This window comes from Vulpes lagopus, chromosome 4 (assembly GCF_018345385.1).
Source record: "Vulpes lagopus strain Blue_001 chromosome 4, ASM1834538v1, whole genome shotgun sequence".
In the NCBI taxonomy this organism is placed as follows: domain Eukaryota; kingdom Metazoa; phylum Chordata; class Mammalia; order Carnivora; family Canidae; genus Vulpes; species Vulpes lagopus.
In genome coordinates this window covers 135,831,217-135,960,216 of record NC_054827.1, presented here as the reverse complement: position 1 = coordinate 135,960,216, position 129,000 = coordinate 135,831,217, and the positions used below count along the sequence as shown (strand labels likewise).

The 129,000-nt window shown below is 37.2% G+C and overlaps 1 protein-coding gene across 1 annotated transcript; it reads left to right on the top strand.

The window, feature by feature from the left end:
* Positions 1-7,530: 7,530 nt before the first annotated feature.
* DTHD1 (death domain containing 1) lies at positions 7,531-68,613 on the top strand. The gene is made up of 10 exons (XM_041753078.1): positions 7,531-7,803; positions 9,957-10,572; positions 14,465-14,792; positions 17,305-17,484; positions 18,552-18,796; positions 29,309-29,473; positions 30,736-31,025; positions 37,496-37,740; positions 63,930-63,987; positions 68,218-68,613. The coding sequence occupies exons 1-10, from the start codon at positions 7,533-7,535 to the stop codon at positions 68,535-68,537; spliced, it is 2,718 nt and encodes a 905-aa protein (XP_041609012.1). The 5' UTR covers positions 7,531-7,532; the 3' UTR covers positions 68,538-68,613.
* The last annotated feature ends 60,387 nt before the right edge of the window (positions 68,614-129,000 follow it).

The window sequence follows — 129,000 nt, the reverse complement described above, 5'->3', positions numbered from 1 at the left end:
GTTGTGTAGATTGTTTATTACATTTCATCATTGTCTTAATCATCAAACATTTGTTTACCTTCTGCTTGCATCAAGAGTGCTGTACCCCAGATGAAGTATTTGATAATGGGCCATTACCAGGTGGTAATTATTCCACCTCTGTTTGAGGATCATGCCAAGTGCAACTGACTACTTTTAATTTAAGTTCGTTCTTGAACACCTGCCACTGAATTCCAAGCATTTTTGAATGACAAAATACTCTTTATAAAGTCAATAAGAATATGGGTTCATTGTTCTGAAGTAACCCACTTGATGTGAATATGTTATGCAACTTTAATATCATCACCAAAGGACCTGTAGTGAATGCAACATTTGGCCTTAGTTCTTTTTTAATATATAAATTTCATATATACCAAAGTAATACGTGAAAAAAAAGTAAAAAAAAAAAAAGTAATACGTGTACATAGTTCTTAAAGAATCACTAGCATGGCAACGGTAAAGAAAAGCTGCAGTACTTGCCCCTTTCCCTCTTCCTAAGTGAAATACCCAAGTATCTTTCAAAGGCCACCAGGAACACATCTGTCACTGCATAGACAGAGCTTATGACTCATTTCAGTAAAGGAGAACCCCTACCGTTGAAGGGAGCCATGGGGTGTCTCAGTTAAAGAGATTTAATAAAGAATTGGACTTTGGTTGTGTGATTTGGGGGAAGTTTCTTGCTCTGGATAAGAAGCTGTTTAGAAATGGGGACAATTCTATGGGTATTTCTGTAAATCTTATCTATAGGGAGGGAAGACTAGAGAAATACTAGAACTATGTATACTAAGAGTATATGTACTGATACTAAAGTCGGTAAGAAGTAGCCCTCTGTCATAAAAGCTGAAATAGGGAGATAATTGGTCTTTTGTGGCTAGAACAATGCTCATATATTGTTTGTGTTTAGACATGATTATAGAGAGGTCTTCATTTCGCCTTGATCCATTATAGTCACAGAGTGTCCTTATACGATATTGATATTCTGTGATAGTTTTTGCGTTCAACAGGAGAATATTAGAGACTAGCTGTGAATGTCAGGTCAGTCCCTAACACCACCAGGGCCTAGCAGGTAGCAGTGCACTTGCCCTCAGAGGTCAGGAGTTGCTTTCCTCCTTCCCACATCTTTCACCAGGGGCAATGGCATTCAATTTTTTTAGCAGTTTCTTCTGGCACTTACCTCCAGATTCCTAAATATTAGTTTCTGCTTATTCTTAAATATTTGATTTGTTTTTAAATATTTGACTTCCTGCTATCGAAATAAGGCTTTTGCTCTCATAGCCATCACATTATACTCATTCTCCACATGCACGCCTACTATACTCATTCTGGTAATGTACTAATTATCACCGGTATCACTTAAAAGTAATTACAGTTATTTTTGTTATTATGGCTATGTAAATACTATGCATAGCAGGGCTATATAATATACTGTTATTATATATCCTTTCTTTTAGAATTTTATTTTATTAATTGTCTCATTTTACTTCATTTGCCCAGTTACCAATAATTCTTCACCAAAATTCTCGAGTAGAATTGCAAAACTTCTTTTTGAATGGCTAAAACATCAGATAGTTCCATAGTTCCATTTCCCCCTTGTAGACAGCCCTCCTGGACCCTCAGATGACTGCTGTACCCAGGACTAGGAGCTCTTGAGGCCCTGGCCACCCTGGACTTCATTTTAAGCATTTAACTCATCCATCCCTCTCTTTGCTGGCTTTTCTATTTCCTCCTGATTGCCAAGCTTTTTTTTTTTTTCTTCTGTTAACTCTGTTGCTTTTGATGGGTACACCCCCTAGTAGCTTCCAAGAAAGTTTACATAGGAGGCAAATTTTTTGATATGTGCATACCTGAAAATGCCCTCCCTCCCTAGTCCGCACACTTTACTAAATACTTTCTTAGTTTTTTCCACTTCTATTGAAATAGAATCAACAAAAGGCTTCATTGTGTAGGCATAATTGGTGAAATCATTGGCCATTAGCAATTGATTCAGCCTCCAGCCCCTCTGGTCTCCCCACCTCCCTAGAGAAGAGTTTGACAAGCAGCTGGCATCCAGGGGGCTTTCCAAAAGCCACTTAATTAATATAACAAAGAACACCTTTATGGCTCTCACTGCTAATGAAGTTCTAAGGGTTTTAGAAGCCCTGTTCCAGAAATGGGCTCTAAAACCAAATATCTTAAAAAAATAAATAAATAAAAATAAAACCAAATATCTTATTTTTTATTATAAATCACATTGTCAAAAAAATTAAAAAAAAAAATCACATTGTCACAATATTGCAAGGAGATTATCACCGTCGTGTTAGCCAATCCTTCTACTGCATCACATCACTTTTTCTCTTTTGTGTCCCTGCACACTTGCAAGGCAGTTTGGGGGAAACAGAATTCTAAGTTAGAAAGAGGTTTCCCTCTGAATATTAAAGTCACAACTCTGTTATTTTCTATGTCTCGGTGTTGCCGCTGAGAAGTTCAGTGCTTTCCCTCTTCAGAGGCTATTAAGATCTTTGTCCTTGGTGTTTTGACTATTCGCTATGACATAAGCAGTTATGATTTTTTTCTTTTTTGCATGTATTGTTCTCAGACCTTTCTATCCAGAATACGAAATGCTTCAGTTCTGGGAAATGTTCTTATATTACTCCTTTAATAAGTTATTTCCTTTAATTTTTTCTCTCTAGGGCTCATATTGGTTAGGCTACCAGCATTGAACTGTTAATTTCTCTTAACTTCCTTTTTTCCCTATTGTTTCTTTGTCTTTTTGTTTGACCTTCTGGGAGATTTCCTCAACTATTTATGTCTACCCATATACCAGCTTGAAAATTTTCTGTTATCCTATTTGCATTTCTGTGTGTTCTTTCTCATTGTCCAAATGTTCCCTTTTTTGGAAAATCTTTTTTTTTTTTTTTTTTTTGCTTTGTTTTGTGGATACATTATTTTCTCGTATCTCAGGCTCTAAAGATGTTAATTATAGCTTTGTTTGATATTTTCTCCTCTTGCCTGTGTTTGTTCTATTTTTTTCAAGTTTCATGTTTGCTTAAGTGTCTAACATTATATTAGAGGCTTTTTCCAATGCCTGACTTCCTTGTCTGTTATTCTATTCTTGAAAGTGAGGCATTAGGAGCATTGTTAGAAAACTTTATATGCATAGATGGGGCTTATGACTGACCAACCAGATACTTCATTGTTGATGACCTGGTGGGGGCAGGGCAAACTTCTGGGAGCAGGGAGTAAGGAGGGGTTGGGGAGGTTGAGGAGGTGGGGGGATGTGCTAAAAGTTCCACTATTCATAGATTTTTCTCTTGAGGTGTTCAGTTACTCTAGAGAGGAAACATCTCATCTTCTGCCTGAGAGGTTATGCTTACTGGCACCTGTTCTTAGAACTGAGCAGAACTATAGAGGGGACCTCAGTAATTAACATTGTCACATTTTACTTAACCTTTGTCATCATTATAGCACTTCCTTCCATTTCTTGGCTCAGCCTAGGCCTCCTGCCTTCCTGCTGCAGCTTCTTCATAGAGAAAACCTCTAGCTTCCCCTGCATGGCAGAGAGAGTTGTCTGGCTATTTGAGGCAGAGGAACAGATTTAGGAATCTACCTACACCTAAAACTCAGTTTCAATAACTTGCTTCTATTCCTCACTTCATTCTCACTGTCAGTGGTGCTGGTCGTCTCTAATTCCTGCTACCTTCTGAGATTCCATGGCAAGAACCGGCCTGTTTTCTACTCTATGGGTGCTCTCTTATCTTGGTTAAGTCATATAACTTGTCCATCTGCTTTTGATCTTCCAAAAGATCAACAAATACAGATTTGTTGTAGACATCTTTTGTGTATTGTAGTATCACCTGTCTTCTTTGTCTTTTGGGATTTATATATTATTTATCCTCTTCAGTGGCATTTTGGGAAGAAGCATAGATAGAATATAGATCTAACCTGTATTGTTTAACCAGAAGTCTTAGCTTCAGTTTTTACCACTTCTTCTTAAAAAAACTGATGAGCACATTGAGAATCCTGTAACAAATTATTGGGGGGGTGGGGGACAAAAACAAAACAACTACTTTTCCCACTTCTTCCTCACGTCATAGAGTTGTACGAATTTGTCCAAAACAGTTAAAAGATCAACAGAAATTCAACAAGAGTTTTCAAGTGGGGCAAATTCAGTCTGTGCTTACTGCACCAAAAGCTCTGATGTAGGCAACTGCAGGCACTCAAAGAAAATAACAAAATCAGATAACAGGACTCATCACATTGACTCATAGTATCTCAAGCATATGTAACTCTTTTGCTTATATCTGATTTATCAACCATTACTCACTATAAATTCCATGGCAAGTGGCATACCTTGCCATGCTTCAAACTGTGTTGTCCTCATCTCCTGACTAGCATCAACAGGTTATTCAGTCTCTTGAGAGTTTTCTCTCTCAGGTAGTAAACAAGTGACAATCCTACTTAACTTAAATTGCATCTCTACTCACTGTGCTGCTTTTAATGTGAAGAACTGTTGATTTTCAACCACATAATGTTTCGTATGAATTCTCGACTGCATGCTAGTTTCTTTCATGTCAGTGGAAGCCCAGAGTTCTCAGTAAAGAAAGTAAAAGAAAGTCTTTGTAGTGATAATAACTAGTAGCCACAATGAAGATGATAATCAGATGTCAAACCCATTAAGATGAATTTTTGCAGTTAACGTCTGTGGGTGTTACAAATCTTGATCGCAAATGTCAGTTCTTTCCATGGTTAGCGATATCAATTCATTTAAAGCAAGAGGCAGGAACATGCAGATGCTTGTTTTAACAAGTAAATGTAGCATGGCCTGTGGTAGGTCTGACTTTGCAAATATTACATGTTCTTGGGAAGCCAGACAGAGAACAAGTTTGAACTTGAAGGTAGCAAATGTCAACGAGGCTGGAGTATGTTTTGGGTTTTTCCCCCCTACCCTGAGAAAGAATTTTCCCATGTATCTAGAAGGGAAAAAATGTGTATTGGTCCAATGTTCAGCATTTCACTATCAGTGATATTCAACACTTAAAATGTGCATGGTGTAAATCTCCATCGGTCTCTTCTACTTCATCCATCAGCTGTTTGCTGATGACATTAAAATATGCCAATATTATTCTGACTTTTCTTCTTAATTTCTAGTTCAATTCAAAGAATTGTCCTCAGCTATCTTAAACTCTGAAAATCCTAAATTAATCCAAATATCCATCCATCAAGTCTAATTTTTTCCCTAAATTCCTTAATCCAAAGACTTTTTTTTTTTTACTATCTATTCAGTCATCCAAACTAAAAATCTTTGTCACATTCTGCCACCAACCACAGTTCTTTCATCAATGGCCAATAAGTATTTCTCAAATAAATGAATGAGTGGATTTTCAATTTTTTTGATTCTCTTCCCTCTAATTAATGATTTAGTAAATTCCAGTCACTTGACAGCAGACCCCCTCTCAAGGCATCCCCTTCCATTTCCTGTACTGTTAACACTCTAATATGGGCCCTCAAGCCTCCTCCCTCTCAGATTTCTACCATCTAAATCATCTGCAGCACAACTTTGGTCATCTTTTAACTTGGTTTAAAAATATTTAATTTCTCTCTTTTGCATGCCAAACATAATTCCAACTTCTCTTCCTGACTCTCCTCAATTATTAGACTCTTCTCTTATCACTTCCTCTTTTCAAGTGGAGGCAAATTCAGTCTGTGCTTACTGCATCAAAGCTTTGGTGCTCCTCTGACTCCTTACTGAATCCTCCTCTAAAAAGCCATGCTTTCCTATTTTTTTATCACACTGGGGCTGTTTCATACCTTCATGCTTTTGTGATTATTTCCTATGCTGGATCATGTGATTACTCCCTATGCTGGAATGTGCCTTTTCTCTATTGTCTAGCCTGCTCAAATCCAGAACATCCTTTAGCCCCTAATCTAAACACTTCCTTGACCTCTAATTGGAATGATTTTTCTACTCTTCAAACCTTGCATGATCTTTCTTTTCTACTTTTGCTTTATCTCTCATCACAGGCTGAGCTGCATTTTCATATTCTGTTATGTGCCTGCCTCTCTTCCAAGTCCTAAAAGGTCTATTCCCAGCACTTACTGCCCAACCCACAGTAAATACTATAGAGAGTCTTTAGAAATGATACTGAATTAAAGCCATTATATACACTATTAACAAAAATTAAATACATATTTCAGGAGTTAAAGAAAAGAAAAGAAAAGAAAATTGAGCCAAAAAATGTTTAGTATTGAGAAGAAGGTGAAAAATATTTAAACATATGGTCCATGATGTGGTATGAACTCATATCTAAAAAAAAAAAAATTGCCTTTTTGGTGAACAGAGGTTTACTGAGCCCCTACTTCTGCCAACTGCCGGGCACCTTGCTTCCTTCCATAGTTTCTTTCTTTTTCCTGGAGACTCTTCAAACCATAGGCAGCTAGAGTGGTTTTTAGGCTTGTGGTATTCATCCATTATTCTTTATTCACTGGATTTTATTTCCTTATCTTGTTTTCCAGGCATCTTGAATGTGACTCTAAGAATCCCAGTGTTAGATGAGATAATGTGAAGCTTTCACCTCATCTGGTACCTCTGAGAGAACATGAGTTGGTCTAGAAGGCATTGCCCTCCCCCTTGGTGCCATATCAGGGTATCAGGAGAGGGTTTGGAGGGGAGGAAGCAAGTTGTCTTGGGTTTTTCCACACATCCCCATGTTCTCTTGGATCAAGCTCTGTGTTGCAGTGGCCTCATACACAATATGCCAACTGAAGGGCCAGTATTGATGAGAACTTGTTGCATTTGAACTTTAATTATACATGGTGAAGAGAAAGTCGCTCTTCAGGTTTGCTTTATTTAGTGAAGGGACACTTTATCTAATTAGAGAAAAATTATCAGAGTGAAGAAGCCAATCACATATCTCAATCTCACTACAGACTTGACTTTATAAATATATGCTAAATAGAGAAAATTGTAAAGACCCAGCATGTAACCATACCCAGCTTCAACAATTAAGTAACAGCCCATCTACATTCATCTGTACACCACTCCCACACTCCAAGATTTTTCTGCAGCAATTCAAACATTATATTATTTCATTCATAAGTATTTTTAAATATTACATGGGAATCTCATTGGCAATATTGTTAAATAGTTTACCTCTGATTAATAAAGTTCTCATCCAACTATTGAATCTATATTTTGTTGCCTCAAAACTTGAAAAGCACACAGGGCTTCCCATATGCATATTGAATATGTAAAACTTACATGGCGAGTGGGATTGTGTGAGCTAGTTCTATCTCTGTGATTAATCTATTCTGTACACAATGGCAGCCAGGGTGCTGGAACGCCCCTCCTTTGGTCACCTAGTAACTTTTCACTGGTCAACAAGAAGCTGAATAAACCATTATAATGCGAGAAAGTGCTTGGCTGGCTCACTTGGATCATCTCCTAGATTTTAAGAGAAGTATCATCGCCAAGTTTGAATTTACTGAACCTTTAGGCTTTGCTGGCAGAAAAGAAGCATTCCACTGTTGGAGCAAAAATGGATTCAGAGGACATGGGCTCAGGTAAACTAGGCCAAATACTGAAGCAGATTTGGAGACAAAATCTGATGCTAAAGCAGGCCTTCCTGGGTGATAACCCTTGGGAAGGGTCTGGTGGGGCCACCTGGATAGCCACAGTGGTCTTTCTGGGTCAAGAGCTCAGTGGGGCCGTTCACCAACTCTTGGAGCACACTGCAGGGACTCTGCACTCTACCTGCCAGCAGCTGTCTGTACTGCTTGACAAGGAGAATCAGTGTATCTGGAGACAAGGCAAGTATTTCTTTTATTTATTCTCTCTTTGAGAAATGTTGATTGGGTAGTCATTTTGAGATGTATGAAGGAGTGTACAAGGAAGGCTAAGATAGAGTCTTATCCATAAAGGACTAACATCAGAGTACAGGAAATAAGGTAAGACAAATGCAAAATAAGCAAGGGACATTAAGGCCAATTCCACTAAAAACTTAGAAAGAAAGTTCATTAAGACTTCACAAGCAGGCAAGATTCCATTTTTAGAGTGGGAAATAGGGAATTATGCCAGATCAAATGCTGTATTTAAACTGAAGGTTGGGGAAAGAATTGGATTTATACAGCTGGAAATTAGTATTTTATTTTATATTTTTAAAATTTATTTATTCATAAGAGACACAAAGACAGAGGCAGAGACAAAGGCAGAGGAAGAAGCAGGCTCCCTGCAGGCAGCCTGATGCAGAACTTGATCTCAGGACCCCGGGGTTACTGCCCTGAGCCAAAGGCAGACAGTCAACCTCTGAGACACCCAGGCATCCCTGAAAATTAGGAATCTTGAAGGAGCATTCCAGGCAAGGGTATTATTAGCAGGACCCAAGATTAAAGGTAGGAAATTATCCCTAGTTTGAGCTAGAACAAGCAGTTTTTCTATATTGCAATAAGGTATTCTATTTGTAGAATTATTTGAGCTTAAACTCATTATTGCAAAAACATTAGAAAAACTGGGGTGGGCTGGGCTATTGAATTGGACCCCCTTCCCACACCCACTAAGAGGGGAGCAGACTCTTGGGAACAGTCCCACTTACGGATGCTGAGAAGTATGGCAGGAAGAACATTGTATCTGATGAATATGATCTCAGACAAGAGTTGCTCTAGATGAAAAGATGGGGGTATCATGGAATCCAACTCTAAAAAATAGAATGCCAAGGAAAGTGGGCAGGTCTCATTGATCAGGGATCCAGGGGATAACGTTAAGAAATTACCTAGAGGGCAGTTGGTAGACATCAGGGAAATCTGCCCAAAGACAGCACGACCCAGACCTTATCAGCTGGAGCTTATAGGCAGATCTCTAGTCTCTGGAAAGAATTTAATATAGTTCTAGGCAATATATTGAGACAAATATTTATTCATGGAAAGTGAGAAGGACACAACTACCAGAGCAGGAGATCAAAATAAAGATGCTCTTAGGTACAAGACAAAAACACAAGTCAGAATCGGAGCCCAGAGATAAACTCAGCTCGTAAATGGGTGGTTTAATGATGATTCTGAAAATCCTGACCTATAAGGCTATAAATTACATATTCCTTAGTTCAGAATTAAATTATAAACATTGGAGAGTTGCTAAACCTTCAAGAAGTGATCTGATGACCTCAGCTGTGAGCTGTAACTCAGAGGAAGGATGGGCAAAGAAGAGAATGATAGAACATGAGGATGGAGTAAGAGATTATATCAGATCAGATCATGGAAAGGTTTACACCAGAGTGAAGAGGTTTGACTTGGTGTAGCAGCCTTTGAGTAGCCAGTGCACATTCTAATCAGAGAATCAAGACCTGTTACAATTAGAGTTATTTTTTTTGGAAGACTAATTTGAAAATTGTAAATGAATAAGCTCAGCAGGAGGAATAGTGTAAACCTAACTTAATTCTCATAGCAGCCAACCAAGGACCTAATAAAATATAGCATCTGCAACAGTAGAAATAATGTAGCTATGGTATGCCAGCTACCCAAGTCTCATCTGAAGGGTTTTTGCTGAATTTCAGACAAATAATTATAAGTGGATCACTGATAAACAATAAATATAGTACAAAGGAGAAGGAACAATTCTCAAAATCATCCAAAATCATCAAGGAATGATTGAAGGAGATGTTGACTTCAATTGAAGAGTTTTATGAATATGAGGGGACCATGGTATCTGCCTTCAAATAATCAAAGCATTTTCATGAGCAGGGGAGACTAGACTTATCCTGCCACTACAGTAAAGAGCAATTTGTCCCCAATTCCTGAATGTATTAAAAGAGTAACAGTTGTACCAAGGACTTCTCCTTCAGGAGGAAGATAGGCTTAAATGCCTGGTAAGGGTCTTGGTAGGTTTCTATCTTGCTGTACCTCCTTTGATGTCAGTGAAGAAATATAATTTGATTCAGTTTTGTATTTTATTTTTTATGTATCTATTGCAGAAATCTCTACTTTCATAGACTGCCTCATGAAAATAAATGGATATTTGGGGAGCACTGCTACACTTCTAAAGAAAGAAGAAAAAGAGATGTGTAATTTATGCGGCATGCATGATGAATGTACTCCACTGCAGACAATGTCCACCATTCACAATATCAAAGCAGCAGACATTGCTGCAAGAGGGGAACAAAATGTCATAGAAACAGCTACTGTTTCTCCCACAAATGGAGAGCAAAGTTCTTATACAAACCAGGTCCAATTAAAAAAAAATAAAGCACATATGAGTTCAGAATCAGTGGGGGAAAAAAACAATACATCATTGAATAGAGATGTAACAGAGCAAGGGGAGTCCCAGAACAAAATGTTCCCAGATAACGCAGAAAATGAAGATGATAAACAAACAGAACACATGACTGTTGAGAACATAAATGGCAACAGGGAAGAGATGCATGACATAATTCAGACAACAGAAAGAGAAATTCAAGAGACCTCAGAAGGCCCAAGAGAAGAGATTACCACATCCTCAATAACATGTGATATCTCCGGCAAATATCTGAATAGTCTTCTTTCCAATGATTCAGAGAGTCTAAAGCAAAAGAATAACATAATGGAAAAAGAGTAAGTAAATGCAATGTGACAGGTTCTTGTATATGCCTACTGATGGGTGTATTTCTGTAGTTATTATACATAGTATTTATATATGACTAGAATTTTATATTTCCACTTCAGATCTCCAAAAGAAATTGTGAATCAATAATTTAGTTTAAATTAGTCCCAGTAAAATTTAAATGACTGCTATTACTAGTATTTTTTTATAATTTTAGTAAACAAACTTTGTTTCTTTAAAGAAAGAGGAATTGGCTATAGGAGAAAGTGGTTTAAGTGAACCACTTAAGTGGTTTAAGTCCAGAACGTGAACACTCCTCTAAATCACAACGTTTTCAATTATAATAAGAAAAAAATGGGAGGCTATGGAGAGTTCGAATACTAGAAGAGCATTTTCTAGCCTCAGATTTATTTTAGCTATATCCTCACATTTATAAATGAATAAATGAATAAATGAATTCTCACATTTATTTATTTATAATTTATAAATGATCATAAATTCTTAACTTGTGTCTGTAGACTCCGGGGGGCAGGGTAAGCTTTAGGCAGTTTTTAAAACTGAGTGTATATTTTCACACCTATTTTATTTCCTTGGAGATGGTCCAGCGCTTTTACCAGATTCTCAAAGAGCCCATGACTTCAAAAAAAGAAAATGTTGAAATTGACAGATACACTTCATGAATTATCTCCCTTATACAAGGGGATAATAATCCCTATTTGTCCAAATAAAACATAAAATAAAATAAAATATTCACAGCCATAGTTTTCCTACAAAGATCACGCCCTTAGAAGGCAATGAGGAATAATGATAAAAATCATTGCTTTGGGAATCAGACAGACTTAAATTTTATCTCCTGTTTTTTTACATACTAGTGTTGTAACCCTGGCCAGCTTGCTTCATTTCTTAGCCTATTTTCTTCTTTGTAGAAATAATATATACTTCTGGGGATTATTTGGTAAGATCAAATGAGAAAATCACATAAAGGGCCTTGTACCACACCACTCTGCAGATGTTCAGATGTTCGAGCTGCGCTGAATGTTTGTATTTGATTTCACTCTCAACAATCCTCAGTTTCTCTGCCTCCCACATGCTTCCAGCCTTCATGTAACCCCTTTCTGCCTTGATGTTCTTTTCAGGTGTAAAATACCATTTGCACATCACAACTGAGTCTTCAATCTCAAGCAGCTCATTTTGCTATTTTGACCTTAGTTATCTCATCAATAAAATGAAGAGGTTGAGTGGGGTTAGCTGTGAGGTCCCTACAGGGCTGGGAATCTAATGACTTTTATAGATGTCATGGAAGTACATTCAATGCATGAAAGAACCCATAGTTCCAAAGAATTACTGCCTCTGCGAAATAAGCATTAAGTTAGTTAATGTGAAGTTGTCCATTTTATTTGAGAAAAACATTTCATATTCGCACATTCAGAAATGACTCAAAGCATCAGCTAATGAGTCACTGCTGAACCACTCCCTCTACTACCTCCCTTAGGTGTTCCCCAGTTTGTGATTTCCTCTTCTTAGCATCCAAACCAATTGTGCTTGGCTTGCATATGTATACAGATGACTACTCCTTTCAATCCTTTGAGCCAGAAAGCCATCAGGCTATTTAAAATATGTGTGTCATCAACAAGACCTCACTAGCAATCTGTTGTGATTCTTCCCTGGAGAGCTTTCTGTGAGAAACCTATCTCTCCTAGTGTCCTTGTCCCAGTGTGTATAGACTCAAAGGGAAACAAGAGTAACATAAACCAATCTGATTACTTTAGCTGCTGGACTAGATCTATTTGACTAAGGCTAGAGAAATGGAAGCATTTACAGGTCTCTTTACTCAGTTCATCTATCTGTCTTTTAGAAGAGTGTATGCAGATAGTTTCCAGGGCACAGAAGAAAATAATTTTTGAAGTTATACAAGGCTGGGCCACTGTATTCTCTATTAAACAATTCAGAAATTGTTTCACACTTTCTGTAGTACCATTATCACCATCATCAGAGAATATACAAACAGATCAATGTACTGGGTAGTTTTCCTTCTAACTTGACAGGTTCAAAATTATAAATATAAATAAATAAACTCCTCTATAATTTCAACATTTTTAAAAGATATCTATGTTAAAGGGCATTGTAAAATTCAATTTACTAAGAGTTGAAAAATAGTTAAAAGCTGATTATTCTCGAACGGGGTATTCATGCTAAATTTTTATTGATGCTCTCATTTATCTTTGACATTCCCAATACTTCAATCATTTCACTAATAAGAAATGAGAAATATTGAGAAGAGGAGAAACTCGAGCTGATAATTTTAATGTAGAGACCTACGTTATGGAGCATGCATTTTATGCTAACCCCCTATTATAAGAAGTTTAAATATTTCATCTCATTCCATCTTCATACTATTATGGATTAGGTATTAGTTTTAGTTTGTAATAGATGAAGAAGCCAGTGCTTTGGAATGATTTGAGTATATTATGTCAGAGTTTGGGCTTTTGTACTAAATACAGATGGATTTGATTATTGATTCTGTGACTTACCATTGGTATGAGTTTCAACAAGTAAAATTTTCTAAGCCTCAGTTTCTCTATTTTAAAAGGTGATGACAGTAATACCTGCCTAACTCCCTAAAGAGGATTAAATGAAACAACTTGTAACCTAAAACCTGAGCACCTGGCTGGCTCAGTCAGTAAAACATGTGACCCTTGATCTAGGGGTTGCAAATTCAAGCCCCCCATGTCAGATAGAGAGATAACTGAAAATAGTATTTTTTTTTTAAATGAAACAATGTATAACCTAAAATCTAGCCCATAGAGAGAGCTAAAATATTGGCTATTTTAATAATTATTATTGATGTTTAAGGTCAAACAAATAATGATTGATCTCAAATTTGAATTCAAATATTTAAGACTCTAAAAGCTTTGGCAAAGGTGATGGTTATAAAAAGCAAGAGTACGACAAATGGTCAAAAGAGGCTTTTGTATTGATTCTTCAAAGATTGTGAATATTTTGCTTCTAATTATCCTGATTAAGCATAGGTTCATAGTACTTTTGTATCTTTCTCAGGTTTTCTAAAAAACATGGTAAGTATCATCATTTGATATAATGTGTTTGGATAATTCCAATACCAGATATATATTTATCCCCTTTCCTCAAAATTTAGTAAATGATTCAGGAATTAGTATGTGGTTTATCAAAAAGCATTAGTAATATTTAGATTCATATTGTAAAGTGAATAAAACTGAGAAATCAACTACATAAATAATAATAGCAACGTCAACAGTAACAATAGTAATAATAACTCATGTATAGAATACCTACTATATGTCAAGCACAGCTTTTTGTTTTGTTTTGTTTTTGTTTTTTTCAAACACAGCTTTTTAATTATTTAGTATATATTAGTTCATTTAATTCTCGCAACCTTCTTATGAGACAGATATCATTTTATTATAATTTCACAGTGAATAAACTGAGGCACAGAGAGGCTGAGTATCCTGCCAAAGGTTACAGGGTTAATAAGTGGAAGAATTGGGATTCACACCAAGACAATGTGGCTCTAGAGTTTGTGCTTATTTATTTATTTATATTTGTTTTATATTATATTTTTTTCAATTATTTTATATTTTTTCAAATTTTTATTTGAATTCTAGTTAGTTAACATATAGTGTAATACTGGTTTCAGGAGTAGAATTTAATAATTCATCACTTAGGTACAGCACCCAGAGCTCATAACAAGTCCCCACCTTAACACCCATCACCCATTTAGCCCATCCCCTGCTCGCCTCCCTCCATCAACCCTGTTTATTCTCTATAGTTAAGAGTATTTTATGGTTTGCTTCCCTTTCTTTTGCATTTAGCCATTTAGTGCATAAATCAAATAATTGGAAAAATTATGTCTTTTTTTCCCTGCAGGTATTTTGATATGCTGAGTGATAGCAGCCCCCAAGTGTCTTGTTATATTACAGCACCATCATATATTCTACAATATCTAGAATGCCGGATAATTAACAGCATGAGTTCTTTAATAGTGAGTGATAATGAAGAGTTGGTCAGTAATGTCATCACTGTTGAGTGCTCAGATACGGAAAAGAAAATTCCATTTCCAATATGCATTGCAATTCCATTTACTGCACGTTACAGGGGAAATTACAGAGACATCATGGTAAAAATGTCTGACATAAACCTTCAATCAAGTTACCTAACCCCAAATTCACTGGAAGGAATGAGAGGAAGTTATAAGGTTGGTAAATCCTTGGCTACATCTACATTTGCTATTTGACTCCTCTACTAAATATTACTTAGACTACCAGATTGTGGATAGATGTAATTGCTCATCAGTAGCAAATGGAAGGGTTGATTAGATTAATGCTAGTGAATTCACAGAGTTTTTGCCATCTTTTGATCTTTATGATCAAAGAATAGAAATTATTGGCCAAACTTAGGAATGAAGAATGTGGGTCCAGGACCCAGCAAATGTTGTATTTTCTCCCAGGAAACAAAATCTAAATCATGCCTTAATGAATGTCATGCCTTAGACTAGCATTAGACTAACATTTGTAATGTGATAGACTCTGCCTAAGTTTAAGAACATTAGAATCCTCGGATGATACTAGCTATATTTTTATCATTCATCAGTTGGAAAAATATGCAAAAAAATATGAACAATTGTATGTGTGTGCCTTGCAGTAGTTTTTAAGTCTATAGATCGTGCCTGATTCATACACAGAAGACAGTATATGTGGTAGTTAGGATGTGGGTTGTGGAGGAAGATTAGCTGGGCTTGAAATCTGGTTCCTGCACTTCCTTGCTGTTAGTGTGGGTAAATTATGTAACCTTTCCATGACTCAGTGTCGTTATCTTGAAAAATGAACACAATATTAGTGCCTACCTGATAGGGTCATAGGGATTAAATGAGTAAATTCACTTACAAAAATAAAATGAAGCCTATAAACATGTGTTAGCAGTTAATACATTACCATTTTTCATGGTAAACTATCGTAATAATTCAGGGTTTCTTTATGGTCACAAATTCATGTTTTGATGACAGGTTATAACAGTTATTAAACTTAGCATACAGTTGATGGGAACTAAGGTTCTTCCGTGGGACACTGAATTTATTTATAAACAAAATATTTGTCTTTTTAGTTTTATGTAAGTCGTCATTTGAAGTCAAAGGCAAGGAATAAATATTTTAAAATTCCACTAAAGAAGAAATTCTTTATATCTCTTCTTTTTCTTTTTTTGAGTTACAGACAAGGTTATACGGTAGACTATGAAAGCTAAGCCTATTCTAATTACTTATTCCAATTCATGTCACTAACATATTTTATTTTATTTTATTTTTTTTTTTCATATTTTATATTTAGTCTAGAAAGCCTGTATGTCTGGTCAGCATTGCCCTTGACTGTGGTTTTTTTTAATCTTGATCAGTCTGTGTGATTGTCACTGTTGATAGTGCATGTGACTTTCACAAAATGAGCAGGCAAGATATTTTGTAAATGGATCATCAGAGCAAAATGGAAAACAAAATAAGAGGACCATTGTCTACTGGAAAATATAAGAGCATATACTTTTTATAGTTTTCTAATGGTAGTTATCTCTATTTTTAGCTCAAAAAATTTTAAACTCTGGATTCCTTCCAAAATTTTATGCAGTTCATACGACATTTAAGCATTCTAATTCTGGAGTCAGATAAACAAACCATCATCAGAGTTCTGTTCATGACACTCCCCTGCTTAAAAACACTTCCGGTTCCCAGCATCTGCCAAATGTGCTCTAAATGCACAATCCACTCTCAGTTCCGGGAGGACATTTCTTTCTTACCTCTCAACATTTTCCCTTCAGCCAATGAATAACATTCATCACACCCTGAATTTTCTCAACAACAGATTCACGAAGTGATATTGTGAAATGTCTTCCTTAGTCAGTTTTCAAATGATAGATTATTTTCCATTGTGATTGTCCCTGAAATGTTTATGTGTGTGTCTACATGATTATCCACTCATGCTGGGGTGGAGCCCGGCTGGTGTTTGGGGAAACATGAATAGATCAAATGACTTTTAAGTCTTCCTCTTCATTTTAAGCTTTGGTGATTACACCAGTAGATAATTTTGTTTTCCTTTATGTACCCAGTTCCTTTTTGTGTGATAAAAAAGCTTGAATACATGCCTGCAAATATGCATTACAAATTTAAATGTCACTACATAAAAATGAAACACAAATGTCTCTTTTCATTTGGGAGTCATTTGCTCCCACTGCACGAAGGAGACAAATAGAGAAAATGACTTTACTAAGAGATTGTGAGTTGTTTCAGAAGGAAGAAATTGCTGACAGAACAGGTGTTCTAGCTTTGGATAAACTACCCAAATAATGAAATTTGGAATTCCCTAAAACAGTATTGAATTTTCTGGCTAAAGGCCAATATTTAAAGTTTATCCTGGTAAAGGAAGATAGGATTCCAAAAACAGTTAATATTTGTGAAAACATTAAATGTGAGTGTCCATTCACTGTACATTTTTGGGGGAATTTAATTTAAATTTACAAATATATTTATTTCTCTCTTTTCTATTGTGTAGTTCAAATTTGAGAAATTCATATTTACTTCTACTTCATTTCATGAAATGACCATCCCTTTGGGGTTAATGAAACCTTTCAACTGTGGGAGATTACAGGAACAGCAGGTAGTGTACATACAGCAGATACTCCTAGAACAGTGCTGGGTTAATGTCCTTTCATGTTCTCAATCCATACAGGGGGCCTGTGCTGAAGTGAAAGTGTACACGTTGGGTATCTTTTCTGTTGTGTCTTGTTTAAAGAAAGAGTCCTTCACAGTAACAAAGAAGGGCCTTACTCTTAAGCCAAGCATGGATTCCCGAGTGTCCTTAAATTACCCTCCAGGAGTTTTTGGCTTGCCAGTGCTGGTACAATTAAAGGTAAATATTAAAAACCGGTGAGTTTCTTCTCATAGATTTTGTGAGTCATCAAACATGGTCCAAAAGGGATAAAGAAGGTACAACTATTTAGTATACTCGTAAGTGAATTCTTTTATACTTTAAGTGACCTAATATCCAGTGATAAAGTGATTTGGAGCATAGTGAATCTCATTCCAAAATAAATCCCTGCTTTATTTGAAAGCTTTCTCAGCCACGTTTGTGTATGTGTCTGTGTTTCTTAATGATATTTATTGACAAAAACATATTTTGAATATCTATGATAGAACTGATGCCAGACGTTGGGACATTCATAGGAGTCAAGATTTACATCTGAGGGGAGGCAAACAGGAAGCTAACAATTAAAATATTTATGACTATGAATATTTGGTTATATTTAATGATAAAACAGCCCTTTTCTGGAATGAGGACTTAATATATCCAAACACTATTTACAAGGTATACACAAGATATACTGGAACATAATTGTACATTTTAGAAGATATACTTTCTCAATATTTTCTGTCTTGCAGCTTTGATTCTTCCCCATGTTCTCTTGTTTTTCTGTTATTGTAAGTTGTTAGCAAAGAAGAAAAATTAGGGAAAAAACATATTATGGGCAATGTATTCATAAGTATTTTCCATAAACTTTGAAATTTTAGAATCATGCTATTTTTATTAGCCATTCTTATGTGAGAGGAAACAAATAAACACAGTCTTGTTTTTCTAGTTTTTAAAGATCACTTGGTCTAACAACAGTTCTAATTAGAAATTATGTAAAATGTCTAATTTGTTTTCTAGGTCATTTTGTTGCCTACAATTAAGAGTGCTTCTCAGTTATTTATAACACAGGATAGGGAACCTAGATTTCAGGAAGACTTTGTATAAGGGGGACCAAAGGCTGTGCTTTTTAAATAAATTAATGCAGTATTGATTCTAGTCAACAGTGCATAGGGAAATATTTAAAATTAAGTTCTATCTAATTTTCAGAAAATTGGCATAGATATATGCTGATACTTTGCATCTTTGCTATTAAAATATATGAATATATGTATTTTCTCTTTATTTAGGTCCAACCAGTTGATCCATCTTTGGTGGCATATTTAAAAACACAGCAAGATACTTCCTACCCGATAGTATCCACAAGCCCTGTGATCCATGTTAAACACCCATCAATACATCCTTTCCAGAAGCCAGTCACTGTATTCCTACCTTGTTCTCCACACCCTGATAAAAAGACTCTTGGTTCTGAGATAGACCCTAAAAGAACGGCCAGTGCCACAACAAACAGGATCATACCTTTATACTTCAACCGGTGAGTTAAATCCTAATATTTCTGATTGACTTGATGATAAAGAAAGAAATGTAAATAATTGAAAAATGTAATTCAATGTCACATATTTAAATATCAGTATTATTATTAAAACACTATGAAACATTTTAATTTAGAAATAAAATATTGTAGATCCACAAAAGGTAATGATTTTAGCTGCAATGGGCCCAAATATATATTATGTGATGAGGTTGATACAGAAGAGGTAAAAAGTAATCCTTGGTTTCAAAGAAATTATGATATGGTTGATTATAAAGATGTGGTGTGGTGATTTTAATTTCATATTTAAGAGTGTTCTGTTAATGTAGGAAAAGGATTAATCTGAACTTTTCTGAAACAAATTAAATTTTAGTCTGGATTTGCCATATAGGTGGATTCTTTCCTAATTTTTATGATTAAACAAAATTCCCACCAATAAGATAAATATACATATTAAATTACTAGCCAGAAATGAAATTCTAAACGATATACTAACAAAAAGGATACACAAAACAATCTTGATCTTAATTACTGTTCTTTCATTTAATATTTGTTTTCTTTTCCTAATGAAAAAGGTAGAAAGGAGCTTTGTTATTCTTGAAAGGGTTTTTTTTTTTCCCCCTGAAAAACTGGGAGAGAAACAACTTCAGACATTGAAGTGAAAAACTACTGTTAATTGAGAAGCTACTGTATGCCAGGCTTCCTGTGTATATTGTCTTATCTAATCTCCCCACCACCTTATCTGCATTTTATTAGTAAGAAGACTGAAACCCAATGAGATTAAGAATTTGTACAAGCACTTATATCTACCAAGTGGTGCAATCTCGGATGCACCCACATGTCTCTAGATCTACTCATGACTCTGTGTAACCATCAATTATTTAGTTTGAAGTTGCAAGGCTAGAAATTGAGAAGTAGATTATTTGTTCTTTTCCATTATGTTTGCAATTTAGAGCAATAGTAGAATATTAGGCTGTGGGTGGGAGAAGAAATTAAGTTTTCCCTTGTGTTAGAAAAGTGAGAAAAAAACGTACAAATATATATGTGATCCAGTTATATATACTTCTGCTACTTGGAGATTGAGCTATCTATCTATCATCTATCTATGTATCTATCAATTATCTATCTATCTATCTATCTATCTATCTATCTATCATCTATCTATCATCTATCTATCAGTGGCAATTTAGTTAATCCACATCCCTGTGTATCATGGTAAAGTAAGATTTAAAACCAGAGATATTCTGGAGCTTCCAATTTAAAATGTACCCAGTCTAATAGAGTAAGACATTCTTTTTAAAATATTCCCTGAAATACATTCTACATATATTTATATATATAATATATATATACATATATATAATATACATATATTTTTAAGACAAGAACTTAATCTTTAAAATGGATTTTTACCAGTAACCTGTTGCTAGAAACTGGTAATTTCTACTGTATATAGAGGATGGATGGCAAAGGATAAATAAAAATAATTTGTGACTGATATGTACTCAACATCATAAAACAAAGCAGCTCCATTTGCAAGAAAGATGATAGAAAAATAGTTTGTCCATCCCTTATTGTCTCTTCCCATAGTCTGAAAAATATAAATTTATCTCTGCAACGCACGGATATCATTTTTTGAAACTGATTAGATCAGTGTTCCTTTGCCCCTCTTTTGCTATATTTCCATATCCCTCAGAAGTGACAGAGTAGAATGCAGAAAGAAATTGGAGGCATGATTTTTCATTGTCAAAAATGAAATTCCTACAAGTATAGGGATAAGTGTAAAGACAATAAGAGCCCTAGTAGAAATCATGCTGAGGGAGGCATATTTTAATACGTTTAATCGATTCAAAACATTTTAATCCTAGCTATCCCAGGTAGTAGAAGATTACACATGGCAATCCAGATAAATTATACTCAGTAAAAATAATTAGACACTGAAAATTGATTTATAAATTATACACATGGATCTGCTCTCCAGATCTATAAGAGATTCAGGTGGCTATCAAACTGGAAGTACATCGATAAATTTTCATTCAAGAGTAAGGGAAAAAAAAAACCCAACTCCAATCCTACATGGTTTCTCAAGGGAAAAAAAAATTAATGCTAATCAAAAAGATCTCAAAAGCAGAACAAAAACATCAAAAAACAAACTGTACAAATAAGGATAAAGGACATCATCCTGATGTTTCACAGTAACATGAATAATGAGAATCACAGTTACCTGGAGAGTATTATGGAAATCTATTTTGGAAATTTAGTAGTATCCAGTAAGCAAAATTTCTGAGAAGCAGAAAGTCATCAGGATAGATCAGAAAAACACAAGAGGACAACAGGATGAAATACAAAGATAACAAGCAGAGATGAAAAGGGACCAAGGTATGATAAGGAATCATTTGAAGTGATGTCACCTAATAATTATGGGTGCCATCAAAGGAGCAACAAAAACAACCATAAAAGAAGCAATAATCAAAGGCATAGTTGAATTTAATTTCCTGATGTTGATTAAAGCCTTGACTTAGAAAGTGCTGATTGATTACTAGGTACAATTATGAAAAAACCCCCAACACATACATAAGCATAACACAGAAAATTGAAACGTTCATTTAAATAAAACATAATTCTATAACAATCCATTCAGCAGAAACAGGTTAAGTGAAAAGGAATAAAATCAATCTTGCCTCAGTTTCATTCATAAAAGCATAAAAGCAGAAAGGAAAAGTTTATATGGCAAAGGATAACAGAAAAAAAAAACAAGAAAACAGCATGGTGGTGTTAAAAAGAAAAGGTGATAGAAGTAAAATCTTCAGTTATCTTCAAAAGAGTTTAAATGGCTTAAACATAATCTACACTGTTGTTCATCTTATGTAAGTCTTTAATATTTTTAACACCTCCTATGCTATTTTCGTAGGATTTTCTTAGGTTTGTCATATATATCTGTTTTTTTTTTTTTTAATCAGTTGTTTCAACTGTTCATTTCACTCATTGTAATCTTCATTGCTAAAAGACTATTGGGGGATGCCTGGGCGGCTCAGTGGTTGAGCATCTGCCTTGGGCTCAAAGCGTGATCCTGGGTTAGGATCTAGTCCCCCATCAGGATCCCAGGAGGGATCCTGCTTCTCTCTGCCTATGTCTCTTGTCTCTCTCTGTGTGTCTCTTATGAATAAATAAAATCTTTTAAAAAATAAATAAAAGGCTATTGGCATATTTTAGAAATCTTATTTTCCCCAAGATGATCTGTTTTTCATTACGCTTTCTATTTCTTTCTTTGTCCCTTTAATCATTGTAAACATACTCATTTTATGGTTTCATTAAGATTATTCTATTACCTACCTATTGACATGATGTTTACTATTATCTGCTAGCGTGGTGTAATCTAGTACATTGTCTGTAATGCTGGTTCTATCCTTAGAAATTCATTTCCAGATATTGATAATGATTTTTAGTGAGATCAACTTTTCTTCTCTTCCCTCCTGCCAAGAGCTGCTTTGCGTTTATGTCGATTTCTTGAGCCAATGTTTGAAGAAAGTTTGGTTGGTTTTGTTTTTTTCTCATTTCATGGCCAGTGCTGCCCTTCTGGGATTCCAGTTTTATGACTAAGTTCCAGCTATAAGCTAGAGGCTGTATCTAATGTACCTGATAACATGTTAAGCTGTAGCTCCCACACACCTGGTGCGTATGCGTGGTTGGTGGGGCAGGGAATGTGTGTGGAGGAGGCTGATGAGGATAGGAGTATCCATAGAATCAGTTGCTGATGTCCCTTAGAGAATTCTAGTTTTCTGAGATTATTTTTTTTAAAGATTTCATTTATTTATTTGAGAGAGAGAGCATGAACACGAGTTGGGGGGAGGGGCAGAGGAAGAGGGAGAAGCAGACACCCCACTGAGCAGAGCGCCCTATGGGGCTGCATCCCAGAACCTGGAGATCATGACCTGTACTCAACGCAGACACTTAATCGTCTGAGCCCCGCAGGCACTCTTAGCTTTTTGAGATTTTTGTTTGTTTCCAACTTTCTGAGATTGTTTTGTTTGTTTCCTTTTAGCTTCTGAGTTCCTCTACCTTACTCCCTGTGTGTCTATGTGTGTGAGAGAGATTTTTGTCCAGCATTCTATGTAGTGGGAAGATGGCCATTTGTCACCAGTTCAATTGGCCAAAGTACCAATTTCTTTTTTCTTCTCCGTTTCTTTGCTATATATGCTCTCTCTGTTAGAAAATCCTTTTTCTATCATGATTAGGTGAAGAACTCTGGTTTATTCTATAAGTGGTAGCTCAACCCGTTCCTTATCTATCAAGACATTCTAAGATCTCCAGGAGGGATTGATTTTTTTCTCTCTTTGCATCAGTCCTATTCTTTGTGTACATCCCATATCATACTATAGTATTATTAAATTATCTTTTCCATTTAGCATCACTCAGCACAAGTACAACATAGTAGGTGCTCAAAAAATGTTGCATGAATTAAATAAATTAATGAATAAATGTGTGGAAATGTAAATAGTATTAGTAATCCTTCTGTACTTTTTAACAACGTTAAGTTAGTATTTTATAATATGCTCTGTTGTTATTAGTGCTAGATATGGTAGATGGATTTTCTCTATCCAGTGGAACATAAGCCAGTAAAATGAGACCCTCTATTAGCTGTTTATTTAACATACTTTTACCATAGGGTGAAAACAGTTGAACATTTTCTATGGAAATAGGAACACAATGAAGCATTTCATTCTATGCCTCATAAAATAAAAAAGACAAAAACTAGCTGATCCAAAACATAGTCTAAATATTAAGAATTAGAGGTCTTTATTCCATCACATTCCTTTATGTCTGAATGATTCCTGGAAAAAGACAAGAGTCATTTAATTATAAGCCAGGAAAGATTTCTTGACACTAATGAAAGGTGAAATTAATTTATTAAATAAAAACTTATACCATATTATGCAAGAAATATTTTAGAGAGTTAGATGGGAAAACATTTTGCTTTTGCAAAATGCCATGTCTGCATAATGCTATTGGTTTTAAGATTATCTTGTTCAAATATAATATGTGAGTCATACACAAGAATATTTGTAAGGGCACCTGGGTGGCTCAGTGGTTGAACGTCTGCCTTTGGCTCAGGTCATGATCCCAGGGTCTTGGGATTGAGTCCCACATTGGGCTCAGTGTAGGGAGTCTGCTTGTCCCTCAGCCGATGTCTCTGCCTTTCTCTGTGTCATGAATGAATAAATAAAATCTTAAAAAAAAGAATATTTGTAAAGTTGATGTGTCATATCACGTAAGAATAAAATAGACAAGTTGGTAAAACTACTATGTAACTTAAGAAATTGAAAAGAAACTATTCCCCAGAATAGCCAACACAGAAGAACAGAGTTGGAAAGGGGGCACTATCTGACTTCAGGACTCACTATAAAGCTCTAGTAATCAACGCAGTGTGGTATTGGTGAAAGACTAGGCAAATAGATCAATAGAGCAGAATAGAGATCCCAGAAGTAGATCTGCATATACATAGTCAACTGATTTTTGACAAAGGAGATAAGGCAGTGCAATGGAATAAACACAGTCTTTTGAACAAATGGTACTGGAACAAGTGGATGTCCATATGCCCCCCCTCTGCCCCCCCAAAAAAAGTCTAGACACAGACCTTATAATCTTCACATAAATTAACTCAAAATGGATTATAGACATAAATGTAAAATGCAAAACTATAAAACTCCTAGAAGATAATATAAGTGAAAATCTAGATGACCTTGGGTATGGCAATGACTTTTAGATACAACACCAAAGGCACAACACATGAAAGAAATAATTGATATGCTGGACTTCATAAAATAAAAAAAAAAAATCTGCTCTGGGAAAGACAATATCGAGAAAATAGGATGAGCCACAGACTGGGAGAAAAATATTTTCGAAAGACACATCTGATAAAGGACTGCTTTCCAAAATATACAAAGAACACTTAACAATAAGAAACAAAAAACCTGATTTAAAAATGGTCCAAAGACCTTACCAGACACCAAAGAAGATCTATGGTCGGCAAATAAGGATCTGACAAGATGCTCCACGTATGTCATCACTGAGATGCAAATTAAAACAAAATGACACGTTGATACACATCTATTAGGAAGGCCTGAACCAGAATACTGACAACCTAAAATGCTGGTGAGGATGTGCAGCAGTGAGAATTCTTATTCATTGCTGGTGGGAATGCAAAATGGTACGGCTACTTGGGAAAACCGTTGGTTTCTTACAGAACTAAACACACTCTTTTCATAAGCACTTCTTGGTATTTATCCAAAGGAGTTCAAACCATGTCGACACTAACACCTGCATATAGATATTATAGTAGATTTATTTATAGTTGTCAAAACTTGGAAGCAAACAAGATGTCCTTCAGTGGGTGAATGGATAAATAACATCCATACAATAGGAAATCACTCAGTGCCAAAAATAAATGAAGTCTCAAGTCAAAAAAACCAAGGAGGGATCTTAAATGTGCATTGCTGAGTGAAACAGGCCAATCTGAGAAGGCTACATACCATATGGTACATACTGTATGACATTTTGGAAAGGGCAAAACTATGGAGAAAGTAAAAAGATAAGTGGTTGCCAGAGGTTGGAATGCAGGAGGGACAAATGGGCAGAGTACAGAATATTCTGGGATCCCTGGTGGCTCAGCGGTTTAGCGTTTGCCTTTGGCTCAGGGTGTGATCCTGGAGACCCGGGATTGAGTCCTGCGTCGGGCTCCCTGCATGGAGCCTGCTTCTCCCTCTGCCTGTGTGTCTGCCTCTCTCTCCCTGTGTCTCTCATGAATAAATAAAATCTTTAAAAAAAAATAGAGAAGATTCTTAGGGTGGTGAAAACACTCTGCATGATATTATGATGGGTACAGGTTGTTCTGTATTTGTTCTAACCTATAGAATGTACATCATGAAGAGTGATTCCTAATGTAAACTATGGACTTTGGGTGATTATGATGTGTCAATATAAGTCCACCAATTTTAAGAAAAGTACCACTTTGATGGGGGATATTGATAATGCAGAGTCTATACATATGTGTGGGTAGGAGATAAATAGGAAATCTCTATATCTCCCTCTCAATTTTGCTATAAGCCTAAAACTTCTATAGAAAAAAAAAATTTAAAAAGGAACTATCCTCAAAAAGTTCCCAGCAATGTCTATTTCTACTTGTGGAACCTTGGAACAGATATTTTATTATCTTCAGAAAAATCTGAGTATCTTTAGTTGTGTGGCATTAAGGCATTTATCTCAGAATAACGTGTCGGGGCACTACTGGACCTGAGAAAGGCAGTCTGGAGTGGACATCTGTTGTGTTGTCGCACCAGCCACTTTATTTTTTGGGAATTGTATCACAAATTCTGGAAATTGTTCTTTCCATCTATGTGGATGTAATGGGAGTTCTCATGTTTTTCAATGTCCCTGTTAATTATAACTGAACACTTGACACAAATGGGGCAATTATAATTCCCTTAATGCCTGGAATCTTGATATGGAAAAAGTCTTGAACTCAAGAAATAGCATGGTCAATTATTCTTGAATAAACAAATTGATTTAATAAATGTTGATAATGTGTTATGGAACTCTTAGTACATCAGGATGTCCTGTGGAGTGTGATCAAGGGCTATTCACTTTAGATAATACTAGTGAAAACCTGCTAATAGCATATGGAGAAGGAAGAGTTTATTTGCAAAGTTGTTAAGAACAGCTAGGATAAATACAGTTACTGCCAAATCATTTAATTTCAGGATGAAGTAGAACTATTATCACAACAAAGTCTAAATTTGAGCTAATGAATGTGTTAACTAGCTTTACTATAATAATTGTTTTACTATATATATATCTATTAAACCATCATGTTGTACACCTTAAACTTATACAATGCTATATGTCAATTACATCTCAATAAAGTTGGAAAAAATGAAATCTAATTTTGGTCCATATTTCAATAAGGATTCTTTTGAGTTCAAGTGTCAAAAAAGCAAACTCAAAACTTTAAGGAAAAAGGAATTCTTTGGTCAGGTGAATAAAGTCTGGGGATGTATTTATCTTTACCTTCCTCTTAAACCAGAAAGAACCTAGTCTCTCTCTTTTTCTTCTGCCTTCTTCTGTGCCAATTTCATTCTCTCACAGTCTTGTCCCTCATGCTGGTGAGATAACCACATCTTGAGAACTCCAGGTTCAGTGGAAAAGTAGAAGGTTCCCCATGGATATGCATAAGGGCCCTGAAAGTTATTCTCACTCTAGATCAGTTTCAAACCCATCATTGAACAGATCACTGGGACCAGAAGGAAGATGCCCTATACGGGGCAGGCTGGGCTAAGTTATGGGATAGCAACAAACTTGAATTCCTAAAGCCTGTTGACAACAATCTTTACATGTCACACATGCTTTGTTGCCATCAGAGGCAGGCTGCTTCTTGCTTATCCTCATCCCAGGACTCAGGCTGAAAGGCAATCACTTTCTGGCTACGATCATGGCAGCAGAAGAAAAACCTTTGGGTAGATCCACATACGCAATTAAATGTTTGATCTCCAAGTGACATTCATCATTCATTAACCAGAACTAGTTATGGCCCCACTCAACCTTAGGGACAGGAAGTGCAATCCTATCATGTGCTCAGACTGGAGGAAAATTGGATTTTTTTTGGCTGTCTGTATTAATGAATGCCGAATGCACTATCTGCTTCAAGTTTTACACCCACTTGGACCTGGGAGTACGGTCAGTTCCACTACAGCTGAGAACTGATAGTTACCCACAAAACTTTAAGCAATTGGTAGAAAAAAAAAAAGTAAGAATTGTCATCAGAAAAAAAATCAATAATACATTTGATTAAGTAAGTTTCTAGTAAATGATCCAAGTTTGAATTTAGTTGAGCGTATCTTCCTGTGTTAATAAATTCAATTCCAAGCATTACAAAATTTACAGTATTTGTGGTTTTAAAACAAAAGCCAAAAACTAAATGTTTTCAGTGGACATTTTAAATCTAGTTTAGCTCCTAATTTATGAGTCATAGGACAGCTCAATCTGTAAAAACTAAGGTGGTTTTGAAACCATAACTTAATTCTATTCACAAATAAAGATGTGGGATTCACACGTACGTTTTACTCTGAGTAGCTAGCTAAAATGGTTCTGAAACCCTTGTGGGTAGTAGCATCTTGAGAGCAAGTTTTTTTTCCTCTAAGATGTTTAGTATCAGGACTTTTCTTCTTTTGTGAGGAACAGATATCCATTTAAACGAATTCAAGAAAGGAGGAGCTTATTGTAAGACTGTTCCATCTCTGGGACTACATGGATTCTTCCTTTTATATATATATAAATTTATTTCTATTATTGATGTTCAATTTGCCAACATATAGAATAACACCCAGTGCTCATCCCATCAAGTGCCCCCCTCAGTGCCCATCACCCAGTCACCCCCATCCCCTGCCCACCTCCCTTCCACCACCCCTACTTTGTTTCCCAGAGTTAGGAGTATTTTATGTTCTGTCTCCCTTTCTGGTATTCTTTCATCTTGATGTTTTCCCTTTTCTCTTTTAGCATTTCTTCTATCTTCCCTTTCTTAATAATCTCTCTGCATATTGTTTTCCTAATCCGGGGCACCTCCACTAAAGGACAACAGTGACAAGTTATAATTTCTGAGCCTCTTAGTCAAATTCTAAACACAATGGATAAAATTTTCTGGGTGTTGAAAATTGGTTTGTGGTGAGTCAGTTCAGCTCTGGCTGGTGAAGGTAGCATGTGGTACATACAACCGCCCCTGTCAGGGGATTTGAGTGGAGCAGGTTAAAAAGGAAGAACTGGGCTAATTGGCGATGTCTACAGTAGGAAGTAGGATGAGAATATTAATGCCATTAATGCTTACTACAATTATAAGTGCTTTACAAATACTAATTTAGTTCTATGATATAGATATTGTTATGACTCTCATACTATAAACAAGGAAATGGTGATACAGAGAGATCAAATAACTTGCCCATAGTTGTATAGTTAATAAGATGCAGACCCACCCAGGACTTGAAAGTTGGCAGTCTTCCTCCAGAGTCTATGGTTTTACCCATTAGGTTCCTCCACTACTCGTAACTCTCCTGAAGCATCTTGATTTACACCAGGGAGTTTATTAATGTTTTGGGGTTTCCCCTTAACTCTTTTTCCAGTAATAAAATGCTTCTCATTCTCCAAAGCTCATATCACATATTAACATTTTTCACTTTGCAAGCTTCCCTGAGCACTTTCTTTCTGCCACTAAACCATCCTGCACATTTCCTGAATTACCTGCCACGCAGATCACCTTGTCCTGTATTTGGATACACAGTAATACTGTGAGCTTCTGCAGAGCAAGGACTATGTATTTCTTATCTTTGTATTCCTGGTGCATGGCGTAAGCACATAGAATACACTTAATGTATTGTTATTGGATTATTTACTTAATGAAAGAATAGATGCATTAAATAAGATTTATGCCACACACATTTTACCATTTTCTCTTTTGCTACCATTATATAGGACAAAAAGCACGACCATAAGGAACCCTGGGAACAATGCCAGTGAATCTTTGAAATTACTGGGATTCAGAAGCCAAGAGAGTGGTTGGTTTGGGCTTGATGATGTTGTGGTGAGAAACATGCAGAGTGGCTTGATATCATTTGAATTGTGTGAACATTTAGAGAGGTAATACAATAGCAAACAATAAAAGTTGATGATATTATATTCTGATGATTTATAATTGGTGTTTACAGAAATGGAATTACAAGATTAAATTTTATTCCTCAAATAAGAGTATCAATAGTTCTTTAGGGTGTGCTTAAAATGTAAACCAGAACTGATATGAATATGCTATCCATAATTTCATTCATGAGAGTTTAAAAAGTGCTTTTGGAAACCACTCATAACTTAGATGTATTGTTTAAGATTCCTTTTAACTCCTTAATAGTTTTAAAATATCACCTTTAGTTATGAAATTCCATAAAGACAGTAATTTACTGCCCATACCGTGCTCATCTCATAACTATGTATATGTAAACTGAATTTGTTATTTCTGTGTCCTCATTTGCTTTCTCATTTCCATGTTTCCTAGACAGTTCATTATGGAGAGAGTTTTAGACAGTTTTAAGGCTCATGAGGAGCAGACACTCATAAAGAGAAGGCAATCATATGTTTAAAGATAGTTTTTATTTTTAAGTGGAAGATCTTACATCTAAGAGTAAGATGAGGATTTATTGATTTATTGAGGGAGAACTCTTAGGGGAATCCTATAAGGGAATGAAAAGAAACAAATAGAACAAGGGAATAAAGATTGGAAAACCTCTTCTTTTAATATATACCCCTGTGTCTGCATATTTCTATGTCCAGATTTTCCCTTTTTATGACACCAGTCATATTGGATTAGGGTATATCTAATGACTTCATATTAACTAGATTACCTTTGCCAAGACCCTATTGCCAAGTAAGGTCCCACTCCAAGGTACTGGGGGTTAGGCCTCCAACATATGAATTTGGGTAGAGGGGACAAAATTCAACTCATAACAATCCTTACCCCCTCGTGACAAAGACAAATAATTGTAATCCCCACTTAATTATGACATATACTCTTTGTCCTCTTGGTAGTAAATGGATTATCCTGATTATATTTCTCTCCTATAGTCCGAAATATATGGTAATGCTAGTTAAAATATAATTTAAAATATGCTGCTATATTTAGAGCTGATCTGAGCCTGGCTGAATTTTTTGTCTATGAACATCTATTTAGAACTTGGTTTCCTGACTGCCAAAAGTTTCATTAAAGTCATTCATGAAGCTAACTGATTATCAGAATGCTTGATTTTGAAGAAAGCTTGGATGATAATGGCTCTTTTCTTGGGTGTTATTTGTTACCAGTGATATTTTTGAGATGGTATGTTTCTCTTACGTCGTGCCTCTTTGCTCCCATGCAGGTTTATTGTGCTTCATCTTTCTTCCAATGTGGAAAATAGTCATTTAGTTTCTTTTGTGAAAGCTCTAGAGGAGGCCATGCTCAGCACCACTGCCTGTGTCGTGCTGTGTCACCAGAAAGACAATCCACATAGAGTAGCTATTCTAGTGGTGCCTTCTAAAGATTTAAACCAGGTGCTTCGGAACTTGCGCTTAGAAGCCTTCAGTGGTTCTCCAGAGCCATCACGCCGCTTCCGAGTAAAAGAAGGAGAACAACTTCTTTTAAGATTTACTGGAAATATCTTTGCTTCAAGTAAGTAGGAAGACACCTTGTTGTATACTCTATGGGCTAACAGCCACAAACTTCAGAAAGAATTTGTGAAACTTTTCTTACTAAGGAAACTTCCAGAAAACTGAGCGGAGGCATTTAAAAAGTAGGAAGAGGAAAACACTTATTTTCTTCTTCCTTTCCAGTATCTTTCTTCTCTTATTGGGGGATGCATGGTCCCTTACAGGCAGACTCTAAGTGACATTCTGCTAGAAGTAGCCTTCTCCATGATTACTGAGTCCAAGCTAGAATCATCTCTCTCACACACCAGTGCTGTTGTCTCCTCAAGAGTCCCCTGCTTCCACTATTAGCCATGTGAAATCTAATTCCACACAGCAACAATAGTGATTTTTTAAAATTATAGATCATACTTTATTACCCTGTCATTAAAATCGTACAATTTTCTCTTATTCTACTAAAATCATATCCAAACTCTTTCCGATGTCCTATGAAGAATATAACCTGGGATCAGTGGACTCCCAAGAGATGTGTGCATAGAATATTCCAGTAAGAGTATTTTACTTATACTTCCACTTACTTTGTGTATTTAAAAGACTACTCTGAGAAGCACTGAACAGATTTCACCAAACTCCCAAAGAGTCCATAGCACAAAAATGATTAAGAACTTCTGACCTAGATGACATATCCTGCTTGCCTCTCATCTTCATATTTATCTGGTGTTTTTTTGCTTCCCCTCTAAATCTTACAACACACTGGAATTATTTTATATATTCATTAGCTTACTTTTCAATCATATACTTATGTTCTCCTGGAATGCAAATTTCACAAGGAGGATGACTATGTCCCTCTTGCTGTGTACCCCTGAGCCTAGTTTAGTGCCTGGTACATCAAGAGCTTTCAGTAGGTACACAGTGAATGGGCAAGTATATGGCAATACTAAGAAAAACAAACAGCATGAATGCATATGAAAGGTTGTAGGATAAGGGAGGAAAAGTGAGAGAATAGATAAGACAAAGAGGTCAAAGGAGATGAAGAGAAAGAGAAAAGGAAGAAAAAGCAGAACACAGAGAGAAAGCAGCTGTGTGAGAGAAGAGATTAAAAAAGATTTTTGGAGAAGTTGCCATCCCAGCAATTTCTTTTTTATGAATTCAACCACTCGCCTCTGTAACTTCTTTCCTTGAGGTGGAATAGACTCTGACAGGTATGCATGTAAAAGTGAGGTGGAGGCGAGAATTCAGGCACGGGTTTTGTGGGTATTTCTGGCCCAGGAATCTTGTGACAGACTTGCCTAGGGGAAATATTTTCTGTTCACTTATAAATTGATACAGATCTCATTGATTTTGAATGATGCCTATTTTTCTCTCTGATTCTGGAAATTAAGCCAAGCTCCACTGGCTCTTTGTTGTCACAAAAATGATGCAGCTTGAAGCTGAGGCTGCCATCATTTTCTGGCATCTCAGAAATGAGACCCAAAGTGTCCCAACGTGAACTGTCTTTTCCACTTCCCCATTCAGCATCCCAGCCATCTGAGTCAGCTGGCAGGACTTAGTCAGTGACAAGGGTATCAGAAAAAGGGAAAGGGAAGGGTGGGGGAGGGGAAGGAAGGTAGAAGAGACCACTTTCTACTTGGCTTCCAAAGCGGAAACCACAGTGTCCAACCCGGGACAATCTCTCTAAGAAGAGAGTCCAAAACTGGAAGTGTCCCACCCGAACTAATGATGCCAGTGATTTTCCTGTAATGCTTGGGACAGCAGCTGTGTTTACCAAGTGCCCTAAATGGGAGTGAGTTACTGTGCTTCCCCTAAGCAATGGTACCCAGTCATTATTGCCTGTAATGGGGAAGGGGGAGCATAGGCTGAAAGAAGAGTGCCTGAGGCTAGCGAGCCTCTGTGCAGTTCCTCCACGTAAGGAATGGAGAAGAGCGTCTCCACCAGAGGGAATGAATCAGGCGGGTGCCAGGCTTGTTTCTGCTTTGCTCCTTTCTGCTCAGATCTGTGGCCTCCCTGGATTTTTCTCCATTTAAAGAGCAAGGTTGTCAGGAAAGCACTGATACCTCATCCTTTCTTTAGAGCCTGTGATAGTCTCGGTGAGTCTCAAAGCCACACAACCAGATAATGTCTGCCCTGAGGGTTCTCCTCCCCTCCCATCTACCCCACCCACCTCCAGGTACCTCCTCCTGTATTTTCATATCTCACCTTGATGATCCTGTTTAGAATAGTGTTCCCATCTTTCCTGATTATGTCAGTTCTTATCTTACTTTTTCAGATCTTAAGGGAGTTCTCTTTTGTGTACATGACCATAGATACAATTTTATTTATTCACTTAATTATTTGATCAGCATCCATTTCTCTGACTACCATCCCTTGAGAGCGGGTCCTGTCCTGTTGGTGGGCACCATTCAACCCCCAGCATCTAGTACAGTGCCTGACACTTAGAAGGTAAAATATTTGTTGGAAGAATGGAAGACAAAACTTGGGAAAGAACTTAACAGTATAGAATTATGCAATTAAAAGTATTTAAAACTTCCATTAATGGATTTAATGACTGCCCTTTGAGCAATGTCAACATTTTAATATTTATTTGTATAGAATAGGGATGATTCTTTTGAGTGAGGTCATGGGCCATGTACTTTATTTCTCCTTCTAAGAGAAAATAAGATAGCTTCTCCCCTGGGTTTTTTATTTTAACCTTTGGTATCCTTCTCAACATAAGCTAGAGTATGCTTTCATTCTCCAGGGTAGAGCTGTTAGTTAATTTAGCATTTAAATTTCCTAGTGCATGTCACCTAAACCCTCAGTGCTCACAAAATGCAGAAAGTGCCAGGAAATAGGCAGAAAAATTTTGATATAATGAGACTTTAGCAAGACACATAACATGTAGTCAAAGTTGCCTTGAGTGCCCTTTGACCAAGGGAAGTGACTTTCCCAGAAACATGTGTAGGATGTTAGAATGACTACCCTTGGGATGCCTGGGTGGCTCAGCGGTTGAGCGTCTGCCTTTGGCCCAGGGTGTGATATCAGGATCTGGGATCAAGTCCTACATTGGGCTCCCTACAGGGAACCTGCTTCTCCTTCTGCTTGTGTCTCTGTCTCTCTCTCGTCTCTCATGAATAAATAAATAATATATATATATATATATATATATATATATATATATATATATATATATATAAAAGACCAACCTTTTAGTCATTCAACAGAAATTCTGTGCCCTTGTGTATACTTTTCTATTGGAGGGAGACAGAGAAGCAAATACGTACATAAGATGTACAGTGTGATGGGGGAAAAGTGCCTCACGGATGAATAAAGAAAGGGCAGAATATCAAGAGTCTTAGAGGGAGTGGCAAGGTTGCAATTTTTTTTTTTTTTAAAGATTGCCAGGTGCCCCACAGAGTTGCAATTTTAAATAGACCCATGAAGGAGGACCTTTTTGTGAAAGTGACATTTAAACAGAGACTCAAAGAAGGTAAGAAAGGAAGCCAAAATCCTATCTCAGGGGAGTTTGTCCCAGGATGACGGATTGCAAGTGCCACCGAACAGAGGCAGATGTGTGACTGACCTGTCTGAGGAACAGCAAGGAGGCTGAAATGGGTGGAAGAGCGGGAGTGAGAGGACAGTTGGGGGGGAGGAGGTGAGTACTGACTGTTCCTTGATGGTCATAGCAAGGAGTTTGCTTTTCATTCCAAGGAAGATGGGGAGCCAGATTGTTAACAGAAGTCACATGATCTGAGTTAGAGTATAGAATAGATTCTCAGCACAGTTATAATCTCAGAGGCTAAAGAATAATTGGGGAGATGAGTTAAGGAGCCATTGTAGTAAACCAAGCAAGGGATGATGCTGGCTTACAGGTAGAGGTGGTGGAGATGTGTTAGACTACAGAAATACCCTGAGCCAGTGGTTCTTATAAAATTCTTCTGGTTCCCCATTTTGCTAGCCTTTCACTTACTCATCTGACTTTTCTAAGCAAAAGTAAATATTTCCACATTTGTACTTTCTATGTCATTTTTGAAAAATATTCCAATTCTCCTCATTGAGAAGGAAATACGCTGTCAGAAGGTGCATCCAGTAACTTATGAAAGTAAACTCTGTATTTCTTCATATGAGAAATACTTATTGAACAGCTACTATTTCAAGGTCTTCTAGGAACTATATTACATAATATGTCGAGGACAAAGAGGTTCTCAAAAGGTCAACTGATGGTAGATTTCATAATTTGGTATGTAATAAATGAATTTTACTTTTACTTCTCTAATGCCAGTGTGAGAGAGGAAAAAGTAGAGTAGTGAAATTTCTTTGCGCTCTCTGTTCTTTTTAAAATTTTTTTTCTGTGACAAGGGATATTCCAATTATAGTGCTATATCTTGGCAACAATGAACTTCCAACTTAAAAAGAATTATGCTATTTATAAGACTAAGATCATGCTATTTATTACTAGTGAATCCTCAACAATTTCATCTTTATTCATATATATAAACATGACTGTTGGAGATTTACGTTATAGATCTCTATTTTAAAAAATTAACTGGCAATAAGAGGCAGATAAATTTAAGATCTAATTTGAACCAATGTAGCTATGCCTCACCCTCAGTCTTTATATCCTGCATCTAAATTATTCCTTATGAGTAATTGTGTATTTAGCAAGGAGTATTTTCAGAGGATAGAAGGAGAAATTTATTAGGTTGTATTCTATTGGGACCAAAGTAGCAACTCTAGTAGCATGGAGCAGAACTGCCAGATACGATTCCAGTGATCTAGAAACTCTAATTTATCTAATTTACTATGACATTTCAGTGATTCCAAACACTTTTCTTCTCTTTCTTTTTCTTTCTCTCTCTCTCTCTCTCTCCCTCTCTCTGTTTTTGTTTTGTTGTGTTTTTTGGTTGTTTTTGTTTTTGTTTTGTTGTTGTTGTTGTTGTTGTTTTTACCCAAGTGAAACTCTTTTAAGAGTTTGTCATTCCTTTCCTATGATGGCTTGTCATTCCTTTCCTATGATGTCTTAGGAATCATTCTGTTCAGTTCAGGGAGCCAAGATGCCTCTAAAATATTAACTTATGTGAAGGGACATACTCCAACATCTTTCATAACTTGGAGTCACTTAAATCCTAGATTTAACTGTTCCTTAGGGATTCACCAAAATGACCTCTAGCAGTCCAACAGGAGGAAAAATATTGGTGTCATCTACATCTTTCACTGAATCCTTATTTCATGGGAAGGTTTTCCATGAGAGAGAGCTCTGAGTAGCCAATCTTCAGGTTTCTAGGAATAGGAGGTAGTTGCAGTTTTGATATAAAGGCTTTTGGTTGATATTTAAAAAAAAAAATAAGTGGGTTGTTTTTTATCATACAAATTTAAAACAGTTGAAAAATTCTGCTTCTTTCTTATCATTTGCTGTTACTACTATCCTCTATCAAGCACTGATTATGTACTAGGCCCTTGTGCTGATCAATTTATCCATATTATTTCTTTTCATTCCCAGAACAATCCTAGGAGGTAAGTTTTATCTCTCTTGTTTTAAAGATAAGGAAGTGAGGCCTTGAAGAAGGTCAGAGATGTGAAAGGACTGGATAAATATTACAGTGTAGATAAAATAGTTGGGCAGGCCTTGGATCTGGCTCTTTAAATTGGAAACATAGTATCTTAACTGCTAGAATAGTTTATCTTTAAATTTTGCTAAGGATAATGCAGACATAAAGGGGCAGTGTCTGTTTGCCATTGCAATGACAGGGTAAATTGTCACGGTAAAACCCCCATGAGTAAAAAGTTATCTTCATTAAAGCTCTAGTATTTTCAATGAGCAGTTGAGAAGATATACCCTTATTTGGGGGAATTAATCAGATTTCAGTAGAAATGTCATTAATAGGAATCTAGTTGCTGTTTCATTTTGAAATTTTGCTAAAACATTTCTATTTCTGTGATAGCGGAAATGTTTTGCATCTGCGCTGCCAAATAAGGTAGCTACTGGACATACGTTGCTATTGAATATTTGAAATGTAACTGAGTGACTGAGGAATTTATTTTTAGTTTTATTTGATTTTAATTAATTTCACCTTTAATTTTAAAAGCCACATGTTTCTGGTAGCTACCATACACCTAGAATGCCTGTTGTGAGGTCATGATAGTGTACCATATGCTACGAGTAGTTAGGGGAGAGGAAAAAGACAATTATCGAAAGGTAAAAATAATTTTCCAAATACAGGAAGAACTGAATATTTCCAATAGTTTTTTGTTATAGCAAACTGTACGGGAAAATGAAAATCAAAAAGTATTAGTTCTAGGAGCAACCAGAGAGCAACAGGCCCATTACAGGTAAAAGAGATCGTTTTAGTAATCTGTCTGCATTCTCAGCCTATTGTTTCTTATCTTTTGGCAAAAGGCAATGCTACCAAAAAAGCTTAAATTGTATTAAAAAGTGAAATAATTATTTGGATTTTAAAGAAGTAAATAAGACCAAGTGGCATATTTTTATAGTAACAAATGTATTTTACTTCTTTTTAGGCAATGGGAAGGATTATGGAAAGGATTACAAGCTTATTTTTCATTTACAAAGAAAACCCAGGCTGGAACTCCAAATCAAAGAGGTGGATGAATTTGGAAACTATAGCTGCCCTCATTATAAGGGCGCCATAGTAGTTTATAAAATACCTAAAGAAAAGGTAGTCCACAACTTGGATCAATCTCTTTTACCTGATGAAAACCATGATCAGATGCCAATTTGCAAATTACCACTGAAATTGCCAAAGGTAGGTAATTTTACTTCCCTAATTATCATACTTTATTAATTCTTCATAACTCTCTACCACAATCTACACTTCAGGCACAGGGATACTTAAGGTTAAAAAGAAAGGCAGGTCTAAAATCGAGAAGGAAAGAGTAGGTGGCTGCAATTTCAGAGTGATAAAATACATATCAGGATTTTCACTTACTTTCATATAGACTTTCTAACAGGAACAATTCAAGTTGACCTGGTCCTGATAGTGTGTTCTTAGTAATTATGGAAATGATGTCATTTATTTTCTCTAACTGCATCGGAATAACTGGAAAATCATTTATGAAAATACTGAATATGCTTCAGTGCGCCACACTGAAGTGTTTAGTAAAAGTCATGTGGTGAGCAGGAAAACAACTTAACATTTTCATCCAGACTTATCAAATCCTGCACACTTGTTTTTATTTATTTATTTTTTAAGATTTTGTTTATTTATTCAGGAGAGACACAGAGAGGGAGAGAGGTAGAGACATAGGCAGAGGGAGAAGTAGGCTCCCCGCAGGGAGCCCAATGTGGGACTCAATCCCAGAACCCCGGGATCATGCCCTGAGCTAAAGGCAAATGCTCAACCACTGAGCCACCCAGCCATGCTGCACACTTTCTTTTAAGAGTAAATTACTCTTGCCTAAAATTCCTATTCTTATCAGAAGGTAGGATTGAATCAGTGAGGATGACGGAACATAAGAGACTCCTACCTCTGGGAAACCAACAAGGGGTAGGGGAAAGGGAGGTGACTGGGTGACGGGCACTGAGGGAGGCACTTGACGGGATGAGCACTGGGTGATATGCTATATGTTGGCAAATTGAACTCCAATTAAAATTATTATTATTAAATAATAATAATAATTATTATTATAAAGAAGGTAGGATTGAATTGTTTCTCCAAATAGGCCAAATAGTCTTATTACTGTACATATTCTTATCTTTAAAGATCCAGGACATAGTACTTTCTAAACTATAGTCTTAATGAGAAATATAATTGAAAAATTCATTTTATCACTCCAAAGAGTGAATTTATTCTTTTAAAAAATATTTTATTTATTTATTCATGAGAGACACACAGAGAGAGAGGCAGAGACACAGGCAGAGGGAGAAGCAAACTCCACACAGGAAGCCCGATGTGGTACTTTATCCCGGATCCTGGGATCACGCCCTGAGCCAAAGGCAGACCCTCAACTGCTGAGCCACCCAGGCATCCCATGAGTGAACTTATTCTTTAAAGATGCTAGAATTATTTTTTTGTGTCCTTGCTTTTTGTGCTATGAATACCAGAAATATCTTTTCCATATTGTTAGATTTTGTACTGACTTTTTAAAGATTTTATTTATTTATGAGAGAGAGGCAGAGAGAGGCAGAGACACAGGCAGAGGAGGAGCAGGCTCCATGCAGGGAGCCCAATGTGGGACTCCATCCCGGGATTCCAGGATCACGCCCTGAGCCGAAGGCAGGTGCCAAACCACTGAGCCACCCAGGGATCCCAATTTTATACTGATTTTAAGTTAATTAGTTAATGAAATTCTGAAAAAGAGTATGTGCTTTTCAGAGCATTATGAACAATACAGAGACACAGAGGATAATACATGCCCTAAAACCGTGTTGTCCCAAATGATAGCCACTACTCATTATGTGTCTATGGAGCACTTGAAACATGGCTAGTCCCAACTGAGATGTGCTGTAAGTGTAAAGTACACACTAGATTTGAAAGAGTCAGTAGGAAAAGCATAAAATAAGTTGTTGATCATTTGTTTATATTGATTTTATGGTAAATTATATTATCTTGGTTATGAGGTTAAAGAAAATATATAATAATAATATATAGAAATAATAGAATACATTCTTACTTAACCCCATAAAATTAATTTCACCTATTTAAAAAATTTGTTTAATTTGTCTAACTAGAAAATTTCAGATTACCTATCAGTCTCAAAGTATATTTTTATAGGCCAATGTTTCTCTAAGTGATTTATAATGTAGCAGAGTATGTAAAACATGTACAGTGAATCCTTGAACAACTCAAGAGTTAAGGGCACCAACCGCTGCATAGTCAAAAGTCTGAGTATAACATTGGACTCCCACAAAACTGACTCTTAATAGCCAGCTCTTGACCAGAATCTTTACTGATGACATAAACAGATGATTGACCCATATTGTATGCTACGTGTTTAATATATTGTATTCTTATCACAAATGAGAAAAGTACATTATTAAGAACATCATAAGAAAATAAATTTATACTAATGTACTGTATTTATTTTTTAAAAAAATCAGTGTATAGGTTGACCCATGCATTTCAAACCTGTGTTCTTCAAGAGTTGACTGTATACAAAAATCACCTTGTAAGACAACAAATGATTAGACAAATGGGATAAACTGTACTAACAGTTGTTCAGAGGAGGAAAATAGCTCTTCTGGAAGCTGGTGCTGGTAGAGATTTCATGGTAGGTAGAGCATTTTATCTGAGCTTTGTAGTTGGTAGGAATTTGGTCAATGGAAATGAAGAAAAAATATGTTATGGCAAATTGGAATAAATTGGACTGGAAGTAGTAAGCATAGATTAGCAAGGATTCATAATTCTTATAGTGACCATTATAGTAATTTCTAATGTCTCTCAAGTGTTTTACATGCCCTATATAACTAAATCCTCACATGAGACATTATTACTGTTCTTATTTTGTAGGAAACTGAGGTGTAGAAGTTTTACTCAGCTTGCTCCCTGTCCCGTAGCTAAATAAGTCTCTGAGCTAGGTTGCAAACACAGAGGATCAGCTTCCCACATGTCTGCTCTTGTCTCTGTAGCAGATAAAACCACGATTTAGGTAAACTCAAGGATATAAGATGGATTTTAGGACTTCCATGTTCACCCCGAAGCTCTGTAATAATTTCATGAGTATTATTTGTGAGTGTAAAGGTGGTGGGAAAATTATATAATGAATGATATGACATAGGTTCTGGCCAAACTGAAAGTAGCCATAACAGCTGAGGTGCTGTGCTGTAGAGACACTAATTCTTTACTTGCTGGTTTGGTGGAGATTCTAGGGTTCCTGGAAGGCATATGTAGGGTAGCAAAGTCTATTAAACCACTTATACTTAAAATTATATTTGAGAACAGTATAGCTAGCTGTATAAGTGTATACCCATGATCAGTTTTTCCTCTGTGCATTTTCATTTCCATCTTAGGGACTTTGCATCTGTTGCTCACTACACTTGAGGCTCTTCTTCCATCAGATCATCATGTAGCTGGTCTTTATCATTCTAGTTTCAGCTCACGTATCACCTCCTATTGTTATTCCCCCATCTCTTTAACCCATTAGCCTTTTAAAATTTACCTTGTAACCCTCACCATTAATTTAAATGATTAGATTTATTTATTTGTTCATATATTTTCCATTTGCCTTTCTTTGCCTCTTGACAAAACAAGCTCCAAGGACTTTGTCACTTTGTTAGGGCTGTACTGTCAGTGATTAGAACAGTGCCTGGCACATCATAGGTTCTTTAAATATTTGTGACTAGATGAATGAGGGGAGGTCTGTAGCATTCATTAGAATCTAAAGATTTAGGGACACCTGGGTGGCTCAGTGGTTAATCGTCTGCCTTTGGCTCAGGGTAGGATCCTGGAATCCCAGGATTGAGTCCCACATCAAGCTCCCTACATGGAAATTCCTTCTCCCTCTGCCTATGTCTCTGCCTCTCTCTCTCTCTCTCTCTCTCTCTCTCTCTGTGTGTGTGTGTGTGTGTGTGTGTGTGTGTCTCTCATGAATAAATAAATAAAATCTTAAAAAAAAAAGAATCTAAAAACTTAAGTTTAAGAACTATAGGCCTAATGGAATACTCAAATTCTTTTGGGCCAGTGGTTTGCAGCCTTATTTACAATTTACAAACACTTAGCTGGTGGAGTTGATTTGGATCTACATGAAAATTTGAGAGCAGAGGAAGGGAACATTGGGAGCGTTCTTCAGGTAGCTCAATTTATCACATTACTTCCTAAGCTCATCCTGTTGTTCTGTTGCTCTAGAGACACTGGTGGGAGAGAAGTAAGTGGGCTGTTGGAATTCTCCAGCAGGAGGTAGTCAGGGCTGCACTGTGATGATGGCAAACAATGGAAAGAAAGCCCCTTATGCAAGAGAGGACAGACTTGAGGTCCAAAATGTGACACAAATTTAGCTTTCAGTTTTCAGTGTTTTCTCTTTGGCCAATTTGACTTCATGAATCAATGAGCCAAATTAGCCAAACTAGACGGTTTGGGATTTTATATAGGTTTTGCTCAATAAAAGTCTGTATGCATGATTGTCCAGGCCTTTTGCATAAGCTCTTCCTCGGACTTGATTCTAGCAAACCATTCCTCTCCTGCTTGCCTGAACAAATCCTACTGGTCATCCCTTACAGCTCTGCTGAGGTGGACTTCTCCAAGGAAGCCTTCCTTGACTTCCTCTTTCATATCAATTTCAGTGTGTTTGGTGTGTGTTCCCACAACACCCTGTACTCTCCCTATCACTGCTGTTACTGGATTTTATTATAATTATTTATTATAATTACATGTTTCCCAGTAGTCAAATATTTCTCAATCTTTTCATTTGTTTTTGCCCTCCTAACAAGTCTTTTTAGACATTTTCCCTCTAGTCAACCCTCCCCATTAAATTTTAATATCACAGATATACAATAGGTATATTTGTATTTTATATTTTAAAAGTGTAAAGTCTTTTCAACGTGCCCAAGAGTGAATTTTCACTCTGTGAGGGTGATGTTACCCTGGTTGGAAATGCATGCAATTGTTTATCCAGGCACATATATTGTCCTATTCAACTTACATTGCTAGTGCCAGGCATATAGTACATGCTCGATAATTATTTGTGAATAATTAGATGAATGAGACAATTTCTTCAAATCTTAAGATTGTTTAGTCTTGATACTGATAATCTTGAAATGATATTGGCATGTTTAAACATAGTACGTTTTACACATCTGCTGGCTTTATCAATCTATTGTTCACAGCCATTGGGCCTTTCTTTTTTTTTCTTCCAGATACATTTGTTTAGGGCTTTCCAGATTCACCCTTTTGGTGCTTTATCATGCTTAAGTGTTTACTAGTTTTTTGGGTTGAGAAAAAAATCTGTGGCTATAGAAAATTTTCCCTCTTTTCAAACTAATATATCTAAATGGGAATTGAAACCATAACCTTTAGTTTGTAAGAACAGATTCCTTTCATAAAGTTAAGAATTAAAAAAAAAAATTGACCTCAGCTTCACAGTATTAGAGTATGTTATTTTTCAGGAAATGAAAGTAGCCCTATAATATGGAGCTTAGCATTAATGAGCACTATGGTATGCACACATTTGTACATGTAACATAAATTAGGTGAAGGCATTTGTCAAAATTAAAAGTGCTTTTCACACAGAAGACAAGCAGTAAATATTTATATACATGTATATAGACAGAAACATATGCATTCACATACACGTAATGATAATGTTTGACCTTAATGTCCTGTCTGATTTCCAGAGATGTGAGAACACATCATCCATTACTTCATGTTTGTGTGTCTCATTCCTAGCCTACATATCCCATTCATTCATGTGTTAATCCATTCAACAAACGCTTTTTGCATCCCATGGGCCAGACATACCGTAGCGTTCCTTTATGTATGGTCTCATTTTCCCCATACCTCTCCACAGACTATTGTCAACTCAGAGGGCCGAATGAGCCTCTAAACCATCAGTCAGATCATTTCCTGACTCTGCTCCAAACCTGCCACAGCTCCTCGTTTCACTCAGAGTAAAAGACTGTGTATGAACTCGATTCTCATTGATTCTAGGACCTTCTCTCCTATATGTTTCACTTACTCAACTCTAGCCACAATGACCCTCTTGCTGTTCTAGGGACTTGCCACACGTGCTTCTGCTTCAGGTCCTTAGGCTAGTGGTTCCTCTTGCCTGGCATGTTCTTCCATCCATCAGATGCCAACAAGACCAACACCCTCATCTCCTTCAATTCTTTGATGAAATTTCACCTTCTCTTTGAGACCTACTCTGATTCTATTTCGTGTTGCAATCTACTCCTGCACACACAACCGGACACTCCTAATCCTCCTTAACTTCCTCTGCTTTTTTCCTTTCCTCTGAAGCATCGGTACCATCTAACATTTATTTCTTTGTTTATTACGTTTATCATAGGAACACTACTACTTCACAACTACAACACAAGCTCCTTGATGGCAAGAACCTTTATCTGTTGTTCATTGCTGAATTACAAGGCCCTAGAAGAGTGCCTGCCGTGGGTTTGGTGGTCAAATAGTGTTTGTTGAACGAATGAATTCATAAATAGAACTTTTATCTTATTTCATTTTTAAAAAGATTTATTTGTCAGAGAGAGAGAGAGTACAAGGAGGGGAAGCAGAGGACAGAGGGAGAGGGAGAAGCAGACTCCCTGCTGCTCAGGGAGCCTGATGGGCTCGATCCCAGGACACTGGGTAGATGTCCTACCTTCAAGTGAACTGAAGGTAGATGCTTAACTGACTGAGCCACACTTAAAGCTTGTATTTTAAATAGTCAAGTGTGAAGTGCAAAATGAGAAGTGTCAAGAAGGAAAATAAATTAGCATCAGAGGACTGACAAATTTGCAATGTATGCTTACAGATGTGATAGCCAGCACAGGATTCACTGTGGAGTGCCTTCCGGGCTGAAGGGTAACTGACAGGAAATTCACCCTGCCAGTGTGGCCAAGAGAGCACTGATGAGGCAAAAAGCAAGTACCCAGACTGCCATGGGCATGAAGTTTAATCAGGGACTCCCTGGGGGCACTTGGGTGGCTCAGTGGTTGCACATCTGCCTTCTGCTTAGCATGATCCCAGAGTCCTGGGATCAAGTCCTGCATTCTCTCTCTGCCTGTGTCTCTGCCTCTGCGTTTCTCATGAATAAATTTTTAAAATTTTTTAAAAAGGGACTCCCTGACAAATGCTTAGGGGAGGGGCAGAGACAGGCGATTAGTTTAGTTTTGAATGGAAAAAAAAGGTCCTTGTGATAATTCACATTTCACAGGTGATCTTGTGAAAATGGTCACAAAATCAGTACACGTGAAAATGTATGGTGGAAAAGAACCTTGATTTATCTCTAAGTCTTTCCTAAGTTGTGCTTCAAATTTCCTGCTTTTACAAAATATTCAAGTGAATTCAGCTCACACCATATCTATTTGTACTTTGGCAGCAGCAAGGCAAGTTTCATAAAACTCTCAAAGATTTTTTTTTTTTTTAGGTGGAAGGAAGTGGTGTGTGCGTCTTAGTGTGCTTCTGAAATTGCGTCACATAGGTGATTGTGCCATTTGGTTATTTGCGCTAGGTTGAGTTGTGACTGCCTTTTATTCTTCCTGTCTGCGTAGAGGTTTTGCTTTGAAGGAGAGAAGGGCCCTGGGTCTGGTGGCTGCTTCTGTGGAAGTCGGTCAGGGGCCCTCTTTTCCCAGTCATATCTACCCTACATATTTATGTAAACCATCTGTTGACCCAAGTTTTGCTTTAGCCTGAACTTCCTCTTTTTTTTAAACTGAACTCATGACATGTGATTTCTAGTAAATAATGATACTGCTTCAACACTTACTCTCTTACCACATTAAATAACTTGCTTTGTCAAAGGGAGGAAGCGGGCCCAGGCTGGCGGGCCATTTACTCCCCAATCCCCACCTTCTCAACCCTTTGGACTTCCATAGCCATCCCCTTGCCCTGTCAGGAATGTTTTCTTTTTTTAATATGATTTTTCCCCTAAGTGTATGAAATACTAAAGAATAATCTCAACTACATACATGAGAAGATCAGAAGTGATGGGAAATGTTTGTGTTCACGGGCTCTTTAATTCTACTTAGGTTTTTTAGTTGTAATAATTTGCAAAGTTATTTTAAGGTTCAAGAATGACATGGAACTTCATATACCATTGCTAGCTATGAAGAAAGCAGATTTTACCAGGTGTATGCTTCTTAAATAAAACTGGACATGAGAAATCAATTTTGTTGGCTTGTGTGTGTGTGTTTGGCAGGGGGTGGGGAGGGGAAGGGGAGGCATCATGAACCTCATGGTGATTTTGGAATTTTCCGTAGCTTAGTTTCATGCTTTCTACACTAGAGTTAATTATAATAACATGCATGTAGCTTTATGCTCCACCTCTATCAATTATGGAAGAAAGTCACTAAAATCTTGGTAAGTAGAGATATTGTGTCATTTTTTTTTTTTAACCTGTGAAATTATTACAAAGCCTTCTCCCTCTTTCCAATGCAGCAGTTCTGGCTTCCCTTGGCTCTTCCTTGACATGCCTTCCATGCCTGCAATCTTACCTTCTTCTAAGCCATCAGAATGACCTTCAAAGATAGCCTTGACCAGGCCACTGAAAAATCTACTATATATTTCACATGAGACATTTAAGGAAGAAAATGATCAAAACTGATTTAGTTAGAAACTAAATCAAAACTGATTTAGTTAGAAACAGGATCCTTTTTTGGAAGGAACTTTGCCCACTAATTAAATCAGAAGAGAAACTTTCCCTTCTCTGGCTGCTCTCCTTCCTCTTTAACTACCCTACCCTTTTTCCTCCCCACCCTTTTTTCCTTCTCCCTGACTCTTCCCCATCTCTTCTTCCTTCTCACCTCTCCTCTTCACTCCTCCTCCTTCTCTCTTCATCCAAGGGAAGGTTTTCTCTGCTCAGCAGGTGGTATAACTACCACCTGGAGTTGTGTCCCATACTATTCAAGAATTCTTTTACAAAGGAAGCAGATAAATTCTTCCCTCTCTGAGAAAATTTTAATAAAAGAACTAATTGATATGTTCAGTTCTCCTAAAATCCAAACATTTAGTACATAAAAAATGATGTTTGTTAATTCAATCAATTTCTATTTGGTGAACTCCAACTGTAATGTTTTCCTGTAGAAATATCAGCCAACCTGTCAATGAACAAATACTAACTAAATGCTAACTATACGTGAGGTATTATGTAGAGCCTAAAAGATGATAGTAATATTAGACTCAAAGTCCCAGCTTTAGGAAATTACAATCCAGTTCAGGAAAGAAAGCATAAATACTCTAAAAGTTACAAAACAATGCTGGAGATAAATAATAGCTGAATACAATAACCTAGGAATATCACAGGACAGGAACTGATGATTTGCTACAAATGAATGACCAAGATAGTAAGTGCTAGGTCATTTCAGAGAAGGGAATGATTCCTGTGGCTGAGGTGACCCAGACACTTCACAGAGCAGGACACATGTAGAGAATGTTTATGTTCTGGAAAGGAATAGGGGAAGAGGCAGTGGGTTCCACACAAGAGGGATGGCATGAGCTGAAGCTTTGAACTGGCAAAGCGTAAGATATGTTTCAAAAAAGGACAATGTGTAGATCTGTGTGATTGGAGTGGAAGAAATAAATTGAGTGGAAATAAATTGGGGAAAGATTATAGAGGGCTTTGAAAGCCTTGTTACATCAACCAAATATCTCTGTGTAGTTGTTATAGCTTAGGGCCTTCTGTCAAAAGGATATGATTGATTTCATGATACAGAGAACATATGTGAAACAGAGAGTAAACGAGAGATCCTTAGCATATGAGCAAGACAAAAAAACAAAATCTCTCAGCCACTGGTATTCTTGAGATGTGTGGCTGTAATGAGGAAGGAGAAGGAGGTATCTAATTAGTTTATCATTAAGCTTATCCTTTATAAGTAATGGCAAGCCATTGGAAAATGCTAACCGGGAGGGTGACATGATCAAATTTTGTTAGCATATCATTGTGGCAGTCTGTAAGGATAATTTAGGTGAGCTTAGCAAGAGTACAAGAAAGGACTAATGCAGTAGTCCATGGGAGAGAGGGTGTTGGCTTGACGTTGTGAAGCCCATGGCTTCAGATGGCAAACAGAGAGCAAAGTCAGAGGGAGACTTAGGATTGGAGACCAACTGGACTTGGTGACAGAGTGAATTTGTGTGGGGGTTGGCAGGACACTGAGAGGGAGGCAGTCACGGAGGGGCACTTCCTACGGTGGCTCCCAGGACACTTGTATGAGTGACGGCCCTGTGATACAACATAGTGTTTTACCGACTTGAGTTTGGAATTGTGTTCAAACTTGCATTTTATCTCTACTGCCCTGCACATGGCTTGAAATAATAGATGGTCATGACTTTCTCCTTTCACTACTCTACACCATACAACTGACAGGGTGATTTTTCTCAAAAATGAAATATGATTTTATCAGTCTTCTAAAAGTTATCAAAATGGCACTCTGTATCTGTGGATCCAGGTCCAAGCCACTTACCCTGGTGCATAAAGCCCTTCACAAACCCCTACAATTTTCCCTTCAGCCCTTTCATATTTACCTAATATCTTTTTCTCCAGTGGCACTGAAGATCCTATTTCCTTTACACATTATGGTCTTAAACTACCTCAGAGGCTCTTCCCCACTTAGCTCTATTTTCATCTGTTTGGAAGACGTCTTTACATTTCCCCGGCACAGTTAGGCACTGCGCCGGATCCGTAACCCTAGTACTTGGCATATGTAGCAAGGAATGGTCTCTCATCCTCTTTGTATAATCATAACAGTAATGATAATAACTAATATTCATTACTCATTCACTATGAGTAACTTGATAAAGCATTTACGCATACTAACTCATTTACTGAAAGGGTAGGCCGTTGAAGAAACTGAGGCACAGAGGAGTTCACTCAAGGGAAAATAGCTGGAGAATGACATAGCTGCTGCTGGAATCCAGTTTGTCTGATTCCAGGGGTGGCGCTCCTAACCGTGATACCTGGCGTGTCCTTTTGTAAATGAGCTCCTCAGGGCTGGATGCTCATTCAATTTTGTAATCCCATCTCCCGGCAGCCATTCAGTAATATTTTTGTTGAACTCTCTAATGAATCAGTGAATGCATGCTGGGGAAATTGGTAAAGCAATTGAAGGAGGAGCCTTAATAGCCCACGAAAGCTTTACGTGTTTGCTTTCCCAGCTAATAGTTACATTTAGCAGAAGCCTGTCATGCCTTCAAAGGGATGACTAATGTGGGGATTTTACGGTTGTGGCCAGACCTGGAAAGAAGATGTTTGTGGCTATCCAGACCTTTCCCGGTAACATTGATATCACTCTTTCTGTTGGAAAGGCTACTCCTATCTATAAGCCAAAAGCACTAAACAAAACAAAGCAAAAAAAATCAGGAAACTAGAAAAAAACTCTACAAAAGAATAGTGAAATTACATTTTCGAATCTAATTCTAGACTCTAAAAATTAGAATACACTAGAAAAAATAATGCTCAGTGTGGAACGGGTCCTTTGACAGGTCTTCAGGATTGACAAAAAGTCATTGAGATTATAATTTAACAGTTGACAATAAAGAGGAGGTCGTTTTATATAAATTTGAACGATGTACCTTTGATTTGTTGAGCTGCTTTTAAAATCGATAGTGTCTCCCCCATAGCTGCATTTATGGATCAAAGGCATCTGTTTTTGCCCAAATTGCTTGGAATAGTGAACAAAGCTTTAAGCATATTAGCAGTAGTTAAACTTACCCAGTGTTTGCTGGTGTGCTGGGCATGTTGGAAGTGCTGTGCATATTTTATATCATTTGAGCCTCACTGCAACTGTACTGCTTATGTACTGCTTTGCCCTTTGATAGATTAAAAAAAAAAAAAGATGGAGACATTAATTTCAAAATTATATTTATCTATTCCAGACTGATTTTGACAGCTTTCCTTTGTGACTCCGTGTTTATCCTATATATATTTCCTGAGTAATCCAGAACCTTGCTCGCTTTCTATCTGCAGCCATCCCTGAAAACCCTTTCCTTCTTATCTCTCCCAGCTCCTTAGATCAGTTGGGGTCTCTTGAGTCCATCTATCTGGTTACCAGGGTCCTAAAGCTGTCTTCTTTAGTGATTGACTTCTTCAAAGGTTAAGAGATATTTGATCCCTTCCTCTTGACAAAGCCATAATCAGATAAAGCCCTAAAAAGAGCCATTCTCTAAGAAGCAATTGAAAAGAATAATGAAAAACAAAAAACAAAAAACAAAAAACAAAACATAAGCTCAGCTGCAGTAAAATGTGCACAGGTTTAGGACTAAGAAAGACCCGAGTTTAAACCAAGATATGGTTTGGGATTTCTTCTGGGATTGGCAGCAGTCTGATTTCATTTCCAAAAAAATTAATTTCTACCTTTATCTCCAAGCTAGACCACTCTCAGTCAGCTCTTCTTGCTCTAATCCTCGTTTTTGTTGTTGTTGTTTCTCCCCCCTCTCTCTTACGTTAATCTTCCTTCTCTGTGGGTTTCTGATGGTCTTCAGATTTCTCTGTGTAGAAGCACTTCCTTTTATTGTGTAGGCCAAGCATTTCTGCCTAAGCCTTCAGGAAGTTCTCCACTGACTGTGCAATGACAATAATATTCACAGTGAAAACAAAAGGATATGTATTGACTGATGTTGGTGTCTCTTAATTTATTTATTTTAAAATTTTCTGTAGGGGATGGGGATTTTCAAAGGCACACAAAGATAGAGAAAATACGTAATGAATTTACATGGACCCATCCTCTTCTGCCATTTAACAAAATATATTTTATTTATTTATTTGAGAGGAAGAGAGAATGTGAGCATGAATAGGGGTAGGGGTGGAGGGAGAAGGAGAAGCAGGCTCCCCAATGAGCAGGGCTCCATCCCAGGACCCTGGGATCATGACCTGAGGTGGAGGCAAATACTTAGCCTACTGAGCCACCCAAGTGCCCCTGCCATTCTTGTTTCATCTAATACCACTGGGTTTTTTATTGGAGTCTTCTAAAGCAAATCACAGTGACCCTATCACTTTACTTGTAAATAACTCTGTTTTCAAACAGGGGAAGGACTTTAAAAAATCAATACCATTGCTAATGATATTAGCAATTATTACCTAATAGCATCTACTACCCAGTCCATGTTTTATACTTACCTACTAACTCAATTTTCTATTTCTGTAGTCAATTTGTTCAAAAACAAGATTCAAAGAATGTCCACACATTGCATTTGCGTCTCTTCCACAACTGCTTGAATTGTCAGTGTAGGTCATGTCCTTTACAGACTTTATTTCCATCTACCCTCACAGCAGACTTTGGAGGTAGGATCTGCAGTCTCTGTCTCAGAGAGTTTAGTAAGAGAGTATACTGACTTGTCCGGACTTGTACTCCCTCCCAGGGCCAGAGGCTGCACAAGGATCAGACCTCAAAGTCATTCCTGTTTTGCTGTTCCGTGTCCCCTTATTCCTTGAGCAAGCCAGATCATTGCTTATTTCACATCTGCCACTTTTATTACGTATTCATGTTGCTCCTCATATACTTTGCCCCATCAGGGTGTTTGGCAATTCTAGACCTTTCAAAGCCAGACTGGTTGGACCTTTTGTTGAAACTAAGCTTTGAAATAACCTCTGATGGTGGTTTCCTCTGTTATTTGGAATTTTTCTGCTTCTGAGGCAGAAGCAGACTTTCTCTATCATCTTGGTGTTAAATGCATAGTCACTTCTGAACAGCTTGACAAGGTCCTCTCTTTAATTCATGTGGTGACATCAGTTCATAACACCTCATTTTCAGAGCAGAGATCATTGCTATTCCTTTCACGTGATGAAGGCTCCAGCTTTGTCTGGCTTAGGTTATGAGTTCACATTCCTTACTTTTTGTTGATGATTTATAATTCAGATTCCCTCAAAATATTCGCTATGGTTTTAAAAGAACAAAAATGCTTTCCATATATGTTTATAGTAAAAGGTATGATTTCCAGCAAATAAAAGGGGATGTTCAGTTATACTGCCCTTTTTTCCAAATTTTGGAATTGCAAGAACTTTTGTTTTGTTTTTAAAGGATGGTAACATGCCAGCTTTAAATAAAATAGAGTCACATGGTGAGAGAGTTACTCTCTTTCTAATCCTTTCCCTGACCTTCTGAGTACCTCTGAGCAGGTCTCAGGTTAGTGTTAGCATATTTTCACCTCTCTCTAACACAAAAGCTCCCCTGTTAACAAGCACAGAACAATTCTTAGGCTCAGAAATCTTGGGTGACAACAGAATTCAGTAATATTCTTTTACTTGTATTTCTTTTTCAGGTTTCCATGTGGTTATATAAGTGAAATTGTTTTCCCACTTATGACTGAAATATCAATTACTTTCTAAAATGTGTTAGTGTAGGTTAAAAAAATAATTTTAAAGAGAAAAATATTGAGTCACGACAGCTATTATTTTGAGCACTTATTGCATGTAATGCCCTGCTTCAAGTTACATGATAGAACTCAGTGTTTCTGGGGTGCCTGGCTGCCTCAGTGGGTAGAGCATATGCCTCTTGATCTCGGAATTGTGATTTTGAGCCCCACCTTGGGTGTAGAGATGACTTAAATAAGTACATTTTTCTAACAAAGAACTCAATGTTCCCTTCAATGGCACTACGAAACAGGTTACTAGTATCATGCCCATTTTGTAGATGAGGAAAACAAGGCACAAAGAGAATACTTTAAGATCACAAGATTAATATAGGAGCTGAGCTCTTTCCCTTCTCCTAATACTGGCTCCCAATCCAGAGCAGTAAAGTTGATCTATGTAAATGGTAAGCAGAACTCAAGAAACACTAGAACGGTTGAGTGAACATCTTGCCTTACAACCTTCGGTTTACATACAAGTCTTAACTTACAGGTTAAAAATAAAGGATCTGTGTTCTTACAAATGTTAGTTTAAGTATTTTTGATAAAATTATTTTACCCCTCTAAACCTCAGTTTCCTTATTTGTAAAGTAGACATAATAACAACTATCTCACAAGGTTGTAGATACAGTAGACTATACTGACATATGATATACTTTGAAGAGTTAGAGTAATTATCTGTACATGGTAAATAACAACAAATAGTAGCTGATATTATCCATATTATATAGATATTATAGCAATACTATTCACTGTTTAAGTTAGGGCTTTAGACAAAACTAGGTTTCAAGACCATGTTATGTTGGAGAATTTACAGCTGTAAAATGGGGATGACAGTTATTTCAACTATTGTGGTGGGTTTGGAATGAAATAATCATTCCGTGTTTAGCCCACTTCTTGGCATTTGTCCTGTCTGGTATTCTCTAAGCTTCTTTTTAATTCTGTGGTTTCATGCCTGACATTCATTTGTGGAAATTCTCACTGATTATTATTTCAAATATTTCTTCAGTTCCTTTATATATTTCTTCTCCTTCTGGAATCTCTTACACATACTTTTTTTTTTTTTTTGGTCTGTGTTTGTGTGGTTTTTCCACAGTTCTTGGATGTTCTCTTTATCTCTTTTTTTCATTTTCATTTTTAACTTTGTGATTTTTTTAAAAAATATTTTATTTATTTATCCATGAAAGACACACACACAGAAGCAGACACACAGGCAGAGGGAAAAGCAGGACACACTAGCTTTAAATAAAATGGATTCACATGGTGAGGGAGTTATTCTCTTTTTGATGCAGACCTTCATCCTAGGACCCTGGGATCAGGACCTAAGCCAAAGGCAAACACTCAACCATTGAGCCACCCAACGACTGTGCCCTAACTTTGTGATTTCTATTAAGAGATTCTCAGCTCAGGAATTCCTTCCTCAGCCATGACCATTTACTCTTATGCCTCTCAAAGGCATTCTTCTCGGTTATAGTGTTTTTGATCTTTAGCAATCCTTTTTAGTTCTTCCTCAAAATTTCCACCTCTGCTTACTTTGCCCATCTGCTCTTACATGCTGTCCACTTTTTCCATTAGAGCCCTTAGCATAGTAATCCCAGTTTTCTAAAAATTTTTGGCCTAATAGTTCTAACCATCCTTGCCATATCTGAGTCTTGTTCTGATGCTTGCTCTGTTTCCTCAAATTGTGTTTTTTTTGTTTCCTCTTACTATATCTTGTCATTTTTTTCTTGATAACTGAACACGATGTATTGGGTAAAAGGAACTACTATACATAGGCCTTAAGTAACACGGTAGAGAGGTTTGGGTGAGGGGAGGTGTTCTGTAGTCCTATGATGAGGTCTCAGTGTTAAGTGAGCCTGTCCCTCTGGACTAGGGACTTCCCAGACTCCCTTGGTCTGCCTCCTAGCCTCCCCATTCTGGGGAACAAGATGGTTAGAGTGAGCTGGAGTTGGGTATTTCCCTTCCCCTGTGTAGAAAGTTAAAGAGACCTGGAGCTGGGCATTTCCTCCCTACTCTCATCAGTTAGACTTTAATAAATCCCAGCAGATTAGGTTCTGGTTATATAGTTTCTACTAAGGACAGACCTTGTTAAGAAGAACAGAACTCTCTGTTTAAATATTTAAAAATGGTTCTCTTCCCCCTTTTCCTGATGGAAGTAGGGGGGATTTTTCTTAGCTTTCACTATGAGAACCCGGTTGAGGTTAATGGAGATAAAATTCACAGAAGTGTGTGAGTCCCCCTTGACTGGATCTCTCTGAAGTTTTTAACCTAGATTTGTTAACATTAAGCCTCCAGAAATTCATCATTTATAGTTCAAGTTTATTTACCTGGCACTGGATCTGGAGGCAGCTTCTGCTCGTGAGTTTCTGCTCTGGTAAATTGTGATTCTCTGTATTTGTCTGTCAGTCTCTTCATTTTGGGAACAGAGATTCGCCCTGTGACCTCACTTGTCTGATGGTTCTAAAAAGAGTTGTTGATTTTTCAGGTTGTTCAGCTTTTTTAATTGTTAGGACACAGTGGCAGCTTCCAGCTTCTTACATGCCTGATTGGATACTAGAAGTCTAGTCCCAATTCTTTACACCAGTACCTCCTTGCTCAATTTTGATACTAGCTCAAATTTGATTTGTAGTCATGCTGTACTCATAACTGCAGCACAAAGTTTTCTGCTAACATTAATCATTGGTACCAGATTACTCCTTTGATCAATATTTTATCTAACTTATTTACAATGCAAAGCCATTAAGAATTCTACAAAAGCTGTATATTAGAAAGATGGAGAATATACAATCTACTATTATGATGCAATAAATGAACTCAGGTTAAGCAAATGGCAGTAATGACTTAGTTGCAGAGACCTCTATGTAGGCTAAAAACAGAGTAAGAATAAGGAGTGAAAAGCAGTATTTAATTATGGTATCTTAAAGGCTTCTGGTAAAATCCGTGCTAAAGATACACAGAAACATTCTAATTATATACACTTCTTTGATCTATTATTATTCATACACTTTCACTTGGATATCTTCTAACTAACTACAAAATAAATGGCCCATTGACCAGAGACATTTGCAGTAGGTGTGTGGAGATAGGAAGGGTGTGAGAGTTAAAACTGGATGGAGGAGTTGTTGCCACAAGATGTTATAATAATTAACCAATGAAAACCTCTTCATGCAAAAGTGCCATAGGGTAAATAAAAAAAGTAACATCAGCATGACATTTTTGCTTGTTATATTTTACTGATATTGATCTGCAATGGCGAGTGGCATCCATGTTTAGATGGTACTTCAAGTGTCAGAAAGTTTTCATGTTACTTTACATAAAAACTGGTTCTTTAGTAGAGACCCCCAAAACTAGCAGTCAGGTAGAAATTAAAGAGGAAACATCTACTACTTGTTATTTCTATATCTGCTCATAGTAATAGTATTATTGTTGGTGCTCTTAGAATTAGCACCTGTTATAATTTAAAATAGAATATTCCTTCTTTAAAAAAAAATATTTTATTTATTTATTTGAGAAAGAGAGAGAGAGAGAGAAAATGGGGAGGGAGCAGGGAGAGAGACACAAGCAGACTGTGCTGAGCACAGAGCCTGTTGCAGGGCTCTATCTCATGAACCTGAGATCATGACCTGAGCTGAAACCAAGAGTCAGACACTCAACCAACTGAGCCACCCAGGCACCCCCAAATAGAATATTCCTATAGGATTCAAAGATACCATCCTATTATGTTATTGTTTCCACTCATCACTTCAAAATATATGTGAAATAGTGGCAAGGATTTGTAGTTGGTCTGATTTTCCCTTCCTTTTTAAAAATTGTTTTACTTTTATACTAAATTTTGTGGATTATTTTGGTGATCTCTGTAGGAATTTCATCCCATCATTCTTGCTGAACTCCGTCATTCAACGCAAGTTTGTCCTAAGCTGGAAGACGGGTGAACAGTGATGACTTACATTATCAAACAAATCAGCCCTAAAGGCAACCATCATGGCAGTTGTTTGCATCACGTTATTCCTCATTCTTGTTCTCATGTGCGTGTTTCCAGGGTGAGGTTAACTTGGTCAACACCAGCACTGTCCTAAGCATCCTGAAAGCACAATATAATGAGGGTGAATCCTGGCCAAGGTGGAAACATTATGTTTCTTTCTAAGCCCTATCAGAGACTAGATGGTCAGCAGTGGCTGAGCCCAGGTTGGCTGTGAGACCACAGGGAAAGGGAGGGTCTCCAGAGTTGGTTTTTTTTTTTTTTAATTTTTTTAAAGATTTTATTTATTCATGAGACACACACACACACACACACACACACACACAGAGAGAGAGAGAAAGAGAGAGAAGCAGAGACACAGGCAGAGGGAGAAGCAGGCTCCATGCAGGGAGCCCGACGTGGGACTCGATCCCAGGTCTCCAGATCACAACCGGGGCCAAAGGTGGCGCTAAACCACTGAGCCACCGGGGCTGCCCTCCAGCATTTTTATATAATGGTAACACTCAGGTTACATCTTGCTATACTACATACAGCTATACTTACAGGATTAGCTTTAGTTACAAATGGATCTTTGGACAATCGTCCATGTATTAGAATATGGCAAGTGTATAAAGCCTCTCTGCATACAAAATGAGACTCTAGCTCTCTAAGACAGGTGTGACAAAAACAAGTGACTTTTGTTGAGTACCCACAATATGCAAGCACTCAACTGAGCTCTTCCATTTTTACTTCAACCAAAGTGCATTATTTTATTTCACTTAAAACTCACTACAAACCTAAGAAGTAGATAAGATAATGATAGTGAATTAAAGGTTTAGGAAACTGAGGCATGTATTGATTCCCAGGAACCAACAATTGACAGAGTGGGCTGTAAGTTCAGACTTACCCCAGAGCCTGAATGCTCAAGCAGCCTTGTATTTGGGAAAGAAAGCATTAGCTTTAAGGTTAATCACAGTAGAGTTCACTCACTCTCTCTGAGGTCCCAGTAATGACACCTCAACCACTCGTGAGCCTTTCTATCCTCACTGATCTGAGAGGAAAACAGTAAGAGCGCCTTCATTTTCCTCACAGTATTTTTTGGCAAAGATAGATTAGATAACCAAGAAGAAAAAGAATTTGCAAATAACTCTGAAGTAGGCTCAGTTCTGAGAGTTTCAGAGTTGCCTGATAAATAGGGCTTAAGAGTTTACCAGCCTAGGAGATTATTTATATGAAAGTTGAGGTACTTTCTAGGTAAGAAATTAACCTATGTTCCCTGGATCTGAAATAACTGAGTAAATGTGATATGACCTGATGGAGTTCCATTTGCAGGGTTCAGGTAGATTTGCCTAAAAGCACACATACATATCTACGTACAACTCTTGAACGACATGGGGATGAGGGGTGCTGGCCCCTGCACAGATGAGAATCCACATGTAACTTTTGACTCCCTCAAAACTTAACTACTAACACCGTACTATTGACCAGATGCCTTACTCATAACATAAACAGTTGGTTAACACATATTTTGTATGTGAATTATATATTGTACTCTCACAATAAAGGGATCTAGAGGAAGGCAAATGTTATTAAGAAAATCAGTAGGAAAATAAAATAAATTTACTATGCTGTATTGTATTTATCGGAAAAAATCCATGTATAAATGGATCCATACAGTTCAAACCAGTATTGTTCAAGGATCAGCTGTATATTAAGTATATAAATATACTTTATTAAATACATATGTATGTTAAATATTCTATGCTAAATACATAGCATATTAATACATCTTAATATATATTTAAAGCATCTGAAGCTATCAGAATAGAGTGCTATAGTTATTAGTGATATCTATTTCTCAGCCCCTTGGGTACATGATTGTATCCTAAATAGAAAGCTTTGAATTAAAAACACAGAAGACCTCTTTCATTAAACTTTGTGACACAACAGGGCACAATCAACATTACTCTACTGTTATGTCACACGATGGGTAGGGAGCTACTTTCTTCATTCTATCATGTTTTACTACATGGCATACACACCAAGAGGGTTTAGGGTGGCCACTAGTGGAGAATTGCTTTGTGTAGGAAAAACCTACGATAAACCATGAGCTCCATATGGAGCAAGTTAGGTTCTGGGAGAACAATGGCAGGGCAGCAGGAGAACAAACCTGTGCTAACCACTGGCGTGCAACAATTGTGCCTATGTGATACTTCTGGAGCAAAAGTGTAGTTTGGGTAGACACCATCATGGCACACTATACGGTAGTGCACAAGGTAGACCCAGCAAGGGAAACTGTTGTGCCCACAAAAGAAGCATGGGTGGTTGCATTACCTGGCTGAACATTGAGGGGTATCTAGTGGAACAGTGTGGCTGCCAAGAGAATAAAGCCTATGAGATCGCCTGAAACACTGGGAGAGGACTGTGCCAGAAGCTAGAGTTTCTGGAGGAGGAGGTGGGCACCAGACCTCAGTCATCTGTGTGGCACCTGTCAGATAATTTAGGAATTAGAAATTATTAATAATATATCCCTATAGTATTAGGTATGGAAGAAACAAGCAGAATTTCACTTTGGTCCTTGTATTAGAAATCTTCAGCATTTTTTTGGAAAAAGATACTTCTTCCATTCTTCTGTGCATTCTGTAGGATACATTTGGGGTACGAGTAGAGAACTGATGTAGGTTCTACTTGGTAGTGTTTTTCTAAGCGCAGCCACCATGCTTCAGTATCAGAGTCATCCAGTTGGCTTGCTATAAATATGGCTTTATCTGACATCAATTGAGTCGAGCTGTGAGCTTATTTTGCCTTTTTCTTTAGATTAACTTTCATGAACTTTAAGGTTTGAGAACTGCTGCTTTGTTTTCTCAGTGAGTAGAAGATAAAACCCCTTGCTGTGAGAGTAGCAGTTTGGGACAGAGTAGAGGTCTCACTAAGAGTAGTAAAGGTTTGAAATATCCTCTGTAGGGAATGGTGGGAGACTCTTCAGGGATACATAAAAATATTGCTAAGCAGCCCTGGTCCCTGCTAAAATAGCAGACTTAAAATTTATGATGATAATAATCCTCATGACCGTCCATGGAGGGTCCTCGTGGCTATGATGTATTTATTGAGGGTATTGTGTGGCAACCACATAGTAAATAGAAGTACTGAAATAAAAGAAGATATAGAAAAGGATATAATAGTTTCTATGAGCAGTGTGCCCACAAAGAGGTGTTAAAAATGATTAAAGAAGACAGTTGAGGTGATACAAACTTTATTTAATACTCCATGAAGTAGACAGTGTCAGAGAACAATAAAATGAGGTGGAAGGCAAGAAGCTTTTGTAGGACAACTAAAGAACAAGGAAGAGACAAATGGAAAATCTCTTATTGGCTGGGGCCACAGAGTAAATCCTGTTTGAGGGGAGAGGCCCAGAGTTAGCCTGGGCTTTGGGGATTGACTAGCTAGATATATTACCTTTTCTGGCCAAGCAGAGCATTTACATGAACACAAGAATTATCTAAGTTTTGGTTTTCTGATATTGTACCCTGGGGAGAAGACCTCCATCATGGACCTACACATTTATTTAAACAGAGGCACAGTCATATTTTGACTCCACATGCAGAGCTTTGGTTGACAGCTGGGTCTCCATTTTGTTGCTGCTTCTCTGCTCACATTGATACTGTGATTCTAGAGTAGCAGGAAAAGTGCAGCCCCTGGTCATCACCAAACAGTCAGAATTGGAGAAAGTGGAAGCACTGGCATCTAAGGAAGATTTCAAGCAATTCCTGCTTCCAGTTATCAGGAAGATGCAGGAGGACGTTCCGTCTTGCACTCAAGTGCCGAGGAGAGTTTATATGCAGAATAGAAGCAAGCTGTGGAGAGTGGAGTCTGCTCATCCAAATAAAAACCCATGTGAAGGCCTCAGAGGAGAGCACTCTGGATCATCTTTAGAATCCAAAAGGTAGAGTTGAGGAGTGACCAAATAAGGCAAAGAAGGCCAAAGAGAAGGCCAAAGAGATTCCAAAGATGGCAGTGAGGTATTGATGAACTAGTCTGGGAGACAGAGAAAAGCAAATAAAACATCTCGGAGGATTAGCAGTTTACGGCCAGTGGCTTCTGGTCAACTGATGGAGATTGACACCATGGAGAAGTTGAAACTCGTGATTCTTTTTTTTTTTTTTCTCTCTCTCTCTCTTTTTCCCTCTCTGTTTACATGCTGTCGTCACTTATACCATGTGTCTGTTATGGTTGGTCTGTGGTTGATGACTTCAATATGAATTTGGATTGTTAAATGTTTTGTGTGGGGAAGTAACTTATTTTTTTTTTAATGCTCTCATATAAGAGAATTAAGGCCTATATTGTAAACTCTTACGAGAGTTGCATTTGTTCCTGGGATTTGGTTTTCCTAAATGTTGAGGTGCTTTGCTCTTTCTTATATCATTGGACAGCTGCCTGGAACTTTGGGTCTTCATGTGACACATGAGACTTAAAATTGAATTTCTCCAGCTCTGGAGGTGCTGCAGGAGCTACATTACTGCAGAAGACAACTTCATTCAGCAAGTGCTAAAGAAGCTGCACAGGAGACCAGACTTCAGCTGGGGATGTGGATGGGGTTGATATGGCTAGGACTGATGAATCAGAAGAAGAGGCAGAGGATGGTATTGCCTGTATTTTGAAACTTTAATTTTTATGTGAGACCAAAGAAGGAGAGATGTGTTTTGTTCAACATTTAAATTTCATGTGACACACTGACATGACTGTTAGGTCAGCTTGTTTGCACAGCTTACCTCAGCTCTAATAGACATGGAACCTAGAACAGAAGACAAGATCTTAGTATTCTATACAAGTTGATGGAATACTCCGATGCATTTCATTTCTTCAAAAAATGAAAGAGATATTTACAAAGGCTCTCGAGGGGCTGAGGAAGAAAAGTGAGGACTCTTTACATTGGACCCTACACTGGACAGAGAACAGGTTTCTTCAAGGTTCCATAAGTAGTCCAGCCTTAAGTTCATTTACGTTGCAGAACTGACAAGTATTTGGAGTCAAAACCATATGATGAGGAGAAAAAAGTTGCCATGTTAATAAAACTATTCGTTGCTTGAAAAAATAAAAGGATACAATAAAGTACTGAAACCCTAATTGGCAAGAGAAAACAGTCATATATGAATGGCATTAACAGCACAAGATAATATTATGTTAAAAGATAAAGTGAGTGATAGTACAAAAAATACCAAATACGAAACCAGGGACTAGAGTAGTTGATGAAGGAGGTGGAATTTAGTGCCTTAAAAATATGGTAGGTTTTATAGGAGCAGATCGTTCAAATCGAGAGAAGATATCATCCCATAAACGGTTTATACTACTCAAGCATACAATACCATTTCATATAGGGACAAGATACCTTATGGGTTCTCAAAGACATTCCAGTCTAACAAATAGAACCAAGGCTGATCATAGAAGGTTCTTGGAGTGGTGAAAAGCACAGCGAAGGGAAACTTGTGAAGTTGCCACAGGAAATATTAGGTAAAATAATAAATGGGCTCAACAAGTTTGATCCACAAAAAAAGATCAAGAATGGCACATATATGAACTCGACTAAAAAATGGTTTGCTTGCTTTTAAGAATTCAGTAAAAGGGTTGTATTTAGGCAACATGGAAAGAGTAGTCAGTAATTGAAGGAGTCTTAACAACGGCCTGTAAAGTTGAAGACAAAATACCCATTTCAGGTGCGAATGACTTTCTTCAGTTTCATTGTTTTTTTAGCTGCTTTTCAATTAATGAAGCCTGCACTGCACTTAGCAGTATAAATAAGACACATCTGTCTGTATCAGAATTACTTGTAATTTTATACGGATGCCTTTGAGAGGCTAATAGTGAAACCTCTTTTGGGAGGTTTAAGCAAGTAGTTGATGTTTCAAAGATTATGTGCAGTTTGCAGTTTCACAGTATTAATATGCTTGAACTTTTGTTGTTCTATGTTATTTCCTAATTTTCTTCCATCAAAACTTTTTTTTAAAGATTTTATTTATTTATTCATGAGAGACACACAGAGAGAGGCAGAGACACAGGCAGAGGGAGAAGCAGGCTCCATGCAGGGAGCCCGATGTGGGACTCGATCCCAGGACCCAGGAATCACACCCTGAGCCGAAGGCAGATGCTCAACCACCGAGCTACCCAAGTGTCCCGCTTCCATTAAAACTTCTTAATGGAAATTTTATATACATGTTTATGTGATGTCTATGACAAGAATACCTACAAAGTATGACTTTCAGATTCAGCCACTTATATTGAAATCACCCTTTGAACCAGCAGCGTGTTATGTGCATAACACACTTGGATTATCCTTGTATTATTGCTTCAAAGTAAGCATTTTTTAAAAATTATTTTGAAAAGTGTTGAAGCATATGTAAGGATTGCCTTTCATCGGGCACTTGGCCATTCAATAGTTTAGAGCAGACAATATTCAAATTTAAGAAAATTTTCACCTTTTATCTTAAATGGTAGAGTCTTTGAGAGCATTCTTACAGGGGTGAGGCATTTATAGCTAGTGACATTTTCACAATTAATATTGGTGCCACTGAATATTATACGAATACATGGTCATTAAAATTAACTTTGAGGGACACCTGGGTGTCTCGGTTAAGCTGCTGCCTTCGGCTCAGGTCATGATCTCGGGGTCCCGGATTGAGCCCCATGTCAGGCTCCTTGCTCTGTGGGCAGTCTGCTTCTCTCTCTCTCTCTCTCTCTCTCTCTCTCTCTCAAATAAATAAATAAAATCTTTAAAAAATTACCTTTGACTACCAGTCTTCATTTTCTGAAATCTTGTATGGCTGTCAATATATTAGTTCATATGTCTTTATATGTGTATTATTTTGACCATTTGGACAGTATTAATGAGAAATACTAGATTTTCAACAACTTTATTATTCATATCAGTACCTTACGTAGGATCACTGAAATATTATTTAGGGTGAATGTATGCAAAATGTGTTTCCATCATAAATTACTACTGTAGTATTTTCTGTCATGAGTGCATGTGTATATACATAAATCTATGTCAGGTTTTATAGACAGCCTTCTAAAACCTTACATGAAACTTGGGGAATTATTTGTAGAAGGTATTTTTTCCTTCAGTATTATCTGTATTTCCCAAAATTTTCCAGATAATTAAAAGGTATTTAAACTTGCTCTCTGAAAAAAAGGGGGTTTTGTTGAAATGGTTATGGATTCATAGGAAGTTGGAAAATAGACTACAGAGAGGTCTGGAGTATGCTTTACCCCATTCTTCTCAGTGGTTACATTTTACGTAATAACTACACCGCAATATCAAAACAAAGAAGTTGACATTGATACAACGGGTGTTTACAGTTCTAGGCCATTTATTCATACCTGTAGATTGTGCAACCACTGCATTCAAGTTACAGAACAATTTTAACATCACAAAGATCTCCCTTGTGTTACTCCTTTATGGTCATCTCCCACTATCTGTAACTCCTGGCAATTTCTAATCTATTCTGTATCTTTATAATTTTGTAATTTCAAGAATGTAATATAGATGGAATCATAGAATATGTGACCTTTTAAGACTGGAGTTTTTCACTCAGCCATCAGGCTGAGGTCCAAAATTGTTGCTCGTATCAAGGATCTGTCCTTTTTTTTTAACTGAATAGCACCCTATAGTGTGGACGTCCCATAATTTGTTTAACCATTTACTACTGCTTTTATAAAATGTTGCATTTGTTGCAGAGAGGTTAGTTTGCCCTATGTTTGTTGGTTTTAACAGTTTTAAATTTTGTTGGAACATATTCAAAGTTAACATGACTGCCATACTAATATTTCAATGTGTAGTCTTAAATCTAAATTTGCTGAAATATTTGGGTTAATATATTTTGCCTTATCAAAGAAATTGCTGAGCATGCATGCACAAATACACAATCTACTTTTGCAAGGTGTGCAATTCAGTACTTCTTTTAAATAGGGGTGAGGTTCAGATGGATTTTTATTTGTAGCTTGTTCACAAGTTAATGATTTCTTCTGCTTATTCTGTGTCCTTTTGCTCCAATAGCATAAAAAATTAATCAACCGTCCACAGAGTACCAAAAGAATTTCTACCGATCCTGTAGGTAAGAAATATTTGCTCTGTCTGCCTTACAGCGGCACTATTTTTCCTCTTGTATTTTATATGTATGTGAATCATTGTATAAAAAAGGATAGAGAAAGTGACTTTGCAATTAGATAGTCATTATATTTATCAGCTTAATAAATCAACTTTCCTTTGAAAGTCATGCGCATATAAACCAAAACATTCTTAAATACGGGTGGAATTAAAATTGCTAAAATCTAAAAGAAATACGAACCCTGCTACGTATTATTTTACTAAGATAACTAGTAACTGCTTAGTTTGGTAAATAAACAACTACAGTTTGTTCTGAAATGTTGACAATTAAACTGTGAATCAAAGTGTGGCCACTTTAACTCTACATTTGAGGCCAATGGATTTTAAATAGAGATACGTTAGTATGAAACTACAAAAACGAAATATCTAATAGTTGATTGTGGTTATACATAATTCAATTACATAACAGTGATGAAGACTTCAGGGTAGAATTTGACATTTTTATTCTGTTTTAGGCTTTGAAACAATCCACTTTATAATGTTATAGGTCACTAAATAATTTACGGGTCTTCAATTTGATCTTGGTCTTCAAAGGATATCAATGAGTCTATTTTGATTAATGTGTCAGACCCACCACTGGATGGCATAGCATTTCATTCAGGGATTACCTTTATAGATTGTCCAGAAAATGTGCAGGCTTTACTGAATTACATTAAAAGTGAGGATAGGCGTACACCTTAGTGTTATGCACTATCTCAGAGGCAATAAAAACCATTTTCAAAGAAAGAGCAGTTGATGTAGAAAAACAAAATTAAAAATACGAAAGCCAAAACCAAGAAAACCCAACAAAACAAATTAAAAAAAAAAAAAAAACAGTAGTAGTAGATGAAAGCCTGGTGAGTTTAATAGTGTTGTTAACTTTTGAATAATTTGATGTCTAAAGAAAAGCATTCTCTCTGCCATTGTTAACAACCACCAGAGAGCACAAGAGTATAATGATCTTTCCTGTGTGTACTAGGAAGTCCTGGGTTGTGACAGCGTGTGGTCTCTCAAAACCAAGCTGCTGCAGGAAGGATGGTGGTAGATGAGGTTAGAACAGGATAAAACTATGAGAAGTTTTAAATGCCAAGGTAGAAAGTTCGAACAATAGGAGGAGCCTACATGACACTTATTAACATGGAATGGGTAAAACTGATAAGACTATGAAAACTATTAGTTGTGTGGAGGACTAAAGTGGATAAAAACTGGTAGCGGGGATATGAGTTAGACTCCTGGTTCCTGCAATACTCCAGAGAAGAGAGGGGGAGCATGACTGAGATTGTCAGTAAGGCTGGCAAGTAGAGGAAGTATCTGAGGTATGTTTAGAGTTGGGACATGGGTGCAGAGGATAGGAAATAAGCATTGAGAAATTTGAATAATGTTACATGTTACATGTAATAATGTTACATGTTACATGTTTCAGCTTACTCCACCGAGTGGTCACATTCACTAGGAAGCCCATAGAGTGAAGGAAGGGTTAGGGGTAGGTGGAAAAAGGCCAAAGTTGATTTTGACTTTAGTATGATGTTGCTCGGGTTGGCTGTGATGTATACTAGAAAAGATAATCAGGAGGTGAATACTGCAAACGCTGTACCAGGAATTAGAGAGACAAAGCCAAAGATGAAGATTAAGCAGAGCTGGAATGTTTTGAATAAAGGAGATGGTTAGGAGAGTAAAAGTTGATGAGTTCATTGGAGGAGAGGGCAGGAAAAGAAGGGGCCTGAAAAAGGAAGAAGTAATTCAGCAGAATCAGGAGGAAGAAAGCTAACAAAGGCGAGAGAGAGGGAAGAGAAGAACCAGGGTGGAAGGAGTAAAATGCTTTTTTTCTCTGGAAATCAGAGAAGATGCAGACTGAGAGTTGTTTGCTCTGAGTCATAATTAAGAGGATGCTAGGAAGATCAGAAAGAGGATTGCACAGAATGTTAACAACAGCATATAAGCCCTAAAACAAGGGCTTGAGGAGTGAACCAGAGTGATGAACTTGTGACATCACGTTTACATCAGGCATAAAAGTATTTTATGGTTAAAAGGAAGAAGAGAAAGCCTGGTTGCTTGAAACAGTAGCAGAAGCAAGTAAAGGGGAGACGTGAAACATGGGAAGCATGTGCGGTGAGGAGGAGATGAAAGGAACAGGTGTGGAGGGAAATGACTGTGGGGAATGGAATCTGGCAAACATGGAAGAATGAGATTTTGTAAGAAAGTGATTTTTATTTTTTTAAAGATTTTATTTACTCATGAGAAACACACAGAGAGAGGCAGAGGAAGAAGCAGGCTCCCTGTGGGGATCCTGATGCAGGAGTCGATCCCAGGACCCTGGGATCACACCCTGAGCCGAAGGCAGATGGTTAACCACTGAGCCACTCAGGTGCCCAAGAAAGTGATTTTTAAATGAAAAGGAGGTTTATGGGAATTCAGGTCAAATGGCTTTGGGAAAATTAGGAGAAACAGACATCGGCTGAGTGAAACGGAAGGTGAGTGAGATTGGGGCTTAAGGAGGCTAGAAAAGTTTTAGGTCATTGCTGGGAATAGTTTAAGTTGCACTCAGGAAAAATATTTTTTACTGGTTTATTAACTGGTATAAAGGCTTGAATGGTGTACAGAGCCCAGAGTTAGTGGATGACATGCAGCATAGTTTTATAACCCTGGACATCTCAGCGGTTGGGTGTAGGGCGAGTACAGCAGGATTGGCAATTGATAAATTGAGAATGATGAAAGCTAAAAAGGACCACAGATTCTAAGGTGGATGCAAGGCCATTGCTGACGTACATAGCTGATCATGAGGAGCAGCATGTGCTTCCAATAGTATGGAGGTATGTGAGACCAGTAGAGACCAGTGTCGGGCATCAAAGGACTCATTGTATCAGTGACAGAGGCAAGAAGTGTATTAAGCAGGAGCAACGGAACAGAGCTGTGGAAGTGTAGGAGGTGGTGGTCAGCAGTGATATTGAGGAGCTGATGCCTTGGAGGGGGATGAAACATGAGGACTGGCCATGAAAATCAGTTTCTTACGTAGAATCACAGTACAGGTCATTGATGTTGACAAGATTAAGGGACCACGTGGTCAGAGGTGTGACTGATTATCAGCAGGGTTAAGGACGATGCTGGCAGCCAGTGGCTGGAGGTAGATGATGATGGGGATGGAGAGAGGAAGGCCCACCCGTACTACATGAGCATATTGCACGATGGAAACAGAGTGTTGATTTGAAAGTAAGAATGGAGAGCGAGGATGTGCTGACTCCATTTTCTGAGTAGCCTTCTCAGAAGGGGGGCATGATTCATAATTTAAATTTATGTGCAATTTCTGTGAATAGGTAGGTGGAGGGAATCGTGGAGTTCAAGGTGGCAGATGCAGAATTCTTGCCTCACATCAGACCAAGGCAAGAGTTAGCCGGAGAGTGGTGCAGGCTGGGGCACAGAAGCAGGGGCACAGAGGGCTCAGGGGCTTTCCCGGGAGTCATGGCCCAGAGTGACACAATGAAAAAAAAAAAAAAAAAGCAACCAAACAACAGAAAAATAGAATCATGGGTTTAGGTGGTTGACATGAGTCACAGGATAAGGGAAGGGGTATGACGAAATACAGAATATATTTAAAGAAGATGTTTGTGGTTCTAAACCAGGGGAAATGGTGTAAAGGACCTTCCACAGAACTGCTCTTTGGGTTGGATCTGGGTGAGCTTGTGTGTGTATAGTTGGGGCTGGCTGGGGGAGGATTGCATAGCTGCTGGCATACTCTGTGTATCAGGTTAGTACTAATTACGAAAAATAGTCTTGAATCTAGAAGTATCCTTGAACATAATGCTGCTCAATGTATGGCTGGGGACTCCAGTGTCAGCATCAGCTTGTTAAAAATGCCCAATTTGGTCCCTATCCTTGTATTACTTAATTAGACTATCTGGGGCAGGACCTAAAATCCTTTTTAACAAGCCCTCCTGGATCTCAGGGGAGTTAAAACCCGAGAGGCATTTCTAGTCCTTGGCAATAAGGGATCCCTCAGGGGGAAGCCCCCAGACATGGCAGGAATCCCAAGGTTTTCCACTGTCCCCTGGGGTGGGGGTGGGTGTCCAAATCTTCCCAAGGTTCAGAGGCCAAGCCAGAGAGGCCTTGGATTTCCTGCGAACGGATGCAGAGGGTCAGATCAGCACAGGCCCCCCTCTCCCCCCCAAAGTCCTAACCCTGCCTGTCCCCTTGTGCCCCACAGAAGCTCTGCAGGACCAGCTGCTGCGCTGGCTGGCCCAGGAGCTCTCCCAGGAAGGTGCCAGGCGCCTGTCCTCATCCCTCCCCCTGCGCCGCAGCACCATCGAGCTCATCAGGCTGAAGAACCCTGCGGAGCCCACGGAACAGATCCACGAGCTTCTGTGCTTCTGGAAAAACTCACTCCCCAGTTCCACCGATAAAGTGCGCCTTCTGGCCCGGCACCTGCGCAGGATCGGCAGGAGCGATCTTTCCGAGGAGCTCAAGCTCAAGTGGGAGGGGAAGGTGTCCTCTGAGCCCCCGCACCGGTTCCACTCAGCAGGGTAAAGCCAGGCTGCTCTTTCTGTTGCCCCCGAAGGGTCACAGCAGGTGCTCAGGTTGCTTCCCTCAACATGCCACTAGAAGTTTCCAAGTAAGGCTGTTTGGACTGAGTCTTCCTTTTTTTTTTTTTTTTTTTTTTTTTTTTACAATTTATGTGCAAGTTTATTTGTAAAACAGATTTCTAGACATACTTCATCTTGGCTGTGCCAATAAAAATACATTCCATTTCTTTTTAGAAGTGTGTGTTATCTGACGGTTCCACAGCAATCTGGTTTCTCCTAAGATACAACCAGGTGGATAAGCATGTACCCACTAACCTAATCTAGAATTGGGTTGAACGTTTTGGGCCTGCTACACCGGAAAAAAAAAAAAAAAAAAAAAGACACGGGCATACCTTACAAGGTGCTCTCACGTATTTATGAGAAATGTAGCTCAAAAATTGTAATCCAAGTACTGCAATCTCCAAAAACACTTTAGTCGGATAATTTTTATTTTTATTTTTTTAATAATAAATTTATTTTTTATTGGTGTTCAATTTGCCAACATACAGAATAACCCCCAGTGCTCATCCTGTCAAGTGCCCCCCTCAGTCAGTGCCCGCCACCCAGTCACCCCCACCCCCCACCCTCAGGGAGAAGAAATGGGCAGGAAATATCAGAAAGGGAGACGGAACATGGAAGACTCCTAACTCTGGGAAATGAACTAGGGGTGGACCGAGTCTTCTTGATAGATGTGCTGAGACAGGGGGAGAAGCTCTAATCAGATCATAAAAAGCCTTCCTGAGTTTGAGGGCTTCTTCACGGCTCAGGGATACACATTCTTCAAGAATTATGGTCTTGGGTTCAGCCAAATCTAATAGCATTTGTAATAGAGTTTGCTGTGTTCACATTTTAATAACTGAGGTGGTTTTCTAAGTGGAAAGGAAAGATAGGATATACAGAATCCCCCCCTCTTTTTTTATTGTTATCTACATAAAAGTAAACTTGTTATGCAGGACTCCAAGCAACTGATTCACATACTGACCCACCGTGGAGCCTGCAGCTAACAATACAGAATAAATTGGGTTGCAGAGACCTGATGCTGATGATAGTAAATCAGCAAGAAAGCTAGACAAGCTTGAAATAAATTAAAAACAGGAAAGCACTGGCCATTTACTGCCACAAACTTTTCTTCTATTATAAAAGTATCTGGGAACCAGGAAAACTCTCACATTGTATTATTAGTGAAATGAGGCAGTGCAGAGAAAGTGAAGTATCAGTGAAAGAATTCAGGGCCTTTTAATTTTTTTTTTAAGATTTTATTTATTTATTCATGAGAGACAGAAAGCAAGAGAGAGGCAGAGACGCAGGCAGAGGGAGAAGCAGGCTCCACGCAGGGAGCCCAATGTGGGACTTGATCCTGAGACTCCAAGATCACACTCTGGGCCAAAGGCAGGCGCTAAACCACTGAGCCACCCAGGGAATCCCCTTCAGGGCCTTTTTAACCTAGGAAAACAACCTACTCTTAAATCACTTTTCACAGAAACTTTATTAGATAAGCCCTAGGTGCTCATCATTAAAAAGACTATAAAAAAAAAAAAAACACAGAAAACTAAACTAAACTAAACTAATAATGACCAAAGCTGCTCCATCATTGACAATCCCTGCTAACGTCTAGTGCGTGAGCTTTGAGACTTTAGTTTTAGCTAAAGCAATATGATATGCGGGGCATTACGTTTATATTACCATTTCATTAATGCAAAACCATCACGGCTTTGGCTTGTCAGCATCACTAGTGATTAGTTTTGATTATTGAATACCAGAAAATTAATGAAATCGCATGAAAAATTAAACACTCGTATGGCTCTGAATTTTTAAGGCAAGATTTCCTTCTACAAATTAACCAAGGACTTAGATATCTATTTGGCTACATATTGAGAAAGAGGATTCCAATTTTCCAATACATTCCTATTAAGACACATTTTGTTAGTCAAGATTTGTATTAATTTCACATGTTTCCAGAAAGGTACACCATTTTCCATGTGTTCTAGGAATGAAGAAAACAGACTGAAATGTTCTTGGTTTTTCTGACTATGAAGTAGCAGAAATAGAGTTGTTTATTGCCTGTAGTGAGCCGGGCTCTTTATGCTTACCCTTTACAAGCATTGACTTATTTAATCCTCCCAACTGCTCTATGAAGTAGGTACCCTGCCCCAATTTACAAGAGAGGAAACAAGATTCAAAATATTGAGTGCCTTGCCTAAGGTCTTAAGGGAGTGACATAGTCAGGATTCTTGTCCCAACACTAGAGATTACTATCATGAACATTTTGGAGTATTTTCTTCCAGTTTTTCTTTTTTCCTAGAAGGAAATATTTCTATTCCTGTGTATATAGATGTATAGAAATACAATCGCCTATGTGCCCACGTGGACACACGTACCATCTCCCCACACACATACTGCCACACTCATCCACCTCCTTACTCACATCTTCTCACATCCCCTTCCATGTCCTCATCTCCCCCACACCCGGGTACTACCACCTGTACAGACACACACCCTCCCACACACCTCTCACAAACGCCGTTGAACACATCTACTTATCCCTACCATGTTCACAGCCTTACATCCATCTGTACCTCCTCACAAGATTGCATACATTGTTCACAAACACACATCTCAGCACACAGCCCCTTCCCACCTCTCACACTCTTATTCCCATACAACTCCTCCTACCTATGCTCACTAACATACATACTCCACAGACATGCACACGCATCTCCTATTACCTGTATACTTTCACTCATACACATGTATACACTCACAAACTCCTGTTCTTCTCACACACTTTCACTCACATACTTCATATATATACCCTCACAGGCGCCCATCCCTTCACACACACACACACACACACACACACACACACACTGACACATCTTTCCAGAATTTAAAAAAAGGCATATATTATTGCAACAGTAAAATGATATAAAGGTATATATAGAAAAAAATGGCTCGGCTCTTGGGGATTGCGTCTCACCTAGGTTGTCAAAGGAATCAGTCCCATATGTAGCATGTGCCTTGTGTGGTCAGTGCGACTCATCCGCACCCCACCCCTAGGCACCCTGCTCTCTGTAAGCTGACCTGTGTGGTCCACATCAGCGGTGCCTCTGGCTTCTTGTTGGGTTTGGGTAATGGAAGCCCCAGCAGGAGATTGGGAGAAGAGAAGACAGTGAGTTAGACTATCCTGTCTTCCCCCCATCAAATTCACCAAGACCAGGTTGTTTCCTTCACCCAAAGGCCACCGCTCCTTTCCTCTCTGGGCAACCATCTCCTGGATTTGGGGATCTGATCCTCTTCTTATCCCTTCAGGTCTAGGGGAAGAAACAGTCCTATCGCTGTAGCTCCACCACATCCTGCCCATCCTTTTAGGATAAAGCCTCTTTTAATTATTTTGAGTATTATCTTATGCTTTGTATCAAGACTCTGATACTTCTCATAGCAGCTTATACATAAGTAAGGTTTATTTTTTCAGAATGAGGGTCATGTATTATACATACAGCTTTAAATAATACTGTTCTTTATCAAATTATGAACATTTTCTAATATATTTAAATGTTTTAATAGCTGCATAATAACCAATTTCAGAGTCATGCCATTTTAGCATTAGCAATTTTTGAAAATTAAAAAAAATGATGCAGCATACATCATTTTATGTCTGGCTTTCCTGTATTTAGCTTTATGTTGTTAAAATCCATCCATGTTGTTCATGTGGAATAGAATACTTTGTTCCTTCTAAGTGCTTCCTTCATGTATACTAGCCCATTATACACACATACTACAAATTACATATCTGTTCCACAACAGATGAACATTTTAGTAGATTCTAATTTGGAGCTATCATGGACAGTGTTTTATGAACATTCTGAGCAAGCCTTTTAGTGAACGTAAATATTTATTTCTTCCTGGTATAAACCTGAGAGTACAATGATTGTTTACCATAATTAATTTAAACTTTCCCCTTTTGTTGTAATTCAGGTTACTTCCTTCTTTTCATACAAATAATACTGCAATGGCCATTTTTCTACACATGTATGTGGATTATTATTTCAACAGGATAAATTTTTAGAAAGGGGATTACTTGCTAAAAGCATTTTATTTTATTTATTTTTGCTAAAAGCATTTTAAAATGCTTGATAAACATTGCTATTTTATATTCATTATATACATTACATTTTATATTCTAATCACCAGGTCATGAAGATTCTTGGGAAAATAGTATTTTTAAGAATTCATAAAAAGAATTAACTTGAGGCACATAAGATGAAATTCTACAAACTGGGTAAGCCTGGATTGTCTTCATTTTCTCTACTGAGAAAAAAAAATTGGCTTAAATTTTTTACAGTGGTTCCTCTACTAATACAGTATATTCCATTGAAATTGTTATTTTGAAAAGCATAGGAACGAGAAATAATACATCAGACATGTGCACAGATTCTAGGATGTCAGAGAGCCTATAGTGTCAAAGTATAGCCAAATTCCATGAAAGAAATGTTACATTCATTTATTCAATAGATATATATTGAACAAAAACTCTGGGCCTGGCAATCTGTCCAATGCTACAAGCACAAAAATGAGTAAGAGTTCCCTCAGGTTGTTTTCTGCATAAAGAAAGAGTAAACAAATGAGATCATCACCTCATTTATCTCCTGTAGTGAACCAGAATCTTCATGCTTAGCCCTTTACAAGTACTGGCTGATTTAATACTCCCACTACCCTGTGGGGCAAGCACATAGCCTTCAGTTTATGAGAGGAAGCAGGAGTTTCAAAAGATTGAGCACCTTGCCTAAGGTCATAAGTGAGTGCCATAACCAGGATTCAAATGTAGAATGTTGGCTTGGTTCCCACCATACCATGTTGCCACCACGCTAAGGAGAAGAAAGAAAGGGAATGAACATATCTGTTTCTCCATTATTCTACTTCTTATTTTGCCAAACAACATTTTAAATTCATGTCAGTGGTACAAATAGATATGAATTTTGAGGATAGGGAAAAGAGAGGGAGGTGAGAGGGAAGTGTGATGTTGACATCATTGATATTTGTCCCAGTTCAATTAGTTAAATGTTCCCTTAGGCTTGTTTAAGAGACTGACAATTTAGGATAATATTGCAAATTGGCCAAACACAAATTGGTGATGCATAAATATTGGGTGATTTGCGGCAGATATGAGTAGTCACCAATGATTTGAGCTACTTTGCTACAATTTGTCTCCTCAGGCACATCAAGAACACTTCAAAGTAGTGGCTGCAAAACAGGGCATTTATTTAGCAACAATAATTTAATAATTAATTAATTAATTAATTGATAATATTTAATAATGTAATAATGATATTATACTACAGAGGAGTATGAATGTCTCTACCATTCAGACCAAATGATATATCTTTAATAACATCTATTTCACTAATGAAAATCCATTACAACCATCATTTTGTTAATTATTAAGCACTAAATATTTCTTTTTTTTTAATTTTTATTTATTTATGATAGTCACAGAGAGAGAGAGATAGGTAGAGACACAGGCAGAGGGAGAAGCAGGCTCCATGCACCAGGAGCCCGATGTGGGATTCGATCCCGGGTCTCCAGGATCGCGCCCTGGGCCAAAGGCAGGCGCCAAACCGCTGCGCCACCCAGGGATCCCGCACTAAATATTTCAAATAAAAACTTCTAACTTTCATCATTCTAATTAACAAAACTTATGATGTTAAACCATAGTTATATTAATCACATACATACTATATCTGTACCATAAATTCATGATTACAGCAACTGATTATTACTAAAAATGTAGCTTAAATAAACACATACACAATAATACGTTGTGTATTCTGAAGTATTTTAGAGTAAAATAGAAAACATCATAATAGGTTAAGTTAAGTAGACTTTGAGGGCTTCATTATCCAATTTTCAAAATATCTAAATTTTGTGGGGAAAGCTCTGTTTTCCTACTCAGTGTTTGTCAAGGGAGATCTTACTAGCATTTTGAATGGAATATATTTTTTAAGTAACCTGAATCGGATCATGCACTAAAGACCACTTAGCACCCCTGATCTCTGCCCACCAAATGCACAGAGCACCCCCTTAGCCCGGTAACTATGAGAAGCAAAATTCCTTCCATACAGTTCCAGTCAGGAGGCAGGTGTTGGGAGAGTACAGAAATGCTATAACTGGACTTAAGAATCGGGTGCCGTAGACCTTAAGGGAGAGTGTAAAGAACCGTGATTCAATCAGCTTTTGGCTTGGAGCAGGGCATAAAAGAAAAGGAGCAGAATAAGCCAAGGGACATTTAGAGCACTATAAGCAAAAGAGGATCCACCTTCAAATTCTCCAGCTGGTATCAGTGTTTTTGAGAAATGTCAACTGCTGTCTGATGACTTGTCCAGAAATATTCTCAGTGAGGAATCTCTTCTGACTTATAATCCAGAGTTGTGCTATAGAATGAGAAGTTTGCCCAAGGTACAAATTTAGGCTCCCCAAAGTTAGAATAGTGGTAGTTCAGAAGAAAAGGGAAATGCTGGGTGAGGTCAAAGTAGTGGTTGCCATGCAGGTGCTGGTTTCCCCTTTAGCTGAGCCAAGCATGGCTTCTGTGACTCAACGTCATGAGAATGCCTCTGTGCTACGCCGAGGCATTGTGACAGACATCTCGACTTGCCCCTTCTCCCAGCCTTTCTCAGCTGGTATGTCCAATTTCCTTCACTCTGCATTTATGACCTAACATGCTAAATGATTTACACTTCAATTATGGTTATTATTTACTTCTGGTAAACTCCCACCTTTGTGCATGCTTTGTAAGGGTCAAAGAGCTTGTCTGTTGTTCATCGATGTAATCCTATTACTTAGAACTGTCTGGCACTCCATGAATGTTTGTTTTGTTATCCTTACTTTCCAGATGAGAAATCGCAACTCAGAGTTACAGTGATACCCAGTCAGTGGTAGAGCCTGGATTAGAGCCCAGACTATTCTGTATTCAAAGTCTTTTTTTTCCTCTATACCACTTTCTGCCCCTGGTTCCACCCTCCATCCCCACCCCTGTAGTCCTCTATTTTCTATAACTTCAAGTAACCTTTTTCCAGTTCCTTAAATACCCTAGCCTGGGTTAATTGGTCATGGCTATTTTGAAGTCTTGTTACAGCTCTTCCATACTTGTAATTGCCTAATTATCTGTGTTTTTCTCCAACCAGTTTGTAAGAATCTTGAAAGCAGGGACTGAGTTTTGTTCATCACTGAATTTCTGATACCCTGCAGAGGTCCCAGCACATAGTAGGCATTCAATAAGTCTTGTTGAATTAATGCATGAGTGACATCTACATACTGACATGCTATGACTCTTCTCTTGTTCCATTTTCCTTCTGGAAGCAGCCTCTGGGGCAGACGTCATGTTTAAAAAGATAAAAGTTAGCTTGAACTGTAAACATCTGCCCTGCCATTTATCAGGTGAGACTAGCAAACAAAGATGAAGCCATCTACAAAATTAACAGGATTCAATATTTCTCCCAAGAACATACTGCAGCTGTAAAGTGTCCCTTTCTCTGAGTTAACTGCTGCTTCTTTTTATACACTGAAACACTTTGTTTTTCAAAATCACAGACTATTACAAACTTTGCTATTTGGAATCATTATCAGTAAGAAAGGAATATGCCTCTCTTGTCTAGAGGATCTAAGAACTTTGACACAAAAATGCAGTCTTCACAGACAGTCTAGGTGCAGGGTTTCAGAGAGAGGGTTTCTGGATATACACTGCATATGTATCTCGACATTCGTGTTTTCAAGGGAGCAGGAGCCGGATCCACTTTGCAGTGCAGACCCGATGTTGGTCCATTTACACAAGCTTTGCTTTGCTGTGAGCCCATTACAATACTCAACCCCACCCTGCTTCTATATCTTAAAATAACTCTATCTTTGCTTTTGTTTAGTGAGACACCACTGTTCCTTAGGCATGCAATCTTCTTTAGTGCAATGAGTCAGTTAAACCTGACTGTTGAACTTAAGGTGTGTCTCTGGTAGCGTTTGGATGATTGGGCCCTGACATCTATGCTTCTGTGCTCTGGCCCAGTAGTTTTCTAACTGGCTGCACATTAGAATCAGTAGGGGGTGCCTGGGCCCCCTGAGAAATTCTGATTAAAGTCTGGGGTAGGCCCTGGGAATCAGAATTTCAAAGCTCTCCAGTTGATCCTGTTGCCAGAAAAAAGAATCATATTTCCTTGCCAAATGGCCCCAGAAACATTTGGAAGGGGCATTAAAATCCAGTTTCACAGAAGCACGAGTCAGCCCCCTAAATCAGTGTCTTTGGCTATAGAACTGAGGAATCTGTATTCTTAGTGAATACCTCAAGGATGTTTATGCACATGGAAGTTTAAGGACATTGCCTACTATTTACTTCCTGTCCAAAGCACTCTCAATTTTATTTTTATTTTTCATGATTAGCACAGAACAGAGAGTAGCATAGGAAGGAAAGAGAAAGAAACAGAGAAGGCTCTGTTCTGTGCTGAATATACAAGAACTTTTCTCTCAGTTTATGGTCGTATTTTGAGACAATTTATCTGTTCACAAGACTAAGCAGGGTGGGGCTGGGAGTTGAGGCAGGGAGATGGGATAGTTGGGAAGGAGGAGCCCTGGACTCAGACCTCACAGTAACAGAGGAATTTAAATACAGACTTCTAAAAGTCTCTCTAATGAAAATAGCTATGACACAGTCACAAAGATGGACTGACTTCCCTGGAAGCTGATTCTTGCACACTTTTAAATCTGATCCCATTAATAGATTGCACGTAAATCTTACACTGTGAATTTATATTTCTTAATCTCTCATTTTAAAGAGCAAAACTATATTCTGTTACATTTTCTTGTGTGATAAAGAATTTAAAATACACTGTTAGATTATATTAAGACTTTTTTGGGGTCATTTTCACAGACATTGAGTGCCTAGTGCGTCACAAAGTGGCCCAGGCCTAGCTCCACCTGAATGGCCCTGTGTCCTACAAGTTGAAACTGGTCTTTAGAAATAGTCAGTGAAAAAAAAAAAAAAAAAGAAATAGTCAGTGCAAATGCCTAGAGGCTGCCACAAGAGGGCCTCTGTGCATCAGATAAAATTAAGGAATCATTTAAGACTACAGAAAATTCCTTTATATTGTCAAATAAGTGTTTTGCATGATTTAAAGAAATAAAGTTGTTTTAGGGTAGAGGGCATAATTCGATGTATAGTCAACGTATCATCAACGTAATAGTACATCATTTTGTGGCTAATTTCTGGTCTAATATTCAGAAATACCCAATTCCCTTTTGATGTGAAGAAATGAAGTATATAGGGTAGCTGGGTGGCTCAGCGGTTTAGTGCCGCCTTTGGCCTAGGGTGTGATCTTGGAGTCCTGGGATTGATTCCCGGGATTGAGTCACATGTTGGGCTTGCTTCATGGAGCCTGTTTTCTCCCTCTCTCTGTGTCTGTGCCTCTCTCTCTGTGTGTGTCTCTCATGAATAAATAAAATCTAAAAAAAAAAAAAAAAGAAAGAAAAAGGAAAAAAAATGAAGTATATAGAAATTTCTGCATTTGTCCTGGTCTTTATGTCTCATTATACACTCTGTTTCTTCAATCAATACAATAGAAATAACAATGCAATCAATTATTGGCCATTGGAACTGAGGTGTGTAATTTTGTTGAAATTGTCTGGGAATAGAAATTGAAAGTATAAACAATTGGTAGTACCATGGAATAAATGTTCTTTTGATTCACTTCATTTTCCAGTAAATACTATTGATGGATGTGATTTCTGAAGAATTGCCTTCTAATTTTTGAAAGGTTTTCAATGGAGTGTTGCTTTGATTTGTCTTGAATAAAAGTGGTTAACATGCATTAAAAATAAATCTCTAAATTAAGATTTAAAAATAAGTGTTATTTTTCAGAATATTTGTTTTAGTTGTGATTTTATTAAAATATTTCCTTAGATAAATTCTAAAATAAACCAAATATTACTTCTTCTACAAAGCATTATAAACACACAAACCAAAAGTTATGATGGCAATAGAACAGTCCCTGAATATAAAGCAAAAATAAGCAAAACAAGTGAAAGTAGTCAAATATACAAAAATGACCACTGAAATGTGATTGGGCATACTAAAATATTTGCTGCTGCTTTTTGTGGGAGAATGATACATTCCCAACCCATTAAAGTTACTCTTGATGATATGCTTTAGCTGTGCCCCAGGAAATGAGTCCCATGTTTGAGCAGAAACTTTTAAAAGCCATTAAGTGGTTCCATCATGTTTCTTCTCTCTCTGCGTTGAGATCAGCATTGTACCAGTGAAAGCTCTTCCATCAGCCTGGATCTTGGTACATGGAAGAGATCCAGAGCCTACTTGCAACACATAGTGTGAAACATATATTTTGTTAGTGTGACTCCCTATTATCTGCTTGATGTAATTAATTTACCACATAAGGAAGAAAACAATATGATTGGCTATCCATGCTATGAGGCTTTAATAAAAGGAGTTGAGCCACAGGCTCTATACACAAAGCAAAAGAAGAAAAAGTGATTAGAAGATCAGCAAAACTTCAAATATTGGAATCCCTGTGGGTACTAACAACAGACTGCCCTAGCAAATGGGGAAAATTAGAAGTCATTACAGAAATGATAAACCTAGATATTATGCCACTGTAGAAAGATTAATAATAGATACCGATTTATTGAGTGCCAACTAAGTACTAAGAACTTTTATAAGATTTTATTTATTTATTAGAGAGAGAGAAAGTATGAAAGCAGGAAGGGTGGAGAGAGGGGGAGAGAGAATCCCAAGCAGACTCCCCACTGAGTATGGAGCCTGATGCAGGCCTTGATCCCACTACCCCAAGATCATGAGATCATGATCTAAGACAAGATTGAGAATTGGATGCTTACTAAATGAGCCACCTGGGCGCCCACCAAGAACTTTTTATGTATAACTTCATTTTTATAAGTATTCTTCAATTAGATGCCATAATTTTTCTTTCCTGGGTGACAAAACAAGTCTGGAAAGTTAGGTTCATTCATTGACGCATTTCCTCGTTTATTTGTTCATTTATTCACTCAATCATAATTCAATCAACAAGTATTTACGAAGCACATATTATATACCAGGTCGTGAAGTTAGGTTTTTAAACCCCTTCCTGTCTGATTTCAAAGTCTGTGTTCTCACCATTCCATAGAACTCAGTGGTAGGCAGAATTTTAAGATGACCCCCAAGATTTCCCACTCTCCTGTCAAAAACACTCTATGAAAATAATGAATACAATGGATTTAACTCCCAGGAAGACGCTATGCCTCATGGCACAGTTGGCTTTAAAATAAGATCATTCAAGTGGGCCTGACCTAATCTCATGAACTGGTCTTGCAGGGACAAGTTAGAGAGAAACAAACCATGACAGACTTGGGTGACAAAGCTTCTCAATTCCTGAAATAGAGGGGACCACATGGCAAGGATCTAAGTGTAGTCTCTGGAGAAGGAAGCAGTCTGTGATGACAGCCAGCAAGACATTAGGGACATCACTCCTATACCACAAGGAAATGAATTCTGCCTATAGCCTGTTGGAGCTTGGAAGAGTGTCCCTACTCACACCTCCAGATGAGAATATAGTCAGCCAACCCTTCGAATTTGGCGTTCTGAAACCAAGGTTGTACAAAGGACTTAGCTAAAATGTGATAGACTCCTGACCCATGGAAACTAAGGATATAAATAGATGTTTTTCTTTTTTTTTTAAGATTTTATTTATTTATTCACGAGACACACACACACACACAACACACACACACACACACACACACAGAGGCAGAGACACAGGCAGAGGGAGAAGCAAGCTCCATGCAGGGAGCCTGATGTGGGACTTGATCCTGGGACTCCAGGATCAGGCCCTGGGCTGAAGGCAGGAGTTCAACTGCTGAGCCACCCAGGCGTCCCTAAATAGATGTTTTTCAAGTCATCAAGTGTGTGATCATTTGTTACAGAAAAATAGAAAACCAATGCACTTTTCTATAGGTTGATAACTTTGAGTCATTAATAAAAGTAGAATTTATGTTCAGAATGATCTGCCTGGGAAGGTAGGCAAGCATGATGGTAGAGTTTAGAAATACACTCAGTCAGTAGAGGGTAAGACAAAAAAAAGAAAAAAAAGAAAAAAAGATAAGAAATGATTGTAATACAGGATCACTAAACTCCTTTCTCAATCCAGAGCTTATGACTGTATTTCCTATGACTTTGTGACCTCTCAAGTCCTTTTTTTTCAAAATTATATTACGGGTTTTATTAATTTTGCCAGATATGCTAATTGAGTTATTTGTTGACTCTGGGTGAATGTGGCAGTTGTGGTCCACCCAAAATATAATGACTTTGAACATGAGATATTTTTCAGGGTCATGAGTCATTGAATGTAGATTTTTCCATTTTTAAAAAATTTGTTATGACTGTCCAAGTTCTGTAGTGGCTGGATGAGACCTCTTCATTCTTTCCTTTATATGAGATTCAAAAGTCTATTCAAAAGCTTTTCTTATGAGAATAACATGAACAAATATAAGGGCACTTTCATTGTTATAGTCTTTTATTTCAACGCACGTATTTCCTACGCTAACCTTGACCTCTCCTCACTATGCTTTTCCTCTATTCTTATTTATATAGCATAGGTTAAATATTCTTTGACCATTTGAGATATTTTTGACAATCCCCATAATTTTTGTGCAAGATCCTTTTTTAATTTAACCTTAGTATTCTGTAGCAAAGGCTTCATGAATAATTTTAATTTTCCCTACTCATGTATCTGTAAGAAAATATCATTTAAATAAAATACATGGAAAATAAATGACCTCTAAGATAATTCTTTCCCTATTTCAAGATCTATGCTAAAAGTTACTTCGTATTATTTGAGGGGTTTGAACAATATATTATATAAAAGGGTTTAAGTAACACGATCTAAAAAATATACTAAGTTCACAAGTAAGGCACAAAAGCTGCAAACAGGTCATCCAACCTACAGCTTTGTGAAATGAAATCTTGCCATGAGAAATTATTCTAAGCTTCCTAGATAATGGATCTTCTAGTGTCTTCCTTGAAGAGTGCTCCATTATTCATTAGTATTTACTGCCAGGAGGCCCTCCACCCAGGTTCACTTCCTTTTTCTTTCATTATAACTTGTTGCATTGCATTATATATCTCTGTTCAAGAAAACAATCTCCTTTCTTCCTATAGATTTGGGAATGTAATTATCTTTGGATTCAGTAACATTGTTTCAATTAATGTCCCAACTTGTCTTTCTAGAAGAGAATTGTTCATGCCTTGTCTGTTTGGGGTTTGCACTCTTTAGACTAACATAGACAGAATTAAAATCACCAGTCCTAAGTCAGTGAGTAGAATACTGTCCCAAAGAAGTTATTTACCTAGTTTATAAAATCTTGCTGCTAGAGGAGGTCACTGAGTGGGTGTGACTGCCAGTAGACTTGTGACCTGGACCCAGCAACTGGAGATTCCTCGCCCCTTCCCCTGTGTTTAGAACTTAGGCTCTGTTTATCTTGTCCTCGCTAGAAGCGGCCCAAGGATGAGCCTTAAGTTAGAGATGTATGGTTGAGACCATCTGGATGGTCTATATGACTGAGTCCAATTAAGGCCTCTATGTCAACTTTTCAGATTTGGTGGGCATGTGCAGAGATCTACTCACCTTGCGCCTCCCAAGACAAGCCATGCTTTTTAAGCCTGCCACCATCTGGTATGGCCTACTTCTTTTTGCAGTCTCCCTGCTCTTGATATGGAAGAGGATTCTGGTTTCAGATTTCACCTGGGAAGGTCCAGAGGTAGCAAACTAACATTTGCTGAGGAACAACTCTGCCTTTTGGAGAAAAGTCTGGATTAGACTATATAAAAATGGTATAATAGAGGCTGTGAAGCTACTGCCTTAAGACATATGAGACCATCAGTATTAGACAATAGATAAGATATCCTGAGCTCCTCATTCAGACTCGGAAACTTATTCACTGTTGACTTTTGGCAAGTTCATTAATATCTCTGTCATAATTTTTTTTCACTTTATGACTGAAAAGATTGGATGTATTTGGGATAAATACTGCTTGAGGGTTGCTATTTTCCTCCCTTCCCTATGTATATCCATAACAGGTAGTTGATTGTGACACTGTCCATTGATTCATTTATTCACATTCAAACAAAATCCTCATGCTTAAACTCAGCAGTTTTCAATATACTTATTAACACAGTGAAATTACCACTTCACATGAAATGATACCACTGCTGGAACAGAGGGTCTCCAAGTTCTCTTCTATTTTATTAGCATTCCATGAGTCCTGCATGGATTTTTCTGAGCAAGGAATTTTGCATGATCTTAAGAAAGGTTCCATTTTTGGGTGCCTGGGTAGTTTGGTTGGTGAGGTGTTTGTCTTTTGCTCAGGTCAGGATCCCAGGGTCCTGAGATCGAGCCCCACATTGGACACCTTATTTAATGGAGAGTCTGTTTCTCCTTCTCTCTCTGCCTCTGCCTTTCCAGAGGGCTCTCTCTGTTTCTCTCAAATCAATCAATCGGTCACTCTTAAAACAAAACAAGGATCCATTTTGTTCCAGGCATTGACTATGTACTTTACTTGCCCCTGCTTTCCTTAATGCATATTAAACGTTGCTCCAAGGTAAACGGTTTTCCAGGACATTGGTGTCTAGCATTATCTGTCAAAACACAGATTACTGGAGCCCATCCCCAGTACTGATTCAGCAGGTCTGGGTACGACCCAAGAATTTGCATTTCTAACACGTTTGCAGGTGATTGTGATGTTCCTGGTCTTAGGATCATACTTGAAAACCACTCTTCTTAGAACATTCCTTAACTTAGAGTTCATAGATCTCAATGGCATCAATACATAGGATTCAGAGAGTTTATAAAAGATGGATTTATAATTGGTGCTTTAAATGAATTAATCAATATATTTATCAAAGATTTGTTTTAATTTATAATATGGTAAATATAGCTAGATAAAACCAAAATTGAAAAAAACACCTTGAGATCTTTCATTTTTAAGAGTGGAAACTGGTCTTAAACCAAAATATTTTTCCGTAGAAAATTTATAGCCCAAAGAATATAATTTTTAAAATACCAAAAAGCCTATTAGCAACTATGTTGTCATTGCCTTTGGAATTTCTTAAGAGCATCTGCATTGACAGGAACTAATAGAGAAAACAAAGGAAAAACACCAAACAGTGAACATAAATGATTTTTAAAAAGTTTTTAAAAAGGTCCAGTATCTTTAGCAGGCAACAGGGTTAAATAGAAGCTGGGTGGAACATTCAGGTTGAGTTGGTGGCCACACCTGTGGCATGTGCTAGCACGCCAGGATGCTTTCCTGTCCTGTGAGTCTCCTTTACCTGCTTGCTATTATTGTTGCGAGATGAAATAAGACAAAGCACAAATATTCCAGACAGGTAACACATCGAACAAAATTCTCACTAATGTATGAATCATTGTCATTAAATCATTGTCTTGGGCAGCAGAAAGCCACACACTGGAGGAGCCTGGCAGGGAATACAGAAGTGCAAACCCCTGTGGTGTTGGACAATACAGGAATTTGAGCTGGATTGGACTTTATTCAGATGCTGCTCAAACCAAAAGGGCCCTGGGTACAGTGTTCCCACAGGGTAATACATCTTTACAATCCTTCCCTGAGAGGAAGTTTTGATAGAATTGAGTGGAAGATGACCTACATGGGAGCTTGAAGGACATGCCAGCCAATGGGAAAGAACAGAGTCTAATACAACCTTTATCTACTTCAAAATAATATATTCTGTAAACACTGGCAAATCTAAAGTCATGACTAAGAGTGAAAATAATGTCAGCCCTGTTATATATATATATATAACATATATATATAACATATATATATATATATATATATATATATATATATATATATAGCAGGACATCTTCTGTAGGAAGTTGAAATACTTTTCATCCTCATTTGAAATTCCTCCTGGAAGCAGAGGTATTTGTTTGTTTGTTTTTAAAAGATTTTACTTATTTATTCATGATTGATGCACAGAGAGAGAGAGAGAGAGACATAGGCAGAAGGAGAAGCAGGCTCCCTGAGGGAAGCCTGATGTGGGACTCGATCCTAAGACCCTGAGATCACAACTTGAGCCAAAGGCAGATGCTCAACCACTGAGCCACCCAGGTGCCCCAGAAGCAGAGGTATTTGAATTGTGTTACAATAATCTATTATCCGGAAAAAGGAGCACATTACTTAAAAATTACATTAATATGGACTGATTAATATGATTGATTCATTAGGCCCACATAAATCATTATTGAATGGAGGATCACATTAATCCAATGACAAGACTTATTGGCCAGGTGCAAACACTATAGCAGCCCCATCCTCAAAGAAGCAATTAGATAATTATTTCCAGTTATTAGTAACTTGTGGTCCAGCTGTGGGCAATTGGTTATCAAAACACATAGAGGTTCTCTCTTATGTTCATTTATATTTCCCAAATGCTGAAGGCAGCACATAACTGATAATTGGTGTTCAATAAATATTTAATGAATAAATTTATTAATTCAGCATAGATTGCAAGTAAGACAAAATTTAACTCAAACTAGATTAGATAACAGAGTGAATTTAGTAGTTCTCACACTGATAAGTGCATAGATTGGGAGAGATTTAGAGCAGCCTCTCCTATAAAGGGGAGCTTTCGAGTTCTTATACTAATTCTCAATGATTCTCTCAAAACTACTTTTATTAATGAGTTGTCTTTGTCCACACGCTCTCTTTACCCATTATTGTAGCATACTAGCTTCTTTCACATGTGTCTGAAAGGAAGGAATCTCATGCAAAAGCAGTGATCAAGAGCCTTCATCTCACAGTATTTGGATCTTGAACATATCTTCATGACCAGGAGAGTGCCAGGTGCTGGGACACTCATGAGAACAAGGAACAAAGCAATCAACATATCCATCCACACTAATGATGAGCATCATCTCTTTTCCTTTAGAGTTCTGGTAACATCAAGCCCCAGCCTTGGGAGAGACAGTCACCTTTCTTCTACACTTTAGCCTTAATAATTTCCCTCCACAGTGTTATGGTTATTTAACAGAAGAAAAGAACAGCTTAAACAAAACATTTTCCACTTTTTAAAAAAAGATTTTATTTATTTACTCATGAGAGACACACAGAGAGAGAGTGAGCGAGAGCGAGAGAGAGGCAGAGACACAGGCAGAGGGAGAAGCAGGCTGCATGCAGGGAGCCTGATGTGGGACTTGATCCTGGGACTCCAGGATCACACCCTGGGCTAAAGGCAGGGCTAAACTGCTGAGCCACCCAGGCTGCTCCATTTCCCACCTTGTTAGACGTTTAGCTGTGATCATCAGAATCATTGTTGAGTTTTCTAAAAATTCAGATTCCTAGGCCCAAAGCTGGTGATTATGATTTCGTTAGCTCCTCATGTTAACTCTGATAATCAGTCAGGTTTCAGAATCGTCGCTAAAATGCACTGCAAAATGTATGGTAAGATATTTGAAACTACAGAGCTTGTTTGTATTCTGTTTGGCAGTCATCCTTATAACACCGGGTACCTGCTTATCTTTGCTTTCCCTGAAATTGTTAGCATATTAAAAGCAAAAACTGTTTCACCTATTTGTATACATCTCCTTGTATCCTCATACATGATATTTTGTGAATAGTGTGCACTGGACAAATTTGATTGAGTTTGACACAACAGCATAAAGGAGAGGGGTGGGGGTTTAAGACCAGCACATCTGGAAGGCCCAAGTCTGGCTTTTGGAAACTGAGGAATCCTGCCTCACATTTCACTTAGAAACCACCCTGTAGATCAATCAGGAGCACTACTCTTTAAAATAATTAAGGAATGTTTAGCATGATGGGTCAATGGTATGGCAGGTTAAAAACTTGTATTTTACCTGCATAAATTAAAATATTTCTAATATATAATATTTGATACTCACATAAATTCTATGTCAACATTTATCTAATAAAATTAGAGAATAAGAGGATATTCAATATAGATTTAAAATTAGATATTCCTTCTGGAGACAGCCAGTGAGATAGCAAGCCAAGGAATAAATACGCTAGCACATACTTTCTGCTATAAATTATATTAAATCATGTGTTTTCTTATTTTAGGAAAACATGAACAAATAATTTTTATTTATGCTTTAGCTCAAGACAAATTGAAATCTTGAAAGATTATTAGTACCACCTAAATAAGTGTAGTTTTATTCAGATATTCCTTTTGGTATAAAAAATGAATAATGAAGGGAGCACATAAATACATGTATTTTATGAAAATATTCAGATTCTGGATAATTTGATCTTTCACGTGAATTATAAACTCACCTTCCTCTTGAAAATCTGAGGTACAATTCTATGGGTAGCATTCAGGGAAAACTTACTTTTTTATAATTTGTGGAGTTACTGTTGTCTACATTTTGCCAATAATATAATCAATTGCTGAAATTAATGGACTCCTCAGCCAATAAAGCACAGGCACTTTTTGTGGTCTGCTTAATATCTTCACTTTGTAAAGTAATACTTAGCATTCAGTGCAATTTATCAAGTACCTAACTTGCTTCCAGGAGTAGATTCATATAGGGAAAATGTGTCTTTTCTGACTTTAACTCCCTATTCAGTAAACAATGCAAATTAAGCAAGTGAAAAAATATATTTCCCTACCAAAAATATGAAATATAATGGAAGTTGGAGCTGGAAAGACTTTTAGAGATTAATGTGATATGATACTTTTACTTTCCATACGAGAAGACTAAGGTTCAAAATATTTAAATAACTCTCCATAGCCTGTGCATCTAATTATTGACAAGGCAGGGGTAGAAACCAGGTTTCTTGATATCAGTTCATTTATCTTTCAGTATAGCAGCATTTTTCAAAGTCTGATTCTCTTTTTTTTTAATTTTTACATTTATTTTTTTAATTCATAAGAAACACAGAGAGAGGCAGAGACACAGGCAGAGGGAGAAGCAGGCTCCATGCAGGAAGCCCGACATGGGACTCGGTCACTGGTCTCCAGGATCATGCCCTAGGCTGAAAGTGGTGCTAAACCGCTGAGCCACCCGGGCTGCCCCAAAGTCTGATTCTTACAATGCTGGTGGCAAAGTAGATGATTGCAGGTGGATATGGATGAAAATTTCAAAATTGCCCGACATGGGACTCAAATTTCAAAATTGTTGTGCATTCACTTTCAAATGTATTGGGGATATCTCGCTTCTGCTTAGGATATAAAAATCTGGGAAAGGAATTGCTTATAACCCAAGAATAAGAAGAAGCATGAGAGTCTACCAAATCATAAATTTTCTTGAATCCGTCAGAGAAATGAGGTTGCAGGTCTGCCAACTACTCTGAAGTTAAAGGAATAACTGGTACCTTCAAGGACATATAGGTTCTATGCACTGACCTAGGTGAAATATCACAGGTGGCAGATGGGGCTTCCATGCAAGTTGGCAGGAAGAATTTAGCCATAAATAAAATAAATTTTAATTAAAAGTTGCTAAGCATCTTTAGTGTAGGCAAGTGTGGGAGTATAGTACTCCCAGAAACTAAAGATGCAGGGTGCATTTGCACCCACTCAGAGGTTCTTCTCCATAGTTCTGCACTGGGTGCTCAGAAGAAACATTAGAAGATTAGGGGCAAGTGGGAAAAGAGAGCAAGCATTCCTCATGGTCCAGTCTGGATAAGGGGAGGAGTTGCTACTACAGGAAAGGCAGAAAATCCAACTAGATGCTACTTCCTGTGAACAAAATTCCCTATATTATTAAGGGAAGGGCAATGAATCCTATCACATGGGCCAAGATTCCTCATGACTTAGAAAATAGAAAATGAAAAACACTCTCTACGTCTTGGTAGGGAAGGGAAATCTCCTGGCCCTAGATCGTAAGAAACCTCTTCTCCATGAGGGGTGGATAAGATCACTGAGATGCAGTGATACGTAGCCTGCCTAAGACTGAGGCTGAATCAAGGGAAGGGTGAACTCAGCTTCCCTCGCCCATTGGACAGGCAAGCATTTAGTAATCAGCACTAGCAATCTTCTGCTGGGGGAAGGACAAAAGTTTGGAGAGAGAGCCCCTCTGAAATATAGGTTTACAGGGAAGGGCTGTAGCTGAAGGTAGAACAGGAACATTGTGAAAGCCCCTTTAGCAAGCCAGCCCACACCACAAACACAAGGTGACAGGACAGGAAACTGAAGCCAGCAATGTCCTGCAAGTGCTCCACTGCAATAATAAAATCCTTTCCCTGCCTCTACTCACTAGAAGACTAGCAGAAGAAGAGGTGCGCTCCACTTCTAGAAATAAAAACTATTTACTTCAGCGTCTCCTTTTCTACAACTGGTAGATTTTCAACAAAATCTACAAGACACACAAAGAAGTAAACAACAAGCAGCACATTGTTTATGGATAAAGCAATATATAAAATCATATTCACATATAAACTCGATGTTGGAACTACCAGGCAGCATTTTTTTCTTTTTTGGGGAGGGGGCAGAGAGAGAGAGAGAGAGAGAGAATCTTAAGCAGGATCCATGCCCAGCATGAGGCTTGATCTCAAGACCCTGAGATCATGACCTGAGCTGACATCAAGAGTTGGATGCTGAACAGACTGCGCCACCCAGGTGCCCCCTCTCAGACAGCAATTTTAAATTACCATGATTAATATATCAAAGGCTCTGGTGGAAAGGCCCGTCAATAAGGATGAATGAATGGAGAATTTCAGCAGAGAGATGAAAAGTGGAGGAAAAAGTCAAATGGAAATGCTAGAAATAAATTACAGTAGCAAAGACAAGAATGTCTTCCATGGGCTCATCAGTGGACCTGACACAAATGAGGAAAAAAAAAAAAATCAGTGAACCGGAAAATAGGTCAACAGAAATTGTCCAAATTGAAACACCAAAATAAAGTAAAAAGTGAGTTAGAAAAACATAAACATCCAACCAAATGTGTGATCTGAATTCTACTAGTTAAAGTTACATAAAGGTTTGTGAAAAATATAGAAGATAATATCAACATAGAATTCATAGTGATAGTATATAATAATACAATGTGATGAGAATGGGCACTTTACCTCTGTGGTTTTACTCACAAAACCCTATAACCGCAGTCTAATCGTGAGAAAAACACCACACAAATTCCATTTGAGAGACACTCTACCAAATGCCTGACTCATACTTTCCCCAAATGTCAATGTTCTTGAAAACAAAGAAAGTCTGAGAAACTGCAGTAGCCAAGAGGAGCAGCTTAGGGGAATATGATGACTAAACATACTGTGGGATTGTAGATGGGATACTGTAACATAAAAAAGAACATTAAATAAAAACTATTTCCAAATAAACCAAAGCCTTTAGTTGGTAGTAATAAATGAGTAATAATTCGTGAGTTGTGACAATGCATCGTACTAATAAAAGATGTCAATAATAGGGGACATTGGGTATGAGGTATATGGGAACTCTTACCGCCTTTACAATTCTCTTATAGATCTAAAACTATTCTAAAATAAAATATTTTAAAACAATTTTATTTTAAACCTCAACTAATTATATTTGTAGTGTGCATAAGTGATAAAAGCATTGTGAAGGCAGTATGGGAATAAATGAAGTGTGGGAAACACTTCATTAAAACAGTTAAGTGTCTATACTATGCCTTGCTATTTGCCAATTTACTTGAAAAAATTCTGAATTTCTCTGTCCTAGGAGTTCCTTAATGGCGCTTTCTGGTTCCACAGCTCAACAGCAGAACTTTATCATTGGAAGCTTCATTCGGAAAGAGCATATGTCTTTCTTAATTCCCTTGGGATCCTGTAGGACAATGTTTAAAATGGACATGAAGCATTTATTCACAAAATCAATTCGTATGAAGAAGAATGCTTCTCTGCATTTTTTTCTTTAATTTTATACCACTAGTTTTTCTTTAATTTTATACCACTAGTTTCTCTCAAATGGCAAGAAGCCCATATTAGGGCTTTATTTTTCATTAGAGTGACTTTAGGAGTTTTGAGCATTAAAAATGCTAAAATTGTCATAGGGATTTTTTTCCCATGATTACTTGCATTGGCTTATATGGAGGTCAAAGCAGGTGAATATCATTCTTTTTAAGATTTTATTTAATTATTCATGAGAGATACAGAGAGAGAGAGAGAGGCAGAGACATAGGGAGAGGGATAAGCAGGCTCCATGCAGGAAGCCTGATGTGGGACTCGATCCCGGAATTCTGGGAACATGACCTGAGCCAAAGGCAGACCCTCAACCACTGAGCCACCCAGGGGTCCCCAAAGCAGGTAAATATCTTGAACATTGCAAGCTCTTACTAAATCTGCTTAGAGCAGAGAGCGAATAGGTATCATTTTGCAGGCCAATTCCAATCTCTTTGAGATGGTTGCCTAGAAATCTGTCCTGAGGATTCTGAGGCCATTCGAGCTGTGATGGGTTTAAGGGTGAAGGGCAGAGAACGGTAATGCCATGATGGCTCATGTGTCACATACCTGGCAAATTCAACTGGAAGAGTATTTGACACTAATAAATGTTACCACTCTCACAAGGTGCCTCTGAAAGCATGAAAAACTTAAATATGTAGTTTTCTATGGTCAAATTAGACATGTTGGCAGGGGGCAGATGGTAGGGCTGCCCCTTTTGATGGTTTTCACATATTTCCACCAAAATCTTTAAAAAAATTAATTTAAATTCAGTTTAGTTAGCATATGGCATATTACTAATTTCAGGGATAAAATTTGGTGATTTATCAGTTGCATATAGCACCCAGTGCTCATTATACCAAGTGTCCTCCTTAATGCCCATCACCCAATTACGCCACCTTCATCTCTCCTCCAGCAACCCTCAGTTTGTTTCCTACAGCTAAGAATCTCTTATGATTTACCTCTCTCTGTTTATCTTATTTTGTTTCCTTCCCTTTCCCCATGTGCATGTTTTGTTTCTTAAATTCGGCATATGAGTGAAATCATTTGGTGTTTGTCTCTGACTGACTTATTTTGCTTAGCATAATACTCCCCTAGTTCTATCCATGTTGTTGCAAATGGCAAGATTTCATTCTTTTTAATGGCTGGGTAATATTCCATTGCACATATATACCACATCTTCCTTATTCATTCACCTGTCTGTGGATATCTGGGCTCTTTCCATATTTTGGCTATTGTGGACATTGCTGCTATAAACATTGGGGGTGCCCCTTTAGAAAACTATTTTTGTATCCTTTGGATAAATGTTTAGTGTGCAATTGCTGGGTCATGTGAGAGAGAAGACCTCAGCAGGTAAAAGAAACAGTAACAGGGACATGCATAAATGGCAACAGCTTTATGCCTAGCAAAAGCCAAATATCCCTGCCACCGGTCCATCCTGAAAACAGTATGTTCTGAAAGCAGCAATGATGGTGGAGAAGATAGCCAGGTCTGCTGAGGTCAATTCTTCTGTCCCTTACAGCCCTCTAGTTAATACTCCTCTGAGCCCTGGGAAGATAGTCACGTACACAGTTCCCTGCTGCCCCTCACATGATTGGTTTCCTGAGTTGTTTTTCCTTCCTTGTTTTCACATACTTTACATTCTACAAGAATAAAACCGAGAGCCAACTCAAACGCAGGGCTTCACCTCGGCACCTGTACTTCTTGGCGGTACCTGACGGTGTAGCCCCTTCAGGCCTCTCTTTCTTCCAAGATATTGGACTCTGAGTAATCATTTCATCTCTCATCAGAAGGGGCCACATGGCAGGGTCATAGGGTAGCTCTATTTTTAAATACTGAGGAAACTTAGTACTGTTTTCCAGAGTGGCTGCACCAGTTTGCATTCCCACCAACAGTGTACGAGGGTTCCCCTCTCTCCACATCTTGGCCCACATCTGTCATTTTCTGAGTCCTTAATTTTACCCATTCTGACCAGTGTGAGGAGGTATCTCATCGTGGTTTTGATTTGCATTTCCCTGAAGATGAGTGATGCTGAGCATCTTCTCATGTATCTGTTAGGCTTTGGATGGCTTCTTTGGAGAAATGTCTGTTTGCATCTTCTTATTCCTTAACTGGTTTTTTTGAGTGTTGAGTCTGATAAGTTCTTTATAGATTTTTGGATACTAGCCCTTTATCTGATACGTTATTTTGAGTATTTTTCTCCCATTCCATAGGTTGCCTTTTAGCTTTGTTTATTGCTTTCTTTGCTGCGCAAAAGCTTTTTACCCTGATGAAGTCCCAACAGTTCATTTTTGCTTTTGTTTCCCTGGCCTTTGGAGATGTGTCTAGAAAGAAGTTGGTGTGGCTGAGGTCAAAAAAGTTGCTGTCTGTGTTCTCCTCTATGATTTTGATGGATTCCTTTCTCAATTTAGGTCTTTTATTCATTTAGAGTTTATTTTTGTGTAAGGTGTAAGAAAGTAGTCCGGTTTCATTCTTCTGCATGTGGCTGTCTAATTTTCTCAGCACCATTTGTTGAAGAGACTCTTTTCCCATTGGATATTCTTTCCTGCTTTATCAAAGATTAGTTGACCATAGTTCACCAAAATCTTTTATGAAACATATACAAAACTCGATTTCTAGATATAAAATTGTGAGTGAAAACATATTACCATTATCTTTGCTGTTAGAAAAAGACAAAAAAATTAGATAAACATGATAAAAATTTCCATTGTACAGTATAGGATACTTTTTATTGGAAAAGACAGACCAAATGTCAATCTTTCAAATTTACAAAACATTTTCCAGTTAGCCTGGCAATGATCCCAGACCTGATTTCTGGGAAAGCTTTGAATCACCTCTGACTCACCATATATGCCAGTGTAAGTATAGTCCATCCTAACTGAGGCCAAAGGCAATCAATAACCTCTCTATCTCACCTCACCTGCCACCTTGCTTATTCCTGGCTGAGAAAGATGGTCCTGTGATCGTCAACCAGGTACAACTTCTCCAAAAGATTTTTAGAATTTCCACTTATAGGAAGTATTTGTGGAAAGCTAATAAGTGAGCAAAATCCCCATTGCATCAGCTATCAGCTAGATTGTAAGCTCTTTGAGAATTGGAGAGATGTTTTATTTACAACTCTGGGACCTAGGGCAAATAAATGAGATATATCACTACACTCTTCATAGGGAGGGCTACTTAGCTCTGGTATTTGCAGGTCCCTCTCATCTGTCCATCTGTCTCTCTATCCACCACACTAACAAATATTTACTGAGCATCTACTATTTTCAGGCACAAAGAGATGAATACATCAGTTTTCGTCCTCAAGAAGATGACATTCTAGTATGGGAGAGAGGGGAACCCTCATACACTGTTGGTGGGAATGCAACTGGTGCAGCCACTCTACTTCAGTTTTCTGCAAATAGAAGAATGCAATTAGTATCTGCCCAGGGGTCAAGGAAAAATGTTTTTAAGTAGTATAAAATCTAAATGTCAATGCTTTTTATAAAAGACATCATTTCTGGGCAAGAACTTCCTAGAAATTTCGAGCGAGCCAAAATATGGACAACTTAAGACTAACTATGAAGGGAACTACAATTGAATGATGATTTCTATCCAATAAGAAGCACTTGGACCAACATTGAGGCCCAGTAGGTAGGAACAGGAGTGCTCCTTGCCCTGGGCTCTGGCAGAAGCATGAGATTGATGCATGTGGTCCTTGCTTCGGAGAAGGACACTCACCCTGTAATTTTTTTCTTTCTTAGGAGACATTTCTGCTCTATTCATTAATCTAACAATTGAATACCAAAGACATGTTTGAAAACTCATCCATCTCTCCCTGGGATCTGTAAACATACTTTCCCTGACAGCTGAGAAGTCAGTAAGTGTACCTGTGGTGACACTGGCACCATGAGCAACAGTGACAGATGTAGAGCCCATCTTGCCCTGCACAGGTTTCAAGTGTCAACGGGAAGTACCCCTCATTCATCAGTTTGCAGCCTGGGACTTCCATAGTACTCTGATCACCAGGCAAAATGAGAATGTATTCATTTGGATATATACAGAGTCCACAGATAGATTAAAGTTGGGGGTATCTTTTTTTCTTAGACAAAATATCAGAAAAAAATAGAGGTAGTATCCATCCCTTTTGAACAGCTGTGCATTTTTCAATGGAGATCATTTTATTCATTCATTTAGTCAGCCAATCATAATTGTTTTTTCATTAAATTCATCATTGAATAACCATGAGCTCAGAGGAGGGCACTTAATGGGATGAGCACTAGGTGTTGTTATACTATATGTTGGCAAATCGAACTTAAACAAAAACAAATATTAAAAAAAAAGAAATACTCTCAGCACTAAAAAAGAATGTTACACTCAGCAATATGAATGAATCTTATATGCGTTGTGAGGAGTGAAAGAAGCTAGAGTCAAAAATGTTATTATATCATTCCATTCCAATGACTTCCTGGAAAGGCAAAACTACAGAGATGAGCAGATCAGTGGTTGCCAAGGATTCAGGTTTGGGGAGGATTTGACTACAAAGGGACAGTATGAGGAAATTTTTTGAAGGTTATGATCATTTGTTCTGTATCCTGATTGTGATGCTAGCTACAAAGCTCTATGGATCTGTCAAGACTCACAGAATCATATAAGTAAAAGGTGGATTTAAAACAAACAAACAAACAAAAAACCAAAACAACAAAAACAATGAGCTCAGAGTCAGATATAGTGGTAGATGCTGTGACTTCAACAATTTGAAAAAGGTTCTTTCCTCAAGAAGCTTTCATTCATTAATTCTTTCATTAAGTACATATTATTTCAATGTCTACTATAAGGCATATACTATGCTAGGTCCCAAGAATAGAATATTAAAAAAAAAACAGACATGACCAGACCTTTGCCCTCATTTTTTTGGAGTTTTTTTTTCTTTTTCTTTTTTTTTTTTTTATTTTTATTTTAATTTTTATTTTATTTTATATTTTTGGAGTTTTCTTTTAATATTTCACTGAGAATACTAATAAAATCTATCAGATTCTCTGCCTATGGCTTCTGGGTTGGGGAGCAGGCTAGTTGTTCCCAGCAAAGTAGCTTTCATTTTTAGAAGAGCTAAAGAATCAGGGAAAGATAGTCCCTTCAGTAAATGATATTGGGAAAACTGCACAGCTACATGGAAAAGACTGAAACTTGACCATTTTCTTACAGTACACAATAATAAACTCAAAATGGATTAAGGACCCAAATGTGAAACCTGAAACCATAAAAATCCTAGAAGAGAGAACAGGTAGTAATTTCTCTGAATTTGGCTATAGTAACCTTTTTCAAATGTGTCTCCTAAGGCAAGGGAAACAAAAGTAGAAATAAATTACTAGGACTACATCAAAATAAATTTTTGCACAGCAAAGGAAACCATCAACCACGGGGGAAGAAAAGGCAATCGACTGAATGGTAGAAGATATTTGGAAATGATATATCTGATAAGGGGTCGATAATCAAAAAATACTAAGAACTTATACAACTTAACACTTAAAAATCCTCAAAAAAATTTCAAAGGTATTTTATTTATTCATGAAAGACAGAGAGAGGCAGAGATGTAGGCAGAGAGAGAAGCAGGCTCCATGTAGGGAGCCTGATGTGGGACTTGATCCTAGGACTCCGGGATCACGATCTGAGCCAAAGGCAGATGCTCAATCACTGAGGCACTCAGGCACCTCCCAAACAATCTGATTAAAAAATGGGCAAAGAATCTGAACAGATATTTCTCCAAAGAATACATACAGATTGCCAACAGACACATGAAAAGATGTTCCATACCATTCATCATCAGGGAAATGCAAATCAAAACCGCAATGAGATACCATCTCACACCTGTCACAATGGCTAAAATAAACAAGACAAGAAATAACAAGTGTTAGTGAGAATATGGAGAAAAAGAAACCCTTGTACACTGTTATAATGTAAATTGGCAGAGCCACTGTGGAAAAGAGTATGGAGTTTCCTCAAAAAATTAATAATATACACACCATGTGATCCAGTTATTTCACTAATTGTGGTAGTTATCCAAATAAAACAAAAACACTAATTCGAAAAGATAGATGCATCTCTTGTTTATTATAATATTATTTACAATAGCTGAGATATGGAAGCAATGCGTGTGCACTGATAGAAAAATGGAAAAGGAAGCTATTATACACACACACACACACACACACACACATGAATATTATGCAGTCACACAAAAAAAGGATGAGATCTTGCCATTTGCAACATTATGGATGGACCTAAAGGGTATTATGGTCAGTGAAATAAGTCAGACTGAGAAAGACAAATACCATATAATTTCACTAATTGGTGAAATCTAAGAAGAATGAATAAACAAACAAATAAAAAGCAGAATCAGACCTACAAATACAGAGAACAAACTGAGAGGTGCCAGAGGAAAGTGAGAGGATGGGAAACAAATGGATGAAAGGGAGTGAGTCTAAGCTTCCGATTATGGAATGAACGTCATAAGAATAAAGGACACCATATAAGGAATATCGTCAATGGTATTGTGCTAGCATAGTCTGGCGACACAGGGGAGCTCCACTTGTGGGAGCAGAACATAATGTATGGACTTGTCTAATACTGTACACTTAAAATTAATGCCATATTGTGTATCAACCATACTCAAATAACAACAACAAAGAATCAGGGAGAGAAGAAAGAAGACTCTTACTACATGGGAGAAGAATCACACTTTGCCTTGGAAATGAAGGTTGTTAGGTACACTGATTAATCTGGGAGATGTGTATCGTATCTCTATGTTATGCTGAAACATATATTAGGTTCAATGCAGAATGAATTCTGGGAAGTATAATTATAGATATAAAACAGGAAAAAATGGCAAAAATATTTTAAATCCTCTTTATCTGTATATTGTTTTTAAGATACTTTGTTTTCCACACTGAAATGACATGAAACAGTACAAAGAACCTAAAAGGAAATAAAATAATGACACAGCTAGGTTTTTTGATATGGAAACCTCCTGCCAGCTGACCGTCTTGTTCTCTGACATCTGGCATTCCTAAAAATCTGGGCAAGAAGTTAGAATTCAGGGTTCCTTATTCTTATACTGTTAGTAGAGAATAGAAATTAAAATAATAATAGTAATAATAATAGATTAGTAGAGAATAGAAATTAAAATAATAATAATAGTAATAATAATAATAGATTAGTAGAGAATAGAAATTAAAATAATAATAATAGTAATAATAATAGATTAGTAGAGAATAGAAATTAAAATAATAATAATAGTAATAATAATAATAGATTTTGTGACATGAGAAATTGACATGAGAAAAATAAAAAAACTATGGCTGGTTTTTATGACTATTTCTGATTTTTTTTTTTAATTTCTGATTTTTTTTTCATCAGCAAAGCTGGAAAGTGTGGTTGAGACAATTGAAATGAAAGTCTATTATCTTGGGTTGGAAGTGGAAAATTCTTAATAAAAGGAGAGGTCATCCAATTGTTGTCCTCGCTGTCCTACAAACACATCACACACAGCATTTGGACCTACTCTCTACAATTGGATCAAATGGGTTTAGGAGCCAGCTGGAGTAGCAAGCAAACTTGCTTATCCCATCTGGGCCTCGTACATGCTTTGTCCTATTCTGGCTTCTTTTATGAATAATTTCTGCATCTTCATAATAAATATTTGTTGAACAATTAAATAAATGAATGAGTGAATTTTGTCCCATCTGGCAGTCCCGTGATGGCTCCAAAAGATATGGAATAATTTGGATATTTGAGAAAAATCGTTAAGAACTCTATTTGGTCAGAAGGCTTGAGAAAAACATAGGGTGATTTCCCTGACCTCTTGTCAAATATGCAAAATGTAACTTAGCCTTTGCTCAGGATAATGCTTTGTCAGGATTTTGTAGAATCTTGAAGAGATTTCTCTCCTGGCACCTTCAGCCCCTTCCTGCTGTTTCACAATGTCTAAACTGAGAGGAGCAGACTTCAAATGCGCTAGTTTTTTCTCTCTTCCAAGGTTATACTGCACTACCATTTTTATTCCAACTTTACTGTCTACTTTAGGGTCCTTTGTTTTTACATTTTGATATGATAGTTATTAGAAAATTCTAATAGCAGTGTATCCCAGAACTTGGCTATTACAAAATAGAAGTAACTCAAACACTGCCAACTTGATTGCATCTTTCTTCAAAATTTCAGAAGGCCCATGAGCCTCTTGATGCATTTTAGAATAATGATTAGGAACATAAATTACACGTGCCTTGGGAAGAAAAGAAGTGCATTGAGCCTTCTATTTACTTGATCACTATATACAAGGGGCTGTAATATTTTAGTTTACTGTGATAAGGAACATTTATTCTCCTAATCTCAATGATGAAATGAAAAATGATACAAATATAAAAATAATTGTTTACATATATCAAGTATTTGTATTTACTAATAACATATTGTCTCTATTGCTGTAAATTCTCACAAGTACCCAATGAAATAGTGTTGTTTTTTTTCACTGTGATTATACAGATAAGGATTGAGATATGTAGAAGTAACTTGCTCAGTTACATAGTTGGTCTACTGCAGGGTCAATATTTGAATCCTGCATTTGACTGTGGACTCATGCTCTGATAGCAAAAACCAGTTCCTTCTGGCTCATAAGCTGATTTGTTAAAATTTCAGGATTTTGTGCACCAATTGATGTCATATTGGCACCTTGAAACTGACTGTGGTGGGTGTTGTAGACAGAATAATGGTCTCCCAAATTAGTTTATATTCTAATCCCTGAAACTTGTAAATACATTACATGTCAAAAAATACTTTATACAGGTGGATCAAGCTACTCATATGAATCCTAAAAAGTAAATAATCTTTCCCACTGTAGTCAGAGAGAGACATAAAAACAGAAGGAAGGGGGATCCCTGGGTGGTTCAGTGGTCCAGTGCCTGCCTTTGGCCCAGGGTGTGATCCTGGAGTCCCCGGATTGAGTCCTGCATCAGGCTCCCTGCATGGAGCCTGCTTCTCCCTCTGCCTGTGTGTCTGCCTCTCTCTCCGTGTCTATCATGAATAAATAAATAAAATCTTAAAAAAAAAAAAAACAGAAGGAAGGTCAATGAGATGCAACATGAAAAGGAAATTGCTATGGCAGCAATATAAAAAACTGTGGGTTTAGTGGGAGTACAACACAGAAATCAGCAAATGGTTTAAATTGGTTTTTGTGTTTTGTTTCTGGAGGGATAGGTTTATTTTTTATTTATTTATTTATTTTTTTGGAGGGATAGGTTTAAATACTTATTAGCACATCACTGCTTATAACCATCATATTCTGCTGTGTCCTATTAAATACATGAAGAAATAGAAACAGAGAAGTAACTCATTCAAAAGAATAGAGATTCAATTGTCTTCATAAAAATGTTTGTTGTAATGAATATATAAACATGTTTTTAATCTTTGCAATTACCAGGGAGCTTAATTCCTTTCTTTATTGCTGTACAATGTATTTAGGTTAAATGTATTTAAGTAGAACCCTTCCCTACTACACAGCACATTTCTTCAGAGTACAACCTTAGTGCATACCACTGTGTCCTCAAGAAGCAGGATAGGATCTAAGGATGTACAGGCCATTTGAAGAAAATAGAGAATCACTCAATAAGTATTCATCCACCCATCCATCCATCCATCTATTAATTTATGCATTTAAATAATAACTCAGTTACGATGTGGTCAGTTCTAGATATTTGGTTATTAGTGGATGAAACAGTCAAAAAGCAACAACAACAAAAAACTCCATAACTACCAGGTTCTCATAAAGCTTAAGTTCTAATGGAGCAATACACAAAAATTACCCCAGGCATAGAATATTGACTTCAAGGGTAGGGACTTTCACATAACCAGATGTTGTCACTTTGAGAAAGCCCAGGGCCAAATAAACCAGTATGGTGTCCACTCTTGTAGCCTCTTGACCTTTTATTGCCCTTCTTCCTTCTTTTGCTCCTCCTCCCCTTCTTTTGCTTCTTCCCTTTTATATAAGGGGAGTCTCATTTAGGAAGAGATCGTTGGGGCACCTGGCTCAGCTGGTTAAGCATCTGCCTTCAGCTCAGGTCATGATCTCAGGGTCCTAGAATGGAGGCCCTGCTATCAGGGAGCCTGCTTCTCTCTCTCTCTCTCTCTCTCTCTCTCTCTCACTCCCTCTCTCTTTCTCTGCTTCTCCCTCCACTCATGCTTTCTCTCACAAATAAATAAAATCTTTTAAAAAAGAGAAAGATATCATTAAAGATAGAGTTTAAATAAAAGCCTTTATTAAAGCCACTACTTCAAGAGGCATGACTAAAGCTATGGGAATACCAAAGGAGGGTGGGGGGACTCAGAACTAATAATGACACATTTCTAAACCTTGAAGGTCTAAACTTGGAATAGGAGCTATGCTCATGGAGAAACACAGCTCCTGCCAAAAGGCACAGCATCAGAGCAGGGAGGAAGTAAGGAAAAATATCATGAGTATGTACTTCTTTTTGACACTTGTTCTTATGCTGGTGCCTTTCATTGGCCAAACCAATTAAGAAGCCAGCCAGCAAGGGAACTTGAATGATGCAGCCTGTTGTAGTTATTACCTGGGGTTGCAGACTTCATAGACTGGATCTGAGGCAAATGGAAAGTTATTAGCACAGAAGTAATTAAAATTATGTTGCTAATGTATAAATTATATTATTTACATTCCAATAGAGGGAAGATACAATCTTCTAATAGTAAAATTTAAGGTAATGTTAAATATTTTGGGTCAATGAAGGTTACCCTTCAACCTTTAGATCATTATTGATCTCTTACAAGTTGTCAACCTTCCCTGACCTCCTGTGTTACTCACGAAAATAATGAAATAATAAGAGGTGAGATTAGGAAGTCCCAATCAGACTGCTTTTCTCTTCTAATTTATTAATATTTGTGTAAAATAAAACCCTGGGATTTAAAGAATGGATCTATGGGACACTTGCGGTGAAAGGGAGCCTACCAGCCCTGTGGGCATTTTCCTTACGTAGGTAGCCTTGAGGAAGTTATCCACTGATGTATTTGGAAAAAAGAAAAATGAGCTTTTGCATCATGCACACCCTTAACCAGCAGATGTCATGCAAAGTCCTATGCATGTGTTTTTCTGCTTACTGTTGTCAGTAGAATAACAATAGTGTATGAATTTGAAGGAAAAATTCTCAAAGGCTTGTAACACCAAGAACTACCTATGTTTTCTTTGGGAAAAAATATCAAGTTTAATAAAAATAGTTTATATTTAATATATTTGAGGAAAAGAGAAGGAACCAGATATTTGATACATTTGCAAGAAGAGAAGCAATCAGGAAGAGAAGGAATCATATATTCCCAGATTTATAACTTAATCTTAAAATACAACTATTCTAATTATTCTCCATTGGTATTCTAGCCCTCATAATTTAGTAATGGTTCTATGTATGGAGGATAGGGTAAATTTAGAGTGCCTTTCATTGGCATTGATTTTGTTCGTTTGATCAATGGTCTGAGTTATTTTTAAAAAACCAAACCATATAGATTTATGACAGTGCTTTATACTGATGGAATGCTATTATTCCCCACCAAATCTGCTTATTAAACATAGGAAGAGTAGCTTTTCCATAGTCACATAGAAAAAGATGGTCACATCCTGGTGTAAGGCTGCTCATATCTTGCTGGATATATATATTTTTTCATTTCATACTACATAGATATGGAAATTTTTCAAACTGAATCCTACTTTGTTGATTCTGGAATAAATAAACAGCCCCGCATATATATTTAGCCCATTTTCTGCTTTGCCATCAGCTGCATTATTTATGAACCTTATATTGTTCCCATAGTTTCTCAATTCATTATTATCTTTCTCCTTCAGAACTCTAGCAATTCAAAAGACATCACTGGGTTAAGTACCAGGTTTTGTGGTACCTTATTGGCCATCTCCTAATCATTTGGAAAAAATACAATGCATCACTGTAATCTAATACATGTGATTATGTTTTAATTCAAGCTAATGTGAAACAGAGGGTTTATACTCGGTAGGTCAATAAACCAATTAGAGAATAAATGTTCCATGCAAAGCAGATAGTGATTGTTGATGGCAAATTTTGAGGATATTATCCTTATTAAGTCAGTTGTTTATTTATTTATTTACTTACTTATTTATTTACCTATTTATTTATTTATATCTAGCCAGAACTTCAGATTTACAGACCATGTGTTAGTCAAGATTCTCCAGGGAAACAGAACCAATATAGAGATTTACTATAAGAATTAGATCATGCATTTATGGAGGCTGACATGTCCCAATATCTGCATGTAGCAAAGTTGAAGATACAGGAAAGCTGATGGTGTATAGTTCCAGGCCAAGTATAGAAAACTGACATCCAGGAGTGTCAATGGTGGAGATTTAGTCCCAAATGCTTCAGGCTTGAGATTCAGGAACAGCTGATGTTTCAGCTCCAGTTAAAGGTACAAAAATGCCAATGTCCCAGCTCAAACAGCAGTCAGGAATGCAGAGTTTCCTCTTATTTGAGGGGAGGTAAGCCTTTCTGTTGTATTTAGGCCCGTATAGAACAATTGATTAGAGTGGCACACTCATATCATTGAGGGCAATCTGCTTTACTCAGTCTGCCATTTCAATATTAAACTCATGCCAAAATATCCTCACAGAAACACCCAGAAATATCTGGGAACCCAACAGTCCAGTCAGGGTGACACATAAAATGAACGATCATAGACCATAAAAGCTTTCACTTCTCTTGCTCAGTTTTCTCACTACAGGATGAAGAGTCTGTTCTCCATCAGTGGTCTTCAAATGTAGCTCAACTTCAGAATCAATTGAATATTTTAGAAATACAGACTTTTGATGCTTACTTGAGATTCACTGAGTCAGACATTCTATAAACAGAGTGCAAATATGAAGTGATTCTGATTCTATATTCTGCCTTTTGATGTTTGGGACTCTGCAAGCTACATTTCTCCATTGTCAGCTGGCTTCTTACCATTTCTTCCACTAGAGTTTACTAGAAGGAGACTGGAATGTGGCAAGAGGAAGGGAGAGTTTTTTCCACTATTTGCTTTCCGTTCTTGTTAGCATCACTCTAGAAATGACCCTTCCACCCCGAAAGAAAAAATTGATTCCAGTCTTCAATTTCTGTTGGCACTTTCAGAATCAATCTCATTCTGGCCCCTGAGAGCTCCCATCTCAGAGATCCAGGTTGTAGTTCTCCAGGTACCTCATTGGATTGATGCTCTGAGGCATCCGTGCAGTTGGGCAATGATCCTTCCTCTGAGATATAAGACCACATCTTGCAGGACTCCACATCTGAGCTAAGGTCCCAACACCAGATGATCAGTGCACTGTGTTTAGATGTTTGAGCCAGGACTCCATGACCACTCTGCTAAGCTGTTAGTCTGATATCTCTGAACCCTTCCACTCATTTTTCCTAGTTTAGAGATATTAGATGCCTCTTGCCTTTATATCTAGTCTTAACCTTTGAGTTTGTTGCCTTTGTCTGTTCCTGTCCTTCAATACCTGCTTCACAATTCCACGTCAAATCTCCTCTGTGGAAAGACTTAATGTCTTTCATCAAGACATTTCATTTAATACTCTTAATGCTTCCTGCCTGATAATTATCTGCTGCAAACTAGTGAACTATCCATGTGAATGTCTTATGTGGAGAACTGTCTGGTCAGAGCAAAGAGCAGGTACAAAGCCCTTAAGGCAGAAACATGCCTGGAATATTTGAAAAAATAGCAAGGAATCCATTATGCCATTATGGTTGGAGAAAATTGAATGAGAAACAAGTATTTAGAGATTTCTAAAAGGGCTAAGACAATGCATGGCATTCTAGCTTCTAGAAAAACAAAAACAAAACAAAAACAACAAAAAGCATTAGCTTTTGAGTGCTAAAGGTAGCCACTAAAGGCACTAAAGAAAAAAAAAATAAAGGCACGAAAGCCTCTCTTCTCCAAGTTGAGGATTGAAATATAAGAATTTCATGAAAAGTACCATTGTGACTGCTGTATTTGGAGTATATTTCGGATGACACAAAACCAGAGATATTGACTAGAAGCCAATTATAAGCATGCAAGCAAGAGATGATGGTGATTTTTTTTTAGAGTAGTAGCAGAGGAGGTAAAATAACTAGTGAGACTGTGAGTATATTTTGCTGATAAATTGGATGAAGAGAGGCACCTGGGTAGCTCACTTGGCTAAGTATCTGACTCTTGATTTTGGCTCAGGTCATGATCTCAGGGATATGGGACCAAGCCCTGTGACAGGCTACATGCTAGATGTGGAGCTTGCTTAAGGTTCTCTCTCTCTCTCTCTCCCCGTCTGCCCACTCACCCTTCCCTCCAACCCTGCAACTGTGTACATGCATGCTCTCTCTTTCTCTCTAAAAAAAATGAAGAAAGAGAAAAGGCATCAAAAATTACCTCAAGGTTTTGGCCCATGCAACTGAAATAATGAAGCTAACACTGAGAGAAATGAAACTGTTGCTCTTAGCTGGGGTGGGAGGTATGGGGATGGACAGTAGGAGTTATGTGTTTAACAGGTTAACTTTGAGATGCCTAATAGACATCAGAGATATGAAGTACACAGTTGCATATGTGGCTCTGAAATTCATGGTTAGAAGTCTAAGATGGAGATAGAAATGTGAGACCTCAGAATACATGTGATATTTAAAAGCCATGAGAATGGATCAAATAAGAGAATACGAATAGAACAGAGAAGAGGAGCAGGAGATGCCAACATTTAGAGAATGAGAAGCAACCATCTAAAGTGACTGAAGATCCAGAAAAGTAGGAGGGATACCAGGAGAATGTGGTGTCCTGGTAGCTAATGATGAAGAGGTTTCCAGAGGGAGATGGCATAAACAGTGGCAAAGGGTGCTGATAGATCCACTGAGATGAAGACTGAGAACAGACCAACTGGTTTGGGTGATGTCATTGACGGCCATGATACCAAGCAGGTTCTGTAGAGTGGTGCAGTTGAGAGTGTATTCAGGGTGAGATTAAGAGAGAATGAGCAAAGGGGGTTAAGAGGTATAAACTTCCAGTTATAAATAAGTCACAGTGATGGAAAGTACAGCAGAAACGTAGAGTCAATACTCTCAATGTATGGTGACTATGCTTAACACGGTGAGTGCTGAGTAATGTATAGAATTGTTAGATCACTATATTAAACACCCGCAACTAATATAACATTGTGTGTCAACCATGATTCAATTTTAAAAAGAGAGAAAGAGAATGGAAATAAACTGTAATCAGACAATACAGACAACTTTTTCAAATCATTTTCTTTCTTTTCTATTACTTCCAGTATAGTTAACATACAGTGCCATAGTAGTTTCAAGTATACCATATAGTGATTCAGCAATTCTGTTCATCACTCAGTGCTCATTATGACAAAGGCATTCTTAATCCCTATCACCTATTTTGCTCCCACCCACCTGCCTTCTGGTAACCATCAGCTAGTTCTCTATAGTTAAGAGTCTGTTTTTTGGTTTGTCTCTTCTTTCTTTGTTCACTTGTTTTGTTTCTTAAATTCCACATATGAGTGAAATCACACGGTATAAATCTTTCTCTAACTGACTTATTTTGTCCAGCATTATACCCTCTAGATTCATCCATGATGTTGCAAATGGAAAGATTCCATTCTTTTTTATGACGAGTAATAATATATATATATTTATACATATATATATAATGCATTATACATGCACACACACCATTTCTTCCTTATTATTCATCTATCAGCAGACTCTTGAGTTGCTTCCATAATTTGGCTATTGTAAATAATGCTGCTATAAACATAGGGGTGCAATGTATCTTCTCAAATCAGTGTTTTCATTTTCTTTGGGTAAATAATCAGTGTCTTCATATTGGGGTAAATACTCATATTCTTTGTGCAAATACTCAGTAGTGGAATTATTGAATCATATGGTATTTATTTTTTTTTTATGAAGAAGCTCCCTACTGTTTTCCAGAGTGACTGCACCAGCTTGTATTCCCACCAAAAGCACAAGGGGGTTCCTTCTTTTCCATATCCTTACCAACATCTGTTTCTTATGTTTTTTATTTTAGCCAATCTGATAGGTGTGAGGTGATATCTCATTGTGGTTCTTTTTTTAAAAAAATATTTTATTTATGTATTTGACAGAGAGAATGGGAGTGAGTACAAGCCAGGGGAGTGGTAGAGGGAAAGGGAGAAGCAGGCTCCCCGCTTTGCCGAGAGCCGGATGCAGGGCTCGATCTCAGGACCCTGAGATCATGACCTGAGCCCAAGGCAAAAGCTTAACTGACTGAGCTACCCAGGTGCCCGCTCATTGTGGTTTTTATTTGCATTTCCCTGATGATGAGTGATGTTGAGCATCTTTTCATGTGTCTGTTGGCCATCTCTATGTTTTCTTTAGAGAAATGCCTGTTTGTGTTTTCTGCCCATATTTTAATGGGGTTATTTGTTTTTCTGGTATTGCGTTATGTAAGTTTTTTAAAAATATATTTTGGATACTAACCTTTTATCAGATATGTTATTTGCAAAAAACTCATCCAGCCAGACTGGATTCCTTTTTTTTTTTTTTTTTTTTTCTGTATACATTGAGCTTTTCTGTGCTTTAGGAACTTAGCACTTACTATTCCTGTTGCCTGGTAAATAATTTACTCAGCTTTTTATTGATTTCCTCTTTCACATATTTCAGATTTTAGCTAAATACTTCTTTTTTCAGAGAATCTTTTCCTGATAACCTTATGTTAATATACGCTCAGAAATTACTCTCTATCAATATGCCCTCTTTTTCTGACCTTTTCAAGATTTGTAATTATCTTGTATAATTATCTTTGTATCAGTATCTTGTATCATTATCTTTCTCCTCACCAAAAGTGTAAATTCTAGCTATATCTCCCACACCTAGTAAAGTGTCAGGCTCACACAAGTGATCAATAAATTACATTTTAAATAAATCTTTATTGGGATCCCTGGGTGGTGCAGCGGTTTAGTGCCTGCCTTTGGCCCGGGGCGTGATCCTGGAGACCGAGGATCGAATCCCACATCGGGCTCCTGGTGCATGGAGCCTGCTTCTTCCTCTGCCTGTGTCTCTGCCTCTCTCTCTCTCTCTCTCTGTGTGACTATCATAAATAAATAAAAATTAAAAAAAAATCTTTATTAAAATGATACTTAAAACCTTAGGGTGCCCAAATTCTTTAGACCTCTATGGTGCTTATTACTTTTAATATGCATATAATAATAATAATTTGAACTCATTTTGTATATAATTGCAGGTAGTCTAATTCTCTTCCCAAGTTTTTCTGAGATCACTCCTTATTTGTCCTAGAAACCCACCCTGTCTTGCTTGTCACTTCTTTTACTCCCTTTATAGATTACCTCTAGCTCTCTCACTACTTTCTCATTCTCAAGCATACTCTATCCCAAACCACGAATAAATGTGTCTAAACACAGCTAAAGAAATGCTCTCTCATGTTTAAGATTTTATTAACCCTTGGGGATAATCACAATGCTGGTAATAATAACAATCTCATATCTGGAACTTTCTAGAACAAGACACTTGCATGTGTGTGGGGGGAGGGCATGTGCATGGGTCTAGTCACTTAATTATTCCACGAATCCTATATTATAGCTATTATTATCCCCATTTTTGAGATAAAACACTAAAGCACTGAGAGGGTATATGAATTTCCCAATGATAGTAACTAATAGTGATTCACTCAGGTTCTAGTCTCAGGCAGTTTGACCATGGACCCCATTGTCTTAAATGGAAGGGAAAAAATATGGAAGGAAATTGTAAGGTAGAAAAGGAAAGGTTAAAAACTGGCTACCTGGGGTGCCTGGGTGGCTCAGTTGCTTAAGCGTTTGCCTTTGGCTTGGGTCATGATCTCAGGGTCTTGGGATCAAGCCCCGCACCAGGCTCTCTGCTTAACAGGGAGTCTGCTTCTCCCTCTCACTCTCCCTCTGTTCTCTCTCAAATAAACAAATAAACCTGACTTTCTGATAATGTTCTTCTAATAATATATTGGCCATTCTCTTTGATTCACACTTCTTTCTCAGCTACTGGCTTATCTCCATATTATTTGGAATAACTTGGGGCTTGACTCTCTTTGGGATGAATTCATTTTTTTCTCAGCTTTTTATTCACCCTCATTACCTGTCCTTAGAGAAAATCAATATACCTTAAAAACAGAATAATCTCTGCAAAGATTAACTTAACTCAAAATAAGCAGAGCCTTTTACATGATTAAATATATAACAACAGCTTGATCTGAAGCATGTGCTCTTTTAGTTCTCCACTCCCTTTTTTTTTTTTTTTTTTTTCTCCACTCCCTTTAAGAGCAAAGGGAAATGTTGACTTTCACCCCAGACTTCAGAAATGGCTGTAGCCTTTAAAATGGCACACTTTGTCCCCACTTTATATGCAAGACACTGCAAGGGTAACAAGAAACAACGATGGCATTTGCTACTCCTAGGAGCTAACAGGACAAAAAAGAAGGCAACTTGACACATGATTTTAAGTGTTACGAAATAGCTTCTGAGAGCTGGGAAGTAATAGCATTTTGTTCTGCAAAGAGATACTACAGTGCTGGAGGCCAGAAGTAAAAATCTAAAGCAACCATCACAAACCTTTAAGAGAGCATCCATGTGAAGTGTGTTTTGGGGGAATAATGCTTGCTCTTGAGCAATGAGGATGTTAAAAAAGACTAACTTTCACGGCTATGCTCAGAGTATAGAGACCTGTTATGTTGGAAACCTAACAGCAAATCTATCTCCCCTAAAATTTTTGAGACAGTACACACCTAGGTGAGTTGAAGATTTTTAAAAAGGTGTTTTCTCTTCTTATGAATACTTTACACCTCATGACCTTACATTAACAACAAATACAAAAACAGTAATATAAACATTTGCCATTAATCATTTAATTACATAAAAGTTTACTAAGTGCCAGGAGCTGAGGGTTTAGTAATGAATAAAGCAGATAAAAATTCCTGCCTGCATGGAGATTATGTTTATGGAGTACTTACTGTGTGCTAGATGTTGTGTGCTAAGTTTTAATTTTTTTATTTTTTATTTTTAAGGATTTTATTTATTTATTCATGAGACACACACACACACAGAGGTAGAGACATAGGCAGAGGGAGAAGCAGGCTCCATGCAGGGACCCCGATGTGGGACTTGATCCCGGGACTCCAGGATCATGCCCTGGGCCGAAGGTAGGTGCTAAACTGCTGACCCACCCAGGGATCCCCTAATGTTTTGTGTTCTGTGAATCCCTGGAATTTCTACTGCTAACTTGAGGCTACCAATCTGCCTTTGTGTCCTCTGCTCTAGCTATAGATATTTCTACTACATAATAGATTTTCATCTCCAGGTATAATGGATTTATTGATTTCACCCAGACATACATACAATCATAGCAGCACCGCTTATTATTTTTATTTTCTTTCTTCCCTGAGGAGAGCATTCATGAAGCAGCATTATTGTGAGATCTCAACTTGTAGGATCTTCACTAACCATAACATTATCTAAGTCCATTCAGTTGCCTCATGAACGATGTATTCTGGGGACTTAAAAAGCCAAAATGTTTGTTCATGTCTTCTGCCCATTTTTAAATTGGATTATTTGTTTTTGAGTGTCAAGTTTTATAAGTTCTTTATATATTTTGGATTCTAACCCTTTATCAGATATGTCATTTGCAAATGACATTTCACTGATTTTCTTTTAGTTTTGTTGATTGTTTCCTTTGCTGTGCAGAAGCTTTTGATTTTGCTGTAGTCTTAATAGTTTATCTTTGCCTTTGTTTCCTTTGTCTCAGGAAGCATATCTAGAAAATAGTTGCTATCGCCAATGTCAAGGAAGATAAAATCTGTATTCCCTTCTAGAATTTTTATGCAGGTCTCATGTTTAGGTCTTTCATCCATTTTGAGTTTATTTTTGTGGATGGTGTAAGAATGTGGTCCAATTTCATTCTTTTGTGTGTTGCTGTCCAGTTTTCCCAACACCATTTGTTGAAGAGACTTTTTGTCCTTGGATACTCTTTCCTACTTTGTCAAAAATTAATTGACCACATAATTGTGGGTTTATTTCTGCATTTTCTGTTCTGTTCCATTGATCTGTCTATTTTTGTGCCAGTGCCATACTGTTTTGATTACTACAGCTTAGTAATATAATTTTAAGTTTCTAATTGTGATGTCTCCAGCTTTGCTTTCATTTTTCAAGATTGCTGTGGCTATTTGGTGTCTTTTGTAGTTCCATACAAATTTTAGGGTTGTTTGTTGTAGTTCTATGAAAAATGCTATTGGTATTGTGATAGGAACTGCACTGAATGTGTAGAGTGCTTTGGGTGGTATAGACGTTTTAACAATATTTCTTCTTCTAATCCATAAGCATGAATGTCTTTCCATTTCTTTGTGTCATCCTTCTCCAAAGAAGACATCCAGATGGCCAACAGATAGATGAAAAGATGCTCATCATCACTTATCATCAAGGAAATGCAAATCAAAACCACAATATCACTTCACCAGACCTGTCAGAATGACTAAAATCAACAACACAAGAAACAACAGGAGTTAGTGAGGATGTGGTGAAAGGGGAACCCTCTTGCACTGTTGGTGGGAATGCGAACTAGTGCAGCCACTCTGAAAAACAGTAAGGAGGTTGCTCAGAACATGAGAAATAGAACTATATTATGATCCAGCGATCACATTACTGGGCATTTACTTAAAGAATACAAGAACACTAATTCAAAGGGATGCATACACCCCTATGTTTATCACAGCATTATTTATAATAGCCAAGGTAAGGAAGCAGCTCAAGTGTCCATTGATAGATAAATGGACAGAGGACACACACACACACACACAATGGAATATTACTCAACCATAAAAAAGAATAAAACTTTGCCATTTGCAATGATATGGATGGAGATGGAGAATATAATACTAGGTGAAATAACTCGGTCAAAAAAATATAAATACCATGTGATTCCATTCATAAATGAAATTTAAGAAACAAAACAAGCAAGTAAAGGGAAAAAAATAAGAGGCAGAAAGAAAGAGAGACAAATCAAAAAACAAACTCTTAATTATAGAGAACAAGCTGATCGTTTACCAGAGGTAAGGGGGAGGGGAATAGGTTAAACAGGTGATAGAGATTGAGGAGGGCACTTGTCATGGTGAGCATGATGATATATGCAATTGTTGATTTACTATATTGTATCCCTGAAACTAATAGAACACTGTATGTTAACTAAGTGGAACTAAAATAAAAACTTATAAAAAAGGCCAAAGATGTTTTCTAATATCCTGCATATAAGTAGACTAAGATTTTAAGCATAGACACATTTAATAGCTTTATCTGATTTTTTATTTGATTTTTATAAGGACAGAGAATGCATATGACATTTACTGTAGTCACGTTGATTAGCTAGGAGCTATATTTCCCTGTATTCTTCCAAATTAGAATGGTCAAAAGGACTTGTGTATACCTGGAATCCAGAAATAAAGCAGCATCCATTATTCTCTGAAGGCCTTTTCCCAATCATATATGGTGACAGGCATTCACCTATGTCCTTGTTCTTTATCCAGTTATGACTCTGGACTCCTGGCCAGGATCAACAGTCACCTCAGGCTCTCCCCAGACACTTGGCTGGGGACTCATTGATTCAATAGGTACTTAGAAGCAATGGCTTCTCATAAGCTTCTCCACAAGCCCACCTTTCATGGTTCTAATCTATCGTTGGTAGTACATGGCTTCTCTGATTGACTGGTTGGTGACTCAATCTCTGATCCAACCCCTCTTCAGGACTTGCATTTTCCAACAATTTTCTAAGGTCTACTTCCTATAATAACTCTCCTATTACAAAACACTCAAACTGACATTTCGCCACTGATTGAACTTGGGTTGACTCACCAAGAAGAAATGAATGTCTATTATTAGTAAAAATGGGAAGCAAGATGGCAATTATTTATTCTCAGATATAGAACTGTCAATAAAAGTATTTATAATCTCTTTTTAAGAGTGTTGTCCCTATCTTGAAGAGATAATCTATACCCCTATGTTCATTGCAACATTTTTCTTAATAGCCAAGACAAGAAAAGAACCTGTGCCTATCAATGGATGAAGAGTAAAGAAGATATAGTGTGTATATTTGTATGTGTGTAGGTGTGTGTATAATGGAATATTATTTAGCATTGAAAAAGAAAGGAAATCCTGCCTTTTGTGACAACATGGATGGACCTTGAGGGCATTATGCTAAGTGAAATGAGTCAGACCAAGGAAGACAGCTATTATATGGTCTCACTTATATAGGTTTTCCCGGCCATCTGAAAGTAAAGTATTCTTATGAAACTATTCATAAGCTGAAACAACATAAAGTGATGAAGTGACTTTCATTAATTCATATGAAAGAATTTTTGAGAGTTCCCAGACCCAAAAAATTACTTCTCTTAGACTTTCCTGATATCTTCGGACAAGTCCTACAAATGGACACACAAAATAAGCAGATACAGCACAGATGGTCACAGACACAGTTCAAAGCCATTGGCTCCATGTGGAGAGGCTGAGTGTGGTTCCCAGGAAGGAGCCTCGCAGGGCCCCTCTCACTGCTCAGCTGTGCACTGCCTCTAACTTTATGGGCTCCCTGCAAATATAAATGCTGAACCCAATTTTTGCTTTTCACCTTTTTTTTTTTTCCTTGCAAAAGCAAAAATCATCTTCAGATTTCTCAAGTTACCAAAAACAGGTACTAATGTAAGTCTTTTATAAAAGTCAAGTGGCATAACATGAATTTTCAAAAAACAGAGGATACTTGTATATTAGAATCTAAAAAAGCTGAACTCATCCAGAGAGTTGGACAATAATTCCATTGCCAAGGCCTGGGGGTAGGGATATATAGAGAGATGTTGGGTAAAGAGTGTGAAGTTTCACTTATAATCTAAAGTTTTAGGGATCTAATGTACAGCATAGCGACTCTATTATATGCTCGAAAGTTGCTAAGAGAGAGTAGATCTTAAATATTGTCGCCACAGACACAGAAAAAACTAATTATGAAAAAAAGTGTTGTCCCATTGGGAAAATTAATATGCCATGCATGACTTGGTATTTCAGAGCCTCAGATGTTTTTCTAAATGGTCTACCTTGACTTCTATTCATTTCAAGAAGTAATCACCAGAAATTGACAAGGCAGGGAATGACAAGATGAGTCTGCTCCAAATCCCCAGACGGGTTTGATTTTAAATATAATACAAAAGATAAAAGATTGCTGATAAATCTTTCACTCTGCTCCTTTATTTTAAGTCATTACTGCAAGGCATAAAAAAATGAAATTAAATGAACCACGAGTTGTTTATGTGACTGAGAAAAATATGTCAAAGAATTTTATGATTCCTAGTAAACTGACGGGGAAAAACAATTTATTAGTTATAGTTTTGAAAGGATTAAAAACCTCTCGGGGGCTGTGTTTGATATATACATTCTGCCTCACTGAACTGAATAATTTATATCAATAATTTATGATCATACTGTTTTTTATTTAACTTGCATATTAGCTTCTATGAGCATGTTGGGAATTATCGTAAACTGAATTTCATGTAAAATATACCTGTATTTCACAGACTTTGCTTGATGCATTTTAAGTATATCACCAAATATGTAGCTGATCCTTTATTTTTTCATTTATTTTTTAAATACCCTTTTCATTTTTGAACAGTTTTGGATTTACATAAAAGCTGAGAATCCAGAGATTGCCTATATAACCCAGGCCCAGTTTTTCCCTATTATTAACATCTTATCTGATACACTTGTTTTAATTAATACTGACATAGTATTAATTAAAGTCCATAAGTTATTCAAACTTCGTTATTTTTAACCTGATGTCCTTTTTCTGTTCTTGGATTCCATCCGGAATACCACGTTACATTTAGTCAGGATGTGTCCTTATAAGGGCTCCTCTTGGCTTTGACAGTCCCTTAGACTTTCTCTAATTTTGATGACCTTGACAATTTGGGGGAATACTGGTTAGGTATTTTATAAACTGTCCTTTGATTGGGATTTGTCTGGGTATTTTTCTTATAACTAGATTGAATTTACAGGTTTTTGTGAAGAAAACTACAGAGGTTAAGTGTCCCTTTCATCACGTCATACCAGGGTAAATCTTATCAGCATTGCTAATGTTAACCCTGGCCACCTGGCTCAGACAGAGCTTGTCAGGTTTCTCCTCTGTAAAGTTACTCTTTTCTTCTCCTTTCATATTCTTACTCTTTGAAAGAAAGTCACTATTAGTTTGCTAGGGCTGCTGTAACCACGTAACACTAGCTGGTTGGTGTAAACATTAGAATTTATTGTCCTAAAGCTCTCAAGGCAAGAAAGTCTAAGACTTAAGGTGTTGGCAGGGTGGCTCCCTTTGAGGATGAGGGAAAATTAATTCCATGCCTTTTTTCCTAGCTTCTGGTGGTTTGCTGGCATCTCTGGAGTTCTTTGTATATATTGCCCACATCTCTGCCTTCGATGTCACTTGGCTTTCTCACTGTGCTTGTATCTGTGTCCAAATTTCCCAATTTTGTAAGAATGCTAGTCATACTGGATTAGAAACCAACCTACTCCAGTAGGGCTTCATCTCAATTACATCTGCAATGACTCTACTCTCAAATAAAATTAAATTCTGAGGTACTGGGAGCTAGGACTTTACCATATGAAGTTTTGGGGGACGTAATTGAACCCATAACAGTTGCTATATGCAATACACACTTAAAGGTGCAGAATTAAGAGTCTTATTTATTTAGGTTAGTATGGACTTATTGATAACTACTTTGTACTTTAGGGCTATAATCTAATACTACTTTATTTTGTTGCTCAGTTTGACCATTTGGAGCTCTTTCATTTGGCTCCTATATCCCTCTAACATAACTCTATCAATAGTTTCTATTTTTATTTACAAATAATTAGCATTTCCTTACTTTCTGACACCACAAAATGCTCCAGACTCATCTTATATATTTCTTGCCCCAGTATTACTATCAACCATTTCTCCAAGAACTCCGGGGGCTCTGGATCCTTTCATTGACAGTGCTTTTAGCAACCAAGATGGGGCACTAGTTGTACTCATTGCTCGTTGCCTCTAGGTCCTTTCAGCTAAATAAGAAAGGAGATATATGTGTATATATACTCTTCCTATACACACACACACACACACACACACACACACATCTCTACATATTTCCATATGTAATCATTTGAATCTATATTCAGCTAAATGAGCCCATTCTAATGTCTCCATTACTACATGGATCATTCTAGCCCCTTCCCCTTGCTCATCTGTAACATCCTACTACAACAGTGAGAAACTTGGCAGCTACCACCCACCATCCATTCACTTAATTGTCCAATTCTAGTATACATTTATAGCAGGCTTTCATTTACTTTTAATCCACAGAATTATTGCAGTATAAATATTTATAAACCAATCATAAATATTTAAATATGCAAAAATCCCACACAGTAATAGCTTACATTTCCTAGGAATAGCTGCAGAACTAATTGATGAAATGTAATTTCTTTTCTGGATCATTGTTAATGAGGATAGTTCCATTATTGAAGTGCAACTGGCTTTCTGTTTAATGTAACGCGTTAAGATATGCATTAGACCAATTAGAATAAATGCTACAAACATCAACTTCATGTTTCCATCAGAGTAGTAAATAACAAAGTTTATGTAATCTCCTTCCCTATAACTATGTTATTTGTATTCATAAATTACATATCATGTGTACACATACTCTACATAGCCTTACGTGCATGTAATAAAAACTTCAATAAATATTTCACAAGTAATAAAGTGATTATTGAGTTTCTAAAATAGAGATATAAAAGTAAAAGCTGAAGGATATTTTCGGTACATTAAATGTCTTTGATTATAAGAGGGGAAGGAAGCTCTTGATGCCAGAGATCTGTATAGTGAGAATTCCAAATATCTCAAATACATCAAAATGTAAAATTTTTCCTTTGTTCCTCATATGCAACACTGAATTTTGCCTGCCCTTCCACTACTGTATGTAGTATAGTATTTATCAATAGTGTTTTTCTTTCCTTTCCTTTTTTGTGTTATAAATCTAGTTTTAATTGCAGATCACTACTTGCTCTAAGGACAAACAGAAAATTGAGTAAATTTGTGGGAAGTTACAAAAATATAAAAACAAATGGAGTTAGGGGCGCCTGGATGGCTCTGTCAGAGTCCGACTCTTGATTTTGGCTCAGGTCATGATCTCAAGGTTGTGAGATTGAGCCCCGCATCAGGCTTCATGCTGGGTTGCTTAAAATTCTCCTTCTCCTTTGTCCCTCCTCCCATTTCTGTTTTTCTCTCTCCCTGTCTAAAAACAAAGCAAACAAAAACAGAAAAAAAAATGAAGTTAATATACAAAACACATGGGATATTTCTCTGTACTAATTGTCTACAAATTTGGATCTAAATTTTCCATCAGTTACTGGGTAACAGACATCTCTTTTTCACTGCTTCCGAGTCTCTGAGCCTCACTTGTTACCTGTCCCAGCTGCCACTGTAGTGACCATCTCTGACAGGACCCGGACTGACTTCACACAGATTGCAACATGACAGCCCTGGGCCCTGGATCCCTCGCTCTCACCTCCCATCCTGTGGATTTCTCTGTTGACATTGCTTTGGAACATTAACTCTGAAATCTCCTCACTGTTGTCAATAAAGAAGCATGGCAATCTGTTCCCTTTCAAAATTTAATCCCTGATGCCATTTTTTCATTAAGAATTTATGCATCTGTATGTTTACTGCGTTGTGGACACAGCATCAGAAGTCAAAGGAGAGCCTACCACACGTGAGCCTTTACGTCTCTCATGGAGAGAATAAGGTGATTCATTACATTAATAGAGTTAGTAACAGAATGTTTTTTTTTTTTTTACCTTTTTAATTTGTCTTAAGAGTTGAATAAGAAGCTATGAAGAGCTACATGTATGTCAGGAGAAAAGGTACCCTTGTCTGGCCAAGAAACAAGGGATTTAAATTTCAGTTTAGGCTCACTAAGATCTCTCAGAAAAAAAAAAACAAAAAACAAAAAACAAAAAACAAAAAAACAAAAAAACAAACAAACAAAAAAACCACTTGCAGATTGGATTTAGCCGCAAACACAAGCCCAGCATTACCTGGGCAGGTGTCCCTGAGAGGATTGCCTTTACGGAGGCATTCACTTCTGATCCCATCACATGAAACTCATTTACTCAGCCTCCTTTGTCACTAACTGACTGTTTTTTAAAATAAAACTTATATCCTGCTAGTTCTTCTGACAATACTCTGAGACAGCAGGAGGGGATTCTTAATGCAAACTAGAGAACAAAATAAGAAAAAAGAGAAGAACATTAAGACTTCCTCCCAAACCATCCAAAGTAAAATTCAGGCTGTAAAACAATGATGCTCTCCCTCCAGTAGGGACTTTATAACCTTTTATTCAGGGGAAATTCAATTAAAATGTGCATCTCTCCTGTTTCCTGAAAAATTTAATTTGCATCTTAACTTGCTACTGCTGTGCCCAAGATTTTCAAATCAAATATTAAAAATGAACTTGTCAACTCCAGCAGCTTTATGCTGTGAGCTAAACACTTCATAAATTCTCTTTCATTTTGTAGTCTATTAAGATACACTTATAAGTGAATGTGTAGTGTCTTAAATTCTTAATAGGTAAATTTTACAATGAGTTCTAAATTAGATTCTCTCTCCTTACTCACTAATCCACCTCATTTCCTGTGTGTACTTTTTGTCTTTATGCCCAATTCATGATCTCAGAATCCAACACAAGCCATTATGTTGTTTGAATCATTTCAGAAGTCCTGCAGTCTAATATCTCATAAACTTGCTTTTCTCTTCTTTGTTTTGGAACTATTTTAGATCAAGAACAAGGCAAAAAAAAAATCAAAATCTGTTAGACATGTCTACCTTTGAATGGAGGAAGTCATGACCTTGCTATTCCTTGATAAAATATTCAAGATTGTAATTCAAGATGGTTTTACTTTTTCTTTTTTAATGTACATACCAATGGACTGTACTATTTGTTATGCTTTCTATAGAAGTCAGAATTATCTTTACTTGTAAGTGGGAGGGATGGCTGGATCCTGAGGCTCTTTCAGATTTGTCTTTTGTCATCTCTTCTGTTCCAGTGGCTTGCAAACTGGCTATTCATTCCTTCATTCATTTGAAAGCTATGTATTCATAGCTTTCAAACTTATAACCTCAGTGGGAGGATAATCTTCCCAAATAGTCCTTAAAGAAAAGTCCACAAAAGGCATATTTCTTTGGTTTGGATCACATGATCTTTAGAACTAACTACTCTGGTCACAGCTCTACAGAGCCAGACCTGGGTCACAGGAATATTCTCTATGCCTCCACAGAACCACATGAAATACTTTTTTGCAGGAAAAAAAAAAAAAAAAAAGAAAGAAGGGTTGTCTCCAGAAAAAGGAGAGAGAAGAATTGTTAGAAAAATAAAAATAATGACAGTTATCAAACTGTTTACTATTCTGTTTCAGTCTCTTCCCACACTTCATTTTAGATTGCATTTTCCTGGATTATAGAATTCACTATGTTGTATCGCAATTATTTTTATATTTCTTGCCCTAATCAAACCCAGAACACCCTAAAGATCCCAGTATTATAACTTTACAAAGAATATATTGTCATTATTCCATTTTCAGAATCTAATCCAGTATTTGGTACTTAGTAGCTCTTCAATAGATGACTAATTATACTAAATACACATTCTTGCACTTTTTTATCTTCTTATTCAGCCCTTATAAGTCCTTTTTTCTTGTATTTTCTTTTTAAAAATTAATTAATTAATTTTTTTATTGGAGTTCAATTTGCCAACATATAGCATAACACCCAGTGCTCATCCCATCAAGTGCCCTCCTCAGTGCCCATCACCCAGTCACCCCCATCTCCTACCCACCTCCCTTTCCAACACCCCTTGTTCGTTTCCCAGAGTTAGGAGTCTCTCATGTTCTGTTTCCCTCTCTGATATTTCCCACTCATTAATTTTTCTTTTCATTTCATCCACTCAAATCACTTTCCCAGGAAGCCAAATAAAAAAAAAAAAAGTAAGTTTAATAATATATTTTATTTACAACAAACACTTTCATGTTTGAGAGAGGGTGACCGCTTGGGCCAATAAAAAGAAGTAAAAATAGAACAAATTTAATAGTTTTTTTTTTTCATGAAGCTAACTCAAATATACCTACAATCTCTGATCTCTCATATCTCCAAATTCATGAGAATACTTGGTTTCTTGTTGGCTTGACTCCTAATCTCCAGTACCTCTGGAATTATTAATTGCCACTCTTACTTAAAAAAAATGGAATTAATTTTGATTGTGAAGTGCTATAATGCATCTTTTGTTCTGGGATTTTAGCACATCTCCTACTTTATTGGTTGTTTATGAGTCACATGTATTGTTATTTAACTCATTACAGGTCCAAAGCTGGTCTCACTCTGATTAAACCCAATGAGATTTGCTATGTTAAGGCAAGGAACATTCCAAGTCTTGTCCCAAATTTTTGTGGCTCTAGCTTGGTTCTGGGGCTCTTGTAAATTTGAGGTCACTCTGGATCAGGCACAAGATTAGCAGATATATTCCAGAATCCCACAAAGAAAGGAAAATTAGTGTAGTTTCTTATGTAGTCACTTTTCTATACCGCTTCATCTTTGTGATTAGATAATTCTCTATTCCTGTATCATGCCATGTTTAAGTGAGGTGTTTTTGTTTTTTTCCAGTTACTTTTCTCTAGAATGTCTTCTTGGGTATTTTTTCCCAAGTGATTTCTATCATCCTTACATTCACCCTCTTAAACTCTGAGATAATAATAATAATAATAATAATAATAATAATAATAATTACAATTGTTACCCTACTGTGTACTGTGAAATCACCTTGTATTTTATTTACCATTTTATCACTAGTCATAATTGGACATTTAAAAATTAATTTTCTGTTCCCTACTACAGTGTAAATTAAATGAAACGTAAGACTACCTTGTCTTGCTCACTACTGAATACCCAACCCATATATGGCACATAGTAGACTTCCTACCTGCCAGGATTTTATTATCTTGTTTTATTTTATTGTGGAAAGAACATTTAACAAGAGGGTAAATTTTAAGTGGGCAATACATGATTGTTGACTATTGGTACAATGTTATATAGTAAATCTCTGAACCTATTCTTCTTGCTTGTCTAAAACTTTATGTCTATCGATTAGTAATTCCCCATTTCTCCCTCTTTCAAACCTCTGGCAGCAAACATTTCACTTTTTGATTCTGTGAATTTGACTACTTTAGATACTTCACATATATAGAATCATGCGATATTTGTATTTCTGTGACTGGCTTATTTCACTTAGCATAATGTCCTCAAGTTTCATCCACATTGTGACATAACGTCTTCAAGATATGTCCATGCTGTCACATTGCAGAATTTCCTTCCTTTTTAAGGCTGCATAGCATTTCATTGTATGTATATGCCACATTTTCTTTATCCATTTGAATGAGGAACATTTAGGTTGTTTCCACATCTTGGCTATTGCGAACAGTGCTGCAATGAACACAGGAGTGCTAATATCTGTTTCAGATCGTGATTTCAATAGCTTTAGTTACGTACCCAGAAGTGACATTGCTGGATCGATCACATGGTAGTTCTGCTTTTAAGCTTTGAAGAACCTCCATACTATTTTCCATAGAAGTTGTACCGTTTTGCCTTCACACAGTGTGAAAGGATTTTAAATTTCTCCACATCCTTGTTAACACTTGTCTTTTCTTTTTTTCTTTTTCTTTCTTTCTTTCTTTTTCTTTCTTTCTTTCTTTCTTTCTTTCTTTCTTTCTTTCTTTCTTTCTTTCTTTCTTTCTCTTTCTTTTTTTGACAGCAGCCTTCCCTTCCTTACAGGCATGAGGTGATTTCTTGTTTTGATTTTTGACTTGCAGTTCCCTACTGATGAGTAATGTTGAATACCTTTTTCATATTCCTGTTGGCCATTTGTATGTCTTCTTTGGAGATATGTCTATCCAAATTTTAGCCTGTTTTTAAATTGGGTTATTATTTTTTTTTAATTACTGAGTTACAAGAGTTATTTATCTATTTTGGAGGTTAACCCTTTTTCGGATAGTGTGTGAATTTTTTCTCCTATTCCACAGGTTGCCTTTTCACTATTGGTTGTTTCCTTTGCTGTGTAGAAGCCTTATACTTTGATGTGGCCCATCTTCTTTACCTTTGTTTTTGCTATCTGTGTTTTCAGTGTCACATCAATGAAATCACTGCTAAGACCAATGCCATGATGATTTCCGTTTTCTTCTGGGATTTTTAAATTTTCAGGTCTCATGTTTAAGTCTTTAATCTGTTTTCTGTTGATTTTTGTGTATGTGTTCAATAAGGGTCCAATTTTATACTTTTGACTTTGGATATGCAGTTTTCCCTGCAGAATTTCTTGAAGAGATTGTTCTTTTCCCATCGTATATTCTTGACATCATAGTTGAAGAGTAGTTGTGGATTTGTTCTTCCTTCTCAAGACTGATTTACCTGTCCTGGTCCTTTGTGGTTCCATTTGAACTTTAGAATTTTTTTTTCTATTTCTGTAAAAAAGTATCAGATTTTTGATAGGGAATGCATTAAATTAGTACATTGCTTTGGGTAGTATGGACATTTTAACAATATCCAGTTTTCTAATCCTTGAGTATAGGATTTCTTTCCATTTGTTTGTGTCTTAATTCTAACCCAATTTAGGCTCTTTCAACTCATTATTTTTGAGTAAAATATAAACAAGCTCAGTGGTAGAGACCTTATTTCTCTTATTCATTATTGTATTCCCCCAGAACCTGGAACTTTGCTTGGCCTATAGTATGTCTTTAGTGAATATTTTCTGTTTTTTGTTTTTGTTTTGTTTTGTTTTGTTTTAGTAAATGAAGGAACCCTAAACATGCATCAAGTAATAAAATATCTTGGTGCTGAAGAACTAGTTGCTGAGCCAGTGGTGCCCTCTGGTGACCAAAAATCATTGTTAGAGCTTTTTTTTTTTTTAGAAAGGGACTAATCTTTGGGCTTCTCTTTTGTGTCTAGCACTTTGTAGTATAATATAACTGGGGGTTGTCCCAAAGAGATCTTCGTGCAATCATAGCTGTGTAAGAGTAATATATATGTGTATCATTTGCAGTTTTCTAAAGTCTTGGGACACACATAGATGAATTAGGGCTCTCCAGAGGAACAGAACCAATTACATTCATTCAAATGCCATTGATATTTTCAAGGAAGAGTAAGTAAGCTAGTGAGGCTAAGAGCAGAATGATGAAAAAGGAGGTTGTCAAGATTGGAGATACTGTCAGGAGACTTGTGCTTTATTTATCTCTAATCAACACCAGAGGATATTTACCTAGCATAGCAGTTGTTTCAAAAATGACTTCATTAATAAAACGAGTAGGGTTCAAGACTTACAAATTAGAAACACTACAGAGGAACTGGCCATCATATGAATAGCAAACCAGCAGTCCGTATGGTTCTGACAGCTCTTGAATTTTTATTTCTAAATAGTCGTATAGGGCAGCCCAGGTGGCTCAGCGGTTTAGCGCCACCTCCAGCCCAGGGCCTGATCCTAGAGACCTGGGATCGAGTCCCGCGTTGGACTCCCTGCATGGAGCCTGCTTCTCTCTCTGCCTGTGTCTCTGCCTCTCTCCTCTCTGTGTCTCTCTCATGAATAAATAAATAAAAATCGCTAAAAAAATATTAAATAGTGTCTTATATTCAGTTACTAATTTGATAGAATCTGGTTGTTGCTTATAAGTCGATAAACAGACTCCTGTTTCTAGCATACTGTTACATTTACTTTCAGAGGAGCTTTTCTGCTAAGCATTTAAAAGAATAGAGAGCTGAGATTTTATTGAGCTTAAGGGAACAGGTTTCATAACTGTCTTAGTTCCTGTTTACTAATAAATATTTGCATGTGTATGTTTATTCAAACGATTGCTTTGATACATGGCACATGTCTAGAAGAAAGTACTTAGTTCCTACCCACAACATTTAGATGCTATGATACCAAAATAAAGCCAAGAATTATGAGGGTCCATATTGGCTTAGATCAATTTACAACTTAGGCCAATTTTACTGATTTCCTTGGAAATCTTCCAAATTGATAATTTTGAATCTACCTTCTGCCTTGTGTGCACCATAGGACTGAAAATGAATGACAATATTATAAGATATGGATTATTTAATGTAAAGAGCACTGCTATGAAAAACAGAAGACAGAGCTTCAGTCCCAAATGTATCATTACATGATTATATTGATAGGTTAATTTGTCTCTTTGGAATTCTATTTTTTGGTAAAATGAATTTCACTAAGACTGTGACAGTTTTTGAGTCTATATGGGACATATAGATTCTTATCTTTCTGGAAGAGTTTTTTTAGAGACTGAATCAAGATCCTTCCCACAATTCATATATTGAAATCCTAACCCCTCAATGTTACTATATTTGGAGATAGGGACTATAAAGAAGATAATGCAGGTTAAGTGAGGTAATAGGAATATGGCTTTTTTAAAAAAAAAAAAAAAAAAAGCAATATGGCCTTAATCCTAAAGGACTACTCTATGTTGGCAAACTGAATTTAAATAAAACCTTAAGGGACTGATGTCTTTATACGAAGAAACTGAAGAGCTCTCTTGCTCTCCCTGCAATTACTCAGAGAACAAGGCCATATAAACACACAGTGAGAAGTTGGCCCTTTACTAAGTAAAGTCAGGAGGGGACTTATTACCAAAAACTCACCCTAATGGCACCTTGATCTTGGACTTTTAGCATACAGAACTGTGTAAAAGTAAATTTCTGTTAAGCCATCCAGTGTGTGGTATTTTGTTATGGCAGCCCTAGGTAACTGACACAGAAGCATTGCAAAAGATACATCATCTGGGAGATAACACCATTCTAATAGAAAAAGATTTGAGATTAAGTCAGAAATGTAGCTAAATGCTGTGGGAAGTCGGGCAAAGGACTCAATTTCTCGAAGGTTTAAATTCTTTTTTTAAAAAAAATAGAAGTAATAAAACCTACTTTATGGGATTATTGCGAGGTTTAAATGATTAATCTAAAGAAATACTGTAAAGAATTATATAAATATATTGGTTTACTCCACCCAGCCTGGGAATCTTCTATTTCAGAATGACAAAAATAATACCTCTTTACAGACACCAGCTCAAATCTCTTCAGGCCATTCTTGGGCAGGAAGCTCCACCCATGTCCTTCAGACTAAGAGGACAAATACTCCAAGTGCATATAAACAGTTCCCTTCCACAACTGCTTTGAAGTCAAGTTTATGAAAAACCTTCTTTTTCAATCAATAATTCTAAGGAAGTAATTCTATACAGGACAACTTTCTCATTCAGTTTTTTAAAACTTTATTGAGTAGTAACTGACAAATATAATTGTACATATTTAAAGTCTATACTGTGAGGACTGACTTGATATAAATATATATTATGAAAAGATCACCAAGATCAAATAATTAACACATCCAACGCTTCACATAGTTAGCTTGTGTCTTTTATGGTGAGAATTCTTAAGATCTACTGTTAGCAGCTTTCAAGTATATAATACCATATTATTAAGTACTAGTCAATGATGATTAAATAATTAATAATTATTAGTTAATAATAGCTAATGTTATTCACCATAGATCTTCGGAACTTATTCTCAGTTTTTGATGAAGATGATAAAGGAAGATGATAAAGGAAGAAACATAGGAATCACCTAAAAAGCTAGTTAGCATGTTTAAGGAAAAAAAAAAATCAGTTATCTACTTAATAATCACTAGTACATAAACTGGTCCTCTGTGTTATTTCCTATGTGATATCTTCTTTGTATTTTAAAATTATGTATTCTTTTAAATATTATTTGGTTCTCATTATACTTTTAACAGATTTCTGTTTAATATGATTAAATTATGAGACTGGCACTTTTTTTTTTTCCAAAAAGAATTAATTGAGATAAATGTTTTCAGAACACAGATGACTTTCTCTAGGGTCTTTATTGAAAAGTCACTCTGTTTTGTTGCCAAGGACACTAAAATTGCTGGTTGACTGGTTTGTCATTCCTTTTCTAATGAAAAGAGACAGCCTAGAGATTTCCTGGAAAATGAATCAATGTGAATGGGAATAGTGGTTTAAAGTCTTTCTGCTGAACTATTTAGAACATGACAGAAACCAAACAAGATTACAGAGCAAAATTGATATAAAATGTGTTAAAAGGACCTCACATTATGCCTTCAACATAATTGAATCTGCCATGGAAATAGCCTATGCCAACAAAGGGACTGAATAGCAAACTATGTAGAATTGGGTTATCCCTGTGTCATTAAAGAAACTAGGGTGAAGTGTCTTCCTTTATTTTTAAAGTTAATGTGTCATTTATTCCATCAACCAATATACATTGTGAACTTTTTATTCACTTAAAGTTTAGAGATCAGAATATACTAAAGAATGCCTAGTAGCTTTGATATAACAGAAGATCATGGTGCTCCTGGGACTTAGAAGTAAAATCCCCTCAGTGTGCAGCCTATCATTTTAGGGAAAGAAAGTTCTTTGAAATCTGTATTAATTCATAACTGCTATATGTGCTTCATCATCAATCTTTGATGGTTCAAATGTAGGGAGAATGGGCCAAATGTGAAAAGAGGTCAATGAGAGAAGGAAAGGAGATCCAATTATGCTATCGCCTAAGTAAAGTATAAAAACAATAGCCTTCAGTCTAAACATATCCAGTGTCATTTAAATAGAAAAGGTGGGCAGCCTGGGTGGCTCAGAGGTTTAGCGCCACCTTCAGCTCAGGGCCTGATCCTGGAGACCCGGGATTGAGTCCCACGTTGGGCTCCTTGCATGGAGCCTGCTTCTCTCTCTGCCTGTGTTGTGTCTCTGCCTCTCTCTCTGTATGATTCTTGTGAATAAATAAGTAAAATCTTAAAAATAAATAAATAAGTAGAAACAGTTTCAGTCATATACTTATTATTTTTAGTTACAAAAGTAGTACCTCCTCTATATTTGAAAAATTAAGAAGCAAATGATGGTCTTTTGGTGTGTCAACGTGGCTAGGCTACAGTCCCCAGTTATCCATCGAATGTTAATGCAGGTATTGCTCTGAAGGTATTCTGTTGGTGTGATTAAAGCTGATATCAGTTGACTTGAGGAAACGGAGATTATTCTAGATAGTATTACTGGGTTTGATTCCATCTGTTGAAAGCTTGTAAAAGGAAAGTAGAGGTTTCCCAGAAGAAGAAGAAATTCCACCTGTGGACTGCAACTTTAGCATGTGCTCAAGACTTCCAGGTTATCCTTCCTGACATCATGACCAATGAATTTTTGACTTGCCTCATCAGCCTTGATAGTTGCCTAAACTAATTCCCTATAATAGATCTAGTATTATATATATATATATCTCTTAATGGCCCTGCTTCTTTGGTTGAACCCTGACAGATACAAATTTTGGATAATTTAGAGGAAAAGACTGAAAGATGAATTTTCTGAATGGGGTTCTGAGTTTTCTGGAAATGATTCTCTCGTTGACAGATTTAAAGGCACTAATGACTTTATTTTCAGTAGTGAAGAGAGCAGTGACAGTTCAGGACTTGACGTGGTAACAGAGATATATAAAATATTGCCACTGGATACTCCTAATCAAATGCCTATGGAAAATAAGGTTCTGGGAGATGATGTATTTGCTATCTTAGGACATTTTAGTCTAAGTAGTAAATGGGATTGATTGGTTGCCCCTATTTGTTTTGAAAAAAGTAGAGAAGGAAACGGATGAGCTCAGGGCTTTACATTTTTAGCACAAGCTCTGCATAAATCGCTTTAAACCTTTCATATCTTCCCTGAAAGGAACTCTTGTCTACTGAAGTTGCAGAGCTAAGATTTCTGAAAATCATATCCAAAATCTCATCCTGTAACTGACTGAATTACAATGCAAATTTAACTTGCAACCATCCAGGGCATCTTCTGCTAAAGTGGGGACATTGGTCAGAAAGGATGATATCCTAAAAATTGAAATGGGATCATATAAGTAGTTCTTGATAAAGCTGGTGGTGTCACACCTCTAAATCTATGAAGTCTTCTCTTCCAGGAAAAGCAGTCCTTTATCTTTGCCTAAAAAAACCCATAATGCTTCTGTGAGGCAGTTATCTGACAAGGCACTGTTGACTTTTCTCAGTATGTACCACCTACCCACTCTGGTTTGATTATAAACCAATCATTAAATTCAATTTACAGAAGCCCCCAAAGTTTAAGCAGAGATCTTGACCCAGGAGGAGGTTCACTATACACCAAAAGAACTGTAGGATTTTTCTCCCAATTTATGCAGACAGAAATCTTGAGAATATATATAGGAATGGATCATAAAGGTTTGAGATCATGGTAGAAGGATAGATAGTCGAATCAGGCTAAATTTACTGATATGGGGCCAATTAGGAGAGATTATGGATTCCAAGTTTTAGCTGGAGGGTTTGGAAAAGGCTCTAACAATCTGGCTGGTCGGTTGAAACATGGACTCGAATGGTTTGTACTCAATAAAGGAAACTGAAATGCCAGAACTGTCCTGGTATACTTTAGAGGAAGGTATTCAAAGGCTTAGGAAGATTGGAATGCTACAGTGGTTTTATCGTGCCAGTGTCTAATTTGCACCATTCTCCAGTGCTCTAAGTGCTACTGCTCTCTTCTCTTTCCTACTATAAATTTTGTTATTATTATAATTCAATTAAATATATAAACAAAATCATTTTTATAATCAAATTATAGCTAGAAAATCAGTCTTTGTGAGCATAAGTATGCTCCTTTTCAGTCTGAGAAGTATAAAATTATTAAATGTGTATATATTGGGATGCCTGGGTGACTCAATGGTTGAGTGTCTGCTGTTGGCTCAGGTTGTGATCCCAGGGTACTGGGATCGAGTTCCACATCAGGCTCCCCACAGGGGGGTCTGCTTCTCCCTCTGCCTTTGTCTCTTACTGTCTGTGTCTCTCATTAATAAATAAATAAAATCTTAAAAATATATATATATATATATATTAGTAACACATATAACTGTTGGAGGAGGTCATGGAGAGAATGTGAACAACAGTTGATCTGCAAGCTGACCCAAGCAATCAGAGGCTCCTTACCAGCCACCCCTGTCCTTGAGATGTACATTTTGCCAAACATTCCCACAGTGCAAGCCATTTCAAGAACACCGACTTAAGAGAGCAATGTGTGGTTGAGACCATCTGGACTGAGTATGTGACTGACCTCAGTTAAGACCTCTACATAAACGTTTAAAATTCAGTGGGGAGTCTGCTTCTCTACCTCTGTCCTCCCCCACCCCCTGCTCACACATTCTCTCTTTCTCAAATAAATAAATAAATAAATCTTAAAAAATTAAAAAGAAAATAATCATTAGATATAATTATAT

What these genes read in the sequence shown, in the direction of transcription:
- DTHD1 (XM_041753078.1), top strand. Translation starts at nt 7,533, where the DNA reads ATGGATTCAGAGGACATGGGCTCAGGTAAACTAGGCCAAATACTGAAG. An exon ending in TGGAAATATCTTTGCTTCAA is followed by an intron (nt 31,026 to 37,495) that starts GTAAGTAGGAAG and finishes ACTTCTTTTTAG; the next exon opens with GCAATGGGAAGGATTATGGA. An exon ending in AATTTCTACCGATCCTGTAG is followed by an intron (nt 63,988 to 68,217) that starts GTAAGAAATATT and finishes TGTGCCCCACAG; the next exon opens with AAGCTCTGCAGGACCAGCTG.